This window comes from Lissotriton vulgaris, chromosome 8 (genome assembly GCF_964263255.1).
Source record: "Lissotriton vulgaris chromosome 8, aLisVul1.2, whole genome shotgun sequence".
NCBI classification, from domain to species: Eukaryota; Metazoa; Chordata; class Amphibia; order Caudata; family Salamandridae; genus Lissotriton; species Lissotriton vulgaris.
This window is the reverse complement of record NC_141696.1, coordinates 1,029,293,184-1,029,437,362: the sequence shown is the minus strand read 5'-3', so window position 1 is coordinate 1,029,437,362 and position 144,179 is coordinate 1,029,293,184.

Genomic DNA, 144,179 nt, shown 5'->3' with positions numbered 1-144,179 from the left:
GACACCAACTTGGGAGGTGAGACGGGAAACCGCTGATTGCGTCTCCTGAAATGAGGTAACAGATTGTTCGACTGAAGAGACTCTAGCGTGAATTTGCGACCAATTATCTGTAAGAGTCTGAAGCTTGACATTGGTTTCCTCCATGAAAGGACGCAGAGTGCCTATCTCCTCCAGAAAAGGATGGAATGATCTAATTTCCTCCAGCAAGAGATCCATTGAAACAAGTGTAGAAGACTTGAGAGGCGAAGGAGGGTCTTTCTTGAGTCTTTTGGTGTTAGTTTTCCCCAATGTTGACTGAAATGGATCCATGGCAGTACCGAGCCAGATGAGGTGAAAGAATCCTCTAGTTTAGAAAAAGCTGAAAATACTTTGGAATTCTTCACAAAGGCCACCCTCGTCGTAGATTTGGAAGTCATGCGTGACATAGATTTCAGCCGTCCCATATAAAGTATGAGAAATTATGACAGCCTACAGAACATGCAGTACCTGTAAAAAACAAGTGGGCTCCAACACAAGTGGATGTGTGAGAGTATATGGTGATGAAGAAGAAAATAGTCCAATGAGGCATTGCTGAAGGTGACAAAAATTAGTCTTGAAAGATGCCAAAATGAGAAAATGTAACCATTTCGTGTTGGTTAAAGACTGGAAGGCCAGGTGACCATGTCAACAGAACAAGGCCAACAAGCGACAGCGAAGGCAGGAGCTGTAAATACATGAAGAGCAAGCGAACAACAAGTCATAGCAAAGGCAATGCAGGCAAGGTGGTCATGACAAAATGCCCAATGCGGCAACAACACGTAATCTGCTGCGACTGTAGGTCGAAAATAAAGCTCTGGGAATCAAAAGGCAAAAGTCATAATAAGAGCCTTATCCTCTGAGGGGGTGAAAAAGTCATAAGACGCGAATTATGAGGTCTGAAAGACCAATGACGTGATAATGAAGGAGGATAAGCTCCGTGGGGTACAAAATGGAGGTTTTGCAAAGAAAAAACTCACCAAAATGCTTGAATGATGGAATATGGCAAGCAAGAATCGCAGAACACGTTGTCATGGCCAATAAAAGCCTTTGGTAATCTCCTTATGCCTCAAAGACCCTGGGCGGCGATTTTCTGTGAGAAATGCGTGCTCGGCAAAAACAGCATCAAAAATGGTGGCCGCGCCCCCTCTGCTCCGCTCGTGGCACAAAACATCGGAAAAAATCCTTTAAATAAAGAAGGACATAGTCCAAAGTGGAAGCGGAAGCTTCAGGAGCCCTTCCGACGCCAGAACATGAGGTTTCCGCAGGGGAAGATGACACATGGTCGAAGTAATCCCCGGAGCCTCACGCAGATGCCGCCATCACCAATGGGCGCCAAGCCACGCCCCACCCAGCTCTTTCATCTTAATGCAATCCATCGCAGCAACTTGCCTACTTTGATGTGCTGTGTGGATTGCTAGTAGATTTGGGCCTCACTGTCAGTAGTTCGGGAGTATTCGACACAATGCCCTTTGACATTGCATTTGTATCCATTTAATAGTTCCAAATATATTTGGCAAAGCGAATTGTTCATTGCGGCCATGTGCACCACTTTGCATTATCAAAAGCCTCTTTGCATCAGCTGGGACTGTATGCAAAATCATAGTAAATCTGGAGCCTGAGTTCACATTCTCATCTTTCACCGGTTAATGTTCTACAGCAGAATACAACAAACAGCTTTGTATCAGTTATATTTGAAAGTGTCTGTTGCAAAAACAGATTTGTATCAATCATATTTTAATTTGGAAGTGGCAACCACTGTCCTTGGGATTTTATTTGTCAGCAGTAAAAGGCACTGTACTTAATATTACAACATCTTGCACATTAAATCTGGTTTTCTCTGTTGGCAAAGATATTTGAATCATATTATCTTGCAAAAACAAACACAAAATACCATCTTCAAAGGTAATCAACTTGAAATACAGTTGACAGAAATCTGCTTATTAGATCCAGCCAATACCATTAACCAAACCACAGAACTCTTTAAGTGATATAGGAGCTACTCTCTTTTTTAACTCTGATGACATGAGCACTATCACTGGCTGATGTATTCTTGAATATAAAAAAGATGCATCAAAATGAAATGTATACTTAACAAATAGAAAAAATAGAACTTACCTTCTTTAATCATTGGCAGTGGATATTTACCTGGCCACCGAGTAAATAGTGAATTTCCTCTGCTATTTACAAGGCTGCTGGCTAAATATCAGAGATAATGCATGATTTTAGGATCAGCAGTGTAAATCAGCAGGAATGTTTCATTATTTACTCGGCCGCCGACTAGATAGCAGAGATTACGAACTATTTGGCCAGCGGCTGCGCAAATGACAGAGATACTTCACTATTTAGCTGGCCTCCAACCAAATTCGCAGAGAACATGTACTATTTGGGCTCCTGTCTAGATAGCAGATACCATGAACTATCTGGCCAGTGACTGTGCAAACAACTTCACTATTTATCCAGTTGCTGACTAAAAAAGTAGAGATCACAGAATGTTTCACCAGCGACTATGGAAACAGCTAAGAAACTTCACAATTTTCCTGGCCTCCAAATACATAGCTAAGACTTTGTGCAATTAAGCCACAGGTGTGGAAATAGCCAAGAAACCTAACTATATACAGGGACTGCTGAATAATGGCAGCTGTTATGTACTATTTTGCCAGCAGTCATGCAAATAGCAAAGAAGCTTCTCTATATATCCAGCTGCCAAATAAATAGCAGAGATCAAGTACAATTAGGCCAACAGTCATTCAAACAGCGAAGACGCTGATTAGAAAGCAGAGATCATGTACTATTTGTCTGGTAGCCATGCAAATAGCGAGAAAAAAAATCATTTTTTTCCCAAGCTTTTGACTAAATGACAGAGCATGTGCTATTTGGTCATGGGGTGTGCAAATTGTAAAGAAGACTCGCTTTTTACCAGTATACCTACAAAATAGCACAAATCAAGTACCATTTGGTTAAGAAACCTTAACCTTTATTCTATGTCGATTAAATAGCAGACATTCTGAACTAATAAGTCTGATGCCAGATAAGAACAGAAGTTTCACTCTAGATTAAGTGCACTTGGTGACTAAGGTAATAGTAAGTGGGGGGATGAAGGATGCTGTGGAAGTCACACACGTGGGCTCTTAACGTACTGGGCAAAATGCACATAACTGGCAGCCTTGGGTTCCTGATTCTCTTCTTCTGCAGGCCTTTGACTGCCTCTGCTATAAGAAGCCCATGGCCATCCCTGTACATCTTTGTGATGTTTCAATCTCTCTGTTAGAAATGGGAGTCTCTAGTTGGCACAGGTATGCACCTTGTCCAAGTAGGTACCCTTCTTTCTAATCAGGGTAAGGGGGATTACACTTCTAAAACAACCCCTGCTCTCCCGCTTGGTAGCTTGGCAGGAGCAGTCAGGCTTATCTCAGAGGCAATGTGTGAGGAATTTGCACATAACACACAGTATTACAGTGAAAACACTTCAAATGGACACCACACCAGTTTTAGAAAAATAGCCAATATTTATCTGTGTAAAACAAGAGCAAAATTATAAAAATCTAACATACAGTAATCAAGATATGAATATTGCAAAAATAGAATTAACATACAGTTCCTTGAAGATGATGGCTCCGTCTGGGGCTATCAAGGCGTCGTGAAAAAACAAATCCAACAGTTCGAGCCAACTGTAGCTTTGCCAGCCAGCTATGGTGTCATGAAGACCCAAAAATAGTACCTTGAAAATTCAGGGCATTTTGAACCTTGTGATGAGTTCCAAAGATGCGGCATCTGTAGGTGTCGGCTTCAGAAATTGGTGCAGGAGTCGTCAGACCCTTGAAGTCCCGCGCATTGCAGATCGAACTTCCTGAAGTTTAAGTTAGATGCCCTGGCGTCTGCCTGCAATGTGAAGTGAGATGATGCACTGTGTGGTCTCCAAACCTCCCAGTTCAGGTAGTGGCTTCGTTCAACAAGGCAGGAGTAGATGATGCCAGCGTTGGTGTACCAGGACTGCGATTTGGGATGGGACAATGCTTTGCATACCTCACGAGCGGTATCCACAGGCCACAGTGCAGGCAGTGGCTTCGAGGTTGGTGTGTATTGGTGTTGTCTGTGATACCAAGGTGACGAAGTAAAGCGAGGTGATGTGAAGTGCAGTGCCCACAGGACACTGTCCAAGTAGCGGCTCAGTGATGACGTTGGGCAGTGACATCAGTGAGATCAGGGTTTGCGATGCAAAGTGGGGTGAAGCTCTCTGCTGTGCCTTTAGGTCATGGAGCTAGCAGCGGCGGCGCCGGTGACAGTGTGGAAGTGTTTTTTCTTCTGTTGCGGTACAAAACACACTGTTCCCAGTGCTGGTAGTAGATGAAATGGAAGTCTTTGCTGTTCCTGAGACTTCTTGAATAGGGGGCAAGCCCTTGGAGACACTCAAGAAAATAAGTTGCTGAAAGTCCAATCCAGTCTTTTCACTGCCCAAGAGAGAAGCAGCCACTGCAGGGCAACAGAGTAAAGCATGCAGCAAAATGGTGGTTCCTCCTCACAGCTTCTTATTGGCAGGTTCTTTAGTCCAAAAGAGTTCTAGAGTTCTGGGGTCAGAGTCCCAATATTTATACTAGTTTTCCCTTTGAGGTTTTATGCAGAACGTCTTTGTGTTTAGAGAAAAACAGTTCTGTCCTCCCTCGTCCAGCTTCACTACAGGAGGTGGATAGAGCATTGTGTGGAGCAGACAAAGGCCTACTCAGCTGCTGTTGATGACTTCTCCCACCACTTTAAATGCAGAGCAGGTCTATTTATCCTGGCTATGCGTCACCCAGGAGAGTCAGGACACACCTCAACCCCTCTTGTGACGGTTTAGTGTGAATGCACATCCCCAGCTCCTGTCACTCTAAAACCAGACCGTAAATACACTAACAGGCTTAGGACCCACAAAGGATGGTGCTGTCCATGTCCTAAAAGTGGCTTTTTCAAAAACACAATTTAAAAACCATCTTTACTAAAAAATGGGGTATTACATTTTGAGTTCAGCAAGCCTAACCTCAGTTTCCCTATCTTGTCCCAGTGGAAAGCTACACTTGTGAGCTGTTACAAGGCAGCTACCATGGTAACCTATAGGAATGACTGCCTTTCAGTACTGAAAAATGAAATACACTCTATTTCATTATCATGATATGTAAAGTACACTACTACATGCCTTACCTTTCACTTACACTGCATTGTGGCCATGGGGCTACCTTGGGCCTACCTTAGGGGTCAGTTACATGTAGGGCAAGAGAAGGTTAGGGCCTGGCATGTGGGTGCACTTGGCAGGTCGACATGGCAGTAAAAACTGTGTGCAGACACTGCAGTGACAGGTCTGAGAAACATTTGAAAGACTAAATGGGTGGGTGTAACAACCAGTGTTGCAGGCCCACTAGTAGCATTTGATTTACGGGGCCTGGGCATGCACAGTGCACTGTAGTAGGGACAGTTTAGTAAATCAAATAGACTAATAAGTTGGGAACACATTATAACACAATTTACAGTAGGAGCATTTGCACTTTAGCACTGGACAGCAGTTAAAAAGTGTGCAGAGCCACTAAACCAACACAATCCAAGTCCAGCCTACCATCCAAAAATAAAAAGACAAAGAAAACATGTCAAAAGATGCCAGATCTAACACGCTCTATAACAGACTTTTGTTTCTGTTTTATCCACACTCATATTCAGACTGTGTCCTATGATTTTCTCAATGATTGTTCACTGTAATGCTTCTGTGGTTTTGGACTCCTGCTTGGTCCTCACCATCTCATGCTGGTTACAGCAGTTTCCACATATGATGTATTTTTCACAAGTGCACTCTGATCCCCTTTAGTTGTGTGATTGTTCCAGATTGTACCTGCTCCCCTACTTCATATTTAGACTCCGAGTCTTTGTGGCAAATGTGTGTGCATTACACAGGTTATGACTATCACTGCAGGAAAATTGATGGCCAAAAATGTTGTCTCACTCTTGTACCCAGCTGCTGGCTAAATAACAGAGATTCAACACTGTTTTCCCAGTAGCCATGCAAATAACAAGGACACTTTACTATTTGACCACTGGCTAATTAGCAGAGCGTATGTACTATACGGCCAGCAGCCAAACAAAGAGCAAATACATTCCTCTCATTACCAGGCTTCTGGCGAAACAATAGACATGATTTTAAATTTGTCCACCAAATTAAATTCATTATTTTCATTGCTGAGGGTAAAGTAGCAGATATTAGGTACTTTTTCACCTGTAGGCTGTTGAATATAAAATTATGTGCTGTTTGGCCAGTGACTTTGAAAATTGAAAATACACTTTTGTATTCACCTCGTGGTGTGCTAAATCTCTGACAGTTTTGACAACTTTGCCTGTAGCCATGCAGATAGTAGAGGAAGTTCACTATTTATCCTGCTGTTATCTGTACAACTCAAATATTATGCTATTATGCCATATGCAGATCCCAAAAGGAACTACCACCGGAAGTACTGAAATACAAACTGATCTATTATTAGATCATTTTAACACCCAATATTTGGCAGTGGAATAGTATTTTACAAAATTCTTATTCACAATGGGGTTCCAGAATGATCTGCCTAATTAATATTCATTAGGCAGGTGCTAATTAGTGAACCTCTGTGAGATTTGCTGTAATCCCAGGATAATGGCCTAAAATGGACAGCTCACCACCTTCGCAATAAATGCTTTGGAATAATCGAAAACGTTTTTTTAAAGCAGCCCACTTTCCTCAAAGGAACCAGTGCTGTTTTAAAACAACAAAGTTTTCTGTTTAGGGAAACATATTCTTCCTGAGATTCCCAACATTATTCCCAAAGGCAGAGGGCCCCTAAAGGGGCACCTTGCTGATTCCAAATTAGTCACCACCTCATCTCAGGGGTTGCTATCTCATCAATGGTTATTTTGATTGTAATTATTATTTTGGTGGCAAGTTGCCTGCATGGCTAGAACTTGTTAGACCAGTATGTAAAAATTACATAGGGTGCTCAGTTCAACTACTAAAACCAACACAATCTAAGTCCAGCCTACCATCCAAAAACAAAAAGACAAAGAAAACATGTCAAAAGATGCCACATATAACACACTCTATAACAGTCTTTTGTTTCTGTTTTATCCACACTCATATTCAGACTGTGTCCTATGATTTCCTCAATGATTGTTCACTGTAATGCTTCTGTGGTTTTGGACTCCTGCTGGGTCCTCACCATCTCAGTCTGGTTACAGAAGTGTTCACATATGATGTATTTTTCACAAGTGCAGGCCACCTCTGATCCCCTTTAGTTTTGTGATTGTTCCAGATTGTACCTGCTCCCCTACCTCATATTTAGACTCTGAGTCTTTGCGGCAAGGGTGTGTGCATTACACAGGTTATGACTATCAATGCAGGGCAATTAATGGCCAAAAATGTTGTCTCACTCTTGTACCCAGCTGCTGGCTGAATAACAGAGATTTAACACTGTTTTCCCAGTAGACATGCAAATAACAAGGACACTTTACTATTTGACCACTGGCTAATTAGCAGAGCGTATGTACTATACGGCCAGCAGTCAAACAAAGAGCAAATACATTCGTCTCATTACCAGGCTTCTGGCGAAACAACAGACATGATTTAAAATTTGTCCACCAAATTAACTTCATTATTTTCATGGCTGAGGGTGAAGTTGCAGATATTATGTACAGTCATACAGTATTCCTTGCTCTTAGACAAAGGCTTACAGAAATGCGGATCCCCTTTTAATTCTAGGGCCCATCAAAGTTTTGAATCACATTTAAAGGAAAGACACAGTTCTTCAAGAAACCTTTGGATTTAACATCTTTTTTGGATAACAAATCAATCACAAATGGACTCAGAATGTTTTGCTGGTCCTCCATAGATCTCCATAGATCTTGTGCCTTACCTCTCATTGTGCTTCATCCTGTTGCTGTTATTATTACCACATCGTATTCATGCATTTTTTATGGCATGCAATACACCTTGATTTTGTTGATGGTGGAAGTAAAGTTATGTAATATTAAATCATAATGATTTATTAGATTGTTAATATTTATTCTGGGGATGCTGGGTACATTTGCTTCGCTCTGTTTCATGTCACACACTGCATAATACATAACCAAATATCACTACTTGTTTGTCACCCACATGGACCCAGATTGTAGCTACCTGCCATTTGTGAGGTTGGGGTTATTCAGTATTGAGCTCTACTATCATATCCTAGTGTCTATCCATGTACATTGATTTTTTCTTTTTTGTCCTCATACGCCAAAAAAGATATTTTCAGAGTAACTAATTCGTGCCACCCCCTGCACGGCAGCAGAGGGGCCCCTTATTAAACTTTTAAGATCTTAATGGATGCTCTTTCTGCGGATACCCAATGAGTACCACACAGTACTACAAAGTATATATGTTCAATTCAGTTCTTCCATCTTTCCAGGCCCTTGAACTGATCTTAGGGTAACCCAATCTGCAAAAAGGCATATTAATTGGACAAAATTGTTCACATCCTGTCCAGCCAGTTAATACATGGGATCCAAAAATGTTTTCTTCTCTTTCAGGCTACCTTATCCAATTTAAGTGTATGCTTAATTGCCCTGATCCATTCTAGGTATGAAGGTGCAGGGTCACTAACCCAAAGTTTGCATATTTCTCTACGAGCGAGGATAATTAAATACAGAGATAATTTATTAATGTCTTGAGGAAGTTCCTCATAATTAGAAAAAATTCCAAAGAAAACAAATGATAAACTGACCTGTATATCAAAATTGAAGAGCGTTTTCATACCTTCTTCTACCTCAGACCAAAAATTCCTTAGAGCGGGGCAAGTTAAAAACATGAAGGTCGTCTGCCATTTCCTGCTTACACTTTGGGCAACAGGGAATAGGACCCTTGGAAAATTTGGCCAACCTGGCCGGACACCAATATACTCTATGGAGTGAAAAAAGATGGTTGTGCTTTAAATTTGCGGGTGAAACTGTAATGTGAAGTAAGTCAAAGGATACTTGCCATAAATTCTGTAAGTCAACATCCGGAACTTGGTCCCTCCAAAGTTGTACCGGCAGACTAAAATCCTCATCTTCTGCTTCCAGGATTGTCAAATATAGAACCGATGTTTTTATCCTCCTTGCCTTCTTCAATAAAAGTTCCTCCAGAACTGAGTTAACGCCAATTTCCACTGCAGTAGCCTGAGCTCAGCTCTTGATTTGTAAATATTTAAACTTAGATAAGTTATTATCCTAAGAGTTGAGATCTCCTTCCAGCTCGAGAAGGCCCCTTCCGGCATTAACTGGCACCAAGATTTTACATTTGACTCCAGAAAGCGGAATAATCAATGAGTCTTTGGTCCACTCTGGAGAGCCTGGTGAATGCCAAATTGGAGCCATAGCAGAATAATATGAGATATTCAGCGACCTTCTTACTCTGGCCCAAACATATGCCATATCTCTAGGAACCTTTAAGAGAACCTTCTTAAAAAAATGCGGATCCCCAAACTTAAACAAAAATCCCTGAGTGCCTCCCTGGAGCCCAGATAGCATAGTCTGGAACATAAAGTCTGTTTCTGTGCTCCCTGGGGTATCGAATAGCCTAATTCCTGCCTTAATGAATAAAGTCCAGGCATATAGTTTCAGATCTGGAGCACAGAGCCCTCCTTAACCTTTCTTTCTATGCAGCTTCTTCCATGCAAACCTTATGCCCTTTGAAGCCCAGATGAATGAATTCCATTTAGCTTGAATCTTACTTAACCGGGCTTCCTTAAAAGCAAGTGGGATATTCTGAAATATGAAAATTAATTTAGGTAGCAGCATCATTTTAATAATATTAACTCTTCCAATTAAAGTCAGGGGAAGAAGTGACCAGCCTTTCAGAGATTCTGCACTCTCTCTCTCAATTTTCATCAGATTTTTGTCTGCCAATTGGTGTATGTCCTGCGTAATTCGTACCCCCAAATATCTTATTTCATGTTTTAAGATTTGGATAGATATTGAGGTTGTAATATTCCATATCATGCCTTCTGATTTAGACTGATTGATCTGATAACCAGAAATTTGCCAAAACTGCTCTGCCGCACTATAAATAAGGGGAATTGCATTGATAGGGTCTGATGTATACAACATCATATAATCAGCATATAGTGAGACTTTTTTCTCCAAGTTATTATATTGGAATGGTAAAATACGCTGGTCTTGTCTGATTTTTTCAGCCAATGATTCAATGTATAAATCAAAAAGCAAGGGTGAAAGAGGACGTCCATGTCTTGTACCTCTATTAATTTTTATGGGTGATGAAAGACTTCCATTTATTAATACTCTAGCTATTGGGGCCAGATAGAATGCGGAAATGGATCTGCAAAAATTCCTACCCAAGTTGCACTTTTCTAAGACTTTAGCTAGATATACCCAATTAACGCGATCAAATGCCTTAGTGGCATCTAATGTTATGACCGCCAGCGGAATTTTATGAGGGAAAGCAAGGTCAATTGCACCTACTGATGCTTGCGTCAGGTCTTGTATAGAACGCCCTCCGACAAATCCCTTTTGATCTAAATGTAGTAATGTACCAGCAACCCCATTCAGTCTCTATGCTAATATTTTAGCCAGGATTTTATAATCCGAGCTAAGCAGAGAGATGGGTCCATATGAATCACACTGAGATGGAGACTTCAGTGGTTTAAGAATAAGGATGACTGTAGCCTCATTCCAGGAAAAGGAATTTTACCTCCTTCCTCAAAAATAAATGTGAAAAGCTTCTGAAGAACAGGGGTAATTACTGGATCCAGAGCTTTATAAATCTTGGCACGCAACCCGTCCGGACCTGGAGCCTTACTTCTTTTTTTGGAGTAGTCGGTTGCCATGGCTATTCCATTCAAGCTCATTTATCTGGTTAAATTCTCAGATGTCTGATCATCTATTCGCGGGACAGCATATTGGTCAAGCCATGTCTAAATTAAATCTTCGTGTGGAATTAAATCCTCCTTATATACTAAATCAAAGTGATTAAAGAAATCCTGTTCAATATCAGCGCTGTTCTCTGAATTCACAGCCGTATTGCCCAACTGGACTCCTTTAATGGTGTTCCTCTTCTGCTCTTTTTTTACCTTCCGAGCTAACAGCTTACCACTGGCTTCACCATATTCAAAATGAGCCAGAGAACTGGCCTGCCAACGTTTCCAGAGTCTTTCAACTAAAATCTCCTCAAGTTGTAATTTGCAGGTTATCAGATATTCCTTAATATTTGCTCCTGCCGCTAAAGTTGGATCCTATGGGGCACGTTCTAAAGTCTTAACTTTTAACTCAATCTGCAAGATCTTTGCCCTATATATTTTGTGTTTAGAATATTGAATGGCCAGTAGTAGGCCTCTCAAAAGGCTTTATATGAATCCCAAACAACGAGAAGTGTAGCTGTCCCTAAATTGATTTTAAAGAACTCTTTTGATTCAGAAAGCAAATTCTCTATTATCTCTTCGTCCAAGAGACTACTTCTATCTATAGTCCATCTTTTAATACTTTGTGGGCCTGATAACTAAAGAGATGCCAGAATGATCTGGAATATGAGCTCCTAGATGTTTAACGGCTTTTACAAGTTCAAAAAGCTGTTCGGCAATTAAAAAAAAATCTAATCTAGATTTATGGCGCAACTTCTTATTATGAAAAGTTAATTCTCTTTTTGTACCCGATTTCTTCCTCCATATGTCCTTCCAGCCAAACTGGCTGATTGCATTTAACGATAGAGATCTTGTTTTGGGATTATGGGAAGTCTGAAGTTTATATGATTTATCAATTTGTGGGTCAAGAAATAAATTAAAATCGCCTGCAAGAATTAAGGGATCATCAAAATCTAGGAGTTCAACCAGGAGTTCTCTAAGTGTATCATCTAAAATCGGACCATAATATCCTGCAACTGTAAATTTATATGAATACTATTTTATCTTTGCTATAGCCCATCTCCCTTTTTTATTGATTCTTGACTCTAATAATGTGATCTCAGGATTGGATTTAATCATTATAGCCACTCCTTTGTTTGAGGTTTGCTGCGAAGTAGTTATTTCATGCTGAATCCATTTTTTTTTACTACAAATGTCTCTTAACTCTTGTTCCGTAGAATGCATCTCTTGTAGAAAGAAAACATGTTCGGACTCATCCTTTAAATATTGGAATATCCTCTCTCTTCTATGTTTAACCCTTAAAGCATTTAAATTCCATGACAAGATCTTGATATACGCCACCCCGCTGGATACCCTATCCTGCGACATTTTATCTTTACTTGGTGTGAACGATTAAGTATCGTATTTGGCGATTTGGATTATTTTTTGTTTTTTTCCCCACATGCTCCCCACCCAGTGACCTTCCCAACCCCCCGTACAAGCCTAGACCCTTTCGTGCTCCCCTGGAGAACCCCCCTTCCTTTCTCTTGGCCTACCTCTGGCCATTGAGGCTCCATCCCCGGATGTCCAGATGGTGTATAAGATGATATAGCTATTATAAAAAACAAAGAGGAAAATCTATTTACAAAATCAGACTTATGAGGACATTAGTTATTGTGTCTGCTATTGGAGCTTTAAGTCGCTTGTTATTACTCGCTCTGATCGCTTTTACTGTCAACTGTAACCAGTTGGAGATACTCTTCTTCCTCTTCGACCCTTTTAAAGACTCTCATTTTGTTTTTATACATTACTTTTAGAGATGCTGGGAACTTCAATTGGGCAGTGGCACCGAGTTGCTTAAAAGTATATAGTAGTTTACCAAGCTCCCACTGCCGGGATGCTGTGATCGAAGATAGACCGATCTAGTCTGAAAGTAATCCCTTCAGCCATTAAAGAGCTATTTTTAGTGCCCTATTGAGTATCTCGTCCTTTAGAGTATAGGTCAAAAAGGGAACTAATATCTTTCTGGGTCTGGTTTTATTAGGGTTTTGTCTAAATGGATCCCTTTGCACTCGTTGAATATCTCTCATTAATTCTTCTTCTGAAAGTTCGACCTGAATCGCGTGTTTTATCAATTTAACCACAAACTCTTTCATGTTGCCCCCTTCTGCATCCTAACAAGCCCTAAAGCCTCTACTTGCTCCAGTCCCTGATCTAGTTCTAAGTTTCCCAGAAGATGATATTTATTAAATGTCTGGAGACCCCTTGAAGACTTGAGTGTTGAAATCCCGTCAGAATATTTAAGTTCCAATACAGCAGGCACTGATTTAAAGTAAGCCTTCAATGACGGTGGGGGTTTAACCTTCGTAACGGGCTTCTGTGCTTTGGAAGTATTTTTTTTTCCCGGTCCTCTTAGGAAATTTTGCCTTGGATTTAGCCACAGTCTGTGGCGGAATATCTGTATATGCGTTTAAAGCACCCTGCTTCCCACCTTTGCTTCTAAGCGTGTACCCGGAAGCCTGGCTTCCTTGAAACTCGCTGCCTGACATACTCGGTGAGGGTTCTACAGGCACTGTCCTTCTGTTAACTGTATGACCAGCATTATTCAGTGTTCTATTCAAGGGGTTTTGGAGCCCAGTGCATTGTGGGTTAGGTAGTTTTCCCTGCCTAATGCCAAAATCTCTCCCAAATTAGGAAATCCTAACTGCAGCCCTTCTTCCTCTCCTGACTTCAGAGGCCGCCTTAACCCAACAAATGAGCCCCCCTACAAGAATATTATGTTGTCTCACCTTTAAGTCGGTGCCAGGAATCTGTTGTATGGGGATAGTGGCGGCTTTCGCCGGATCCGAGCTCTGTGCCTTCTCCAGGCTGAATCGACCTGCAGAGCTCACGCTATGAAAGAAGAACCTGCCAACAAGCGAAATCGCAGGCAAAACTGAACGGTAACGCTGGAAATCTGATCAGGGTCTGACCTCCACAGCCGACTTCTCTGATAGCCGTGTGTACTCAGAGCTGCCCAGCCCCGCCTTCCGCTTCGCGTATGCTGCTGCGGCTCCAGCCGCGTTCCCATGGTCGTTGCGGACGGGTAAGTGAGGAAAAAAAAACACTGAAAGCGATATATTTTGCGCAAATGCTGTCCTCAGGTGCTCTAAAGGTGCTCTCAAAAATAGCTAATTTTATAGCCCTGTCATTGTACTGTGCTGCCCGGACACCCGAGCCTCTGGAGCCCCCCGACTAGCCGCGTCTGCTAGCCGCCATGTTCTCCTCTGAGCTGGACTGCTTAAGTGTTGTGTCTATCCATGTACATTGATTGTTGTATCTTTATGTTAGTCCTTTATACCACTCCACTAAACTTTAACCTATCCCAATACAAGCATACTATGTAGAAGGAGTGTCTTTTCCTCTCAAGCATTACCTATAGACTCTTATGAAAATGACCAACATGAATACACACTATGGTAAACCTCATAAACTCGGACTTTCCATATGTATGAGGTTTATGATTTGCATTTTGTAGTTGTTGCTAGTATAAGAGATGACTTCATTGAATTTCTCATAAGTTGTCTTTTCCGTGCTGCTTCATGACTTTCCCCATGCATATTGTCTGCTTTAGACCTCTCCTCATGGACAGAGTCCTTAATGGACTCTATGGCTTGTCTAGAGTCTGCAGGGCATCACAATGTTTATTATATTTTCCCCAGTTCTTTTACTACTCCTGATGCCCATCTGTCCCTAGTCCATGTGGGATTATTCTAATGGGAAAGTTCCATAACCTGCTTGAAATGTACTCATAAATGGCCTCCACCCCTTGCTCTTATAACCCACAGTACCTATCAGTGACACAGCATCTTCTCGAATGTCTTCTCTAAATGTAGTCTCTCTCAACACTAAGGGACTGACTCACCCAGTAACAAGACCACAAATTCTCGACTATTGCAAAATTTTGTTGGGTGATATTATACTCTTACAAGAAACCAAGATAGGTTTTAAGGAAGCCCTACTGATGAGGAATGTTTGGGTGGCTGATGTTACTTGCTCTGAGTCTCAAGGGAAAATACTGGTGGGCTCACCCTTCCATCCAGGAAATCTGGTTTAACAGTAATTGCGTCGAAACATGATACTAATGTTCGATGGCTTCTATCTATCCTGAATAATGGCAAGCAAGACTTATATGTGATGAATGTATACAGACCAAATATTGATGATCCAATGTTCTGGCTTTCTCTTAATAAAATACTCATTTATGTACTGAAGACTCCAGACTAATTGTGGGAGGTGACTTCAACCTAGCAGTGGGTCCAATTTTCGATTTTAGAGGAAATTGAACACCTAAAATATGCATTCAATACTATTATCAGTAAAATAGCTAATCTTTTTCTTTTCAAGCCCAACAATCTAAACAACTTCTCTTCTATAATAGAGCAGGGAAAACACTGTTCACTAAACTAAAAACCAAAAACATAAGCAATCATTTCAAGAGCATCTCAGCCCAAGATGGTTCACAAAAAGTGAAATACTTGATGTTTTTAGAGAATTCTACCAGAACTTACATACCCCTCAGACCACACTGAACAACACCAAATGTTTTGAATTTTTTAAATCCCTCCCCATGGCCTCGATCTCTGATACTGATAGAGACCACCTAAATAAACCATTTACAGTAGATGAGATAACCCAATCAATTGGTTCTGGGAAGGCTATAAGACCTGATGGATTCACCATTAATTTTTATATAATCTTTACACAAACAATCATCAAACACCTCAAAAAAACCTTAGAATACTTTCTGCTTAAGTCTACCGAATGGCCGCAGAGGCCACGATTGTAGTCATCCCCAAAGAGGGCAAGGACCACTCTGATCCAAGGAACTTTGGCCCCAATATAATTATTGAATATGGAAGCAAAAATGTTTACTAAAATTCTCGCTAAAAGACTGGAACCATCTATCCCAACACTAATTCATAACTCTCAAATGGGGTATGTAAGTAGAAGATTTGCTAGAGAAAATATACGTACATTCTGTCATATAATTTAGAAATCCCACCTCTCTTCAACACTAACTGCCACAATTGTTCTTGATGCCAAAAGACTTTCAACAAGGTATCCTGGCCTTTCCTCCATGCATTATTCTAATCTCATAACCTTGGTATTTCTTTCATCAATATGGTTATGGTTGTATAGCCTTATCTCAAATCTATCATCAGAGTTAATGAGGCCACTTCTTGCTTCTTCAATCTCCATCAAGGTAAGAGACAGGGTTGCCCTCTTTCCCCCTTACTATTCCTACTCAGCATTGATCCTCTATTTAATCTCCTAAATTCATCAACTGATATACAAGGGCTACAATTTGGTTCCAACACATATGAAACTGTTGCATACGCTGATGGTGTCCCTGTCTACACTATTGAACGTGTGATCCCCAGCATCATCAGAATCATACAGAGGTTTTCTCAGGTCTCTGGATATACTCTAAATAAAGATAAGACTCAGGTATTTCATTTAAATCCTCTATGCTTCTTCTCTCACCTAGGTAGATCCATTTTTAAATTGCAGTCAAAAGACTTAAATATCTAGGGATCTGGTTTTGTAAGGACATGTTTGAAACACTGAAATACAATGAATCCCAGACCATTTCCAAAATTAAAGATCTACTTTCTTCATGGTGCCCTAAATTAATCTCATGGTAAGGTACACGACAAGCATTCAAGATGATGAGAATACCCATTGTGAATTTTGTATCCTCTAGGCTCCCATTAAAGTTGTCCAATACTTTTTTCTCAGATATTAATAGAATATCCTCTAAATATCTTTGGAGGGATAGAAGAGCGAGGATCTCATACAAAGTTCTCAGAAAGAACTTTGAGTTGGGAGGGTGCAATCTTCCTAACTATAGCCTATTGCAGTCGGAATTTCTAGCAGCACAGGGTTCTTTGTGGTTTGCCCCTATTTCCTTGAATTTTCTGAGAAGGGTTGAATTGGAAAATGCTCTTTATGCCCCTTTTAATCTTTCTGCCATCACCACAATATCTGAGTTAAAATTTCCGCAATCTCAATCACTAACCACAAATACTATGAACACTCTAAACCTCCTGGATAAACTGTGCTTGTCCTCTTACATAACTCTATGTTAGCCTTGCTTTGGCATAATCCTAAAATAAGAGCTGAAGTGGCAAGATCTGTCCCTGATATGTTGGCTTCCAAGGGCATCAAACAGATTAGAGACTTATTCGATGACAAGGTTAGTCCTCTCACTTTTTAACAGTTAGCATGATGACATGAACTCTCCGAACTTAGGCTTTTGTAGCTTCCTGAAAATAAAAGTTAAAATCTCTAAACTCAGATGGCCTGTATACCCATCCCTTCTCATAAGTCTGATATATTTGCTTTGCATAGGCCACATTGCTTCTAAAATACACAAATTACTTTCCACTCTTCTTCGCTCTCAAAACTCATCACTTTATTTAAAATAGGTCTGACACTTTTGCATAGAAATGTTTGAATACACAAAATGGGGGAGTAAGAGGATATAGGCTGGGGCCACCCTTCAAGGCCAGATTCATGCAGTGAAACAAAAGGGCCCAACCTTACTTATAAGGGGGGTTATTGTTCCTTCACTTGGGAAAATATTACGTTTTCTCAAGCCTCACCCACCAGGGTTACCCCTTGGTGGCATGCTTCATCATTGGGCCCTTTCCCTTTCGCTACAGAACGGGGCATGCTGCGACCTGACAAACTACGTGGGAGGACTGATTTTATGACTATGAGATGCAGATAATCCTTCAGGAGAAGAGTGAATTCAAGGAAGGTGTTCATTAAAAATACCTGACTAGTGGGTAATGCTAGTTAATTCTGACCCCTAGTCGGTATGATTAAAAGCAGGGAGAAAGATTAGGATTTTTGGAATTAATGTTCCCAAAGCCTACTGGTCGAAATGTTTCTAGCCTCCCCCTCTCGGCTATTCTTCAGGACCTAGTATGATTAATTGTCAAATACCTCTGTCAAGCTTCGAGAGAAAGTATTCCATGGAGGACCCATGAGCAAAGGAATAATAATTAATTGTATTGAATGTCATTGGAATATGAATAAATATTTCCAGTAAATCAGCGAAAAAATTAGAGCCATCAATGGCAAAGAAGAAAAGAAATATTTTATTCATCAACTTTATTACAAATATTGCAAGACACAAGATGTTGGATGCACCGAGTCATTTTGTTACCTCTATTCTTGTGACATACAGGTCAATCATTTCACAGTGCTTCTTTCATATTCTTTTTCCAGACAGTGGATGTGGATCCCCTGTTGAGGTTTTAGAAATGATTTTGGGTGATTCTCATTTTAATGTCATTTTCTATTTTTTAACACAATGAATACTATACTCGTGGAGCTTATATGGGGGAAGGCCCGTAGGAGAGTAAGTTTACAAAAACTCCAGTTGGAACCTCGCTGTAGAGGCTTAGGGGTTCCTGACGTCAGGGCCTACTACTACGCTAGCCAACTCCAGTGGCTTTCCTACTGGACTACTGGCAGGAATTTCCAGGAGCTAGGCTACTCACCTAAGGGCTTAAATCGGGGCTCGCTACATGCCCTGCTCTTACCTAAAGCTAGGAATCCTTCTGACCGTCCGCCCCTCCTGAAAACAGCATTATTGTGCTTTAGAAAGGCTCTGTCATATACCTCTACAACAACACCATACTCTGCAAACATTCCCCTACTGAGTATTCCCACACCACAGGGCAGACTTACAAGGAACAGGATACGTGGCTGGGTGGTGAACGGTGTGGAAGATGTTGGGGCCTTTTTTGGAGATGGGACCCTGTTGGATCATGAATGGTTTTTGCAGACCACAGGTGCACCTGCAAATCTATACCTATTGCATGCTACGGTCTCCCATTACATTAAAAACACTTGGGCCCTGCACTGTACTGAACCACCACAGCATACTCTGGTCCATCTCTTACATTATATGTGGAATGGGGGACCTAGTCAGATGGCTATATACAGGTAGTCACACAAATGCCGCAGCAACGCTTGTACCCCTTAGAACAAAATGGTCTGAGGACTCCACTACTGAAATTACAGACAAAGCCTGGAAGTGCTTACTTGAACACCCTAACATAGTGTCCCTTGACTCTACACTAAAGTTTATACAGACCATGATTTTACACAGGTCATATCTCACCCCACAGCGGATCCACCGCATGTTGCCTGAGGCTCCCCATCATTGCCCTTGTTGTAAAGGAGACAAGGCTGAATTCCTTCACATGCTGTGGCCGTGCCCCCGCATTCGGGACTTCTGGGATAGCGTCTGGGGATGCCTAGGTGAGATCACACACATTCCTGTTGCCGATAATGTTCTGGACTGTCTCATGGGCCTTCGCAGATGTACAAGTAAATTGAAGGTACAATTGAGATTTACAGACCTGGCCCTCGTCCTAGCAATCAGGGCTCTTACTATGAGATGGAAGTCCCCCAGGTGCCCAACGCTGTTCAGCTGGCACAATGACATGATACAGTGGAGGAAAGCTGAGAGTGTAACCCTCAGGAGGGAGGAGGAAAATGTACTCTGGAAGCGACCCATTGCAATGGACTGGGATATTATGCCCCTACAAGGTACCCCGACAACATAATTCCATGAACGACTCTTCAACCATAGCATATGCTTAAGGGCCCCTGAACCCCAGACCCCCACTGAGTCACTTTAGCAACGTGTAGACCTCTTAGGTACATACAGTTCAGACCCCCCTTGGATACCAATGGCTTTACCATACAACAGACCAGAAGCTTGGGGTGGTGGGGTTAGGGTGAGAGGGTATAGCTGGAATTGTTTATTTCAGTTCAAGAGGACAACTATGCTTTGTAGTATGAATGTTCGAATATTGCTACAGCATTATACTTGAAAACTGTTGTTTGCACTTATAAGTAATTGCAGTTATTCTCCAGCTACATTATATGTATAATGGTTTTATACGCTGCACTGTTTATATATGCCCATGATGTGGATCAAAAAAAAGAAAATGACCTTATTGCGATAACTTTTCACTGTCACACTGCCAAGGTTCCTCAATAAAGTTTGTTGCAAAAAAAAATGTTATTTTCTAGTTGTTGTAGAGACACAGCGCTTGTGCTAGGTGATGTCTCTTTCAGAAGTGACAATAGTGCTGGCTTCAAGTTGGATTATCCAACACAAGGATATAATCAAACATGAAATCTCAGCACATGGCAGTTTTTATCCTTCATGAGCAGTTATCTGGCTCAGATACAAGGGCAGCCCTGCTTAGAAATGTTGTCAACACTGACCAACCCCTCACTCATAACACCTACCATAGTTCATACCGTAAGCAGCAGTCCTTTGCTAAAAAGAACTTTGCTGAATTTCTGTGATTAGCCTTTTACCTATCATTCCTCGCTTCCAAATAATTCTCCCACATATATATCTCCACCACTCTTCAGAACTTGGCTCAAGGTGCTATCACAGCTGGCAATCAGATACCTTTGTTGCAAATAATCTCTCTTTAGGCCTTCTGAGATGGTCCATTTGTAGCCTCCCTCATCTCCTCTTATGCTCACCCTAGCCTTCTTATGTTCCTATCCTTAGCCTGCCGTTCTTGGTTGATTTAGCCATTTAACCCCCTTTGTTAGCCAGTAACCAGTTTAGCTGATTTCAGCCATATGAGTTATTCAATAAATTTCTGCCACTCTTCACAGACCACATTCCATTCCACATATCCACCTTTGACAAGTTTCAGTTCCTCTGCCACCCTATCTACCATTTGAGCTACCATGCCTGCATCAGGCACAGTCAGCTATCACTCAGAGGTCATATTATAACAGCTGTGGACTTGTATTCCCTTTGAATAATCTAGGTTTTTAGCAAATACTTGGTAGTTTTATTCTTGGGTTAAAAAAGGTGGTGTTTCTTGGGGTTGACAGCATAAGAATCATGAATAAGAAGTATATAAAAAAGAGGTATCCTAATACTTGTGGCGTAGAATCATATTGGTGTCCTCTTGCTTCCGGTGTTCTGCCGTCTATTCCAGGTCCTTTTGTGACATCTGGTGTTAGTCCTTCTTCTGGTCCTGCACTAAGTCCTCCTCTTCTAGGTTGTTTTGGTCCTCCTGATTTTCCTCCTGGTCCAAGTAATTCTGTCGACCTGATAGTAGTTTTTTTTAATCTGGTGCTCCTAGTTCCCTCATGAATTTCATCTTCCTGGCCCTGCCTCTGCATCTTCCTTGTGTTATCTCTTCCTGGGCCTCTTGATCCTCCTACTACTGATTCTCACCCAATCCTGCTGCGACCTTCTCCACCTAACCCTGTTGTCTTGGTTCTCTTTGTTCAGGCACTGCTAGCCTTCCTTTTTTGGAACTTCCTGATTCTCCTGGCCATAGTTCCTTTCTTCATCATCCAACAGGTACTACATTCATGGGTGCTGGTACTTCTTGTTCAGTCCTCTTTGGCTTGGCTTCTTCATTTGGCCCTGGTCTGATCTCAATGATCCTTGTTGATCTAGTTGTCCTGGTCCCCCTGATCGTCATCAGCCTACTCCTATCCTGTCATTCTGATCCTAACCACTCTGCTCAACTGATTCCTGGTTCACTCTGCTGGTCCTGCTTGTCCTGCTGCTCCCCTCTTCCCAACTGGCCAATTGTGTTGCTATCTTTATAGGCATTCCCGCTTTCCTGTTATTGATCATCCTGCTCAGCTTGGCCTTGTGTCTTGTCTTCATGGCTCTTCTGGCACTGAACCCAATTATCTTTGCCCTCTTGGTCATGGTTCTCCTTGTACGGCTCCTTGAGAGCCTCATCATTTTGGTCCGTTTTTATCCGGACATCCACGTCCAGTCTCCTTGGTCATTCTGGCTGTTTTTGGCCCCGGTCTTCCTCAACCTAGTCTTGCTACCCCAGGTCTTGATCTTTCTGATCCATGTGGTATTCTGTGCCCTGGTCCTATGGTCATGGTCCACTAATGCCCTTAGGCCCGTAATGCAGATACTTCTTGCTCTGTTCCTGGTCCCCCTGGCTCGGCCCTACTGGTAATCTTGACCATAATCTTTATGCTTCTGACCTTCTTAGTCTTCCAGCCTGTGATCCAGGTAATCCTCATGCTTCAATACCACCTGATCATGGTCTTCTTTTATCTGGCCGTCCTGGTCCTGGCCATCCTATTCCTCATCTTCTTGGTAATTTTGTTCCGAGCCCTGTGACATGGACTCCCAGGGTATGGTTATCTTGGTCCTCATCTCCCTGGCCCTCATCCTCCTTTTTCTCTTCACCCTGGACCGCCTGGCCATAGTACTCAAGGTTTCGATAATCTTAGCCCTGATTTTGAAGGTTCCCTTATTCCTTTGGTTCTTAAAACTTTTCTTTGTGGATCCACCAGATGCCTGTGTCCCTGGTACCAACTCCCTGGCAGTCCTGACCATTGCTGTGCTATTTTTGATGTTCATAGTTCTTGCCCTTCTGCAGATTATGCGCCCATTGTTTCTGCTCCTCTTGGTCCAGGGTTTATCATTTGGTTTTCTTGGGCTTAGTTCTGGTGGAGCTGGTTCATCAACAATAATTGCCTTGGTCTCCTAGGACCTGGTTCTTCTTGTCCTATTGTACTTGTTACCATCCTGGCCCTTCTTGGTTCCCCCATTCTTAGTCAATCTAGCTCTGTCGCTTTCTGGGCCTCTTGGCCCCATTCATCTCGACCTGGTTCTTTTCACCCTGCATCTCCAAGCCCCGGTACTAAAGGTCATGGTTCATCTGGCTTCTCATGCCAAGTTCACCTTAGTTATTGTTCTCCTGGTTTGGGTTGTCCTGGTCCTACAACCTATTGGTACTGGAGCCATTGAACCAGGCCCTTTTGTTCCCAGTTCTCTTTAATTGGACCCTCCTGAGCCTGGCAATTTTGGTCCTGGTGCTCCTGGCTACCACTTCAGTCCATTTGCTCTGCCCAATGGTAATACGAGCCCTAGTTCACAAGGTCCAAATTTTCCTGACCCTCTTTCCCTATTTCTGTTCTTTCTGGTTATGATCCTTTTAGTTCTCCATAGTCCTACTTGCTCTGGTCTTTTGGGTGCCTTTGATACTGATCCTCTTGGACTTTCTGGTCCTATCCAGAGTATCCATGTACCTCTTGGCCTATGCCATATAGTTCCTGATATGTGCAGTACTTCAATCTGGTCCTAAGTGTCCTTGTCTAGTCTTCCTTCTCATTGCCCTTAGGGTTTTGCATGTAAGCCTTAGAACCTACTGACCTTGTTCTTCCTAGTCTGTCTGGTCATCATGCCAAAATACTTGTGCATCTAGTCCTTTGTATTCTGGGTGTTCAGTTACACATGCTCCTGGCCCTGAACATCCCATTTTCACCATAGCCCATTCTAGTCAGTATGCTGAGCCTGGACATTTTTCAAAAACAACAGCTGATGGACAGAATTCAGAACAATGTCATACATTCACCCCAGTACAGAGATCTGGGCCTAAATCCATAGTTTTTTGCTCACCATGCCATTCCAGTTTGAACCCTGCCATATGCAAATCAATCTTGACCCTGTGCCCCATGGGAACAGTCTAGCCCTCATCAGCCGGGATTGCTTGATTCCAGTGGAATGGAGAGCACGGGTCTCAAGTCTGAGCATACCTGTCCCACTCGGGATGACATATGCAAAAAAAACTGGTGATGGACAGAATGCAGAACAATGTCATACATTCACCCCTGTACAGAGATCTGGGCCTAAATCCATCGTTTTTTTGCTCACCATGCCATTCCTGTTTGAACCCAGCCATATGCAAATCAGTCTTGACCCTGTGCCCCATGGGAACAGTCCAGCCTGAACTGCCAAGCCAAGTCATCCCTGGACTGGAAACAAGTATCCTAGGACCAGTTTCAGGCTTTCAGCCCTCATCAGCCAGGGTAGCTTGATTCCAGTGGCATGGAGAGCGCGGGACTCACGTCTGAGCATACCCGTCCCACTCGGGGTGACAAATGTAAAAAGAACAGTTGATGGACAGACTGCAGAGCAATGTCATACATACTGTGACAAATATAAACATAGGGAATCTACTAGGCTTTATCACCGCCATATCATGGCTGAGAAAAAAGCCTATTTTGACAAAAGGATAGAGGATGCGGCGAATACGAGTAAGGAAATATTCCGCATTGTGAAAGATTTCATCTCCCCCACCGCGATTTTGCCATCTCACTCCCACACTGAAACCTGGATCTGTCAACTTGCACTCTTTTTTGCCACTAAAATTAAAACTATTCAAGACTCTCTTTCCCCTCTTAGTTTAGTTCCCGCATCTGCGGTGAGTCTTCTTAGATCTCCATCTTTGGTATTGGAAGGCCCCTCCTTGTTTGACTTTCCACCTATGTCTCTTTCTGCTTCACTAGACTCTCTTGTCAAGCTCAAGTCTGGCTCTCCGCAGGATCCTTGTCCCGCAAAGTGTCTAGGTAGAGTAGCCCCCGCCATAAATTCTTTGCTCAACCCGGTGCTCAATGTGTCTTTGAGTACGGGAATGGTCCCCCAGGCCTGGAAACATGCCCTGATCTTGACGCTCATTAACAAGCCCAATCTGGACCCATTAGCTCATGCTAACTATAGGCCGATTTCCCTTGTCCCAGCCTTGGCCAAGGTAGTGGAGAAGCATGTGCATACCTCCCTATCTAACTTCATTGAGAGTAATAATATTCTTCACGATACTCAGTCGGGTTTTTGGACCAACATGAGTACGGAGACTGCTCTTCTTGAGGTTACTGATGCCATCAGGCAGGTATTAGACACTGGAGGAAAGGCCATTTTAGTTATGCTGGATTTGTCAGCGGCATTCGACACCGTTCCCCATGACGGTCTCCTTTTAAGACTCTGGGAGAACGGAGTACGTGGAACGGTGTTGAAATGGTTTGAGTCATTTCTGGCCGGCCGCCGGCAAACGGTCTGGGCGCCACCTTTCTCCGCCATTATGCCGCAGCTGGAGGTAGGGGTGCCTCAGGGCTCTATTCTGAGCCCCACCCTTTTTAATATCTATATGGCCCCTCTGGCGGCGGTGACGGAATCATTCGGTGCCCAGATCGTATCCTACGCTGATGACACCCAGCTTCTCTTTACCTGCTCGAAGGGCTCTGACTTTGATGGTATACAGATCAGAAGCTGTCTAGGGGCGGTCTTCGACTGGTTTAGGCCGCACAGCCTTAAATGTAATTCCGATAAATTGGAGTTGCTTTTTTTTGGCTGTCCGCCTGATCCTAGGTGGAGGGCTTGGTGGCCTCCGGACAAGTACCCCCCGGCAGATGCCTCTTCCAAAGCAAAAAATGAGGGGTTTCTGATTGATGATGGTCTTTCTTTGGGGCCTCAGATCCGGGAGCTTTCAGGGAAATGCTATGGCATCCTCAAAATGTTAAGGAAATTCCTCCCTATCCAATCCCTTGACCAGAGAAAGATCATTGTGCAGGCATTGATAGGCTCACGCCTAAATTATGCTAATGTGCTCTACTTGGGATTGCCAAAATTTCTGGTGTCACCCCTCCAGATGGTGCAAAACTCTGCCGCAAGGGCCATATATGGCCTTCAGCGAAGAGTGAGTGCGCACTCGGAGTTGCTTAAAAAGCTCCACTGACTACCTGTCGAAAGAAGGATTACTTTTAAGGCTCTCACCCTTGCTTTTAAAGCTCTTCACCAGATTGGGGCCAGATATATAAGGAGGTGTTTGACATTCTATGTCCCTTCTAGAAGTCTGAGATCGTCCTCCTTGGCTATGGCTTCTGTTCCTTCCATCAGGCGGGCTAGAATTGGAGGACGCTCCTTTCGATGCTTGGCACCGCGATGTTGGAATACTCTGCCTGTCTCTCTTAGGAAAATCAGCAATTTACTGGTTTTCAGGAAGGAGCTGAAGACATGGCTTTTCTCCCTGTAATTCCCTTTGTTTCTCGCCCTACATTTGCCCTGGTCTCTTTTCGGGTTTTTGTCAAAGCGCCGGGACACTCCATGGAGTAGCCGTGCGCTAAAAAAGACCTGTTTTAACATAACATAACATACATTCACCCCAGTACAGAGATCTGGGCATAAATCCATATGTTTTTTGCTCACCATGCCATTCCAGTCTGAACCCAGCCATATGCAAATCAGTCTTGACCATTTGCCCCATGGAAACTGTCCAGCCCGAACTGCCAAGTCAGGTCCTCCCTGGACTGGAAACAAGCATCCTAGGACCGGCTTTGGACCTTTAGCCCTCATCAGCCAGATCAGTTGACTGGGGGTGAATGCTTGCAATGTTTAACAATCTGTCCCTCATCCCCTTTGGTTTTGCTTGGAAATTATTCAACATGCACTGCAATGTTGAATTAAACATCACTGCTGTCTGTTCTATGTGGCAAAATGTCTGAGGGCACAATGGGTAGGGCAGCAGGGTATGGGGGGCATCCCCTGTAGAAATAAGTAGCAATCACAGTGGGGCAAACACCAGAGCATGATCATGCTTGCCCTGCGGTGAAATGTGCACAAACCATCCTAGTCCTATCAGTTCTCCTGGTTTGTCAGTCCCACCTTATTCTTCTCAGTCTATCCCTGGACTCCTATCACGGTCATCCTAGTAATGGTCCTCCCAGTAATGGTCCTCCTGAGTCTGATCATCCTCATCCCTCTTTTACCAGTCCTCCTAATTCACACGTTGTGGGTCCCCTTGTTCATGTAGTCCTTGTCACTCTGGTTTAGAACCACCCTGAGACTGATCCTCCTGGACCATTTAATACTAGTCCCATTGGGCCGAGACCTACCAGTCATTTATATCCCCCTGGTCATTCTAATTTGTGGTCTCCAGGCCCATCTTGGTCAGGTACTTTCTGGTCTTAGTCTTCCAAAAACAAGCCCATTGAATTCCAGCCCCCTTGGTCCTCCTTGATCTGATCTCTTTGGTATTGGCCCACCCGTCTGTGGTCCTTCTTTATATTGGTCTTCTGATCAACTTTGGTCTGTTCAGCCACAGTCGTCTGCTACTCCTGATCATCCTTGTTACTTTAGTTCTGGTCGGTGATCTAAGGCCTTCCTAGCCAACTCTTTGTCACTATCGTCCAGGATCTTGTGTTCCTTCGGCCCCTGGTACTGGCACCCCTTGTTCTGTTTTTCTTGGTCCTGGTTGCCATTGTCTATTTCTTCCTGGTTGCCTGACATTGTTAACCCAGGTCCTCATAGATTAGGGGTACCTGGGCCTGGCTTTTCATGCCCTAGTCCTCATGGTTCTCTGTTATGCTAGCTCTCCTAGTCATCCATCTTCTGGCCCACATTTTCCTATTTGTCATCATCCTCCTCCTTCTACTGGTCCAACTCATTCTATCCCCCTCCACAATGACGTTAGTTAGATACAGTCTCCAAATCTCTCAGCCAGATTTTTATCTTGAAGACAGCACCGTCAAAGAGAGAATGAGGGCTAAAAGAACGAGGACTTTGCCCATTTAAAACATTGCTTAGCATGGGAAAAATCGAAACTACCATCTTCAAGATACATTGTGCAGGTGATTAAAATGTCAGTGTGGCTAAATCATCTTTGCATGAAACCCACTCTTCTGGGTGAACTCCTCATATGAATTATCCATGTGCATTACTTATCTGTCTCCTGTTCTCTCTTTCCCATTTCACAACAGCTCCATTTCTGTGCTTCACTCAATTTACCCCCTGCAAGTGTCCCAAATCACCAGAAGCCTACTGTAAGTATTCCTCCCTTCATGGCCAGATACATCCTATTTTTCTACATTGCCCATTTGCTGCTACTCATCATCTACTGCTGTGTTGCCAGGTTTAAAATACTAAGAAAGCACAACCTCCTTAAAGGAAGCCTAAAGCTAGCAAAAGGCTTTACACAAGAAACCCAAAAAGAGTCCAGCCCTCAAAAATCATCAAAAAGAGGATCATGAACATTAATAAAAGAATGTTTTTGCCTGAGTGAATTAAATATTTCTGAAAATTGCTTTAACCAATACTCATTGGGGCCGATTCACAGAACTAATCTAGGACAAAATTCTAAACTTACTACTTTTGGTATTCACAGAAGACACTTACGATTTTGGTATTCACGGAATGCACTTACAACTCCTAACTTTCGTCTACAATCGGGCCAGAATTTTCGCAGTCGAGCTGTAATTTCCACACCCGGAGAGGAAATCCTGTATTTATGCCCGAATTCTCGCTCCTGTGCCGGAATTTCCGCTTACGGGTCGGAATCTCCATATCCAGGCCAGAATACCCGCACTCTGGCCGTTGATCATTTTCCTCAAGGCTAAACACCTGTCCAAGTGCCTACCATCCCCCACCATCAGCTGACACACTACAGCCAATCCCAGCCCTGCAGCATGTATGAAATCAGAGCAGACACACACAAACTCTTTCAACATGTCACTGAATGTGTTTGTTGCTCTGCCATTTGCCATGCGGCAAGAAGACTTGAGGAGGAGGAAGAGGAGAGTACAGAGGATCTTCAAACAAAGGATCAACCTATTGAGGATGTCCAGCCAAGATGTCAAGTCCAGATACTGTTTCCCTCCAGAAGTCATCTTGAAAATGGTATGTGAGTGGGACCAGGAACTTGACTCTGTGACCTGCGCTCTATGCCATTCCAGCCTATCTCAAGATCCTTTCTGCTCTCCATTTCCTTGCCATTTTCGGGGAAATGAGGTTGAAAAGAGCAGCAGGATGGCAGAGGATCTGATCTGTGATTGTGGATATATCTGAATGAATGCAAAATGGCTGTCAACTACTTCCTGTGATGTATTTTCTGTCTCCCACTTCCTGTATATAATCTCCTGTATAAAAGAATGGGTTCCGGTTCAATTTCTGAGAATACAGCCCGAAAACATAATATTCGGTTCTGGAGCGTCTACCTTACATGCGGACCCGATGCTCCAGAACCGGAAATTACGTTTTCGGGCCGTAATCTCCTACATTTAAACAGAACCATTATTTTATACAGGTAATGAAATACAGGAAGTGGGAGACAGGAAATACATTCTCTGCCATCCTGCTGCTATTTTCAACCTTATTTCCCCCAAAATGGCTGAGGATTATGAGAAGAATGCTTTCACTAAAAGTGAATTAGACATTTTGGCTGAGTGGCTGCTGTCTAAAAAACCTTAACTATATGGGGGGCCAGAGTACCATATGAGCAATGCAGCGCAGGCCAGACTATGGGTCAACATTTGTAAGAACTGCAGTGCAGTGGGCGTTCACATCAGGAGAGCAGGGGCATGCTGCAAGCGCAGGGAGGACCTAAAATGCTGGGCCAGGCATAAGACAGAGGGCTACTGGGCCAGTCTTTCCAGTCCCATATGCGTCCCCCAGCCCTCTAGCCACTGTACAGGAGGGTCCCGCGTGTAGCTCGTCTGACCCTCCATGCTCAGCCGGAGGAGCATGAGCAGCAGAGACCTGGTAAGTGCATTATATGCAATATGTGAGTGAAGACAGAGCTCACCATTGTGTGTACCATGCCTCCATTCACGTATTCTTTGTCTATGCAGCAGTCATCATGAAGCTAAAGGCTCACTGCAACACATTCACTGTACAGGGCACAGTGCATTCTGGGAATTGTAGTTTCTTCATGTCACCTGGGTAATCTAGCCACACATGTGCATTTGTACAGACATTTGCACTGCCAGCACCAGTGAACCAAGGGAATCATAACTGATGCGTGCATTGGAGGAGGAATGGTACAGACAGTGTCCACTGTGTGTATGAGAGGCCAATGGGTATTGGTTGCTGTGACTTGCATTGCATTTGTTGAGTTTGGGTTCTGATTTAGACAGATCATCAGGTGCCATGGAGTCAAGACAGACTTTCAGATCCTTGGCTCACTCTTGTGTTTCCAATTTCGCCAAGTATGTCCACAGACACACATCTTACCCTCAGTGGCATGTGTGCCATTTTTCATGTACAGGTAGCTGTAACAACGAGCCACCACTGTTCACCAGTGCACAACACTAATTTATCAGTCTCAGAAGCAAATATGTGGCACTGGATTGTCAGGTTTTGTGAGGGAATATCAAAAGGTTGGACTCACAACCTATCAAACCAAATAGCTCAGACCCTATATGGCTGTGTGAACGACAATAGGCATTTTATAGTCCCATACAATGCTATACAACAGATAACATATGTCCAGACGTAGAAGGGCTGAGACTCCATATCACAGGCCCTTCTAAATACCATCTGGACTCTCTCTGATCTCCTATTGTAGACTGGGTTTTGAAGCTGCCCATGTAGCAGTAACAGGACACAGTTGTGTAAGCAACCTAAAATCTTGTGAGATGTCCATGTGAGGCTCAAATAAGGAGATGCCAGTGAACATACACGTAATATAAGTGCATAAACACAGACAACTTTATAGTGTGATCAGAGGAGAACAAAGCCTGACCTTGGCTCATCTAGGTATGTGTCTTGTCCTGACGTGTACAGCCATTACATACTGATTTTTCTTACATTTCATTGGGTTCAGTTGGCCAAATGGAACAACAGTAGGTCATGTTTCAGAGCAGGACATTTTTGGTGGGCCGGCAGCTATGACCTCTTTTAACATGTGAGGAAGAAGAGGATACAGCGGGACCCTCAACATCAGAAGGCAGGGGCATTGCGCCCACCCAGAATGACCAGGAAGAAAACTCTGATGCTACAAACTGGGTGGAGGCTGTGGACATTGAAGGGGAAACTGGACACCTCTGCTCAGGGGGCGGGTGGATAGGTACTCTCTCCAGACCATGAACCAGTTGGTTTTGTTGAGGGGGCCCTGGGACAGGCCACTACCCAACCTGGGCCTGCCATCACCCCCTCCCTAACTCTAGAGGCCCCTATTCTATAGAGGCTTCCAGCTGCATCCCCTGCAAACTGTCCACCTCATCGTAGCTGTCAAGTCAACACCAACATTGGCCCCAACCCCCTCCCTGTTTTGTTCCTTCTGTGGCTGTCCCAGAGGACCTGATGTGGGTATTTGAGGATCAGCAAGACATGTCATCTTGCATCATGCTGCAGATGTGTCTAGAGATGCGCATGATGCGAGATGAAATTGCCAGAGCTCTGGCCACCCCCACTGCCAGTGTCAATTCCTTGGCTGCAGCCATGTTGTCTTTTGTTTCCCAACCTCCTTCCCACACCACAGTCAATGTCTCCTCCTGTCAGTTGCACCATACTATTTACCCCCGGACTCCTCATGTGTCCCAACCCGATGTGGTACCTGTTCCTGCACCAGCCAACCAGGAGCCTGCATCAGACTCTGAGGATCTGGACAATGTGGTACTAGAGGAGGACCAGAAGGAAAATAGACCTGTTGGACATCATTTTCATTGTGGATAATTATTTACTTTCTCCTTGTAAATAGACTGGCTCCCCTGACACTCCCTGACATGTTATATTTTTGTTGCCCCATCCCAATCCAAGTTTCTTTCTCCTTCTGAACATCATTTGTTTTCCTTTCTCCCTTGCAGACGGACTGTTGTTTTTTTTCAAATCCCACATTTTTATTTACATAAAATCTATTTTTGAATCCCCCTTTCTCTAATTTGGTTTTACTTCATTGTGAATGTCTTGTATAAAATATGGACATGTATTTTGGGAGTCATCTGTTCTGCACATTAGGGCTTATTGCAATGACGGGGTTACATGTGTATATGTAGCACACACAAAAATTGTAAATTTATATGTAGATTGATACTTGTATAGCTCAATACTCACCGCAAGGGTCTCAAGGCGCTTGTACGTATACCGCTGTGGAACCCATCCTGGCTTTCCCTGTGAGGCGTCCACTCCTGGGCACCCCCAAGGTGGAGGCTAGGCATCCTTAGCATTGTGGGGGCCTTTGTGGAGATTAAGCAAGCTATTGCCCAGAGTTGCAAAGTGGGACTCCATGATTGGAATAGGCACCGAGGCGAGAATTATGAGGTCCGTGGAATTTTTGAGCCCAAGACCCGCCGAGGCGGGGGATTGAACCATGGTCCTGGGCTAGACCTCTGCTTCAGGGTCTGCCGCTCTAATCATTGAGCCACACTTCTCCACACACACACATACATCCTCACATCCTCACATCTCTAGGCCAACAAAAGTGGTATACATTTGCATATCAGGACATGATACTCACCAGTCTTGACTTGTGAAGAGAATTACTTTTTATTTACACATATTCACAGTAGTCAAATAGCTTTTGTGATGTTATCAATGGGGATCATGCTTGCGACTTCACTATTTCAGAGGTGAGGGTTGCTGTGGGGGATCATGTCTGGGTTGTCGCCCAAGTGTAGGTGGGTGTTGTAAATGTGCCTGTACAGGGTGAACTTCATGTGCAGGGGCAGATGATGTGTGTACAGTTGGTGTTTGTGCGTGGACATGGGCTGGTTGTGCGAGTGGTAGGAGTGACTGTTCAGGGGGTAGTGGTGGCTGTGCAGGTGGTAGGAGTGCCGGTGGAGGGGGTGGTAGTGGTTGTGCAGGTTGTGGGCATGCCTGTTCAGGGCGCGGTTGTGGGTGTATACCCTTACTGTGTTCCTGTGAAGTTTGTGGTACAGGTGTGTGGGTGTGATGTGCGTCAGGCAGATGTGATGGCTTCCCTCCCTGCATTGGCAGTGAAGGAAGACTTTGGATCCCTTTCACTGTGCCCTCCATCATCTCCATGGCCAAGGCATGGTGTCTTGAACTCTCTTCCCTTTGGATGCATATTATGTCTCTGATATTCTTGGACATGTCTTGCTTGCCAAGATCTATCCATCCTATCCAAAACATGGGTCAGTCTGTCCACCACCTGAGGGATTTGACACATGTAATGCAAGGCCTCATACATGTCTGGCAGGGTAGCCCCTATGGCACGAATTCCCTGCCTCACATCTGCCTGCTGTTGGAAGAATTCCTGCTCCTACTGGCCATCATATTCAGGTGCCGGCCCTCTCTGCAAGTGCCAGCCATTGATAAGACCGGCAGGTCCAACAGCAGGGTGGGTGACAGATGGAAGCATGTGGACAGGAGAATGATGCCCAGGGGATACCTGCACCACAACAGGGTTGATACTTCCCCCAGATGGTGGAGAGAATGTCTGGGATACACTGTATAGGGAGGAGTGTGTAGAGGAGCTACCACATCTGTCCTGGATATAAGGGCTGTGAGGGAGTGATATCTGTGTTGGGGTATGTGTGAGCTGTGGCTGGTTAGCTCTATGCTGGGGACAGGCAATCTTTAATTTTGGAGGAGGCTGAGGAACTTTCCTAAGTGCAGGTTGTGAGGCCTTGCAACATTTGGGCAATGTGGGAACATTTCTATCCATAGCATCAAAGTCGTCATCCTCAGAGAGGATGAACAGATAGTCACCATCATCTTCTAATCCTTCAGCCTCCTCAGGTACTTCCTCCTCCTCCTCCTCCTCTTGAGCAGTACTTGAAGCCGACATAACTGCCTGGAGAAGCAATGGATATTCCCCTTTGATTGCCCGTCGCCCAACACTAGTGGAAGGTCCGTTCTCCTCATCCTGATCTTCCCCTGGAACACAGAGGTTGCAACAGGATAAGTGATTGACTGAGCATAAGATGTGGTACAACACAAGGGTTAGGTTAACTGTACTTTGCTTCCACAGATAAGATATTTGTGACCTGGTTTGGGTATCCCTACAAGTCAGCTCACACCATAGCACTGAGGTGTTAAATGGAGATGTACATTGCATAAGCAAACTCACCAGCTTCAGTCACAGCTTTGTGTCCCTTTATGATCCCCCCTGATGTCAACTGCTGAACCATGCTCCTCATAGGTTTTGTTGATGAAGCCGTCCCCGAACCAGCAGCTGTAAAGGGAAGTGACAAGATACTCAATGATTTTCATTACTAATTTACAAACAGGCACATGTGACACTTATAACATGTATGTAACTTTGTAAACAATAACTGCAGATTCTATGCAGAAAGGGATTTTGATCTTTGTCATGGTTTTGGAATCTATGCTAGAGAAACACTTGACACCACAGTTACCTGCAAGAGGGTCACTGCTGCAGCCAGGATGTCATGCATTCCCCAGGATGGTGTTGTACGCTTCACTGGTGTCATCTTATCAGCAGCTGTGATGAGACATACATATCCATATTTCAGTACACCAGATGATAGCTATGAGGTAACATGTATATGTCATTCTCAATGGCCATTGACAGGATATTCATGGCCAAAGTGCAGCATGTTTACCTCATGGAATTCACATGTGGGCCCCTGCTCACATGCATCAATTGCCAGCTGTTAATTCCATACAGCACTGACTTCAATGAGATGACCCATCAACAGTCAAACTCATATGGAAAGGTTACTGATATTTCAAGGAAGGGGATAAATAATCAAGACTCTTTCGCATTACATTGTTTTCATCATCACCTTTAAGACTCACATGTTTCATGAGTATAATGTTGTCTGTTGACAATTGTAAAGGAGTGTACATCACCAGGTTGACCAGTTTCACATTTGCACATCAGTTCAAACATTGCATTGCAGAGTTCATGTGTTCGATGTGCAATAGTCAGGTACATTTTGCGGCTCATTTGTGCTTCCCTACCCATGAAGTCACAAAGCTCTTTTTGGAATGAGAGATCACACATTTGGTATGTCCATCCTTTGTGTGTCCTCTGTTCCCATACTCCATTTCCAACATAATGGTAGTACTGAGCTGACAACAGATGATGTCTTGTAGAGCAGACATCCAAACCTCATATGTCAATCACTCACTTAAATAGGGGAATACAGTAGAACAGGTGACAAGCAGAATGCAAAATTTGACTAGGATCCCCACATTGTAGTTGAGAAGCTTTGATGGTTGCCGCCTACACTGGATTTGCATTGTGCTTTTTAGCCAAGTGATCTGAAAATTAAATCTCCTGAAGAATCACACCAATTTCAATATGATTTTGTGAGAAGTTGGCCCGATATGCAACGTTCGCTATTCTAGCGACCGCTATGTATCGTTCCAACGACCCTTATGGTGTTTGGTTGTAAGTCAACCTATAGACCAGCTATCCTAGTAGCGTGGATACGAGCAGTCTAAGGCTAAAGACTCGAGAGGGCGCGTTAAGCCAGCTGTTTACCACACATGTACCCCTTGAACACCCAGTGAAAGGACACCACACAAGTGTTATGAAAATAAACAGTATATTTATTAAGAATCACAACAGCCCTGTATTCTTTATGAGGACAGGGTACTAAGCACAAACCAAATCTCTTTAGCAAATACTTCAAGTGCACAATTAAAACAAGTGTCCGAGGACACGGAAAGATTAAGGTCTCGGGCGGACCCGATAAGGCAAGTCGGAAGCGAGGGACGCAGGACCCTAGAGTAAGGAGGCTATGCAGGCACCGAAATGCCGAGTTACCTAGCCACGAGGGCTGCGGCTGCACAAGTCTTACAGGCGTCGGGGTCTTCGCTGACGAGCCAGGAGCCGGAAGAAAAGGAGTTGCTGGCCGGCGACCAGTGCTGAATAGTTCGTAGAGATCCAAGCCTGGATCGGAGATTGATGAAACCTGAAAGCAGAGGGGACCAAGTTCGTACTACTAGCCAGTAGTCAGAGGGTACCAGGAAGGCACCGGTTGGCCGTCACCTCGACCAGGTGAGTGGGCGACGCTAGGCTCTGCAGTCTCACGGACCAGGAGGCGTTGTCGGCGACCACGGTGGAGGTGCGAGCTGTCCCACGAAGGATGATGCTGTCGGCGTCGCTGGGCCCAGGATGGGGCAACAAGCCTTGGCAGATCTCAGGGCCACGTGGTGGGCCTAAGATGGCGTCTTGAGTGGACCAGGAGGGTCCGGGGTGCTTCTCGCAAAGATGGAAGCAAGGGCCAGTCTGGAGCAACCAGACCAGCAGTGATGATTCTCGGATGTCGTCACAGAAGGGCACAAGCCAGCGGCTAGTGACCAGACAACGTGCTGAGCAGCGAGCAGAAGGGCCCCACGCAGATCGTGGAGATGCTGGGAGACTGCACTTCGGTGCTGGAGCGGCTCAGGGTCGGGGCTTCTCGGACCCCAGAGCACTCACCAGAGAGTTACCTCGATGGTCGTGCTGGTTTTAAGAGCGTGCAGGTTCTGATGATGGCCGGTCCCTCGAGGTCTCGTCGCACCCACAGATCACAGCTGAGCTGATGACGTGGGTAGAGGTCAGAGGTGCCAGGGAAGCCGGTTCTCGTCGAGCTGGGCCGTCGGATTCCTTGAGGAAGGACTTACAGCAAACCGCAGAGTTCTTAGTTGGTGCCCGCTGATGCAGGGTGACTACTTCTTAGTCACAAGGGAGAAATCTTGAGAAGAGTCTTGAATGTCCTTTCGTAGAAAGTAGTTCTTGAATCAAAGATGATCTAATTTGGAAGGGTCCCCGCTCCGGTCTTTATTCTAAAGAAAGGGGTGGGTACATGACTAGGTCCTGCCCTAAGGGTGGGACCAGGAAGGGGGGTAGTTACACCCCTCTCCCCTGCCGGACTTTCCCCAGGCCAGGGCTGTCGCCCCTGGAACTGGTTCTAACCGGCAGATGCGTAGTGAGCACCGGGGTGCCACTCCGCAGTCACCTTCTCGCCAAAGCCCTACCTACCCAGAATACACAAACCCTGTCTGGGACGGTGCGAACACCGCCCTCGACAGGAAACCCTTTGTCCAAGTGCTCCTCGCTGGAAGGACTCCCAGCAGCAGGAGGTCAGACTCGTGTCTGTGGTGGCAGCATCCATTTTGTGGAGCTGAGGCTTCAGTTAACTTTAACCGGGGTTCACAGTTACGTACATGTCGTGTCCCTCTAGAAGGGCGGAATGCTAACCTCGTCGCCAGCATTGGTGAGAGGGCAGCACCCCGATTCGTATGACACCTTACTCGACATGCCTTGATAACGCGACACCGGAGTTACCGATATGGTACGCGTTATCATGGAACAGCTATTGGGTCTTGATTCCGCAAGCTGCAACCGGGCTCGGCTCGGGCCTGAACCTAGCTCACACGAGCCCACGCACTCTGCCTTCAGGATCGTTAAGGCCTGCCATAGGAGTGACTGATAGGAACTCGGGTGTCCATTGTAGGGTTAGATATAGAGCTACTATACCTATAGCGAAGGGTGGTTACACGTCTTCGCCCCAGCTGTCGTGCAGCCAGTTGTGTCAAATTTAGGAGGCCAGCCAGGGGTGGCATAATACATGCTTCAGCCCCTGGCGGCCCTGGGTACACCTATGCCCTGAGTTACAGGGTCTGATAAGGTGGCCCAGTACCAATTGGAAATGTACCTAGGGTACATGGAATCCATTTTAAAGAGAGAGCAGTAGGCCTGGGGTCCTGATTGGCAGGGTCCCAGGTCGACTATGTCCAAAACCAGCTAAAACACAGGGCAAAAAGTTGGGGGCAACCATAGTCAGGATGTACCTTCCTACACAACCCCCCCCCAAACGAAAGGAGATAAGGCTATCCTTGTCCAGGTAAGCCTCTATTACCTAAGTGGCCATATAAGGAAGGACCAGCTCTGGCTTGGTTTCCCCCTGTGTCATGGTCCACTAGGCAACCCCTCACCATAAGGGTATCTGAGGGTCTCCACCATAGGGAATCTCTGTCTCTGGTGTGTCTTGGGAAAGAAGAAGGCTGATGCTGGGATGGAGTACTGAAGTGAGGCTCCTCTACCTTTGGGCTCATCTTCCTCCAATCACCATTCATCATGCGTGCCTTTCTCTCTTTAGCTGAGATGCACTGAGCTCTCAGGGTCAGCCTCTGGCTACCTAAAGCTGGAGGCTGAGTCCCTCTGTTTGGCTTACTGGAGGGACAGGTCAGGTCTGGGGTTTTTAGGCCCCAGGTTTGGCTGTGCCCAACAGTGTCCAGCTGTGGGAGTTCCCTAACTACTTTTAAGGGGGATCCCTCAGGAGTCTGTTCTATTTTCACTTGGCTAGGTTTACCAGCTTCAGTGATCCTAATCTTCTGATTAAGGGGTTCTTTTGGACAGGGGGCCCTTTGGGGTCCACCACTGGCCTCCCTAATCTCTTCAGCCCTGGGCTGACTGAGACAGGGTAGAGAGGTGCAGGTTACCTGCTTCAGACTGGGTCCCACCTGGGAAGGGTCCACTACCATCAGGGGCTCTGCCAGGCTAGGCCTGACCACCTCTGGGGCAGTTTCTTCAACAGGGGTAGAGTCAGTTCCCTGAGGAGGCTGGCTCTCACCTAGTGTCTGGGAGGGGGAAGACTCTTCTTCCTCCTCAGTGCTCTCTGTTTGAGTGGAGTGATCCATTGTTTCAGGCTTCACAACCTCACTATCGGTCTGAGTAGAGGCTGAGACCATTTCAACCTTGCCAACCTTTTCAGGAGGGCACTCAGTCTGTGTTTGGGCTGTGACTGTCACAGCCCTCCTATCCTGCTCTGGAAAGTCTGTCTGAGCCTGGGCAGTGGCTACCACTGCCCTTCCAACCTTTTCAGGGAGGAATGGTGCTTGGACTGGGGCTGTAGCTATTACTGCCCCACTAACCTGTCTGGATAGGCCTATCATTCTGGAGTGAGTTTCTTGCTCCACCTCAGCCCATGCTGAGAGTTCCAGGTCGTTCCCCAGTAAGCAATCTACAGGTAGGTTATCTGTCACTGCCACTCTCATGGGCCCTGTGACATTACCCCCAACTGAGCTTGACTACTGCCATGGGATGCCTTCTCTTCACTCCATGAATGTCTGTCACCTGATAAGTAAAACCAGGGGTCAGTTGAGCAGAGGGGACCAGATGGTCACTCACCATGGTGAGGCTGGCCCCTGTGTCTCTGAATGCCTCAACTTTCTGACCATTCACTAAAACTTCTTGTCTATACTTGCCCAAAATGTGGGGTCCAGTAGTGAAGTTGGCAAACCCCATGCCAGTCTCACAGACAAGAGTGTGGTCAGGGAACCTGGCTAAGCCATAGTCCTCCTGATTGCCCAAAGTAATGCCCACCACATTCTTGGGGGCACTCCCACCACCTGGGGGATTACCACTAGTGGTAACAGGAGGTCTGGGAGTGTTACTTGGGGGTATGTTTTCCTTATTGCTATTTTTAGGGCACTTGGCATCACTTTTGTAATGGCCCACCTGTTTACAGGTATGGCAATAAGGTTTCTTCTGTTCTGAAGGAGTGTTCTGGGACCCACCACCCTTGTTGGAGTTTTGGGGCCCTTGGGAAGTCTTCTCTGTGGATTTATCCCCACCCTTCTCTTGAGGCTTGGTCGATTCCTTTTTCTGGTCACCACCCTGGTTTTTAGGCCTAACCCTGGTTCTGACCCATTTGTCTGCCCTCTTACCCAATTCCTGTGGAGAGGTCAGATCAGAGTCTACCAGGTGCTGGTGTAATAACTGGTTCTGACAATTGTTTAAAATTTGTTCTCTCATCATCAAATTATACAATCCTTGATAATCAGTAACCTTACTGCCCAGCAACCAGCCCTCAAAAGCCTTAGTGGCACAATCGACAAAATCAGACCAATCTTGAGACTGCGTTTTCTGGGTATCCCTGAACAGCACCCTGTACTGCTCAGTGGTTAGGCCGAACCCTTCAACGAGTGTATTTTTCAAGATTTGGTAATTGTTAGCATCCTCCACCCTTGTGGTGAGGAGCTTGTCTCTTCCTTTTCCTTCAAAGGAGAGCCACAAGATAGCTGCCCACTGACTCTGGGGAACACCCTGCACAGTGCAGGCCCTCTCCAAAGCAGTAATCCATTTGTGGATGTCGTCCCCTTGTTTAAAGGGGGGCACTATCTTACCAAGGTGTTTCGTATCGAAACTCTTTTCCCTATTACTAGGTACATTGCTGCCACCAGTGGGGACTGCCCCACTTAACTGTTGCTCTCTAGCAAAGGCAAGCCTTTCTTTGGCCAGGGCAAGTTCTTCCCTTTCAATCCTTAGATTGGCTGCCCTTTCCTTAGCTTCGTACACTCTCCTCTGAGGGGACGTCATCCCTCTCTGAGAAGAGTTGTGAGAGCCATTGGTTTGAAGGGATCTGCCAGAGTCTCTTGACAGAGATCGGGCTCGTCCATTCCCAATGTTAAGCTGACCTGATAGTGGCCCCAGGGGTCCCCCAGTACCGCTATCATGTTTGCTTAAGTTGGACCTGCTTAGTCTGACGACTTCTACCTGTCCCTTATCTGCCTCATCCCCAGAGAGATCCTCATCCTCATCCTCCTCCACATCTTCGTTCTCAGTTGCGAGGTGGATGAGGTCAGGATCGTCTCGGGTTCCCTCGAGGGGAGGCATGTCTCCTTCTGGATTAGAAGAGCTACGAAGTTTCTCAGCTCTTCTGGCATCATAAGTCTCCAAGAGACCAATCAGAAAGGACGTTGTGGGGTTAGACCCCTGCTGAATCTTCCTGGAGTGACACAGTCGTCTTAACTCCTTGAAGCTCAGCACAGTATATCCTGAAGGGATGACCTGTGGAGGGTCAACTGACACAAGGGGAGACCCAGAGTTTCCTCCTTTGTCCGACATACTGTTTCTAGTGTGGTGTAAGTGATGCACCTACCTAAACTACGTGTTTACCTACTGTACCCTTGCTAAGAGTTGTAGCCAAGGTGTGCTAAGCCTTGAGGAGCTACAACAGCTGGTTCAGTAGAACTCAGAGTATTCTAAGCTTTTAGTTATATGTACTAACAGTACTTGTGCGATCTTTCAACAAGATATTCTTAGGATACGTGTGGTAAAACAACAGCAAGCTCAAATCCCACCGCTGCCACCAATGTGAGAAGTTGGCCCGTTATGCAACGTTCGCTATTCTAGCGACCGCTATGTATCGTTCCAACGACCCTTATGGTGTTTGGTTGTAAGTCAACCTATAGACCAGCTATCCTAGTAGCGTGGATACGAGCAGTCTAAGGCTAAAGACTCGAGAGGGCGCGTTAAGCCAGCTGTTTACCACACATGTACCCCTTGAACACCCAGTGAAAGGACACCACACAAGTGTTATGAAAATAAACAGTATATTTATTAAGAATCACAACAGCCCTGTACTCTTTATGAGGACAGGGTACTAAGCACAAACCAAATCTCTTTAGCAAATACTTCAAGTGCACAATTAAAACAAGTGTCCGAGGACACGGAAAGATTAAGGTCTCGGGCGGACCCGATAAGGCAAGTCGGAAGCGAGGGACGCAGGACCCTAGAGTAAGGAGGCTATGCAGGCACCGAAATGCCGAGTTACCTAGCCACGAGGGCTGCGGCTGCACAAGTCTTACAGGCGTCGGGGTCTTCGCTGACGAGCCAGGAGCCGGAAGAAAAGGAGTTGCTGGCCGGCGACCAGTGCTGAATAGTTCATAGAGATCCAAGCCTGGATCGGAGATTGATGAAACCTGAAAGCAGAGGGGACCAAGTTCGTACTACTAGCCAGTAGTCAGAGGGTACCAGGAAGGCACCGGTTGGCCGTCACCTCGACCAGGTGAGTGGGCGACGCTAGGCTCTGCAGTCTCACGGACCAGGAGGCGTTGTCGGCGACCACGGTGGAGGTGCGAGCTGTCCCACGAAGGATGATGCTGTCGGCGTCGCTGGGCCCAGGATGGGGCAACAAGCCTTGGCAGATCTCAGGGCCACGTGGTGGGCCTAAGATGGCGTCTTGAGTGGACCAGGAGGGTCCGGGGTGCTTCTCGCAAAGATGGAAGCAAGGGCCAGTCTGGAGCAACCAGACCAGCAGTGATGATTCTCGGATGTCGTCACAGAAGGGCACAAGCCAGCGGCTAGTGACCAGACAACGTGCTGAGCAGCGAGCAGAAGGGCCCCACGCAGATCGTGGAGATGCTGGGAGACTGCACTTCGGTGCTGGAGCGGCTCAGGGTCGGGGCTTCTCGGACCCCAGAGCACTCACCAGAGAGTTACCTCGATGGTCGTGCTGGTTTTAAGAGCGTGCAGGTTCTGATGATGGCCGGTCCCTCGAGGTTTCGTCGCACCCACAGATCACAGCTGAGCTGATGACGTGGGTAGAGGTCAGAGGTGCCAGGGAAGCCGGTTCTCATCGAGCTGGGCCGTCGGATTCCTTGAGGAAGGACTTACAGCAAACCGCAGAGTTCTTAGTTGGTGCCCGCTGATGCAGGGTGACTACTCCTTAGTCACAAGGGAGAAATCTTGAGAAGAGTCTTGAATGTCCTTTCGTAGAAAGTAGTTCTTGAATCAAAGATGATCTAATTTGGAAGGGTTCCCGCTCCGGTCTTTATTCTAAAGAAAGGGGTGGGTACATGACTAGGTCCTGCCCTAAGGGTGGGACCAGGAAGGGGGGTAGTTACACCCCTCTCCCCTGCCGGACTTTCCCCAGGCCAGGGCTGTCGCCCCTGGAACTGGTTCTAACCGGCAGATGCGTAGTGAGCACCGGGGTGCCACTCCGCAGTCACCTTCTCGCCAATGCCCTACCTACCCAGAATACACAAACCCTGTCTGGGACGGTGCGAACACCGCCCTCGACAGGAAACCCTTTGTCCAAGTGCTCCTCGCTGGAAGGACTCCCAGCAGCAGGAGGTCAGACTCGTGTCTGTGGTGGCAGCATCCATTTTGTGGAGCTGAGGCTTCAGTTAACTTTAACCGGGGTTCACAGTTACGTACATGTCGTGTCCCTCTAGAAGGGCGGAATGCTAACCTCGTCGCCAGCATTGGTGAGAGGGCAGCACCCCGATTCGTATGACACCTTACTCGACATGCCTTGATAACGCGACACCGGAGTTACCGATATGGTACGCGTTATCATGGAACAGCTATTGGGTCTTGATTCCGCAAGCTGCAACCGGGCTCGGCTCGGGCCTGAACCTAGCTCACACGAGCCCACGCACTCTGCCTTCAGGATCGTTAAGGCCTGCCATAGGAGTGACTGATAGGAACTCGGGTGTCCATTGTAGGGTTAGATATAGAGCTACTATACCTATAGCGAAGGGTGGTTACACGTCTTCGCCCCAGCTGTCGTGCAGCCAGTTGTGTCAAATTTAGGAGGCCAGCCAGGGGTGGCATAATACATGCTTCAGCCCCTGGCGGCCCTGGGTACACCTATGCCCTGAGTTACAGGGTCTGATAAGGTGGCCCAGTACCAATTGGAAATGTACCTAGGGTACATGGAATCCATTTTAAAGAGAGAGCAGTAGGCCTGGGGTCCTGATTGGCAGGGTCCGAGGTCGACTATGTCCAAAACCAGCTAAAACACAGGGCAAAAAGTTGGGGGCAACCATAGTCAGGATGTACCTTCCTACACATTTTACCATTGATATTTTGAAAGAGAGTTTTCATATCATTGAATTACAATCAAGTTGTGTGTATGACACTTCATATGACACTATGTACTATTTTATGTCCATTCTACACTCACTTGGCATACATTTTGTGTCATCCTTTCAGTAGCCACCATGGTGTGATCTGGTATGTGGTTAAATGCCATGTGTAAGCATATTGTGATGCAAGGCAACACTGATGTAAAACGCATACAACATACAGTGGAGATTAAAGGCACGTGAATACATATATTAGCGAATAATGTTTCAATATTTAAATATATGTATCAGTGTTTCGCTTTGTGTATAAGTGGCTGCATGGCTTGGTGAGTAGCTACTTGTGTGTGTATATGGTTTATTAGATGTATTTTCTAGTATCAGTATGAGTGTCTGTTTGGTGTGGTGAGGGTATTACTTAGAAGATAGATGCATCAATGACTGACTCACTGTTTGTATGTGTTTTGAAGACAGCATATGTGCAGGACTATTTGGGTGGATGAGTGTGTATATGTGTGTGTTAGTGAGTGAATGACTGTCTCACTAGTGTCTTTATCAGTAACTACATATGTTTTAATCTAGTATATGTGAGTATTGATGTATATAAGTGAGTATATGTGAGAGTGAGAGATTGTAAGAGTTCCTGTTTAAATAAGTATGTGTTCCTATAAGTGATTGTTTAAGAGAGTAAGTATGTGTAAGTTTCCTTAGAAGTAAGGTGGTAGTGTGTGTATAGCTGTATATGCAAATAAATGGATACCATGGCCCATCACCTGCCCAGTGTTTGGTCCCAGATCATAGCTTATTTGCACATTTCGTACTATGTTTGATATCATGTTATAGTAATGTATGAGGAAGGAATTTTGTACTGTATGCAATGTCTGTCTTTTTAAATTGTCAGTGTGTTTTTGTGGACCTCCGTCGGCGTTCCAAAACAAAATAAATATATTAAATTGAATTGACCAGATGTCACAGCCAACCTTCTAGCAGAAGTCAATGTGGGTGTTGGAATCTGGGAGGACATCATTAGACCCACAATGATAAGTGTGGTGCACCCAATTTCAGGCACAAAGGCTAAGCACAAGAAGTTGTGGGCACAACCTTTGCAGAAGTGTGTAGCACTAAATAGCATGAGTGATCCCACATTTAACTTATAATGGCCCACTGCCTAGAAGCAACATCTATCAAAATGACATGGCAGCAAATCCTGAAGTAAGGTCCACTATTGTGTTTTGGTAATGGCCAAAAAACATGCCGTCCAATGATAAAATACATAACCGACTGGGTGGACTGGCGATTTCATATATAGAAAAAACTTTCTGAGTTGGACAGCGGATTCATTCTCAATACTCCTGGCAATTGTATCTCACTTCTTTTTCATCATTGTCATATTTGTTAACATTGGATTCCTTGATATAGTCAACAAAAACAATTACAATATAGTGGGGACTCCTTTTTGACTTGTTGAGGCACTCGATTCCAGGATTGAGTTCACAGTTCTGGAACTGTTGGTGGAATACATGTAATGTTCATAAATCACAAAGGTATGATGAGCCTAAATATATAATATTTTGCAATACGCTATTCACAAATGTAATTTGCTATAGGTAAATGTCCTTTCAGAATTCCAATAGTTGTAAAGCTAGTTTTTCCTCTCCGGTTACTTTTGAGATTTTGGCCCTATATGTCCCTCTGTTGTCTGCTGACAATGTATGCATTTTGACCAACTCCTGACCAGTTTGACTTTCCAGTTAGTGAGGGTGGTATGCTTTGCTATGGATGATGTCGTTTCTTCCCAGAAGATGCAGAGACCTCTGCTAATGTGGTTTCCTGCACTCTGGCTGAATGTGTCAATAGGTGAGAAGAGAGAAAAGTTACCAAACGGAAAATGTACATATGGAACTTGTCAGACATTTCCTCATATCTTCTGCATGCTAAGAGTATTGTGAAGTACTACCACGGCCGGTGTATGTAGGAGCAGTGGGGCATTGAGGATTTAATGGTGTGGCATGGTGGGAAATAGACAACGGAATATGTGAATGAAATTTTTTAAAATACGGATTCTTTCAAGTTCTACTTTGTGATTTTGGCCGGCACACGTTGAGTTACTTTTTGGATAATTTGTATTTATTTTCCCTTATCTGTTGTCAGTTGATTTTCCTCTTCACCGCAATGACCCAGCTGCGTCTGGATTAGTGGAAGGGGCACTTTGTCAATTGCTACTTAACCGTGTTACGTATAAACAGCAGCAGTGCTGGGCCCATTTTTTAAATAGTGGGCAAGGGATTTTTCCATTTACAATACACATATTCTGGGACTTGTGGTCCAGCATACAGAGGGAAATACATGAGCCTCCAACTGACTATATTTTTATATAAACTTTGGACAACTTCCTTATTCACAATGGCAGAGCAACACAGACAATCTTTTTATATACTTATTCTTGTTACCAGTTACCTGGTACCATGTTGCGGACATCCCTCACAGGCAGCCCATGAAGCGTGTGGGGTGGATTGTAGTGGGGACATCCTCCTCAAGTGGGGTGAGATGAAGGTGTGTTCCAGATTGTGGTGCAGGGAAAATCTTGTTCAACTCGAGCTTGAAGTACTTCTCCTTCACTCTCTTCTTTTCATATTGCCACTTCTTCTTGATGTCCTGGATGGTGCGCCTATCCTTCCCCAATGCTTTGACAGCAGTGGCTAAATGCTGCCTTCTGCATGCCACTGGAGCAGTAAGGTGGGAGCCTCACAATTAACTCCACAATCATGGTGGTCTCCTCAGTAGTGAAGTTCTTCTTCCTAACAGCAAATGAAATCAGGAACTCTCAGTGACAAAACCTGTTCCTTGAATGTGTGCTGCTTTTATATGGTTTGTGGTGCTGGTCTTGCATTTAGTGACTTCAGCTGGAGCATGGTGGGGGATGGTAGGCACTTGAAATGGTCATCAGGCCCAAATGCGGGTATTCCGGCCTGGAAGCCGAGTTTCTGGCCCGGAAGCGGAAATTCCTGGGCCTGGGGTGGAAATTCCGGTAAAGCTAGGAGTCATAAGTTCGTTCTGTGAATACCAAAAATCGTAAGTGCCTTCTGTGAATACCAAAAGTAGTAAGTTTAGGATTTTGTCTCAGATTAGTTCTGTGAATCAGCTCCTGCATTCTTTGTAGACAGCAAAATTCGCCTATACTGCAGCACAAAGTATGTGTGCCATATCCTTAAGCTCCTGAAATAAAAGTTTGATTCCTCCAGAATATTAAAATAGCATAAATGTTTTTATTCGAATTAGTTTTACTGTGTTTTTTTCACCTGTAAACAGCTTAGCTTATTTCATGCACATACCTTTGTACAAACTATTGCACACTTGTATTTGCATTAACATTTGAATACCTCACATGTTGCATCCCCATCACTTGATGTCTGCCATCGTATTATTGCTTGTTGTCCCTTTTGTCTTCACGGCCAGCTACATAAAGACCTCCTTCACACTATTTGTTTGGTCGTCATGCTAATTGTACATCATCGCTACTATTTACCCTGGGGCTGGTGAAACAGCAGAGATTATCTACTATTTTGCCAGATGCTGGAAAAAAACGGAGATTATGTACTGTTTGGCCAGTATCAACTTCCTTTATCATTAAACCGTCCCAAGTGAATTTCTACTAAAAACATATTATCTCTTTTTCAAAATATGTACAAAGAATACTAGACAACACTTCAAGAATTATCCTGTGTCCTGTAAATAGTATAGTGGTGGCATTATTGAAATTGCTTTGCCATAAAAGGAATATCACATAGGAAATATATTGTCTGTGGTATTAGAATACGACAGCGGTGTAGTGACCAGAGCTTGAAGGTAGAATATTACATTGCCTGATGTATTTTGGATTGATGCCAGTTGCGTTTGAATGCATAATATTTTATCAAGCACAGTAAAATACAATTGACAATTTTGTGACACTGAAAAATGAGAGAAATGTGAACCTAAATCTGTTTACATGATACACCTAATAGAGGTGCCACATTCAATTATCGCCAACACAAATTTGTTAAGGAATTATGTTTGCAAATCTTTTTTTTCAGTCAAATGTGAAGGCACTAGGACTTGCTGATATTGTTTTATAGAATAATATAAAACGGTACCTGTTGGATGGTTTTATAAGACATCAAAAATCTCACCAATGTAAAATGTACAGTCCCCACTTACAAACATATGATAAGCCATCACAAAATTGTTGAATGGCATAACAGTTTAACCATTTGATCACTGACATAAAACTGTTTATGTGCTACAGCCCTACATGTTTGTATTTCTGGAAAGCCTAAGGACAGAAAGTTTCTGACTTGCTTTCATCTGAACTTCTAGGACCTGGGGATTGCAATGAATACTATTGTGCAGGACACTCTGTCACTTCTTGGTCTCCAGCTCAACCCTCCTGCCCAGAAAGCTACAAAACACTAGGGGTGGGCGGAAGTCGCGTAATGGACTTTCGCTGGGAAGCACGGAAATTGAACCAATTTCCATGCCTCTCTGCAAATTTCCGTTACGTGGCACCCGCCCTGGCCGCACTCCTCCCGCCCGCCTCCCACCTGCAATATTAAAAAGATTAAAGCCTTAAATAAGATTAAAGACACTTACCTTATAGCGGGGACAGCTCTTCTGGGTCTATCGCGCCTTCTTCTTGAAACTGCACATGCGCGGGAGCCTGCACATGCGCATTCCTCGCCAGGAATGCGCATGCGCAGGCTCCCGCGCATGCGCAGTTTCAAGAAGAAGGGGCGATAGACCCTGAACAGATGTCTCCGCTATAAGGTAAGTGTCTTTAATCTTATTTAAGGCTTTAATCTTTTTAAAATTGCGGGCGGGAGGAGGGTGGGAGGCAGGCGGGCTACAGGCGGGCGGCGGGCAGCGGGCGGACCAACTTCTGTTATGCCGCCGAGTGTGTGGATATTTGCCCTGTTTTTCTGCCTTCTTTGCGGAAGGTGGAAGGAGAAAATTACTGCACAATCCGTGGGTGGAACGGAAATGTCCGCCCACCCCTACAAAACACCTCATTAAGTAAATAATTACACTTTAAAAAAATAGGATTCTGAAAAGATTATTGGGCTATGTTTCAAAACCGATAAAAAACCAGAAGAGCTTTGTATCCAGTTATGGTAAGATCTCACTAAGAGCAATGTATTCTGCTACTTTATTAAAACAACATTTTTGATATAGGATACAGCACTGAGTTTGAATCTACTTTGGAGCTATTAAAGTAGAATTCTGCCTCTTATACTGCACAGTTAATGCAACCATCTATCTCTATCTCATTTAATGTTCTCTCTTATTCTTACTCACACCTACAATGTCTCTCTGACTTAAACCATTCTTCACCGTTTGCATCTATCATCACCCACACCACTAATCACATCTCCACTTCTTCTTCCACCATGTCCTGTTAAATCTCCTGAAAGCAATCACGATTCATGCTTTTATCCAATCCTTGAAATCATGTTGTCCTTTCCCTATGCTAGCACCGACAATATTCCACCACTTATTTGCATACTTACACTTTTGCTAGCCCTAAAGACTACAGCTGCCTCTTATCTAGCATATGCTCTATTCCTACGAATCCTTCCAAACCAACTCTCCCAGAGTTCCTCTCTGCTGTCCTTCTCAACTTTGAATATTCTTTCTTATTTAAGTTTCTTTGCCCTTTCCCTAAAAATAAATAAAATTCTAACTTCAATAACACCGCTCTTTGTGCACCACTCCCCCAACAACTTGGGAAAAACAGTAAAATATTTTCTGAGCATATGTTAGGAGCTGGATGGGAGTGACATGCATGGTGTCATCGTTTTCCCTGCTTGGATCTACTACTACTTCACCCACTTGCAAATACAACCACAAGGTACAACGTGGTGAGTAACTCATGCATGTTAGCATGTATCCTCAGTGTGGATACTTCTTCTGTGCATGATTTATTGGGCAAAAGATCTGAAGAGCATAAAAGGCAACAAGACATCAGAAGTCATCACTTCCCTAAGGATCAGTGTTCATTTACATAATTTACCTTGGAGTTCTATATGGTTATTAATTTGCTAAAGAAGCTTGCCCTGACTGGTCTGTAAAGCATGGTCTATAATATTAGTTGTCTGCAGAAGTACAATTTTTATGTGAATCTAAAACAAGCAGGGTAATACTGACCTAATAAAGACACTCCCATAATATTCACACTATTACACAAATTAATTCATCATCATCAAATCACGTTATTCGGTATTGTACAAACACCATAAAAGTACAACATGAAAATACAGGTTAAAAAACTCAGAAATATACATGTTATTCAGTCATGCTTTAAAGGGTAATAATCATAAATTTAAAAAAAGTGATTCGCCCTTCGTTTCACTTCTTGTCAATTTGTTTTGCCCTCAACTAAACCCCACTCCCTCCGGCCTATTCTCTAGTGCTTCTAAGTTTGAATGCTAATCTTAAAAAGCTCGTAATGGAGAGAATGGTCAGTGAGTCAGGGGCCATTTGTAAATATAGAAGCAAGGCTTTAGCGTGCCTAAATTTAAGTTTCTTCAGTAGGCTAGTTAAAAAAGGCGCCTGGGCAATGAATAAAAAGGGCCCAGAAATACAAAATGAAGGGTATCCTGCGGAGAACGATGATCGCAGCCGCATGGACCTTTTGGCTCAGAATTTTTTTTAAAACCTGCTGGTTCAGCTAATAAATAGTGTAAAAGGTTGAGCCTAAAACGTGTTTTAAAAAATCTGTCATGAGCGTTGTGGATGAGGGCCAGGTACGGCTCCATACCTTTATTAGACCTTACTATGTTGTAAGTCCTAACTGAGTGTTTGCCCCATTCCCTCTCTTCTCTAGAGGTGATTTTGTGAGTAACAAACCTCTTCCTCACAAAGTCTTTTTCCCGGCTTGGTTTGCCGGTCGGGTTTGGAAAGAGGTCTTTGGAGCCAATTTTTTTTAGTTCTGACTTAAGGTATTTCAACCAAGGAATGTCCATACCGTTATCTCTGCCGAGGCAATCCGATATTATTTCCGTAGTCAGTGTTACCTCCGAGTTCTCCCAGAACTTTAGCCACGCTAACAGGGGTCTGGCTTGTATCCTATCTTCAAGAAAGGCCCCTCCCAATTCTTCATGCACACTATATGCTGGTACGCCCTGTGGGTCCTTGAGGAGCCTCCTCATATATTTATTCTCCTCCACCTGCAGTTTGTCAATTTTAGCAAACCCCCACAGTTCCGCACCATATGACACTTTAGAACAGCATACAGAATTATATAGGGTTATCATTTGCTCCGGGGACCAACGGGGGCCCCTGTGCAAGACACTAACTTGTTATAGCGCTCATCAATTAGCGCTTTAAAATTAAGTTGCCCATCAATTAGAATACCCAATTATGAAAAGGACTGTACCTTTTCAAGTTTATGTTCGCCTATTCTATAGTTAAAACTTCCTCGCTGCTTCCGCCCAGCTTCCATCACATAAGACTTGACTAGATTGGCCGACAGGTCTAGTTTTTTCATAAAATCCACAAAGCCATCTATTAAGATCTGGAGGCCCCACGGAGTCCGTGCCAGCAGTACCGCGTCTTCAGCGTAAAGCAAGACGGGGATAGCCCGACTGCCTACCCTTGGTAAATCCACATTTAGGCTTAAAAGTACGTCTTCTAATCCATTTATATACAGCGAAAATAGGAAGGGCACCAGGATGCACCCCTGGCGCACCCCACTGTTGCAAATAAAAGACTCAGTGCATCCGCCCTCTGGGGTATACCTTACTTTGGCCGAGGTATTCCAGTGTAAAGCTTTTAAAACTTTTATAAGGTCCTGATCTACCCCTAGCTTACTTAGGCGAGCCCACAATTTCTCCCTATTAACGCAGTCAAATGCTGCAGTAAGATCCATGAATGCTAAATCTACCATTTCATTATTAGCAATGGTGTATTTATCTACAAGGAGATATGTTTATGCACTGATCTATTGTAGATCTATTTGCCCTAAACCGATATTGGACATTGGTAATAATCTGTTGGTCCTCAGCCCAGTCCATTAGACGGTTTAAAACAACACGTCCTAATACTTTAGCAGTGACGTCTACGAGGAAGATTGGGCGGTAACACTAAGGGCTATCTCTATTCCCCTTTTTGAAGATTGGCACTATTATGGCCTTTGACCATGAACGTGCGAGTCCCGTGGCTATGGCCGCATTTAATACTCTTGTTAGGATGGGTCCCAACAGGTCCACCTTACTCAAATAGAGGTCCGGCGGGATACCATCTGGGCCTGGTGCCTTGTTTTTATTGAGCCCCCTAATTAATGCCTACAATAATCTCCTCTAGGGTGAATTCAAGTGTAACATTCCACCTCCCCTGCCCTTCACAGATATGCTGCGACTCACTGTTCCTCAAATTATAAAGTTTTCCAAAGTGCTCCACCCACTGACCCGGGAGAACATTAGAGCCTATCTGAGGACTGTTTGCATCTTGGAAGCATGGGTTGTTAATTATCTTCTAAAAGGCAGTGGTTTCCTTCCTTTCTGCAGCTCCTCTCAGGTCCTTCCAAGTTTGAAATTGGAGGGCCCTCTTCCGTTGTTTTAGAGTCTGTTTATATTTGAGTCTGCATTGCATTACCCTTTGTTTGTCCCTGGGATCTGATCTTAATGATGCTCTTAATTTCCTCTGTCTAGTGAACATGCGCTATCAAATCACCTGGGGTCACTATTTGATTTGGTCTGTCCTGTCGCTTATAAGAGGCCATCTATTAGGCGACCCATTTCTTCAAATAATTCCACTAGCTGTGGCCCCTCCGTGGATGTGTCTAAGCACTGCTCTAGTAGATCTCCCCTTTCTTTGGTTAAGGACCTATAAAAGCTTTCCCCGTTTATTCTCGACCATTTCAGGCACCTGCCCTGATCGGTAATCTTTCTACAATTGGCCCCATGCCCCTATTTGGGGCCCTGTTTGCATTTGTCGCTGTCAAAGCCAATACTAAAGGGTTGTGGTCACTAAAACCACTTATTTCTATTAAAAACCCCCGTACACACCTTTTTAACAACAGGGACACTAAAATGAAATCAATAAAAAAGTTGCAGCCCCTTCCCTTGAATGTTGGGATAACCGGTTTGTTAGGCTCAATAACCAACAAGTCCATTGTGTGCTCAAGACCATAATTACTCATCAGCCTACTCAGTTCCTTACCTCAGGGCATGTGCTCCAAATGGGGTCCCTCCTCTATATTGCAGGCACTCCAATCATTTTTATGGGTAACAGTTTTGGGCACAAGTGGCAATTGAAGTCCCCTGCGACTATTAGCCTTGGAGCCTATGTGCTTTCTTTTTGTTTGGATAAGGATTTTAACTTTCCATCCAACTCGCTCACTCTATAGCCTCCTGAGTTGTAAAAGTTTACCAGGGTTACGTTAAAGCCCCTGCTTTTAAATCCTAGGCCTATCATATATTCAGAATTCCACTTTAAGTCAACCCACTTCCCTTCTCGGGACACATCTAAGAATACTAGGAGGCCTCCCCTTGCTCTACCCATCAAGGACGTTCTTGCAGGAGTCCCGAATAGTTTGTACCCGGCTAACCGAAAATTTGAGTGGTCCACTTCCCAGGTTTCCTGGAGGCAAATGATTTTAAATTTGCCAATGAATTCCAGCCACTACCGGTTCTGGAATTTAGCTGACAAACCCGCTACGTTCCAGGACATACAATCAATAGTGCAACCTGATGTATTCTCCTCGGGATGTCTAATCTTGCTCTCTCAGGTTCCTGGGGTACCTCTATTCTGAATGTCCGTGTGAGGGGTGGGGGATTGATATGTGTTGGGTGTATCTTCTCCTGCTTGCTCTTTCCCCTGGGAATTCGAGATCTGCGATGTCGCGTTCCTTACTGTGTCTTGGCCCATTTTCTCTCCCTGCAGTCAGTCCACTTTACTGAGGTGTCTACCCCACTGGAGAGGTGCATATCTGTTGTGTACAGGGAAACCCAGCCCTGCCCCCTCCCCCTTGGCATTGTCTGTTGGCCATATGGGTGTCCTCCACCTCTTGCTCCCTGCCCTAAATCATTTCACCCTCTCTGTAACCCCTCATTTAACCTCATTTGATGTCCCACCCCAATGTTGTGCACCACTAGTTGCTCCGTGTTGGCTGGTGGAATATTGAAGTAACTTAAGGGTTGAGCCTGGATCAGTGATCTTGAGTGCAGCCAAGAACCCCAACAGATATGATCCACTGCCCTGGGGTCATTGAAGTTATTGATCACCCAATCCCCGTTACATTTTTTTCCCTGGCTCCTACCCAGCTTACTTATCTAACAAAGAGAATTTTACACTTAGCGTCCTAGGACAATGGCCTGTTTTTATTCAGCCAAAAGATTGTCTTGTTTTTAAGTTGGTCGTGGGTTTCAGTATTGCCATTTTCCAGTTCTGGACACCCGTCAGGACTGCCACATAGGGTGTTCAGGCAGGGGGTAAATGTAAATGGGGGTATGTGTGCATTCTCTTATTTTTCTCTCTGACCCTTTGAGGGCAATAGTTTGTTCCCTGTTTCTCTTCAGTACCTTCTTCCCCTCCGTTCTCTGGCATTCCACTTCAGGTGCCTGGTGGGTGGGTGGCCTGAGCTTCCTCCATGATAGGGGGAACCGTACTACTGGTACAAACAATAAGAGCCCTTCCGCCCTCCTCCCCTTGTTCAGTCGCTGTATCACCATTTGTTACATTTTTCCGGGTGCCACCCTTACAAGTCATTATTAAACCCTCCATCTTATCAAGTATGATTTCGATTAATTTAAGCTTTTCAATTGTTGGGTCCAGTGCCGACAAGATGTGGGCGCCCAACTTCTGCCAGAACTCTTGCCCATGCTCCATTGGGCCAATTCCGGTAGCGCCTAAAGTGGGAACAATGTCTGCATACACAGTTTCTTGTGAGAGTTCGATGATCAAGGAATCTGGGTTTGACAGCTCCCTCTGCTTCTTTGAGTTAGGTTTGGAAGTCTTGGATTTCTTTCCTTTCTGTTGCACACCTCGACGTGTTCCTCCTCTTTTCCTCTTTCCACCTCCCCCTCGATAGAGTCAATGAGTTGCGTGGTATCCTCATGAACTTCTGCCATACATGTTACTGTGTTCACAGATGGCACAGGCAGTATCCCTCCTATCAATGACGGGGGGTGTGATTGAATTCTGGTGTTACCGCTTAATATGCGAGTATTGAGGTGAGCTCCCCTTTCAGCCTCAGGCAGCTTGGTTTTTCTGGGGAACGCACATTAGTTATGCCCCCTAAGGATAACCAATTTGTAAATACCGGGTCCATAGAGAGATGCCTTTCCGTGGTGAAGATCTCATGGGCTAGGACAGAGCTTTCCCTGGTTATAAATTGATCAATCGTTCCCATGACAGACCCAGTTCCAGCTCCTTTCCTCCCTCTTCCTTCCCGAGCAATCCTACCCTAGTAGTTCAATCACTTCTGTTGAAAAGACAATTATTACGTTAACCGGCAGGAGATTTTAAAGGAAACTTACTGAGGGATGTGTCCGCTGGTCGCGTCCAACACATTGGAGGGGGGCCCCAGCCCTGCCTCTGTCTGCCGCTGACGGGTGCGGACGGGCCCGCCCTTAGCCCGGGCATGCTGAGTGCACAGCCGATATTATGGGCCTGAGTCACCCTGGTGCAGCGTCACGGTCTGTGTACGCCGCGAGGCTCCCTGGGAGTTGTAGTCCAGGGCCTCACGAGGGCTTGATCCTGTTCGGCGCCCCTCCACCGGCAAAGCAACAAATACGGGTAAGATACGCTCCCGCCTTCTCTGGAGACCCCTTGAAGTAGGTACAAGTCCAACGGTGTCCACCAACTCAATTTTGAATAGTACTCATTTCTTGAAGGTTCTGAAATTCCCTTTTTCCTTGAGATCAAAGCTGAGAACACTAGTGCTCTAAAAATAGTAAGGATCAAAAGAGGCTATGGAGCCCTAACAACTAGCTACGTGACATTTATAATACAGTCACACTAAGTAAAATTATGCGGTTGATGCATTGGTCCTAAAGCCAGTCTTTAGGTTTGAAATGCAAAATACTAAAAAAGCAACCTGCCTGAATCCCTAACTACCAAACTAAGGGCCTGATTACAACATCAGTCAGAAAAGCTTTGAATGGCATTCCGATTGTCTAAACCATGACAGAACCCATCATAATCGGTCGATCAGAAACATTTCTGATGGACCGATTATGATGGAAAGGTAACCATTCGGTCATTCTGAATCAGTTCTGACAGGCTTTCGGAAACTCTGAGTCACTCAAAGCCGAATCGTACAGCTCTATGGACTGTGTTTCCAACCGATGTATTACAATGTCAGATTTGGACAGACGTTCTGACTAGCACTGTCCAACACAAAAAGGCTGTCAGAAACTGATTTTGGGGAACCCTGGTCAGGTCCTAAAACTTATTTGGATCTTGATCTTCCAGCAGTTACAGAAGAAGGAACTGTGAAGGAGGTACTCAAAGTTGAACTCTGGAGCTAATAAAAACAAGTGCCTTGACACCGGAAAGTATGATACACCCCTACAGGTGAAGTACTGGGATAAGCTTATCTGGGGTCCAAAAGCGGGAGCCTGAAGAGATTCTGCCCTTTCTTCAGACACATCATAGGCAAAGAGAGAATTTTAAATCCAGTGTAGCTTTCAGAGAAACATAACTGGTCCAGACAGATAAGAGCATGACACCACTTCCCCTTCAACCTCCTCCCTCCCACTGGTTTGGGATTTGCAGGACATCAGTGGTGAAACTGTCTGAACACTGCAGGTATAGAGTATGCACATGACTCATTGATTCCTAGATTCTTTTCTTGGGGCTATTCCCTTTTTAGGCTGTGATATATTCTAACTTTCCTCACACACACTTGGAATCCAGAATTCAGAATGACTGTCTAGCAACATAGGAGTTGACTTGTGGAGTATGCATATGTCTACATTTACTGGTTTGATCAAGGGGACATGGAAAACTGGAAGTATAATCAGTGGGAGGCATAATCAGTTTAACTGCAAATTTCATCCTTCTTTGACATGAAAAGATTCATTATGATGCGGTTGCTGTTTGGTTCACCCATTGATAAACAAATTTGTGGTAGAAAAATGGACCAGATATCCTGGATCCTACTATGAAGTTGGCCTATTTTGAGAATCTGCATACAACTTGTACTTCATGTCAGCGTTTATGAGATTTTTCTTAGCACCTTGTAAAATGTCATCAAGCTGCTGCTCATGTTCATGCATATCAGGTACCGTTCCAGGATAAGTCACATCAAACCCAATAATATCTGGATGGTGCTATTGATGGCTCAAGAAGGAGGAGAACACTAAGGAGCTGTGGGCTGTGCTGTTGAACACAACATCTGCCAACCATGCCAAATACTTTTAAAAACCTGAATCCTATAATGACTACTATTGTAAATTGAACATTTGGTTCAGTTTCTCCATCTTCCCACAGGTTTGAGGATGATGGTTAGAACCAAGCTGTATACATCAGGTGGCACAAACCTCACAAAAAATTAGAATTACAAGTATGAAATTCTAAGGGGTGTCAAAGAGCTGTAGCTGAAGCTGGTGGCATAGGTAGTGAGCGCCACAAGCCTGATTGCATAAAGTTTTCCCCACTGTCAATGATAACCTGTGCTCACATTTATGAATGCACATGCAGTTCTAATTCCAAAGACCTTACTCTACAGTACATTTCAGCAAGATTGGTGTAGAATCTTCGGATTTGGCGACAGTGGCATGGGCAAGATAGAAGTTGAACGGCTGCCTGGAGCTGAGAGCCCTGGAAAGCTACTGCAGGTGGCCTGGCTAGGACCTGTCAGGGTCTGTGCTGTTCTAATGAGAAGTCAGCCTGGTACTGCCTAGGAGGTAAGATACCTGCCTTTGGCTGCATGGTGGTCTGAACTTATGTGGGAACAGTGTGGGCTTTTGACTGCCCCTCCTGAGGGCCTGGTCCCCAAATGAGACTTTACCAAGTCAGGGCAGGAAGGCAAACAGGCCGAACATGACTGCTGGCTGATTTCATCCCCTCAAAGGTGCCTGAGGGCGGGCATGGCTAAAGAGGATTGCACCCGTTAACGCTAAGGCTTGCAAACTACAACCTGGGCTGCCACCTGAATTCTGTTGGAACAACCTGTGGCCATCTCTATAGTGAAGGGACAATGGTGGAGTGATGAGGGAGCCCAAGTCTTGGTGAAGGCAGGCACAAGATGGGCATGCTGAATGGCATGTCCCTGCTGATCCTCTGAGGTGACTGTGCTAACACTATGTAAATGGTCATTAGGAGGGGCCCTGTGGTATCTTTGCACTACCGGGTGCAGCAGGACAAAACAACACCTATGCGGGGGCCACCATATGTGTATGGATGGGTGTGTGGTGGTCGGAAATTTGGCCCTCAGCTGCGTATGTCAGCAATTCTGCAGTCCATATGCACTTTCCTACTCGCACCCACTGTTGCTTGCAATTGTGCAGCTATGCCTCCGGCCTCTGTGTTTGTTTACCTGGCATCAAGGTTGTCTCCAGAAAGCCCTGTGCCTATAATTCCTACGTGAACCTGGCACAAGGCCAGCACACATCGGTCTAAGGATCTGGTGGGCCATAAATGGCACGTCCAGGGAGCCTATTGATTATATTGTTGCTTTTGAACATACTTAAATGCACCTTAGCATGGGGAAAGAGAATAATAACCAGTACAAACTGCAATTTGATAAGAACCTTAGGCTTCTCGAGTTGAGCTGCAGCAGGCATTCCTCTGAGCATTACACTTGATGGCATTACTTTGAAAACTGAGGGACAGTCTACACTCCATTGATATTAAGATCAACAATTTGATCATCACTTTGACAGCCAGGATGGACTACTTTCAATAGTGCACCGATAAACACGACACCAGTCTTGAACGAGTGGAGACTAGAGTCTCAGATGACAAGGGCCCACACCAGCAAACTGTGAACACCCTTACCCAGTTCACACAGGAGTTAAATACAGTGGGGGCAAAGAAGGATGACTTGTAAGAAAGCTCCCACTGCGACAACAATTGCATATTCTGCCTGCAGAAACTACTCAAATTTCTACCATGGAGCTGTTTGTGGAACAGTTGCTGGAATCCCTATTAGGCCATGAATCCTTTTTGGTGTTTTGTTTTTACATGCTCATGGCACATGGATCATGTGCATCAATTACTGGCCCCAGACCCATGACCAGGAGAAAGCCCCAGACCTATCATAGTGAGAGTTTTAAATTATAGAGACAAACCAGGCCCGGCAACTCAACAGGCTATACTGGACCTTCAACATGCTTGTGCCCCATAGGTTTATACCCAGATGTCTTTCCAGCTGTGCAGGAGTTTAGGAGATTTTTCCTGTATTTCAAGATACTCTTGCTGGCACACTATTGCATACACTCTATGTTGTTCCTAGCCAATATGCAAATTGAGCATTGGGGAAAGGCACACTTTGTGTATCCTGATGCTGCATTGGAACTTATTAATTTACATATTGGGCCCAGAGATGCACCTAGATTGGCAATGTGTAGCACTCCACCTCCTGGGGAAGCTGTATACAGGATAACTCCACTCTAAATATGAAAGACTAAAGTTTGAAGCTCTATCAGTAACCAAAAACAATGGAATACCATGATGAAATACTAAAGTCACACAATACAAGTTTTGTGGGGAGTGGAAATTTAGATACACACGTCCAATTAATGACTCTTCATTAAAAGAAATGTCATGCTCTTTCAGAAAAAGATTTAATATATATATGATCAATTTTAGAACAGATACTAGTCCACAAGTTTCCACAAAGACATATTTCATATTATTACACATTGTTTTAACACACAATTTCAATGAACTCTTTTACAGTGTTTCCACATATACTTTCCAATTTACTCATTCATATGTTAAGATAATTTCAGCCTACACAAGTTTTACTGTGATACATGCTGCTTCTTCAGGGCTGAAATGGAAAAACACAAACGGAAAAACAGTATACATCCATAATAAAACACGCTTGATCGTAATTGTAACACATATAAAAGTCAAGTTTTATGTTCGCCAATTATAAACAAAGATAACTATCTCTACATTAATACTGATATTGTCATGCCTAACCCTACTTTTCCTAGGTTGAAGAAGACATTCAACCTGTGTTGTTAAGGTGTAATATGTTCATGAAATGAAATCATAGCCTCTCTCAACTATCTGACCCTCTTGCCTTGTATAGCTTTTGAGTCATATAAATCCCTACCAAAAAACTGCAAATTGTTGAAGTCCTTATCCCACTATTTGAAATAGCCTAAACAACTAATTATCACTAAAAGTTAGTGGCCTTACCGTTTGATTTGTAAGACTTGAGCTCTCTATTTGTAAATTGAATCGATTGGTTACACAGCAATGATTTAAAATGAATGTCTAAAAAAGAAGACAATAGAAAATATGAAAGAGAGAAAAAATAAGACATTAAATGTCTGAAAACATTATATATTAACTCATTCAGTGACTGACCAAAATGACTTATTTTTTAAACATTCCCCAACATAGGACAATGAGCAAGCCTAATTATTGATTGAAAACAACACTTTCCATGTAAATTCCATTCCACAACATCTTGGTAACAGTTAGCGGATTGTTTATCCACCAGTTCTCACACTCACCCACTATTATTATATCAGATGCATACAGATAGCAGCCTACAATCAGTTTCTTTCCTACAGAGGTCGTTTCCAAAGTTCTGTTCTGCTTGAAATGACACATTTACAAGACTTCACTAGCTTCCAAATATTAAGATTTTTTCTATACAGTGACAGAAAAGTGCTCCATGATACTTTCCTTTAAGAAAAGAAACAGATCCAATGAGCAAAATCAGACCTTCAAGTTGCACATGATAGAAAACCTTGCCATTGGGTATCCCCTATAATGCCCACATTTGTGATATAATACCCACATTCAAATCCCAAATGGATTTTCTATGAATAAAGTCAAACCACAGCCCTTTAGCACCCTTAACTATCACATTTGTTACATTAAGAGTCTCAAAATAAAATGTAACCACTTTTCCAAAGAAACACATTAAACTGAAGTTTGCACTCGGATAATGGTGTTATTTTGACATTTACGCAGTGCCAACCATTTCCTAAGACTCTTGCTATCTTGCATACATCCTCAATCAATGTACAGCAATGAATCTAATTTTCCAAATCATCCTCTCTATAACTCCCCATACATTAAAAAAAACTGCACAAAAATGCTACAAATGTTGCCGCTCCCTAGTACCCTCGAGACCCAGTCATTTCCTGTTCTAAAACAAATCAACAAAACACAGATGGGCAGTAAGGCTATGATAAAATCACACCAATATATTAGCAGTATTAACAGGAACACCATCAGATAATGCTCAACTGTTTGTGATCCTACTGCCCATGAAACACCACATACAAAGACTTTTTTAACAAACATAAGACAGTAGCATGTTATCTAAACATATATTATTCTTTTTAGTTAAGAAAGATGCTATTCCATTATCATCTCTTCAATTTCTTATACAATTTTTCCATCATCAACGATATCTGCAATATGTGCATTCAATCCAACCCAAATCTATGGGATTCACTGTTAGTAATACACAGAAGTTACATGGTCTTGATGAAAAATGTGTCCATTTATTTCTATTCTTTTGTAGGTACAGACAAATAATCAGCCCAGCCAGCCTGTTTCGAACTAGCGGACTTCATCGGAGCTGAAAAATTAAAAACATGCACAAAAATATAAATATTTATAAATTATCATATACCTTCTTCTAGAAAATAGAAAAGTGAATACGAAAGCTGACTGCTGCTATAGGGACCTTGGACCTGGCTGGGACTTTGCTGATTATTGCTTTGGAGGGCCAGAGGTGCGTTGTTTTTACTGAGACTGCTTGGGTGCTGATACGGGCTCACAGAACTGCGAGGACCAGCATCCTCAGCTTGTTCCCAGCTGCTGCCTCTTCCCGTGATTAGCCCTACCCCTGCTCCGCGGGACGTGCCAGACAAAGCCCGGGCCAAGGGCAGGCCCATTTTAGCCCGTTATAGACCTTCTTGGCCTAACTTAAATCTATACTTAAATGTACTATTGGACCACACCTATTTGTCACTGTGCTAACAACTGGAGTTTGTTTTAAATTTTGGGTCTTTTGGTAAACGTTGGGCTGCAGCATTGCGGGCGAGAGACTAGGAGCAAAGCATTGTCCTCAGCTACTTATAATGTAGGTACAATGGCCAATTTTCTCATTAGAGCTAGTTCTGTCCTATCGCATGAGATTACCACCTTAGAGCGGAGACTATCACAGGGGATTGACAATGTTAAAAGATCGTCTCTGGGTCATATAGAAAATACCGTAACTCCAATTAGAGAAGCGGCCCACCCTGTTGTTAACCTGGTCACAACCACCCCGCCAAATTTGGAGAGCTGTGCCGCATCACATATGGATTCTCCACTGGCTACTCCCGAGTCCACAGCAACATCTAACACCAGTGCTAATCCCCCAGTTGATCCAGGCTAAGAACAATAACCGTCAACTTAGATGGAATCGGGAGGGGGCAGTGCCTAAAAGGAAACGAGGGGCCCAAACATCAGGGGTAATAAGGCGAAGGTTGCTAAACACTCTGGACATGTAGGTAATACGGTCAGGCCAAAAGATAAGGAGCCTGTCCCTATAACTACCAATGCTAATTCTTCCCAGGCTTTAAACCAAGTAGTTCCACCTCTTAAAAATCTAAAAACCCGAGCCCCGCAGGTAGCTGATGAATACACAGCAAATGATAATCTGGGCTTACTCCTCAAGTCCTTGCTTAGTCCTTTAAAAGCAAGACTTATGCAAATTGAAGCTAGATTAGCGAAAATAGAACTAGCCACGGGGGTAACTGCAGAATTTTTTAACTCACTTAAAAGCATACAGGGGAAGCCTGAGGGTAGCAAGGGGGTTGTGCCTGTAGTTAACACACAGATCTTAGCAACCTCCTGCCCCCCAGCTCCGAGTGCACCAAACAGGATCGACCTCCACACCCCGTCTGCTAATCCTCCTATGGTGGCTAACAAGCCAAATTCTCAAGGGGGACACCAAGTATTGGAGCGTAATACCCTGAATAAGAAAATGGTAATCGATCTACCTCCTGATGTAGCTCCTTTGGTGGTTGTCTTAGCTGGGGTCCCTGAGCTTAATGCATCTATTAAAGAATCATTTGTATCACTGAAAACAAAAGTTGTCAGCTGGCTAAATAAATACAGACCACTCCCCCCTAGGATTTTTAGTGAAATTCTAATGATTCGTAGGGTACCCTTGGTGGGCACTACTAATAAAAACATCAGTGGTGACTGTGTCCTGGTAAACTTCAGGGACCCAAGGACTGTTTCCCACATCTGTAAATGGCCGCAAGGTGACTCTGATACATCAATCCAGGCCCTTCCATTGTCAACCTTTTATCCATCTGAAGCGGAGTGGACCAGAGGGGGGTCAGATGAGGGCTGGACTAGAGTTGAACTAACAAGACAAAGCGGGGAGAATTGGGAAAAACCCTATAACTCCTTCCCACCCAGTCAATTTTTGACAAGCGTGGAGAATCACGACGCGCGCACTTAGGACCCGGCCTCTCCAGACCCCGCCCGCTCCTGGTCTCTGGTGATTGGTCGGGCGGACGGCCCAATCGGCGTCCGACCGACCCATTTCTGCCCAGGCAATATCGCGTGACCCGAGGGTCAGGGGGTGGAGACTCTGGGCCTATTTAGGGTCAACTCCCTGTGACTGGGGTCTCTGTTCCCGCTATCACTCCTGGATTACTGACTGCACGCCGGCTCCTGGCCATTCTCGAGTCCCAGGCCGGCTTTCCGAAATTTCAGAAGCAGAAGGACTGAGCATCGTTCGTGTAGCCAGGTAAGGGGTCGAGTGCCTCAGGGGCCTCGTGGGCAGCCGTGAGTCACGGTGGGTGCAGGGTAGGGATTGGAAGTGTCGCTGACTTACGGGGCTTACGGCTGTGTGCGGGGTTCTTCGTGGTGCAGGCTCCTGCCGGGCGGCGCGAACGGTGCTTGGGGGTGTGGGAACAGGGAACTCAGGGCACGTTAGGTGCTATAGCGAGGTAGTGCGAGGCACGCGACAGTTAGCATGGTGCCAAAAAAGGATGGACAAAAGCGAAAGGACTCTGAACCTGAATTAGCGCAGATTATTAAATTGCTGCTAAAAAAGTTGAGCAAGGAGACCCCCGATAGCGGGGACGAGAGTGATTCTTCCCAGGGGGAGCAGCCCAAAGTAGTAGAGCGACCGCGCAGGGGGGTGCGACCGAAGGCTGCTTGTCCTCCGTTAAAGAAGAAGCCCAAGGCGCAGCCAAAAGGGAAAGGGACGAAGGATAGGCCTAACTCTGCCGGGGGAACCAGGACGAGGGATCAGTAGGTCCCGTCCCCACTCCTCCTCCAGATGCAGAACGGGTCTTTCCTTCAGATCCTGAGCCGGGTGCGGACACACCAGCAGACCCAGTGGGGTCAGTTTTGTCTGAGATTAGGGAAGCGCTTAGGCCATTAGTTACGGTCCATCCGGCACCACTCCCGCCGCAGCCGGTGGCCGCAGTGGTAGCCGTTAGCGATCCATTGGATAGCTTGCTGGCATCAGTTTCCTCCCTAATGGGCCAATTATCAGCCCCATAAAGGGTATTAGAGAGAGCGAGCGCTGGGGCAGCAGCACCGTGGGTGCTTCCGCAGGTCACAGAACAGGGCGCATTGCAGGATGTTCAGAGGCAGTTGGCGCTTTTAGTCGAGTCGCGTAAGGCGTTGACCAGCGTAGCGATTGGAGCACAGCCCCCAGCGACAGCGATAGCGGTGCCACCTACAGGAGGTAAGCCTGGTGACACTGTGCTAAGGAGCAGCGAGGTGGGATCTAGCCAGGGGAACGTGTTGTCCCAGTCAGGGATGTTAGCGACGCATGTTAGTACGGAAATGCGGGAGAAGATTTGGAGAGGTGCCTACGTGGATATATTCTCTCTTATCAGGCCGAAGAGGCGGGAAGAGGATTACAAGGACAGGGATGGGAAAGATCATTCCTTCCGAGATCGGAGGCCTAGGATAGAGGAGACTATAACCAATTGGTTGTTCGGCTTTCACGTCTATGTTACGGTGTTGTTGGAAAAAAGGCCGGAGTTGGCGTTTCCGCTGGTGTTTTATACTAATAAGGTTGTAAAGGCGCACGCCGCTCATGGCGGTTCTGCCTGGCTGACATACGATAGGGAGTTTTGCTGGGCGAAGGAAGAAAACCCCTCCATTTGTTGGGATCAGGTTGAGGTCAATGCTTGGTTAGAGAGCGTAAGCAATAGAGAAACACCCGGCTAGGCAGCCCTTTCGGACTTCTCAGGGAGGGCCGGGCGAGAAGAAAGGTACATGCTGGGCATTCAATGGTAAAGGGTGCACGTGGCCCCCGGGGCAGTGCAGGTTCAAGAACGCATGCGCCTACTGCGGTCACCAGTCCAATCCTGAGTCAAGGTGCAATAAGAAACCCAAAGAGCGAGGGGGCAACCCTCCTAAGGATATCAAGCCTCCCCAAGCCTAATCTGCCTACTCCTGTTGACATTGAGAAACTGATCTTTTGGTTGAGCAGGTATCCAGATAGGGCAGCTGCCAGGATGTTGTTTGAAGGTTTTTCCAGCGGTTTTCGTATACCAGAATCTCATGTCCCTCCTATTTCCCAGTGTAAGAACCAGGTTTCAGCAAGTAGTGGCCACAAAGGTAGAGAAAGAGCGGGCCTTAGGCCGAGTAGCAGGCTCGTTCCCGGCTCCTCCCTGGGTGAACTTTGTCTGCTCCCCTTTAGGAGTGGTCCCCAAAAAGGAGCCGGGACAGTTCAGGATGATCCATAACTTATCCGCACCGAAAGGTGCATCGGTAAACGATGCCATAGACCCGGCGGTGTGTGCTTCTGGAATGAGAGAGAGAAACTTGTTTATTTAGACCATAGTCTTTTAAACAATACAAACAAAATGCAAACAGAATCGGACAAAGTACGAGCAGACAAAATATTCCTACGTCATAAATAGTTAAAATTCATATTTGTTAAAAAGAAAAAAAGAGAAGGTTAAAAGAGAGTAACACCTCCTGATACACAATTCATTAAACCCAAATTTTACCGAAGTTTTCACATATCTGGAAGAATAAAAAGACAGATTTAAACTTTATAAAAGGCTTAAAGGAACTTAAAATCAGTGCCCATCCTTCGATATCTCCCTACTAAAATCTTTTACGGCCTTCAGGAATTTGCCCAATGCAATTGCAATTTCTAGCGAATGCATCTCTGTTAGTAAGCCTATCGCATGGGCACGTGTAAATGTCTTATGTGATAGGAATATAGGACGTAAAAACAATTTCCTTAAATCCTGTACAAATGTGCAATCAAGCAAAATGTGCAACATATCGTTTCTTATACCACGCCCACACTTACAATTACCTTCTGGAGCAATCAGTACAGATTTTAATTTCCCGTCTATCTTCCAGGGGTTGATCCCAACCCGGGTCCTTAATATTTCATGTCGTAACCCTTGGTTAGGCAATATTTCCAGATAAGGGAACCAGCCTTCATTTACCCATGAGATCTTTAACCACTGTACTGACTTTTTCTCCTGCATGTAATTTAGGTCCTGTGACCTTGAGAGCGACTGGCCTTGTTCCCTAAGTGTTTTCTTTGTAAAGTGGCCTATCAGGGTGTTATGGGCAGGACTCAATTTAAGACGCCCTGATACTTTCTGGAGAGTCTTTCTCACCTCCTTTGCCCAGCCAAGATTGCTTGTCAGGATTTCCTCTCCACACCATTGTGAGACCTTAGGTGTCACTCCTGGGTCTTGGCGCTTCCAGAATCTTGCTAGGGCCATTTGAGATTGTACACTCCAGGAAATCAGCCCTAGTTCCATTCTGATTGCTTGAACCATTGTACAATTTGGTAAAGACAATAACATTTTTAAAATTTTTCCCTCTTCCTGTTCCCACGTATGTTTACCGCTCAAGTATAACACTTCTGCCCCATACAATACTTGGGGGGGGATCATTGCTTCAAATGCCTTTATCATTGGTTTGTGTGTCATGTCTCCATATTCTTTATTAAACTTTTTTAGCCCACAGGTGGATGAGAATGCTTTTGCCTTTTGAGCCTCCAAATGGGTGCGCCATTTTAGTGCACTGTCAAACAAGAGGCCTAAATATCTATATTCATTAACTGTCTCTAGTTTGTCATCACCCAAAAACCAATTGAAATTCTTCTTACTCTTCCCAAAACATAAAACCTTAGTTTTCTCCCTATTTACAGTCAGTATTTTCCTATCACAATAGTGTTTAAAAGCGGTTAATTTCCTCTGAAGTCCTATTTCAGTTTGATCCATGATCACTAAGTCATCAGCATAAAGAAGGCAAGGGACTTTATGGCCATTCATTTTTGGGCTTGCACTTCTTTCTACTTCAAGGGCAGCGGGGAGATCTGCCAAAAAGATTGAAAATAACAGGGGTGCCAAGACGCACCCCTGTCTAAGTCCGTTCCCTACTAGTATCTTGTGAGTTAGTGCCCCCTGCGTATCTCTAATTACCTGGGCCCAGTTTCCACTGTGAAGCTCTTTTAAGATCATCAACAAGCCAACCGGTAATCCATACTTTGACATATCTTCCCAAAGTTTATTTCGATCCACAGAGTCGAACGCTGCCCTAAAATCGACAAAACAACAATGTAACTTCCCATTTTGTTCTATCGATTTCCGGGCCAGGGCCCATAGGGCGAAGCAGTGATCTATTGTAGAGTGGCCTTCTTTAAACCCACCTTGTTCCACTGGGATAATTGCTCTCTCTTCTGCCCAAATCTTTATTCTACCCAATATTATCTTAGCAAAAATTTTCTCTCCAATATCGAGTAGATTAATTAATCTATAGTTCTTTGGTGCATTAACGTCCCCTTTTTTATGGATCGGCCTAATTATCGCACCCTTCCAAGTACTAGGTATTATTCCTGATTTTAGAATTACTGAAAACATGTTAGAGAAAAATTCCGCCCACCATGATGTTCGTGACTTAATTATCAGTGCTGGCAGGTTGTCTGGACCAGCAGCTCTTGTTAAGTTAAGGGTCTTTATCGTCTTCAGTACATTTTCTACTGAGAAGTCAGGTTTTAGATCGTCTACTTGACCTCTCCAGTTCCCCTGCAGTTCCTCTTCAATTTCTCTACCCGCTGGGTATAGTTCTTTCAGGTAAACCTCCCAAGCACCCTCTTCTACCACACAGATCATTGAAGCAGCTGAGGCCTCTGATACTGAACGGACTAGTTTCCAGAACTGCCGTATGTTCTTGGATTCTATTGCCTCCAGAAGTTTCCCCCAACAGGTATCTTTATGAGCTCTTCTTGTACTATTAAGAAGCATTATATAATCTTTCTTTAATTTGGCGAGGCTTTCTGCTCTAGCCTTATCATATTTTTTACGCAGACTGCGTTGTTCCCTCCTTATTTCTCTTTTCTTATTTAGACATTCCATATTAAACCAATTGCCTTTCTTAACCTGTATGATTTGACTGCTCTTGCCGGCCTTTACATCTGTTCTAAGTTTAACCTTAATGCTTTGTACCACTTGATTTATCTTATCAACATACCAGGCCAAGTCTAAACCAGCTGCACATCCTAGGGGTATCTTTTGTTGGAGCCTGGTTAACTTTTCTATATATTCTTCAGTTAGCCGTGTTGAGATTCGCCTAGGATAATCCATCTGTTGTATAATTACCTTCTCGGTGACAGTTTCGTTAAGATAGGCCAGCACCAATTCTAAGGTGTTGTGGTCGCTATCTTCTGTATGGTTGACCCTCAACCCCTTTATTAAATTGAAATTCCATGCTGGCATGAACGCATAATCTATGGGGCAATATTGTGACCCTTGTTTAAAGGTTTTCTTAGCCGGGCGGTCTGGTGGGAACCTACCATTCAAACAGAAAAGGCTCTTGGTCGCCAGATAGTTCCCCAAGTTTACATCATTCAAAGAGCATGAATTTTCGGGGAACTTTGCTTCCATTATATCGTTTGATTCTAAAATTTCCCGATACATGAGATCAAGCCGCTTAGGGTTAAGTTTATGATTAAAATCTCCTAACAACAAAATCAAATCTGAATCATACTTTTCATACAATAGATCTAAGTCATTCTTAAATTTTCCCATTTCAACCCCATATTCAACCTGGGTACCCCATTGCATGTACACATTGAAAAGCAACACATTTTCATACTTGTTACCTGCAGCGGATAGGGTTATTCTACAGCAGAGTAGCCATTTACATGTTACAGTGAGCTTGGACACCTTTTTCACCAATTTTGTAGATATTAGCGTCAATAGACCCCCCGCCGGGCGTCCTGAACTAGATTTTACAGCCGGTCGGTAAACTTGACGGAACCCTTCCACTATGGGGGGCTCACCACATAGCCAGGTCTCCTGGATACAAATAATCATATTATTTTTTGCTAGTTCTTTTAACCGTTCAAGTTTTATCTGATTTCCTAACCCATTTATATTCCAGGAGACTGCCTTTAGGCCACATGGCTGCCCAATTACCTATTCCACATCGCTAAGGGGTCCGTACCTATTTGAGTCCTCTAAGTACTGCTTGGAAGGTCCTGGGGGGCTAGTGTTAAGGCTCCAATTCTTCCAAGAGTCCTCAGTAGCAGAGTTATTTATTATAATATTAAGGTTTCCCGAGCTTAGCCCTGCTCCTCTTTCTAACAATCTTACTTGGCGTTTACCTAGCCCTGCATGGTGCTTTAAAAAAGCTTTGCCTTGCGTTAACCTTTCTTCTGCCCCTATTTCTTTATTCGGTACTAACCGAATCCCTGCTTTTAGTATCTCACTTTCTGCTCTCTCAATAGCGTTTTTTACCAAGTCAGAGTAGACTTGAACCTTGGTAAACTCTTTTCCATCGGGCATTGTTTGAAAGCCCACCTGGCGAAGATCTTTTGTGCCGATCCCTTTCAAGTTAGGGCAGTGGGCGAATGAATTAAGAAGAAGTGATCTATTTAAGTAGGAGCTCTTCTTCATTTTTTTCCCGCCCCTTCCCATTTTTACTTGCTCAAAATACAGCCATTGGTTTCCTCTTAGCTCCATTCCTTTTGATTTTGGCCCCCTATAAAGTTGTTGTGTGTTAGTTTTAACTTCTATAGCATTCTCGTTGTTTTGCTTCCCCTTATTATTTTGTTCTCTCTTTCCCATGCCTTTTGTTACTTGCTTCCTTGCCAGGTTCTCTATACTTCCTTTTCTTACTCTACTCGCTCTCTCGCTCATATTTTTGGGGGACTTTGATTTTAACACATGTTCCGTTAGGGTTATTGATTCCTCCAACTCTCTTACTTTTCCCACTACTCTGCTTTTACCCTTTCTCTGCACTCTTTTTCTAATGGGTCTCCCCTGTCTTAATAGAGTATGACTCTTATACTCGCCCCTTCTTTTTACAAGCATAGGCCATTTTGAGATGTAAACTTCATGGTTTACGGCTGTGGGTTCTATATTCCCAACCTCCCCCCCCCCCTGTAGCTGATGTTTGCTCGAGGTCGGGAACTGATCTTATCATTGAATGCATTTGCCCTCTAATTCCTTGTAGTTCACCCTGAATTTTTGAATGGCCGAATGCATTTAAACTTGCATTGATCAATGTGTACTCCAGACCAGTTAACATAACAAAGGAATCTCGAACCATTAATGAGCTCTCCCTATTTCTGAACCCCATCCCGCAAGGCTCATTTTGGGTGGTAGGGGGTGAGTTTAACTCCCACTTCGAGCCGTTACCAAGTTTGATGGATGGCGCTTCTATGGAAGAGGATGATCAGTGGGCAATACCTACAATAGCGGGCCCACTGGTTAGGTCTTGGACACCGTTAGATGTTCAAATCATGGCCCTGATGCTTAACCACTTAATCAGGGCCTGCAATGGACGTATGCATTCATATATCCCCCCCAAACCAACATATAATAAACTTGGCCAGGAGTCATATCTGGATTATATTTTTGTAGAATCACGTGCATGGGAGAAGGTCAGTGATTTTATGGTCATTAGAAGATACGATAGCGACCATAACACGCTGATTCTGGAATTTTCCCTGCCTGGCGTCTTAGATAACAATGTGTTGGTCAATGTTGCCAGTGACTCTAGGGTGATCTTATCCAGTAATAGGTGTAGAGTCAGATGGGCGAAGCTAGTAGAAAATCCTATTGAGATTTCGGAGCTTTATGCCCGGGTCGTCCCAGTATTTGAGGGTATTGGTGATTTAGCTTTCCAATCTAATCCCGCTGAGAATTACAATGAAATTGGAGCCTTACACCAGGGATTGATTAGTACAGTAGCTCAGGTGCTTAACCCCCCTGTGACAAAGCAGGTACCCTGGTATAATGCCGCCTGTAGAAAGACATATTAGTGTCCTTAAAGCTAAACAGCAGCAAGGTGGTAATAAAAGCCAGGAGATTAGAATACAAACGACTAATTCAATGCGCCAAGGTTGATTGGGATCATGACAACTGGGAAACTATGTTGGTTGCTCTTAAAACCAGGGATGCCCGTAAATTTTGGCAAATTGTGATGACAGGGTCTGGTGAGCCCACACCTGCAGTTGAAGCAAATATTGCTGCGATGGTGTGGGAGGATAATTTTCATGCCTTGTATGAAAAACCTAACTTTGACCTAGCGGGGGATACGGGAGGTGTTTTATTAAATCCTATTCCCCAAAAAAGATTGGGACGGATTTACTGAGGTCGAGGTCTGTGCCGCAATATCAAAACTAGCGGCCGAAAAAGGCCCAGGTCTGGACAAGCTCCCTGGAGACTTATTCAAACACGAATCTAAGATCTGGGCTCCTTACTTAACGACCATTTATAATGCAGTCTTGGGGGGTATGGAGGTGCCGGGTACTTGGCTGGGAGCAGAGATTGTCCCCATTTTTAAAAAGGGCTCTCTTCTGCTCCCCGACAACTACAGGCCTATCAGCCTTATTGATGTGCCACAAAAGACCTTTGCAAGGTTGATTCTAGACCTCCTCCAGGACTGGATGGATGACAATGCAGTCTTGACCCCTTACCAGGCAGGGTTCCAAAAAAATGTATCCACTACGGATCAAATCTCCCGTCTGACCCTTTTATTTTGTAAAACGGTGAAATCCGAGGGGGGTAGCCTTTACACTGTTTTCGTAGACCTGCATGAGGCCTTTGACTTAGTCCCACGGGGGAAGCTATAGTCTGTGCTTTCAGACCTGGGAATCCCACCTCAACTTTTAAACATAATTATACGCCTCCACACGGAGAATTATGCACAGGTCAGATACGGCAAGAATGGTGAGTTTTTGAAAAGATTCCCCGTTGACAGGGGTGAGACAGAGTTGTGTTTTGGCACCGACCCTGTTTTGCCTCTATGTCAACGGGGTAATTGCCCATCTGAACGCGGTACCACATAGTGATGCCCCTAAGCTTGCGGGTAGCAGGGTGCCTGCGATTATGTTCGCAGATGACACCCTGCTACTCTCCAAATCCCCTATGGGGATCCAATGTGTCCTTGATGGTTTTGAGGCATTTTGTGTTGAACAAGGTTTGGAGATCAAAGCTCTTAAAACAAAATTTATGACTTTTAATCCTCCTTCAACTACACGCCCCAACCCGATGATTGACACTACCAGGTTGGAAAGGGTCCAGACTTTCGAATATCTTGGGGTGACCATAAATGAAAGCATGACATGGGGACACCACCAAATTAAAGCCCAACTGAAGCTGGCCCAGTTGGCGGGAGGCATTACCAGGCTTGTAAATATGAACAAATCAACTATTAGACTGTTTGCCCCTTCCCTAGTGATATACAGATTACAGGCTTGGGGAGCTGTTTTTTATGGTGGTGAACTCTGGGGTCATATGTGTAGACAAGAGATGGTTGTTACTGAGAATATTAGCTCTTGGCTATGCCCCCGAGTACTCCACTATTACCTCTGAGACTTGATGTGGGTCTCAGACCAATAGATGAGGACTTGGGACTGAAGCCTCAGGCCTTTTGGCGGAGGCTTTGGTCAACGCCAGAGTTACTGAATTACAGGCTTGAGCTACAGGAAATTTTAAGCCTCCCGAACAAGGGGAAAATCCCATGGCTTAATTATGTTAAACTTGGTTTTTGTTGCTGGGACTCCATGTACTGTGGTCCGACCCGGAAACCGCGTGTATCAGGGTCACACGCAAGCATTTGGCAATATTGTACTATGAAAGTAAAACTATGGCCTCTATACAGGGCACACAAACCGGCACCCTTTCAGAACTATTTTTAAAGACTAAAGACTGCTATCAATTTGAGCAAGTTTTAGATGAGATTTATCCTAAAATCACTAGGAAACTATATTTGCAATGGAGGTACGGCACCTTGCCGATTAGAAACTTTACAAGCAAATGGTTATCGACCTCCTCAAAAAATTGTCCTGGTTGCAGCTATGAGCTGGAAAATCATTTACATATATTATTCTTTTTCCAAGCATATGCCAAGGCTAGAAGGCACTGGATTGTACCCATTTGTAAAAACCTGAGTTTTATACACTATGCAGGCATACAGGATTTTTAAAACAGATCTATCAACCGCGATTGTCTTCGCTGTAGCGAAATGTCTGGAAGCTATGTGGCTCAAGCGAAGGTCTTTATCCAATACTGATTAGACTTAAATTCACTGGTATAAATTTTACTCCTAGCAACTGATGCATTGGTTGATGGGTCGTCTTTTACTAGTCATGACAGATTGTACTTATGATTACAGCAATTTGGAATTAAGCTATGTTTTATATGGACAATTGTTATATTACTCCGCCTCCACTTTTGTGATCTGGATTTCTCATCGCTACTGTATTGGTTTTATCTGTTCAATGTTGTGATATATTTGATGGCGAATATTGCCAAAATAAAGAAACTGATGATGATGATGATGATGATGATGAATACCAAAGACCCCAAGAAAAAGCATAATACACATTTATACAAAAATTAAATATCAATATTTACAAAAACAGGGAATACATGTATACTTCAGGTTTGAGATTCCAATGAATTCTGTACATTCAAGTTCATATACAACATCCATTTTTCACCAGTGAACAGCCATATTAAGATTAGTTACCTACATTGACCTGATATAAAATCTATATCTTTTCTATCCAAACACTCACTTGCAATTTATCACCAAAGTCCTCATATATCTTCAATATTACTGCCATGCGCTGAATATAAGTAAATCTCAGATGGTAGTCTCTAAAGGTATAATAATACCCAATGGCAATATTGATCTCCTGAATAATTGTGTGCGTATAACCTATTTACTTACATCAAATTATGTCTTTGTCCCCATTAGTATGTATGTAGTTCCAGTGTGTATAATTTAGTTTCATCAAAAGGGATATGGTCTCCTCACAGGGATCTAAAAATCGAAAGTGGAATAGAATACAACCTATTTCACAATTCTAATAAGTTTGCTTGCATTGTTATTAGTTACCAGTTCCTATAAACTACAGAAAATAAATAAACCAACATATACCATTATCGATTTGAAAAAACTACTGCCTAAAAATTCCGAGGAATGGTTCAGAAGTTTGCACTGGTTTGAGATATGAGTTTCCCGTTTCCCGTTTCCAGACAATGTGGCTACATGAAAACGGTATGGGTTTATATACGCTTTTTTATTTTTTCTACCTGTTGGAAATTAGCCAGCTTTGAGTATGATGGACCTGAGTGCGACTTTGTGAGATGTTGATATCACACAGCCTTCGTAATTGTTTTAGTTTCCATATCTTGGTAGATAGGAATATGTGTGATATGATCGGCTAATGAGAAAAAATGCTGTGCAGTGATTGGTTAAATGATAAGATGAATGGAATGTGGTAGAACACAAAGGAGCTTGGTAACTGTTAATGGTCCCAGGCACTGGGGTTGACAGATAATACAATCATTAATATTTCTATGGGGTTTACTAACACCCCAGGCTAAACATCAAGATATAGAGAAGATTTCAGTTTTCGTATATCGGACAGTGTTTAAAATCGCAGCAGTTAGTGTGTTTTTTAACGGTTTGCCTTGATGTTTATGAGAGTGGAGTCCAGATTGGACCGCTTATGTAGTCACGGAATAGAACGACTCATGAGGGAATATGATGGCACGAAGGTTGGACCACAGTGAAAATATGTTACTACATATATGTTGGAATGTATGATAGTGTGTAATTGAAGGGAATCCAACATGCACTCCTTTTTGGTTAGGAAACGTGTTTAGATAATTAATGTGAGTTTTGTGTCATTTACATCCTGTCTTTTGAAGATGGATGTTGCTGTTTGACCTGCTCTATGGAAAACAATAGTAAGTTCCCATGATATCTGGTCCTGCTGGAGTGGGTAGGTTTATTGGGCTACAGGAATTGTTAGGCAGTAGTTTTTCTTCAAATGGATAATGGTGTATGTTGGTTTATTTGTTTTCTAGTAGTTTGTAGGAAATGTAATCTAATATTATTGAGAGCAAACTTATTAGAATTGTGATATGGGGTATATTCTATTTCCCATTTGATATGTAGATCCCTGTGAGGAAACCATATCCCTTATAATGAAGGATGAATACATTTTACACACTGGAACTACAAACACACTAATGGAGACAAAGATATAATTTGATGTAAGTAATTAAGTTATATGTACACATTTATTCAGGAGATCAATATCAACTATGTAGTTACCATTGGGTATTAATACTAATGTTTCTTAGCGACTACAGTCTGAGATTTCCTTAAATGCAGTGCAGGACAGTAATATTGAAGATGAAGTAGGACTTTGGTGATAAATTGCAAGTGAGTTTTTGAATTTTAAAGAGAACCATTTTTTTATTAGGGCAATATAGGTAACTAATCTCAATTGACACTCTTACTAGTAAAAAAGGGATGCTGTATATGAACTTGAATGTACAGAATTCATTTGAATTTTAACCATGATGTATATATGTATTCTCTGTATTTGAAATATTGATATTTGAATTTGTGCAAATATATATTTTGCTTTTCTATTTTGTAGAATAAGGTGTTTATGATGTTTTGTTTCTAAATCTTTTATTTTTGATTAGCATCACATCAATTTTTGTTTATTTAATCTTTTCAGCCCTGATGAGTTTGAAAACTAGTGACCCGCTCTGGTCAGCTCCTGTCTTGGGATGATTCGTCAAGCGGGGGCCGAGAAAAATGGGGGGGTCTGAAAACACGTTTTCCCCATGTAATTTTCCATAGGAAACTTTAGATAAAGCTACAGCCCCAACTGCTGAACAGAATGACACAAATTTGGGCAAAAAGGTAGGTCTTGGCTCAGAAAAATCTGTTTTTGTTAAATGGTGTAAATCCATTCAGTGGTTCCAGAAAAATTTGAAAAAGAAAAAGTTTTGATATCTGGGGTAGCTGTGGGTTCCCGAACCCTCCCGACCACGAGCTTCATTTTAATTGGCTGTCAACACTCCAAACCAGGAAGTGTTGGCAGCCATCTTGTGACTCGTTAGGACCGATTCACAAGAAAATGGGGGTGTCTTCCTTTTGTCACCCTTTCTCCACTTTTCGTTTCATTAATGTTTTTTCCTTTTCTCACCTCTATACTTTTTGTTTCCTTTTTGAAAATTCTAGCCTTTGTGACCGCCAAACTCTTTCAAAATCAGCCTTATGTGGGTAAATGTAAAGTCTGAAGTGCTAATAAAAATGAATGCTGACAATGTAACACCTGATGTATCGCCAGGGAGCTTTTCCAGTCCTCAATTCAAATATTCAGTTGTTTCAAACACTAAGTGTTGAAGTTAAATTATATTCTATATTTTGCTGCTGGTGACAGAGTGGATACTATAAGGCAAGCTTGGACCTGTGATGAGAAAATGTTCAGTGTCCATTAGATTCCCCATGTTAGACTAATGTTCTGATGTGTTACCTTTGTCTCAAATTGTAAAGCGCTCTGATATTCGGGATCAAGTTTGCGCTACATAAAACTTTATAAATAAATAAATAAATAAAATGGTAGAAAAAAACCCTGACCCCTTAGGCCTGCTCAGGGGGTCCAACAAGAACCCCCAGAGCCAAAGAAGTGGCAGAAATCTCAATGGGGTCGCAAATCCCGCTAAAATTATTTAAAAAAGAACGAAGGGATGGGGTCCCAGGGTCACTGACCATGTCATTAGTGATGTAATATGTGATGTCATCAGCAATGCATTGCGGGCACACGAGCAATAGTTAGTGAACTAAATATAACGGCCAAATTTCTCTGGATTTGTACGAGTGAAATGTCCAACTAACTAAAACGTCCCTGAAACCTATGTTTTCTTCAGTGAATTTTTAAAGTTTTTTAAAATGCTAATTTTAACTGCAAAGTGCCTGAAACCTATGGTTTTTTCAGTGAATTTCCCCTGGCTGGGACCGTGGGGGCATTGGAGCTCCCTCGCAGTGCCCAACATGTGGCCAGGCCCAGAGGGATGGGGTGCCCGGGGCCAATAGTGGCCTAGGGAAGGGGGGCCACAAAACCCCCTTCCTGTACTATTAATGTTGTTAAAAATAATTTAAAAAGAGGCAATGCACTGGGGATGGGGTCCCTGGGGCCAGTTTATGCTTCTGGAGAAGGGCAATGTTCCCCCCCCCCTCCAGTATACAAAATAAAAATGCTGGCAAGGCCCCGGGGGATGGGGTACCCAAGGTCAATAGTGGAACAGGGAAGGGGGGTTTCAGGCCCCCCTCCTGTATTATAAAAAAAAACAGAGGTAATGCCCCGGGGATGGGGTCCCCAGGGTGAATACCGAATAATGGAAGTGGGGCGTTTTTTTTCTTTCTATTCAGCGCAGCCCCCCATGTAACATTGCGTTGGATTCGCGGATCCACCTCAAATAAATAATTTAGTAGTGTATAAATTCAGAAGGTAGTGTTGTATTTGTGAAGTTGTTTTAAAGAGGTAGTTTGATTTAAGTTAATGCAATGATAAAAATTGACAGAGTTAGTAAAAATATATAAAATTAAAAATTAATAATTAAACTAAAAAGTATATTGCTTTGTAGTACGATGGGTGCGCAAATCCACAAAAAATGAAAAACGAGTATGTATGTGTTATTAAAAATAGATTCACTATTGTGTTAAAGGGTGGCTCTAAAAAGAACCCATGATTTTATTATGAGTTTTTTGTAGCTACATGTAAGTGCTGATACACAGCTTTAGGTTGTTAAGAAAGACTCGGTTTTGTTGATCTGTGAAGTGTACTCCATCACTTCTGTAGATGTCATCCATATCAAAACATAGATTGTTGTTACAGATGGAGTGCATCCTATGGTCTCTGAGGTAAGCAGAAACAGCGTTATTGACATTCTTCCTTGCTTTCTCAATCTGTGGACAGAATTGATTTGACCACTTCCATTTCTGTCTTTGGCATATATTAGAGTATACAAAGACAATTTGAGGCAAAAGCAACACAATTGTGCACAGGTGTCCTTCATTAGTATTTCCAGACCTGCCTCAGTCAATATGCCTATGTAATTGCCACCACAGTGCACAATCATGAGGTCAGGGGGTTGAAGATGCAAAAAGATTTTAACGAAGGGCAACAATTGGTTCCACTTCAATCCTCTTTGTGCAATCTATTTAATATCCACCTGTTGCAAAGCTAGGTCTTTGTTAATACCTCTGCACTCAGCATACCTTTTGCTCAAGAAAACATAGCTGTGCCCAAGAATCCATACTGTAAGCATCTTGAAGGGATGTCTGGAAGTAATGAAAAGATGTCTGTAGCTGAGGTAGGCAGTTGGTAGAATGAGAGGTATCTAAAATGGTGGAGAAGATTGGTTGTTTATGAACATTGTACACTCAGAAATAGGGTGCATGTTACTTTCTTTAAAAAACAATGTTTGTTATTGGTTATTAAAATATGTTTGATAGGTACAGTAAATAGGATAAGGTAATATTTTCCAAGAGTCAGCCAGACCTGCTGTTTGCATTTGTAACCTTGTGTGCTGAACTTGAAAATATGGTGAACTTGTGACCTGCCAGTTGAATGTTGCATGAACTGTTACTATGGAAACTGGGATTAAGCAGAATGGGGGAATGGTTGGGACTTAATTGTGATTTTAAAATATGGAATTGTGATTTATATATAAGTGATATGTTATTAAAGTACAATTTCCCAAGTTATTATTGTGTTTAGAAGTGGTGTGTTCTTAAAAAATAGTGCTATTATTATTAGTAATATATTTTTGAACTCCCGTATGGATTCAGGGCTTCATCGTGTTGGTGCATGGGGAGTTGCAACTCTAGAAAATTCCAGAACCAGTTTGGGCACTTTTAGAAGTCAGTTGGTAAGGGTTAATATGTCTAACCAATAGAAATGTGGTTTACAATTTGAAACTATGTAGAAAGTAATGTGATTTGTTGCTTACATTTATTTGTGTGGAGAAACAGAGGGAATGATTTCCATTACTGGTTTTAACTTGTTGAGAGTGGTGCATGACATTGATTGTGTGCATAGGAAAATCTTTTATGTGTTTCTGCTATTGTATATTCTTCAAATCTATTTGGAAGGCGAGTTATACATTTGTGAGGTGTATTATGTATTAGCTTTAGTTTTTGAACTTTAAGAATTATTCAAGAACTGTGATGTTTGAAATATATTATTAAATGTAGAGATGTGTATTGTAGTTTGTTTTATTATACATAAATGTTGTTTGAAATAGATTGTGTATAGTGATATGTGTACATTGGAAGATGAATTAGTGATTATGTTAGTCTGTTTTAGTGTGTAGAAATGTACAATTGAAGTATACCGCATCATTTTAGGTGTTGTATTCAAATTGAAAGTGCAATCTGTCAAGTTTTAACGTGTGCATAGACTTGTGACCAAAGCCCATGTATTGTCATAAATAAGTTTTAAGACATGTTAGGAAACAGATTAGTGATTAGGCTACTTTGTATGAAGGTGTGAAAAGGTACATTTAGAGTATGACGCATACATATAGCTGTCTGTTTGCAATGTGAAGTGTGGTGATTCATGTTTTAAGGTGTGCATACTCTTGTGATTGGTGTATGTCTCTATTTGCATATGTATTCTCATATGTGTTATGCATCTCAAGAAGGTAGATGTGTAAAACATAGATCTATCTCTCTTTTAATGTTTCTTTTATATATTGTAATAAGTAAAAGGTACATACAAATGCATACATGCTTCCAGGAATATGGTGTGATTTATAAGACTCATGTGTAGTTTTATTGGTTTATATTTGGGTAGGCCCAACATACTGAGTAGTTACAGATTGGTGAAGCTGTAGTACAAACGTGTACACCATGTCATGAACCTCACTTTTGTGCTGCAATTTCACTAATCTGCTACTATTCAGGATGTTGGGCGTAGTCAAATATAAAGCAGCAACCCATCACATGTCTCAGCTGTAAGCCTCCAATCACCCAGGTACTACCGATACACTCATCCATGCCCTGAGGCACTATGTATGCAGTCTTTCAATCAGCCACGCACTACCTATGCAGTCTTTCATAACACAAGCACTACACCTGTACTCATATAATAACCCAGGCACTACCTATGCACTCATATAATAACCTAGTAACTACCCATTCACTTTTAAAATCATCCGGGCAGTACCTATGCACTCCTCCAATCACCCAGGCACTACCTATGCACTCATGCAATAACCCAGGCACTATCCTTACACTCGTCCAATACCCCAGGCACTATCCATTCACTTCTCCAATCACCCTGCCACTACCCATGCACTTATAAAATCACCCAGGCAGTACCAATATGCTCATCCATTCACTGAGGCACTATGTATGCTGACCTTCAAACAGTCAGGCACTACCCCTGCACTTATAAAATCATTCAGGCATTACCTATGCACTCCTCCAACCACCCAGGTACTATCCCTGCACTCATACAATCATCCAGTAACTACCTATGCACTCATGCAATAACCCAGTCACTACCCATGCACTTTTAAAATCACCCGGGCACTACCTATGCACTCCTCCAATCATTCGGGTATTACCTATGCACTCATGCAATACCACAGTCACTATCCTTACACTCCTCCAATCACCCAGGCACTATCCATGTACTTCTCTAATCACCCACCCACTACCCATGCACTTACAAAATCACCCAGGCACTACTTATGCACTCCTCCAATCACCCAGGCACTACTTATGCACTCCTCCAATCACCCAGGCACTACCCATGCTCTCATGTATCACTCAGGAGCTACCCATGCACTCATTTATGCACTTAGACACTTCATCTGCACTCATGCAGTCACCCAGGCACTACCCATGCAGTCTTCCAATCCTCCAGGCACTGCCTGTGCACTCCTCAAATCACCCAGACATTACCCCTGCACTTATGCAATCACCCAGCTATCACCCAAGCACTCCGTCAATCACCCAGGCAGCACCCATGCACTTATAAAATCACCCAGGCACTACCTACATACTCATGCAATCACCCAGGTACCACCTATGCTCTCCTCCAATCACCCAAACACTACTCATTCACAAACTCAATCACTCAGGTACTACCCATGCACTCATACATGCACTCAGGAACTTCTACTGCACTCAAAAAATCACTCAAACACTACCCATGCAGTTTTCCAATCATCCAGGCACTACCTGTGCACTCTTCCATTCATGCAGGCGCTATCCATACACTGCTCCAATCACGTAGCCAGTACTGATACACTTATAAAATCACCTAGACACTACCTCTGACTTCTCCAACCACACATGCACTACCCCTACACTCATGTAATACGCTAGACATTACTCCTACACTCATGTAATCATCCAGCCATTTCTATGCACTCCCCCATCCCCCAGACATTACCCCTGCACTCATCAAATCACACATGCATTAGGTATGCACTCCTCCAATCACCCAGGCACTACCCTTGCACTCCTCCAATCACCCAGGCGGTATCCATGCACTCCTCCAATCATTCAGCCAGCACTCATACACTTGTAAAATCACCCAGGCACTACCTATAGGGACGAAGTGTGGCGCAGTGGACAGGGTGCCCGACTCCAGGCCACAGGGTTCACGGTTCGATCCTCGGCTCCAGGTTAGCCCAGCACCATGTGACTCTGGGCAATTGCCTGCTCAATGTTCCCGATGGCCCCCAGTGCCAGGACACCTCTCCGGAGGTAGCTGTGCACTTTACACATGCTGGCATTTACATGTATGCACTTATGCAAAGCCTCAGGCACTACGCCATACTCATGAAATCACCCAGGCACTACTTATGCACTCATGCAGTAAACCATACACTACCCATGCACTCTTCCAATCACCCAGGCACGACTCATGCACACATGCAATCACCTAGACATTACCCCTGCACACATGCAATCACCCAGGTATTACCCATGCCTTCCTTCAATCACTCAGGCACTACCTATGCACTCCTCCAATCACCCAGGCACTACTCCTTCACTCAGGCAACCACCCAGATATTACCCTTGCACTCATGCAATCACCCAGGCATGACCCATGCACTCCTACAATCACACAGACATTACCCCTGCACACATGCAATCACCTAGGCATTAGCCATGCACTCCTTCAATCATTCAGGTACTACTTATGCACACCTGCAATCACCCAGGTACTACGCCTGCACTCATGCAATCACCCAGGTATACCCATACACTCCTCCAGTCACCCAGCCAGTACCCAAACACTTATAAAATCACCCAGGCACTACCTATGTACTCATGCAATCACCTAGGCACCCCTCCTGCACTCATGCAATAACCCAGGCACGTCGTATGCACTCATGTATTAACCCAGGTACTACCCCTACACTAATGCAATCACCCAGGCACTAGCTATGCACTCATGCAATAACCCAGACACTATGTGTGCACTCCTCCAATCACCCAGGCACTCTCAATGCACTCCTCCAATAACACACCCAGTACTTATGCACTAGTAAAATCACCCATGCACTACCTGCGCACTCCTCTAATCGCCCAGGCACTACCCCTACACTCATGCAACTACCCAGACAATACCCCTGCACTCATGCAATCACCCAAGCATTACCCATACACTTCTACAATCACCCAAACATTACCTCTGCCCTCATGCAATCACCTAGGCATTACCAATACCCTCCTTGAATTACTCAGGCAGTACCCATGCACTTATAAAATCACTCAGGCACTAATTATGCACTCAGCTAATCACCCAGGCACTACTCCTGCTCTCATGCAATCACCCAGGCATTACCCATGCATTTCTCCAATCACCCAGCCAGTACCCATATACTTATAAAATCACCCAGACCCTACTTATGTACTCATGCAAATGCCCTGGCAGTACCCTTGCACGCATGCAGTCTCCCAGGCACTACCCATGCACTCCTCCAATCACTGAAACACTACACATGCACACATACATTCACTCAGGCACTACCCACGCACTCATACATGCACTCAGGCACTACCCATGCACACATACATTCACTCAGGCACTACCCATGGACTCATACATCCATTCAGACACGACTTCTGCACTCATGCAATTACTCAAACACTACCAATGCAGTCTTCCAATCATCAAGGCACTGCCCATACATACTTCCAATTTATTTATTTATTTATTTTGAGATTTATAGAGCGCCTGGTGACCCGAGGGCATCCCCGCGCTATAAGAATGTGAAATCCAGGACAGGGAAACCAGGAACTATTTGGGGAAGAGGAGGGTTTTGAGTTTTTTGCGGAAAAGTGCGTGGCTAGGTTCCAGGCGCAGCAGGCGAGGAAGAGCGTTCCATTTAGAGGCGGCCTTGACCGAGAAGCAGCGGCCACCGGTACGCGACTTCTTGAATCTTGGGACTGTGGCCAGATGTTCGTTGTCCGAGCGAAGGTTTCTGTGGGCTTTATAAGGTGTAATCATATCTTTGAGGGCGGCAGGTCCAGCCCCATTGATGAGTTTGTGCGTGATGCACATGGCCTTAAACTCCACTCGCTGGCGGACCGGAAGCCAGTGCAGAGATTTAAGGGCCGGTGTGGTCGGGGCTCTGGGAGGAAGGTTGAGAATGAGTCTCGCCGCGGCGTTTTGTGCACGCTGGAGTTTGGCCAGGGTGGTTTCAGGAGCGCCGAGGTATGCGGCGTTGCCGTAGTCCAGACGTGCTAGTATGAGCCCTTGAACTAGAAGTTTCCTGGACAGGGGGGGCAGGAGGGGGAGGATCTTGCGAATTGAACGGAGAAGGCCAAAGCAGGTCCCCGTGGTCTTGACTGCCTGGGTCTTCAAGGAGAGGTCCTGCTCCAACCAGAAGCCCAGTGTTTTAATTTCTGTCTTAGGCATAGGGATGTCACCGAAGGAATCCGGACAGACTGAAGGAGGGACGAGGACCATTTGTTGCCCAGAAGCATGATTTCTGTTTTTGTCCCGTTCAGCTTCAGAGAGGATTCGCACATCCAGGTATGTATGTCTTGCAGGCAGTTAAGTAGGATTTCAGGGTTATTGTCCAGCTGGGAAAGAGAGACGACGAGTTGGGTGTCGTCGGCATAATTGACTATTTTTATCCCATAGGGGGTAACCACATCCTCTAACGGGGCCATGTAGACATTAAACAGGGTGGGACTAAGCGAGGACCCCTGGGGCACACCACATGTGAGCGGAAGGGGGTCTGAGCGGGAGTTGCCGTCCCACACCTGAAATGAGCGACCCGAGAGGAAGGATTTGATCCAAGCACCCAGGCACTACCCCTGCACTCCTTCAATCACTCAGGCAGTACCCATCCACTCCTCCAATCACCCACACATTATCCCTGCACTCATGCAATACCCCAGACATTACCCATTCACTCCTATATTCACCCAGGCACTACCATTGCACTCCTCCAATCACCCAGACACTACCCCTGCACTCATGAAATCACCAAGGCACTACCTATGCACGTATGCAATAACGCAAGCACTACCCATAAACTCCTACAATCAACCAAACACCACTCATGCACTCATGCAATCACTCAGGCACTACCCATGTTATGTTATGTTATGTTATTTGTACACTTCTATAGCGCACGGCCACTCCACTGGAGTATCCCGGCGCTTTGACGAAGACTCCCAACCGAAGATGGGGAAAAAAAAACATAACACCAAAAGAGCATACAGACATAAAAACAGCCTCAAAGATTACGGGAAGAGCCAAGTCTTAAGGGCCTTGCGGAAAGACAGAAGACTGGAAGTCTGTCTTAAAGAGATTGGAAGATCATTCCATGCATGAGGGGCTAAGTGCCGAAAAGACCGTCCTCCTACTCTTGCCCGTTTGATAGTGGGAACACTCATTTTTGATAAGGACGAGGATCTAAGAGATCTGAGAGGGGTATACCAAGACAGTCGCTTGGAGATATATTTGGGGCCTATGCCATGCAGGGCCTTGAAAGTCGTGGTCAGTGTTTTAAATAAAATCCTTTTTGCAACTGGTAGCCAATGCAATGTGGCAAGAAGATCCGTAGCTCTGGCTTTCCTTGGAAGGCCAAAAATGGCTCGGGCTGCAGAATTCTGGGCGATTTGCAAACGCCTGACCAGATATTTAGGAAGTCCCAAAAACAGAATGTTTGCATAATCCAGCCTGGAAAAAATCAGTGCCTGGACAATAATTTGTCTGTGCTGGATAGAGACTAGGGGGAGAAATTTGCGAAGCATCCGCAGGATGCCGAAACATTTCCCAGTGAGAGATGAGATATGTGGTCCGAAAGATAGCTTGTTGTCAATCACCACTCCCAGATTTTTGGCTTTCGCAGACGAGCTAGTGGGAGGAGACATGTCTTTCGGCCACCAAGTTTTCCAGTCGGGTTCAGATGTACAGCCAAAGAAGAGCAACTCCGACTTGTCGGCGTTGCACTTCAGCCCATGGCATCCAAACCACTCGAAAATAGCACTCAAACATCCGTTGACCTGGACACCATCAAACTGACCATCCCTGTTACTTACAAAGAGGAGCTGGGTGTCATCAGCATAGCTGACAATCCGGGCGCCAAAAGACTCCGCCGTCACCGCCAGGGGGGCCATAAAGATGTTAAACAGGAGGGGGCTTAAGATGGAACCTTGCGGGACCCCCACTTCAAGCGGTGACATTTCAGCAGAGAAAGGTGGCGCCCAGATTGTCTGCCGGCGGTCGGCTAGGAAGGACTTGAGCCAGTTCCACACCGTTCCCCGCAGACCAAAGTCCCAAAGTCTGGAGAGAAGAAGTACGTGGGGAACGGTGTCGAACGCCGCCGACAGATCCAGCATAATCAATACCACTTTTTTACCAGCATCCAACTCCTCCCTGATGGCATCTGTGACTTCAAGGAGCGCGGTCTCCGTGCTAAAATTTGCACGGAAGCCGGATTGAGTACCATGCAACAGACCCCTTTCTTCGATAAAATCGGAAATAGATCTGTGAGCAAACCTTTCTGTCACTTTCGCCAGAGCAGGGAGTAAGGAGATGGGTCTGTAGTTTGCATGAACTGCAGGGTCGAGCGCCGGTTTTTTTTATAAGTGGTAAGATCATGGCACTCTTCCAAGCTTTGGGAACTATCCCAGAAGAGAGTGACAGATTCAAGATGGGGTTTATCAAGTCATTAAGAACAGGTGCCATGTTTGCTAGACACTTTGCAGGGCAAGGATCCAGTGGAGATCCAGATTTGAGACTTGTCAGAATAGCAAGAGAGCTCTCTAGATCTAATGGGGGAAATTTGGACAGAAAGGGGCCATGATCTGGCAGGGGACATGCCAGACTTGTCGTATGCTGCTGGAAAGTGGCCTGGAGGGAAGATTGAATAGAGGTAATTTTCTGTACAAAATAGACAGCTAATTCCTTCAACCAAGTTTCAGAGTGAACATGAGTCGGAGTGTAAGCAGAGGGAGAGGTGAAGTCTTTAACCACCCTAAAAATTTCCTTGCTAGAATGCTCCGCTTCATTGATTCTGGATTCCAGATAGGACTTTTTACCTTCCCAAATTAATTTATGGTAGGCCCGAGTCTGCGTCTTAAAATTTAATCTCTCAGAAGGATGATAGGATCGCCTCCATGCTCTTTCTGCTTTCTTGAGATCTTGTCGTGCTTTTTTCAGGTGAGGGGTAAACCAAGGAGCAGATGTTCTCTTGTCTGCAGAAGTACGTTTCTTTGCTGGAATCAAGCTCTCTAGACGGTCAGGGAACCAATTATGGAAGAGATCGATGTACTCCTCTACATTGTTAGAGGTGGGACACGGGAGGCTAGTTAAAACATTTGATAGCATCTCTCTGGTAAGAAGATGGAAAGGTTTGGAGAGAGGCTTAAGCGACCCTACTGGTTGGGACCGTGATGGAGCCATGACAGAGATGGAAAAAGTGATGAGAAAATGATCTGACCACAGAACTGGCATGGGAGGGTCGACACAGATAGGAACGGTGGAAAAAATCTGGTCAAGCGTGTGGCCTTTATTATGAGATGGTCCTGCCACATAAGGAGATAGGCCAAACACGGAAGTAATATCTAGCAGTTTTAAAGTGTCCGGATCTGAACTATTATCCATATGGATATTTAAATCACCTAATAAAATGCAGTGATTAGACCTAAGGCATGGTATTGATAGGGCTGCCTGTAGTTCTTCCAAAAACAGCCCCACCGATCCTGGTGGTCTGTAGACCAGGATACCAGTACAGGCCTGGGAAGATGAGAGCTGGAGAGTAAAGCCTAATGCTTCGCAGCCCTGTATATTATCTACTGCAAACGTTTGGCATACAATATTCTTCTTAACTAAAATAGCCACTCCACCACCTCTACCGGATGACCTATCTTTCCTATAAATGTTATAGGCAGAAGGTACGGCATTGGCCAAATCAGGAGAGGATGAATCGGATAGCCAAGTTTCCGTAAGGAACAGACAGTATATGTTGGAATCCTGTAACATATTCCAAATGTCTAAAGAGTGGCCGGGTAGGGATCTGGTGTTCAATAATAAGCAGTTATGCTGAAAAAGGTGGGCTGACCTGTATGAAAGATTTCCGATCAGGAAGGCGCCAGCCACAAGTACTACAGCCTTTCCTCAGAGCCCGCCCTCCTGGAAAAACATGATGGCAGCGACTACACGGGGGGGCGTAGGGAGCGAAGCTGGGGGCTGGAATACGTAAGTGTACAGCGACACATAGTGTCACTAGCACGAAGAGCGAAAATATGCGTAAGCCGTCCGGCCCCGTCCGCCTCCGTGCCGCGGACTGGCGCAGACTGGCTACTCTTTGGCACCTCTTCGGCGCGTATTCGGCGCTACCGCTGCGCGTCACCGCTGCGCTAGTCTGTGGGGAGTCTTATAGATTAGGTGAGGGTGGAGACTAGTCCGCCGACCTCTCCAAAATGGCTGGCCCGGAATGGAACAGCCAGAAAACCAGGAAGAGATTTCGCTCCAAAGCTCCCTCCACAACAAACAGCACAGAAGCTGTGGTGGACCGGGGAAAGCGAGCAAACTGCAAGTATGGGCAGAACTGAAGTTTTTAAAGCACAGAATTACATATAAAGCACACAATTAATCACACTCGAAATTATTTGTTTTTAAAATTCTAAAAAGCTCAGTTAAAAAGCTGGAAGTTATATGTAGCAATTCTGGTGCAAGTTAGCGCTAGTAAAGGTGTAGCGCTAGCGCTGCAATCTTCGTTTTGTTAGTGATTGCACGCGAGAGACTCCCGCCCTCAAGTGGTCAGGGCGAGGGGAAGACTAGTCCGCCAACCTCTCCAAAATGGCTGGCCCGGAATGGAACAGCCAGAAAACAAGGAAGTGATTTCGCTCCAAAGCTCCCTCCACAACAAACAGCACAGAAGCTGTGGTGGACCGGGGAAAGCGAGCAAACTGCAAGTATGGGCAGAACTGAAGTTTTTAAAGCACAGAATTACATATAAAGCACACAATTAATCACACTCGAAATTATTTGTTTTTAAAATTCTAAAAAGCTCAGTTAAAAAGCTGGAAGTTATATGTAGCAATTCTGGTGCAAGTTAGCGCTAGTAAAGGTGTAGCGCTAGCGCTGCAATCTTCGTTTTGTTAGTGATTGCACGCGAGAGACTCCCGCCCTCAAGTAGTCAGGGCGAGGGGGAGACTAGTCCGCCAACCTCTCCAAAATGGCTGGCCCGGAATGGAACAGCCAGAAAACCAGGAAGTGATTTCGCTCCAAAGCTCCCTCCACAACAAACAGCACAGAAGCTGTGGTGGACCGGGGAAAGCGAGCAAACTGCAAGTATGGGCAGAACTGAAGTTTTTAAAGCACTCATACATGCACTCAGGCACTACCCATGCACACATACATTCATACATTCATGCAGGCACTACCCATGCACTCATACATCTACGGAGGCACTTCTTCTGCACTCATGCAATTACTCAAACACTACCAATGCAGTCTTCCAATCATCAAGGCACTACCCATAAATACAAAGACCACCGCAATGGAGCGCACACCGCTAGCCCCTCCTCCGGATCGCCCCTCGGGATTCTGGTACTTGTAGTTCAGTAGTGGATCACCCAGGTGGGTGCAAGTCGGTACTTGTTGGACTGATGAATCTCTAGACCCGATACATGTCCCGGGTTTTTGGGTATCGCCCGAGACATGGCTCGGGTTTCGGGATAACTTCCCTCATCAGTAGAGAAAATGGTTTAGGGGTGGAGGAGAAGGCCGCCAAACAACAGTCAATGGCCTAGATGCCCGAACCGGCACGCAGGGCAGCATCCAGGAGCCCGTCGGCTCAAAGCTCAAGGGAGCCAATTAGTAAAGACCACCGCAATGGAGCGCACACCGCTAGCCCCTCCTCCGGATCGCCCCTCGGGATTCTGGTACTTGTAGTTCAGTAGTGGATCACCCAGGTGGGTGCAAGTCGGTACTTGTTGGACTGATGAATCTCTAGACCCGATACATGTCCCGGGTTTTTGGGTATCGCCCGAGACATGGCTCGGGTTTCGGGATAACTTCCCTCATCAGTAGAGAAAATGGTTTAGGGGTGGAGGAGAAGGCCGCCAAACAACAGTCAATGGCCTAGATGCCCGAACCGGCACGCAGGGCAGCATCCAGGAGCCCGTCGGATCAAAGCTCAAGGGAGCCAATTAGTAAAGACCACCGCAATGGAGCGCACACCGCTAGCCCCTCCTCCGGATCGCCCCTCGGGATTCTGGTACTTGTAGTTCAGTAGTGGATCACCCAGGTGGGTGCAAGTCGGTACTTGTTGGACTGATGAATCTCTAGACCCGATACATGTCCCGGGTTTTTGGGTATCGCCCGAGACATGGCTCGGGTTTCGGGATAACTTCCCTCATCAGTAGAGAAAATGGTTTAGGGGTGGAGGAGAAGGCCGCCAAACAACAGTCAATGGCCTAGATGCCCGAACCGGCACGCAGGGCAGCATCCAGGAGCCCGTCGGCTCAAAGCTCAAGGGAGCCAATTAGTAAAGACCACCGCAATGGAGCGCACACCGCTAGCCCCTCCTCCGGATCGCCCCTCGGGATTCTGGTACTTGTAGTTCAGTAGTGGATCACCCAGGTGGGTGCAAGTCGGTACTTGTTGGACTGATGAATCTCTAGACCCGATACATGTCCCGGGTTTTTGGGTATCGCCCGAGACATGGCTCGGGTTTCGGGATAACTTCCCTCATCAGTAGAGAAAATGGTTTAGGGGTGGAGGAGAAGGCCGCCAAACAACAGTCAATGGCCTAGATGCCCGAACCGGCACGCAGGGCAGCATCCAGGAGCCCGTCGGCTCAAAGCTCAAGGGAGCCAATTAGTAAAGACCACCGCAATGGAGCGCACACCGCTAGCCCCTCCTCCGGATCGCCCCTCGGGATTCTGGTACTTGTATTTCAGTAGTGGATCACCCAGGTGGGTGCAAGTCGGTACTTGTTGGACTGATGAATCTCTAGACCCGATACATGTCCCGGGTTTTTGGGTATCGCCCGAGACATGGCTCGGGTTTCGGGATAACTTCCCTCATCAGTAGAGAAAATGGTTTAGGGGTGGAGGAGAAGGCCGCCAAACAACAGTCAATGGCCTAGATGCCCGAACCGGCACGCAGGGCAGCATCCAGGAGCCCGTCGGCTCAAAGCTCAAGGGAGCCAATTAGTAAATACCACCGCAATGGAGCGCACACCGCTAGCCCCTCCTCCGGATCGCCCCTCGGGATTCTGGTACTTGTAGTTCAGTAGTGGATCACCCAGGTGGGTGCAAGTCGGTACTTGTTGGACTGATGAATCTCTAGACCCGATACATGTCCCGGGTTTTTGGGTATCGCCCGAGACATGGCTCGGGTTTCGGGATAACTTCCCTCATCAGTAGAGAAAATGGTTTAGGGGTGGAGGAGAAGGCCGCCAAACAACAGTCAATGGCCTAGATGCCCGAACCGGCACGCAGGGCAGCATCCAGGAGCCCGTCGGCTCAAAGCTCAAGGGAGCCAATTAGTAAAGACCACCGCAATGGAGCGCACACCGCTAGCCCCTCCTCCGGATCGCCCCTCGGGATTCTGGTACTTGTAGTTCAGTAGTGGATCACCCAGGTGGGTGCAAGTCGGTACTTGTTGGACTGATGAATCTCTAGACCCGATACATGTCCCGGGTTTTTGGGTATCGCCCGAGACATGGCTCGGGTTTCGGGATAACTTCCCTCATCAGTAGAGAAAATGGTTTAGGGGTGGAGGAGAAGGCCGCCAAACAACAGTCAATGGCCTAGATGCCCGAACCGGCACGCAGGGCAGCATCCAGGAGCCCGTCGGCTCAAAGCTCAAGGGAGCCAATTAGTAAAGACCACCGCAATGGAGCGCACACCGCTAGCCCCTCCTCCGGATCGCCCCTCGGGATTCTGGTACTTGTAGTTCAGTAGTGGATCACCCAGGTGGGTGCAAGTCGGTACTTGTTGGACTGATGAATCTCTAGACCCGATACATGTCCCGGGTTTTTGGGTATCGCCCGAGACATGGCTCGGGTTTCGGGATAACTTCCCTCATCAGTAGAGAAAATGGTTTAGGGGTGGAGGAGAAGGCCGCCAAGCAACAGTCAATGGCCTAGATGCCCGAACCGGCACGCAGGGCAGCATCCAGGAGCCCGTCGGCTCAAAGCTCAAGGGAGCCAATTAGTAAAGACCACCGCAATGGAGCGCACACCGCTATCCCCTCCTCCGGATCGCCCCTCGGGATTCTGGTACTTGTAGTTCAGTAGTGGATCACCCAGGTGGGTGCAAGTCGGTACTTGTTGGACTGATGAATCTCTAGACCCGATACATGTCCCGGGTTTTTAGGTATCGCCCGAGACATGGCTCGGGTTTCGGGATAACTTCCCTCATCAGTAGAGAAAATGGTTTAGGGGTGGAGGAGAAGGCCGCCAAACAACAGTCAATGGCCTAGATGCCCGAACCGGCACGCAGGGCAGCATCCAGGAGCCCGTCGGCTCAAAGCTCAAGGGAGCCAATTAGTAAAGACCACCGCAATGGAGCGCACACCGCTAGCCCCTCCTCCGGATCGCCCCTCGGGATTCTGGTACTTGTAGTTCAGTAGTGGATCACCCAGGTGGGTGCAAGTCGGTACTTGTTGGACTGATGAATCTCTAGACCCGATACATGTCCCGGGTTTTTGGGTATCGCCCGAGACATGGCTCGGGTTTCGGGATAACTTCCCTCATCAGTAGAGAAAATGGTTTAGGGGTGGAGGAGAAGGCCGCCAAACAACAGTCAATGGCCTAGATGCCCGAACCGGCACGCAGGGCAGCATCCAGGAGCCCGTCGGCTCAAAGCTCAAGGGAGCCAATTAGTAAAGACCACCGCAATGGAGCGCACACCGCTAGCCCCTCCTCCGGATCGCCCCTCGGGATTCTGGTACTTGTAGTGCAGTAGTGGATCACCCAGGTGGGTGCAAGTCGGTATTTGTTGGACTGATGAATTTCTAGACCCGATACATGTCCCGGGTTTTTGGGTATCGCCCGAGACATGGCTCGGGTTTCGGGATAACTTCCCTCATCAGTAGAGAAAATGGTTTAGGGGTGGAGGAGAAGGCCGCCAAACAACAGTCAATGGCCTAGATGCCCGAACCGGCACGCAGGGCAGCATCCAGGAGCCCGTCGGCTCAAAGCTCAAGGGAGCCAATTAGTAAAGACCACCTCGGGCGATACCCAAAAACCCGGGACATGTATCGGGTCTAGAGATTCATCAGTCCAACAAGTACTGACTTGCACCCACCTGGGTGATCCACTACTGAACTACAAGTACCAGAATCCCGAGGGGCGATCCGGAGGAGGGGCTAGCGGTGTGCGCTCCATTGCGGTGGTCTTTACTAATTGGCTCCCTTGAGCTTTGAGCCGACGGGCTCCTGGATGCTGCCCTGCGTGCCGGTTCGGGCATCTAGGCCATTGACTGTTGTTTGGCGGCCTTCTCCTCCACCCCTAAACCATTTTCTCTACTGATGAGGGAAGTTATCCCGAAACCCGAGCCATGTCTCGGGCGATACCCAAAAACCCGGGACATGTATCGGGTCTAGAGATTCATCAGTCCAACAAGTACCGACTTGCACCCACCTGGGTGATCCACTACTGAACTACAAGTACCAGAATCCCAAGGGGCGATCCGGAGGAGGGGCTAGCGGTGTGCGCTCCATTGCGGTGGTCTTTACTAATTGGCTCCCTTGAGCTTTGAGCCGACGGGCTCCTGGATGCTGCCCTGCGTGCCGGTTCGGGCATCTAGGCCATTGACTGTTGTTTGGCGGCCTTCTCCTCCACTCCTAAACCATTTTCTCTACTGATGAGGGAAGTTATCCCGAAACCCGAGCCATGTCTCGGGCGATACCCAAAAACCCGGGACATGTATCGGGTCTAGAGATTCATCAGTCCAACAAGTACCGACTTGCACCCACCTGGGTGATCCACTACTGAACTACAAGTACCAGAATCCCGAGGGGCGATCCGGAGGAGGGGCTAGCGGTGTGCGCTCCATTGCGGTGGTCTTTACTAATTGGCTCCCTTGAGCTTTGAGCCGACGGGCTCCTGGATGCTGCCCTGCGTGCCGGTTCGGGCATCTAGGCCATTGACTGTTGTTTGGCGGCCTTCTCCTCCACCCCTAAACCATTTTCTCTACTGATGAGGGAAGTTATCCCGAAACCCGAGCCATGTCTCGGGCGATACCCAAAAACCCGGGACATGTATCGGGTCTAGAGATTCATCAGTCCAACAAGTACCGACTTGCACCCACCTGGGTGATCCACTACTGAACTACAAGTACCAGAATCCCGAGGGGCGATCCGGAGGAGGGGCTAGCGGTGTGCGCTCCATTGCGGTGGTCTTTACTACCCATAAATACTTCCAATAACCCAGGCACTACCCCTGCCCCCCTTCAATCACTCAGGCAGTACCGATCCACTCCTCCAATCACCCACACATTATCCCTGCAGTCATGGATCCCCCAGGCATTACCCATTCACTCCTTCAATCACCCAGCCACTACCCATGCACTTATATATTCACCCAGGCACTACCCTTTCACTCCTCCAATCACCCTAACACTACCCCTGCACTCATGAAATCACCCAGGCACAACCTACGGATTTATGCAATAACCCAAGCACTGCCCATACTTTACTTTACTTTATTGTTCTTTATTTCGGCAAACATGTTTACCATAAAAGACATTTCTACATTATAAAACATTTGAAATATTATAATTAGCAGATACGGCCAGTCCATTACAAAAAAACTTCATCACATTGCAATGTAAATTGTTTGCTAAGCAGCCTTGATACATTTACTCCTAAGAGACCAAACGGCACCAAGGTACTTGGCTACTGTAAATACAATGTGGTTGGACAGGTCAGTTTTAAGAACTCTAAAAGCGGCCGAACATTCAGTAAATTTCAAGTTTCTACACAGAGGAATAATCCATTTCCTACGTATCGCATGATAAACAGGGCAAACAAAAATTATATGGAGCTCAGTCTCATCAGCCAATTTGCAAGCAGGACATACAATATTTGCATGTTCACTCCACTTGCTTGTGAATACTCGGAGCCAATAGCTTTTTGGGAAGCAGTGGGCAGGTGGTTATGGGGTCGGACCACAATTTCAAAAGGCCCAGACCCTCCAGCTCTGTTTTTATAAATTTCAGCCATTTGATTTCACCCGCATTAGGGATTGCAAGCACCTCCTGAAGTCCTTGTCTGTAGTTTTTTAGTTCCGGGACAGACCATATCCTGAGCCAATATGCTAGTGGTCGGAAAGCCAGTTCTTCGTCAAGGGGTCGCATCCCAAGATCCATCCTTAGGGGAACAAGAGGAGTGCTGGGGGGAAGGGCTACAATCCTCAGGATAAATTTGTTCTCCTCTTTTAGCAAATCCTGAGAGGGTACATGGCCCCAGAGCTCGTACCCGTACATGGCAGCCCCCCTTGCCTGTGCCCTGTAGATCTGCAGTGGTGGGCCAACAGGCCGGATAGAAGACTTTTTATTACACAGAAGCTTCATGATGCCACCCGAGTACTGAGTCAATTTAAGGAGTGCTTTCTCTTGGTGGGTACACCAGGTCATTCTTTCATTTAGGATAATTCCTAGATACTCAAAGGTCTTCACCCTTTCCAGTCTCTTATGTGCAATAGTTGGGGTGGATCAGAGTTTTGGGGGGGATTAAACACCATGAATTTGGTCTTTGAGGTATTAATTTCTAGACCATGTTCCCCGCAGAAACCCACAAAACCATCGAGTACTCTCTGGATACCCATCATGGACTTTGAAAGCAACAAGGTATCATCGGCGTACATGATTGCCGGTACTCGGGATCCTGCTAGCTTAGGAGCATAAGAGTTGTCCACCCCATTGAGGTGCGGGATAACCCCGTTGACGTAGAGGCAAAACAGGGTTGGTGCGAGTACACAGCCCTGCCTTTCCCCCCTGTCAACAGGGAACCTATTTGACAAGGCGCCATCCTTGCCACACCTTACTTGTGCAAAGTTGTTAGTGTGGAGATGAATGATCATCTCCAGCAGGCCCTTGGGGACACCCAATTTGGCTAGTACATCCCAAAGTTATTTACGGGGGACCAGGTCGAACGCCGCCCTCAGGTCCACGAATACAGTGTAGAGGCTGCCACCCCCCAACTGTACCGTTTTCCAATGAATGAGGGCAAGCCGAAAGACCGGGTCCATCGTTGAAACTTTCTCTCTGAAACCCGCCTGGAGGGGACTCAGTGTGTCATGTTCCGTCATCCATTCAGACAGACGATCCAACAATAGCCTGGCGAATAGCTTTTGAGAAACGTCTATCAGGCTTATTGGCCTATAATTGGCCGGGAGCAGAGGACAACCCTTTTTAAAAATGGGTACTATCTCTGCCCCCAGCCAAGTAGGGGGGATCATCATGCCATTCAGAATAGCGTTAAACAGCACCCTAAGGTACGGGGCCCAAATTTTTGCTTCGTGTTTATATAGGTCACCTGGAAGCCTATCGAGGCCTGGCGCTTTTTCGGGCGCCAGCCCCATTATCGCCATAGTAACCTCTTCCAAGGTGAATCCATCCATGGGTACCACGTTTTCGGTGTGTTGGTCCATTGTGTGTTCTGAAGGGGTCGCTGGTTGTTCCAAATTGTGTGGACTATATAGATTTTTAAAATGTTCCTCCCAAACTGCGGGTGCTATATTTGCTTCAACTGCGGGTAGGGGTTCTGCTGATCCGTGCTTAACAATTTGCCAGAATTTCCGTCTGTCCCCAATGTTAAGGGCGGCTGTCATATCAGACCCATTTCCCTCATCCCACTCTATTTTGGCAATGTGTAGGGTGTATTTATAGGAAAGTCGTTTTGCCCTGATTTTGCTTAGGCTCTCCCTTGTTTTTAGTGACTCTAGCAGTGCAGCCTTTGCTCTCCTGCAAGAAGCGTTAAACCATGTGGCTCTTTTCTTCTTAGGTTTCTTAGGCCTAGACACAGGGTTTAGTACTTCTGCCAGGTTAGTACATAGCTCAGAGTGGATAACCCCAAGCACAGGGAAGTCAGCAGAGTTGATTTCAATATTATTAGGTAACTCAGGTTCTTCTAAAACAGGAGGATCAGTGGCAGTAACTGAGTGCGGAGTAAGGACCTTGACTTGTTCTAGCGCGTTGACCACCGCTGCATACAATCTTTGGATATTATTTGGGTTCTCTAGGAATTTCGGCCATTTGATTCTGCGCCTACTGCTTTGCAGGACCAAGGCAGCCGGGGAGGCTGAATTTTCTTCTGCCCTACCCATAGGCAAACCCTGGGCCATAAATGTTAATGAGAGAGCATTGTGGTCGCTATCATTCCTAGAGACTATCCTAAAGTCCTGCACTTTATCCCAATACTTCAACAAGACCATGATATAGTCTATTCTGGACTCATAGCCTGGCCTGTTGAAGGTGTATTTAGGTGGGTTATCTCCTTCGGCTCGGCCATTACATGCCCTCAGTGAGTGGCAAAGCGTTAGGGAGGTAATTTGGGTGGCAATAGGTGTCCAAGCCTTTAACGGTGGAGCCACCAGAGAGGGGATCCCCCAAAGATCATCCTCATCACTCGTGACACCCACTAGATGGTCTGGAAGAGGCTCATATTGGGTATTTAAATCTCCCCCCACGATAAGTGTGGAACTTAGGCTAGCGGAATCAAGGAATAGTGCTAAATCCTCTATTGTTCTTGAGGTTCCTGCAACCTCTACCGCTCTTGCGTATACATTAATTAGTGCAATGCTAGGACCGTGTGCCCATTCCAACACAACGCACTGGGAGTCAGCTGAGTCAGTTTCGCGGAGTGTTGCCCTACAGCCAAGATGAGAAGCCACCCAGATCAGAAGGCCCCCAGATGGGCGTCCCTTCCCACACCAATTTGCCAAAGTTTCAAAAGAAGCATATCCTGTATGGGATTGCTTCTCCCTGGCCCATGTTTCTTGGAACAAACATATGTGGTAGCCTTCTATTAGTTCCAGCCACTCAGAGGAGCCTATTTTATTAGCCAGCCCTGCGATGTTCCAAGAGAGTATGGAGAGTCGGCCAGGGGTCACAGACTGATCAGTGTCATTTTTCCCCTTGGAAGCCCCACTCGCCCTTAGGTGACTGTGTAAATAATGAGGCGTGCCTTCATTTATCAGTGAGGTTGATTGAGACATTTCCTCTAGAGGAGAATTATACTTAGTAATTAAATCTCTATTGACATTAAGTGACTTATTGATTGGGATTATTGGGGTGTGTATAGTGCCTACAGGATGGTCAATGGAAAGATCATCTTCATGCCTATTCTCATCTACGGATTGATTGGAGTCTCCAGACCGCAAGTGTGATGGGATAAAGGCAGATCGTACCAAAGGGTGGGCAGAGCAGTTAAGTAAGTCTACTTGTGGTAGTTTAGTTGTGAGCCTATGAGAGAGTCAGTCCACTTCCTCAAGGCACCCAAATCTGTTGTAGACAGGGGCTCCTGGCCACCCGCTATGTGTGTTTGCCCATTGGTTGTGAGTCCCACCATGCATACGTTTCCTCTCTGGGATCCAGCTCCAGTTTCCTCCTGTGTTGTAGTGAGGAAGTGGAGGATAAAAGAAGGTTAGGGGTCTGGATGCTATGGGCGAATTCGCACTGTTATAATTCCAGGAGTAAATGTGGTGTGCGGTATTGGGATTTTCGAATGAGACAATCACACAATCACCATCAATGGACGTATGCGAGGTGCCTATCCAGGGTACCCGACGCACCATGAGAATTTTAATTCTCAGGTGGTTCGGTATAGGCCTGTGGGTGTTGAGCCAGTGTATAACTTTGCTTTTAAGTGACCCATAGTCTTCCTGCTGATGATATGACAATTCTGGCACCCCCATGAGCACGACTACATATGGCCTGAAGTCAGGGGGAAGATCTACATAGCCCCTATAATGATTTGTGTTAGGTTTTGCTCTCAATGTTGTTGAGTGAGGGTTATTGTGCTCGTTGGTGATTGTCGTAGCAGGAGCAGGAGGGATCACCTGCTGATTTACGTCTGCCGCTACCTTATTAGCAGGAATATCGTGGACACCCTTATGCCGAGGTTTTGGGATGGGTTTGGCTTTCAGGGCCTTTGTGGGGTTTGGGCCAAGTAATGGTGTGGCAATAGGTAGCGGTGGTAATATGTTGTTGGTAGCGGTCGGTAGACAGGGTGCTTTATTTTTGTCGGTTATACTAATAGTGGCTAGATTTAGGATACTTTTTTCAATCTCTAGCAACTGGGTTTCTATTCGTATTAGTCTGGCTTCGACGGGCGTTAAAAGTTTTTTAAGGGTACCCCACACAATTGTCAGGAATTCCACATCCTTCCCTTTTATAGTACAAAGTGGAACCCCGCCATCCTAGCTATCAATTACAAGATTATTTAGGTCACTCCCATCCTTTGAATTTGCAACGCTGGGTTCTATTTCTGGATTGGAAGGAGGTTTGGGCGATGTGTGCGGCAGTGCCTTAGTAGGTAGTTGGGCTTTAGGTACCTTGGCCTTTTTCCTTGAGTAGGCAGAGGTATGTTTGCGCTTTCTTTTAAGGTTAAGGTTAGGACCCTTTTGGATGGGATGCGGAATGCCCCCGGTATTTTCCTTAGTTTTGGCAGTAAGGACCATCTTCAGCGGGGCTCCATCACCAGTTATATCAAACCCGGCCTCCCCGCTTGCTAAAGATGTTTGAGTGGAGGGGATTGCTTGTGAGGACTCCGCCTTAGATATGTGTGACGTAGGTGCTAGTGGCTGATGGATTTCGGCCTGTGTAACAATCAAAATAGGAGTAGGTTCAGTTGTACGGTCTGGTGATTTGGCAAAAGCGAAGTGCCCTAGAGAAGATTTTTTAGCCATGACCAGATCCTGGGATAACCTTCTCGCTGCTTCTAGTTCACAGGACACCCTACGCTGCATTTTGCCAATTTCCTTATCTATGGAAATATTGGCCCTGGAGATGAAATCATCTAAGGTTCCGTTTTTCAACTTCCCCTTCGCTGCCCTACTCTTGTATTCTCGGGTTGACATACTGCGTGATCTGGGGAGGGTTTTGGGCATTGTAGCTAAGGTCAAGTATTGGAGCCAAGAGCTGTACCCCAGTCCAGTCTCAAACAGTCTCTAACGGCCTCAAACAGCCCGCTCTTTGCCCGGTCTTCGCCCCGTGCTGCGTCCCACAATGCAGGAGTCTGAAACTAAGATGTATGGGGCGTGGTGGGCGGGGGGCGGGCCCGCAGGGAGAGCGGACTGGAAGCTGGCTATCGGTCACGCAGGGACTCCTGGTTGTTGGAGTCCCCGCTACGCTCGCAGCCCCGCTGGAAGCCTCTTACCCGGAACCGCCTTTCCTTTTCTCTCCGTTGGTTGTGCTGCCCCTGTCACAACAAGGCGATGCGGCACGGGTGCGGCGAGGTGTGGGGTAGGTGGGTGTGAGAAACGCCGCTAAACTTCTCTCCTGGCCGATAATGCCTCCGTGAAAAACAAACTGCAATGCCCATACACTCCTTAAGTCAACCAAACACCACTCATGCACTCATGCAATCTTTCAGGCACTACCCATGCACCCATACATGCACTTAGGCACTTCTGCTGCACTCATACAATCACCCAAGCACTATCCATGCAGTCTTCTAATCATTCATGCACTACTTGCACACTCTTCCAATAAAGCAGGCACTACCCCTGCATGGATGCAATCACCCAGACATTAGCCATGTACTCCTTCGATCAGTCAGGCAGTACCCATCCACTCCTCCAATCACCCAGACATCACCCCTGCACACATGCAATCACCCAGACATTACTCGTGTACTCGTTAAATTAATCAGGCAGTACCCATGCACTCCTACAATCACCCACACATTATGCCTGCACTCATTCAATCACCCAGGCATTACCCAAGCACTTGATCAATCACCAAGCCACTACCTATGAACTCCTCTTATCACCCAGTCACTACCCCTGCAGTCATGCAATTACCTATGCATTACTCATGCATTCCTCCAATCACACAGACTGTACCCATTCACTTATAAAATCACATAGGCACTACCTATGCACTCATGCAACCACCCAGACTACCCCTGCACTCATGCAATCACCCAGGCACTACCTATTCACTCCTCCAATCACCCAGGCACTACCCTTGCACTCATCTAATCCCCAAGCACTATCCATCCATTCCTCCAATCCCCCAGCCTGTACCCATGCACTCATGCAATAACCCTGGCAATACCCACACACTCCTTCAATTACCCAGTCACTACCCATGCACTCATGCAATCACCCAGACATTAACCATGCACTCCTTCAATCACTTAGGCACTATCTATGCACTCCTCTAATCACACAGGCATTACCCCTGCACTCATGCAATCACCCAGCCAGTACCCATGCACTATTTTAGTCAGCCAGGCACTACCCATGCCCTCATGCAAGCACTCAGGTAGTGCACATGCACTTTTACAATTACCCAGGTACTACACATGCACTCATGCAATCACACATGCACTACCCATGCACTTTTCCATATATTGCACTTGCCGCAATTCATATAACACATACAAGTTTGTCTATTTTTAATCAAATAGGCGGTTCTAATAAGAACCATTTTTTGTCTTCTTTTTTAAATAATTTTACTTGTATTTTTTCAACTCTTTTTTGTATTTATTTTAGAAAAAATGAACAGAATGAACTGAGAATTGAAACATTTTGTAATTAGGAAGTTATTGCGAAAACAAATAATTAACAATGGTGGATTTTAACAGCAACCACGATATTATCCACTGATTTCTCTCCATAGCAAATAACCTTTTTACATTTAATGCAATGCTGCTCCAGTACAGCAAATTCAGGTACAATATGTAGTCTTGCAGTAGTGGGAGAACCTGATGACATGCTTGGCCCTGCAACTTGGTCCTCTTGAGATGCCTGTTTTTGAAGGTCTCAACAAAGTTGTTCTCTCTCAAGACGCCATGGATGCATTGTTTGGAGGTGTTTCAGCATCGAAGAGGTCCCAAAAGAGTATTTATTTGGAGAGAAAGGCCCATACGATAGTCTCGTACCTTTGTTTTACTAGTTCTTCCAACTCTTCTTCTTCTTCTGGAGGAAGCTGCTGAGCAGGATAAGAAGCCATTTTCTGTTGATGTAAAAAAATACCAAAAAATACAGAAAGGAAGAGAGAAAATACAAGAATTTGGGTGGGGTCCTGCAAATTCTAGAATCAAAAGCTTATTAACCAATGAAATGCTTTACTTTTAAGTTCCTTGGGATTCACGCACCCGGCGTGCAACCAGCGTGCACCCGACACGATTCCCAAGAAATAAATGTAACAATAATATATCTTTATTCCAGTTACAAATATACAATATATACAATTGTGTATATTAATCTCCGTATGATATATATAATAAAGTTATATACATATACTTTTAAAATAAAATAATTTATGGTGGATTTGCGCACCTGACACGACCACAGTAAATATGAACGTGACATTGCGTGGGACTGTCGCGGCTCCTGTAACAATTCTTGGATTTGCGCACCCACCGTGACCGGCACACGATTGGTACGAGAATCTCACTTTTTAAAATAAAAATGTAATGCATATCAATGCATATTAGGCTGCTGCCATCATATTCCATACTACTTCCAAAACCAATCTGAGTGTTTTTCAGACATTCAAGGGTACGTATTTTATTAAGGATTTCCTCAAGTATTTTCTGGTCCTATTTGTAAAGTAACCCTCAACAACAGTCGAGTCGCCATCTGAGGTCCAACTCTCTTTCCCTCGCCAATGTCCCCAGAATCAGGAAGGCCAGATCAGGCGGTCGCCTGTTCTCCTATAATGCTCCTAGATTGTGGAACGCCCTCCCCCTTTCCCTGAGGCAAGAACACAACTACCTCAGGTTTAGGAAACGCCTTAAAACTCTACTGTTCCCCTGAGTTCACCTCCTGACCCTTCCTTCCCTCAGCTCCGTAGTCTTTTCCAGCGCCGGGATGCCCCAGGGTAGCTGCGCGCTTAAGAAAACATAAAATCAAATCAAATCAAATCAAATCAACCCTCAATGTACTTCACATTATTTTTTATAAAAGCTTCAAATTTTGAAAAAGCATTATGTGAAACTGTTATAGATGCATTCTTTAAATTCATAGCATGAAAGGGCATCAGTTTTTACATTTTTGATATCTGGGTCAAACAATATCACAAAATTACAGTCGGAAAAAACTTGTGACTGCCTATCAGAAAATGCCATTGTTTGTTTAGGGAACTATATTTTTCTGAGGTTGGTGAGTATTGTAACTATGTGTTTGCTTGCAGTAGATAATGATGTAAATTGTTAAATGATATGTCACTGACAAATATCTCTCTATAAGCTCTAGTATAATTGACTTCTCTTTGTGAGAGCTTTTTCAATCCAAGAAGTCTACTGATTATAACAGCTGCCACCTGTGAAGTATCTGCTTCAAAAATGAACTTTTCCTTGGTGTCATAGTGGCAAAAAACTGGTATTGTGGTAAAACTTTCCTTTGGAGTTTGAAAGGTGTGTTCTGTATCTGAGTTCTACCAAAAGTATACACCATCCCCCAAGAAGAAGATGGTAGGTGGAGATACCACCGCATGAGAAGTGGTTGATAAAGCTTGAGTACAAGTGGCTACTATCAGAAGCTTTGACTGTCTTTCATAGGACATGTATGTGGAGATTCCCACTTGGGGAAAGCTTTGATTTGGTACTGATATTTTTGCATTCCACATGGAGTGATTATAAATCTGAGGAATTCCACCAGTGTCATGTGAAACTCACACTTTTGGTGTAGAGATGGTGCTCTCTCAACTGCTATTGTGTGTCTCAAATATAGTAAAGATTGGATCTAGTAGAGATAGTACAAATTATGGACCTTAGTACAACTTTGGCAGTCCTACAGCAGACCGTGCAACGCGCCATCCACTGTAGGCCCGCCAAAGTCATGGTGCTGCCTCCCACCAGATGAGTAGTGCAATCAAGGTCTGATGGGTGGTCCTGTAGTGGTCTGAAACTGGCAGTCTGTTAGGTTTATAAAAGAGCCTAACATACAGAACACTGCTGTCAGAACACTGACTGCACCTTCCTGAATGGAGTGGAAAACATGCTGCACTGTGCAGGAGGCGGGGTGCAAATCCACGTGGGTACTACATCTGCCCCCATGCATGAACCCCCCGGCCCAGAAGTTACAGGGCTGTCTCACCACCACCCTTTTCATGGTGGGCACTCCACCATAGAAAGGGTAGTAGTTTAGCAACTCATAATATAATTGACGGTGCCGGAGCAGCACCACCAGCATATTAGTATGCCTGGCTGCCACCTCCTTGCCATGGGAACCTGGATTCCGGTGGAGGCAGGGGTCTTGTGGTGGTCTGACCACCACACTCCTAATGAGGTACACAGTGCTGCATTGTGGTGGTGGGCAGACTTGACCAGGAGTTTAAGCACATTAAAACACGGAATATCTCCGAATTACCATTTTAACAGTACTAGCCTATGACCTATTAAATTCTTTAAGTCTATAAGGCCAGGTACCTTTTACCCACTCACCTCATCCACCCCTGACCCTTTCTCTCACTACCCATACATCACACATAGCACTACAATAACAGTGCTCCAGCGTAATCGCAAATCGTAGCACGCCCCGTCCCGCAGCGGGCGGGAAAACCCAATGATGAAGTATGACACCTAGGGCCCTTTTGGTGTGTGAGGGGTATTTAAGCAAACACTCTGTATGCCCTACCAAATTTGGGTACACTTTCCTGTTTTTTTTTATTTTTTATTTATTTTTATTTTTTTTATTGAAAGTTCATGACAATAGCATATCAAATACATAAGAGAAAACACGAGTTGACATAACAATACCTTATAAATATACATACAGGAATATAAATATGCATAATAGAGTTTCAACTTATAATAAGGATGTTCAAACAGATTAGGACCATTAATATAAGAGAAGATACGAGAAATGTGTTAAGAACTAGAGGGAATATCTACATGGATGTTAAAAAGCTATAAGCCCAAGGTTTTTGACTGCCTCCATGATGCCACGGGCGACCAGAGCCTTAGTCCCATATCCCTGGATTTCGCTCCCTTCAGTGCATACAGCTCCGACTCTATGTTATGGATCCCAAGTAACCTACAGATCCACATCTGAAAGGTTGGAGCCTCGGTGTCCTTCCATGCAGCAGCGATTAATATTCTAAAGACTGCTGTTGCTATAAAAACAAGTGCCTCCGACTCTATGCTTAAACCCAATTTGGCGTCAAACCTGACATCTAGCAGCCCCTCTAAAAACTTTACAATTTCGTTTTTAATTGGCCCTAGTTTCTCACAGCCACAGAACATGTGAAGCAGAGCAGCAGGGCCCTTACCACATCTAGGGCAATTGTTATCCGCTCTCTTTCCCCAATCAAACAATTTTGCCGGTGTGTGATATAAGTTAAATAGAGTTTTAAAATGCTGCGCTCTTAGGTTTGAAGATCGTAGGAACCTTTTATCCATAAGAATGGCTCTGTCTGGATCGATATCGGGGTCACTCAGTTTCCCAACCCAGGTAGCCTCTGTCTTAAGCATATCATCTGGCAGTGTCCCCAAGAATAATGCGTATATTTTCCTTATGCGACGGCCGCCTCCCTTCATATAATCTAAGAGTGTGCATTCTTTTGATACATCTATGATGGGTCTCTTGGATTTAATTGTGTTGGTCAATTGTATGTATTTCAACTCTTGGGAGCCTTGAAGTGCATACCGTGACTTCAGGAGATCGAGGGGCCTCAGAGCATCCTTTACCATCACTTGGCCCAGTGTGGTGATTCCCTGTCTTTCCCAATGTCTCCAGGAACCATCCCTACTTAAGTGAGGGAATAGCCCTGAATTCCAAAGTGGAGTATGCTTGTTAAACTTCGGAATGCTCTGGTTCTTCTGTATTGCCAACCATACCGCCCGGATATCTTCCAAAATGTTATATCCTGGGGACTTGAAGAAACGTTTATCGTAGTTCCTTAGCAATACCCCATAAGCTTCGTTCCCTAATACTAACTGGTATATGGATGGAATACCGCATTGGCAATGTATCATATCAGCAGGGAAGAAGAGTATAGCCATATCTGTAAGGAGAGAAGACCATTGGTAAAATTTTAGATTAGGTATACCCAATCCGCCCTGTTCCTGGGGTACAGACATAAATTTGATTGATCTCCTCACCTTACCATATTGCCAGACAAAGTTCATAAAAATTGCCTCCATTTCCCTAATCAAAATATCATCTATTTTAAAGGGGATAGACCTAAATGTATACAAGATTTTTGGAAACATTGTCATTTTAATGACATTGGCCCTGCCTATAATTGATAAATGAAGAGTATTGATTCGCTTTAGATCCTGTTTCATTTTTATCAGTAATGGTGAGAAATTATCTTTAATAATTTCCTGTGTCTGGGCATTAATTGTGATTCCCAAATAGACAACTGAGTCCACATATCTATCGTCCAGTTTGACTGTTTTACTTGAACATAATACCTGTGTTTTTGCCACATTAAGTCTGTATCCAGAAGCACTCCCAAAATCAGAGGTGATGTTAATTTATTCCCTCATGGCACTAGCAGGATCCACAGTGGTGATAGCTATGTCATCCGCATATGCAAGGATTTTGGTTTCAAGTCCGTTGGTGATAATTGGTTTTATATTGATATTGCCCAAAATGTGGCAAATCAGGGGGTCGATATACAGAGCAAATAGGATAGGCGAGCACGGGCACCCTTGTCTTGTCCCTCTTGAAATATGGATCGGGTTGGAGCCCTCGCCCATTAACTGGATGCTAGCTATTGGATTGTAATACATAGCCTTAATTGCCTGCAGAAGTCGGGGGCCAAATCCTTTGCCCACCATCACTTTCCAAAGAGAGCTCCACCTAACCCGGTCAAACGCCTTCTCGGCATCGAGGAGGATCATCGCGATCCCCCCCCCCCTCCCCAGCATGCATATCGAACAGAGTTATGGCTCTTTTTATATGGTCGGTGGTACCCCTTCCGGGAATAAAACCATGCTGCCAGGGAGAAACGAGGCCCGCAATAATCCTCCCCATCCGTGAGGCCAGTATTTTAGCGTAAAGGTTGTTATCGCTATTTATTAGTGATATAGGCCGATAAGAGCCTGGGCTCTCCTTGGGTTTGCCTTTTTTGTGAAAGACCATAATATTGGTTTTAGTCCAGGATTCTGGTATAATGCCTGTATTAATAACCCCGTTAAATAAATCTAGCAGGAGAGGGGCTGTTTCTTCCCTCAGGCATTTATAGACTTCCAGGGGTATAAGATCAGGCCCTGCTGCCTTTCCTGCTGACAGATCTTTCAGTGCCTGCAGGAGCTCCTCCATAGTGATATCCTGTTCTAAGGATTCCCTCTCATTGGGCGTCAGATTAATACCTGTATCCTGCCAATTTGTACCCGGGTAGGTTGTATCTGCCTCCTCCTTATAGAGAACCTGATAGAATCGCCTAAAAACCTCTAAAATTTCTGTTGGCTTTTTATAGGTCTGCTCACCATCTTTAATTTCAGTAATGATATTTTTTGAGGTGGCTTGTCTTATCCGAAGCGCTAGGGCCCTGCCTGCATTCTCGCCTGTTTCATACATACCCAGTCTGCGGGTCTGATATTCTGCTGCAGCTTTCTTTGCTAATTGCCGCTGGATATCTGCTTTTATAGTATTTAAACTATCTAGGCTCTGAGACCCCTGGATCCCGCTGCATACATCTCTCCTATGTTGTTCCTCCGCCTTCGCCAATTTAGCCAAAAGACACTCCCTATCTTCCTTCATATTTTTCCACAACCGTGCAGAAAAGCTAATTGTCTCCCCTCTTAAACCAGCCTTGAAGCTATCCCAAACCATGCCACGGGAAGCACTATATCTATTAGCGTCAAAGAAAGATTGGGACCACCCCTTTATGTGTGCTATATAATTACTGTCCACTGGAAGTTTTCTATCAAAAGACCACGGTCTCATTTTTTCCCTTGGTTTGGTGATAGACATATTCAAAACAAGTGGATTGTGATCCGAAATTAACTTTGGGAGCATTGAAATTTCGACATTGCTAAGTTGTGTGGCTGATACAAAAAAATAGTCCAATTTTGTATATTTATTAAATGGATGTGAAAAGTATGTAAACCCAGGTTCATCTTTCTTTAGGTTACCCCAGACATCTTTCAGGCCATAAGAATGAATTATAGAGGAGACCGCCCTGAATACCCGGGGCTTTCGGCCATTATATAGGGTGTTACCTGTAAAATCTGCTGAAATATTGAGGTCACCGCAAAATACCAAAGGTGATGGCCAGTTAGTGAGCTCCCTTTCGATGTAATCCATCACCCCTGGATCGTCCAGATTGGAACCATACACTGAACAAAGAGTGATACCTAGTTTCAGTTCACAAATAGCCCATCTTCCCAACGGGTCAGCTTTTGATTTTTTAGCCCCCCCCAGTCCAGCCCGGCCTATGATGGCTACCCCCCTTACAGTTGAGGTCTGTGAGGAACAAGACAATATTTCATACCCCCTTATGTTTAACCAATGTTTCTTTTTCCATCGTAGGTGAGTCTCTTGTAAACAGACAATATCGGGCCTTATTAATTTAACATACTCCTCAAACTTTTCCCTCTTTTTCCAATCGTTCAGTCCTCCTATATTGAGGCTGATTATCTTAATCCTTTACATAGCCCTGGAGAGAAACCAGCCAACAAACTAACCAGTCACATTTTATCCTGTATCTAGCAATGACAAGTGTAACCACTTTCGACATCTCCGATATATCAAAAAACATATTTATTGCATGAACTTTCTTTTTGCTTCTTTTTCCCCCTTCCCCCCCCTCCCACAAGAGACCCCCCCCTCCCCACCCCCCTGACCCCAACTCACTCCCCGGTGAGGCGCGCAGACTAAGTCTGTGCGTGTGATGGGTGCGGCAATGGACACAGTGCAATCAATAAATCCAACTTCAACCTCGACTTTATGTGTACCGACGAGTTTCCCACGCATCTCCCACAAATCTCCTCACAAATCTCCCTAACGTGACAAGCTTTCCTATGAGAGATTCAAACTTAACCTTAAACTAAGCTAAACCTAAGACTTCATCCAGTAACAGGAATTGGGACCTTTGCCTTTGTTGAGTTATATGAATAATGAAACATGTTATAGAGAGTCTAGAAACTCTGGAGCCTTGATTTCCGAGGAGAAATAAATGGTCTTGCCTAGGTGAATAATCTTTAACTGGGCAGGATTGATGAGGTAGACCTGTACTCTTTTGTCCTGGAAAGGTTTAATTAATTGCCTTAATCTCCATCGTCGTTTCACGGTGGAATGACAGAAATCCGGCCTAACAAAGAAGGACCCTCCTTCAAAGGTTCTTTTGGAGTCAGGCCGGGCTTTCTCTGAAATGGACTGACGCAGAAGAAAATTGCCTATGTAGATTAAAATTGCTCTAGGCTTATCACCTTCTCTGGCATTTTTTCTCAATCTGAAGGGTGTCCTATGTGCTCTCTGTATTTCAGTGGTCCAGTTCCAACCGGCGATGTCTGGGAAGGCTTTCTCAAATGTTTTGACAATAAACATATTAACATCCTGACCCTCAGCCCCTTCCGGAATACCCAGGACCCTGAGATTGTTCCTTCTTTGCCTGTTCTCAAGGTCCTCCAGCTTCCACTGGACGTCAATTGCTTGGGCTCCCAGAGTTTCCACTTTATTTGTGGCTGCAGCCGCCTCAGCTTCGGTGGCGACTACCCTCTCCTCTAGATTTGAGACCCTATCTCCCACGCTTGCCCAGGCTTTAGAAAGCTTCCTGACCACTGCTTTCATCTTTCTTATCGCAGCCTGGGATTTAAGACTGTCTGCCCGGGTTTCTTCTCTGTGAGCAGTTATTCCTTGGTGAATTGATTCCATCATCGTCATCATTGACAACTGTGAAGACTCATTGTACCTTACGTTGCCCGTCGCCGGGTTCGGGTTCCCTTGAAGGGATGTTGTAGGAGAGTGGTCCCAAGTTAGTGCTGTGTGGTCCCTTTGAGGGGGCACATTTTTTATAATAGATGATGGTAACCCCGCCTCATTATCGCTCTCTGTTTCCGGATTGCTGCCGTCAATATCTGAGCTATGTAGCTCATCATCCTCCTCTGACCAGTTTGCCTCCTCAGTGACAGAGAAGACGCACTCGCTGGGGGTCTTTTCCTTTTCCCTCTCAGCGTGAGTGGCCCCGGAGTGGATTGTGTTAGCTTTAGAATTGGCAAGTAGGCCCCTATGGCTCTCTGAGGCCGTGGTAAGAATGACACTCTCTTTGAGTATTTCAGCTGTAGATAAGCCTTCTTGATCGCCCTCATTGTTAGTTGGTAGGACTACTGTCCCTTCAATTGGAGGAATCAGCACATCTTGTAAGGGTAATGGGGTGGTGCACTCATTGTTGTTGGAAGCACAGATATCGCCAGATCCCAGTCCAACAGCTGGAGACTCTGACTGTATCATCGGAGACGTGCCCCCACCTGCGGTGTCGTCCCTGGCGTCCTCCACCTGACATGACTGAGGGATCTGTGTCTGCGGGCAAGACTGCTGTGACTTCTGTAGGTTTGAAACTGATAGTGCTGCTGCTATTTGCAGTGCCGGGTCTATACCAGGGTTCTCAGCTGGGATAGTGACCGGTAATGGTGGAGTGGGCAACTCAAATGGCACAGGAAGCGCAGGTAGTACAGGTAGTACAGGTAACCCCGGTAACCCAGAGTTCGCGGCTGCTGAAGCTGGTTCAATATCCTTCAATTTTCTTTTCTTTTCATTCCGATTCAGCATTTCCACCATGCTGACCGTCGCGGTGGCTGTGGCTTGACGGGTTCTGACCTTAGGGGAGTTCTGCCCTGTGGGCGGTTGCAACTTTGCCCGCCCTGATACAGCTTCTGGTGCAGCCCCCTCCAATCGGGTGTTTGCCACAATGTCCATGCTCGGGGTGCTATCCGAGTTGCCAGATACAGAGTCGCCATCCGCGATGCCTTTTTTTTTTGTCTTTCCCCCGGTGTTGATTTTTGGGGCCATAGATACAAATACTATGAGCAGAGAAATCCCCTGCCTCACCTTAACCGGAGCGCTGCAGCACCGAGCCTCTCTGCCTCCTTGTGCCGGCCTGACGGGTCTATCAGGACTAACGGGTCTGTCGGGTCTGCTGGAGTTGCTGCCGTTTCCGCTCCGCTTCCCTGGTCCCGCCGGCCCTGTGTGGCCCCGCCTCCAGACTCCGCGAACTCCGCAAGCTCCGCTGGGGCTGCTGCGAGCTAGCCCGACTCCAAACGAAGCTGCAGCTGTAACCGGGAGCCTCCGCAGACCCATGCGGGGCAGCCCACTGCCAAGGACACTGAAAAGCATCAGAATTCCATCGGGATTCAGAGAGGTAACCTCCCGTCGCTTTTGAACGCCGCTGTGCTTCTACGGCGCTTTTGCTCAGACTAAGCGATGGCTGTATATCGCCACCGCAGACTGCTATTGTGGTGCCCCGTGTGTCTTAGGGGGTCATGTAACCTCAAGGTCTTTGTAGCCTTTCTTTCTTTAATAATCCCACGTTACTGGCATGAAGAGAAAGAGCCTGGGTGTCGAGGTTGCAACAAAGTACATCACTCCATCCCCTGCGCTGTGTCCAGTGCTGCCGCTCAGCCGCTTGTCACGGCCGCCATCTTAATTTGGGTACACTTTCCTTTGAACCTCTTTGAGGTGGATCCTTTTGTTTTGAATTAACCTAGTTGAGGAGGACATATCCACCCCAGTGCTTGTGAGGGGCACTACCTCTTCACTCTCTAATCCTGTTCTTTTGTAGGTAGGCAGAATGCGTCATGAGTACTGTGGTCGTAAGGACATCTGTACTCAGAATAATCGCTGTAGTCTTCCATATAAACCATAACCCCTCATGTCTAAGAAGTCTATAAGCTCCTTGATAATGATGAATTGGGCAGCTTCAGTAGGGTTGCAAAACTGGAACAGCATCACAAGATATTCGTACAGTGATAACTTGGTCATGAAAGCTGTTTTCAAATTGTCACTTTCTCTGACTCAGGCTAAATGGTATGCATCTTGTAGGCACAACTTCATATATTATGTACCATTCCTCACTTGGTGCAGGAGTACAAGAATCAGATGAAGTGGGTATCTGTTTTTAATCATAATCTTATTAGGGGCTCGGTAGCCAATACCATTTCTCAACTAACACATTTGTTGGTAAGAGGAGTAAAAGAGGGGTGAGGAGACTGGTGACATAAAATGCCTGATGCAGGCACAAGTCAAATTGTCCATGATACAGGTCTGAGGTGCTCACTTTCCTAGTTAGGTTAGTTTTGACTGTCCTGTATTATGGATCCAGGCTGAAGTTCAAACTTGCAATCAAAGTGTCTGTGGGGCAGAAGAGTACTTCATTTAACTCTGTTGAGGACATTGCAGAAAACATGTTATTGAACAGGCAAACCATCTACTGAATCAGTTCTGGAAGCAGGGTTTATATTACAATTCATTCTTTCAGGAAACAGCAGGTTTCTTTGCAGGGCTTGAATTTAAGGGCCACAATGCTCTTTCCCCATTTATTGTTTTTATTGTGTAGATACAATCAAGGTATTGTCATAGCTATTTGAAAACATGGCATATCTCTCAAATAGAAGATGAGGGTTGAGGTTATGTGAGAATTTGACATGCAATGTGTCCAGATAGTTATCTCAGACCATCAATGTACTCCCTTCTTTATTCATTTTTGGTTAGTCAATTCAGTATGCTGTTTATATTGACATAACAGTTTACATATTTATGTAACCAAAGCCAAATATGTGTGTCAAATGAAGATTTTACAGACTGCCAGGTTCATGAACTTGTCAGGCTCAAACCTTCCCTATTATTACATGTAATGCACCCTTAAGGGAGGCTCAAGGTAGCCCAATGGGCAGGGTGCAGTGTACTTAAATGGTAGGATCTGTGCTTTTATGTTGTACATGTCCTGGTAGTGAAAACTAAGCATGGGCGGAAAATCCGTTCCGCTCGTGGATTTTGCGGATTTTCTGAAATTCACAATCCGCGAACGCTCGCGAATTTACCGAAAATCCGCAAATTCGCACGCAGCAGATTTTTTTTTCTTGGTGATACAATTTTGCGGCGTGCGGCGTTCACTTACCGTCATTCAGCGTTTGCCGAGTTGTTTTTCTCGATATTTTGCGAGTGCTGCACCATTTTGGATCTTGCTGCGGGATCCCGCGGGAGTTTGCCGACGCATCGCGAGAGTTCGCAATTGCGAACATGTAGGTGCGGCGGGCAGCAACAATCTCGCACTCGCGAAATTACAAAATTTGCACAAGAAATCCACTAGCAAGCAGCATAGACCTTCTGAAAATGATGATTTTTATCAGAATAACTCCTCAGGTTGACATTTGCCTGCACTTTTTTGGATTTGAGGCCTTTTGACTTTCTTTGGATCACTTTTGGATTAGAAATCACCTTTCACAAGTAAGTTTGTTTGGGGCATTACAGTTGCTGTTCTGCAGAAAAACGAGTTTAGCAAAACTGAAAGCACTCAGCAGGTGCAAAAGTTCACTCATCATTAGTAACCATTCCTTGTAGTACTTCCTGAGGGGCCCCTCCAGAGTTCAGTTGCCTATGTTTGTTTGGGGCATTACGGTTGCTGTTCTGCAGAAAAACGAATTTTGCAAAACTGAAAGCACTCAGCAGGTGCAAAAGTTCAAACTCATCATTAGTAATAGTAACCATTCCCTGTAGTGCTTCCTGACTGGGGCCCCTCCAGAGTTCAGTTGCTAGTTGCAACAATTCTTTGACCCTGCTCTGACCCTCACAGCAGGCTCATAGAATAGCTACAAGTAGGCCACAAAGGAACTGGAAAAGAAAATTGCACTGCAACAGAAAGCAAATTACAGATAAGGAAGCAGGTGCCAGACTGGAATTTTAAAACAGTGACACATTAATAAATCAACCCCAAATTAATTCATGTCAGTTGAAGCAGGGCAGGTGTGCTTGCTTTTCCCCCCCATAATCTACAGTGATGATGAACCAGAGAGTGGCATTGATGTACCAGAGGGTGGCATGGGTGAAACAGAGGGTGGCAGTGGTGAAACAGAGGGTGCTGGGAACCTGTGATGATGAACCAGACGTAGAAACAACATAGTCGCGACCGTTACGAGCCGACAAGTAAGTTCGCAATTGCGAACTGGTACAAAACCCTCACGAACTAACAGAAACCCTTGCGAACACAAAAAAAAAATCCGCAAATTCAAGAGAATTCGCGGATTTTGCGGATTGCAAAATCGCAAATACGCAAATTCGCGAACGCCAGATTCGCAAAATTCGCCCATGCTTAGAGAAAACCTTCTAAGTTTGTTTTTCAATACATCAAGGCCTATCGCTCCCATAGGTTAGCATTGGAGCTGCCTTTCTGAGAATAAAGCTCTCTTATCTGACTCCTCAAATTGCCTGGAAATAGTATTGTCCTCTATATTGGCTCTTATGGAGAAGACTTTAGCCAATTCTGACTTCATCTAGGACTCTCTTTAGGATTAACCAACTTGGTTACATTGGAACAAAGAACCTCTACAGACAAAGATGTCACACCTCTCTCTATTTCTCCCAAAAACATTTGCTTCCCCCATAGAAGAGAGACTGCTGTCATCAAACCCCCAATTTACAGAATCCCCCAGGCATGCGCTTACTCAATTTCTGTAAAAAGAGACTTTGGATGCCAAGCTGGTGCCCCCTCCAGCAGTAGGAGGATCTGCAAGAAGAAGGGCCATGTAGACTTTTCTTTAAATAAATCAGCCTTTTTCGGTACAGAAGTTTTTAGATAATGAGGAATCTGTGCCTGCCTCTGTGGATACTATTGGTTTTAATGCAGCACAAAATAAGTAGAAATCAGGCTTTTCCCCCCATCTTCAATAAAAGAAAGGGAGTTACAACTGATAAACTTGTTTTAGAGTTTGTAAAAACTTAAAGGCAAAGGAACTATGCCCAAACTCCGAAGAATATAAAAAAGGGAAATAGCTTCACAGAATAACCAAAAAAAGAGCAAGGAGACTGTGTTTGATCGCAATCCCCTCCCCGACTTCTTCCCCGATGGCACTAGGAAAGGAATATGTTTAGCTTAAATCCATCACGAGAAGCTCTCTACCTGTCTCAAGGGATTTCCAGGACTCTGCTTTGGTTCTACAAGCTTCCAATCCACCAGCTTCTAATCTATCAATGGTGTTTTATCTAGTCTTAATCCCAACACTACCGTATTTTCCTCCTCAATAGGGGTGAATATTGTCTATCATCCTGCTGGTAATCCCCTCGCCGGGGTAATCCTAGCTAATGGTTTGAAGATAGTACCTCTCTCCCTTGAATTTTCCTTTCTTTTCGATCACAACTAATCATGAATAGGTCTTTCCTTCTAGGTAATTTCTCAGACCTTCCCAAATTACAAATTGTGCAGAACAGTGATTTGGTACTGGTGAAAATTTTGAAAGAAGGAAGCTCTGGGAAAGCGAGAGTGGTCTTCTGTTCAAAAGTAATATCTAGTCTTATACTCATGAACAGTGATAAGCTACAAAGTTGTGGAATTGATGTCTCTGTCCTATTAAAGGACAGTAAGACAGTAACATACAACCCCAAATGTTTTAACGGCCCATCATATAGCTCTCCCAGACCTTCCCCGGTAGCTGCATTCTACCAGGAGAGAGAAAAAGAATTGCAGGTTTCTTTAGGAAAAGGTGATAGGAGAGGTTCCTTGCTTGGGGAGAGAATGATTTAGGAAACAATGCTCGAAGTTGAGGAAGACAAAAAATGGAACTTGATATCTGGGGCTTTAAATTTAATTTCCAATAGTTTGAGAGGGCTAAGGTATGGGAATGATGCTTAGTATTGGGCTTAAACTGATCGCCTGGAATGCAGCTGGCCTATTCACTGTTCAAATTAAATTACACTTTTTAAAAGAACAAAAAGCAGATATAATATGAATTCAAGAATCTTGGTCTACAGGGTTCTGGTCTACAGAGGATTATATCGTGCTAGGCCGTTCTGTGCTCCCAGTGAATAAAGGTCATGCTAAAAGAGGAATTGCCATACTGCTTAGAACCTATACTAAATGGGTTTATAAAGATATTAGTCATGATTCTAATTTATTCCAGGCAGTCAAAATTGATTTTAGGGAGAAATCAGAAAGTACTTTGTCTCTGCTAATCGTAAATGCTTATAGCCCCTCAGATTTTGCTCACTCCTTTTTAATAGAAGAGCTTTTTGTTTTTATCTCCTCTAGCATGGCAAGAGAAAATTGTCTTCACCTAATATTGGTAGGCGACCTTAATGCTAAAGTCTCTAATAATGGTATAAGGTTATTTGCTAATTCTCAAAAAGAGGAAGCTATAAAAAAAGTCATCCGCCTTGTTTCCTAACAATAGACAGCTAGATAAAAGAGGGGTGACACTCCTAGAAGCACTAAGAAAGACAGACTTATAAATTGTTAATGGGTGACTTGGAAAGGGTATACCTGTAAAAGCCACCCACAAATCTTCTTCTGGGGGCTATAATATTGATTATTTAGTTGTACCCTCAGATTCATTTAATAGGCTGCCCCAAATGGAAGTTCAGGACAATTCTCTCAGTGACCAAATGTTGATCTCCTGTCAGCTGGAGGTAAATTTAAATGAAGTAAGCTCCTGGAACCTCAAAGATATTCCTGTTGGATTCAATAAACCAAATCGCAGAATCCACTGGAATGCCAAGGCAGCCTCTAAAGTAAAAGAGACCCTTTTAATGTTAATAGATGACCATCCACTTTTATTATCAGGTAAACAACAGTCCTCTAAGTCTGACCCGTTGGTTTCCTTTAATAGCAATATGACCATTATGGTTGCATCCTGTAGATTAACTCTGAACCTCTCTGGCATAAGCTTCTATACTTTCCCTATAGGGAAATAAATAGCTTAGTGAAGGCCAAATTCTCGATTTTTTCCCTTGATTGCCACAAATTAATATCCCTACTGAATGATTTAGGAAAAAGCAGTCCCTCAGAAAAAAACAGGAAGACTTCAATTGGGTCCGTCTAAAGGAAGCAGCCTCAAAGAAAAATGCAAAACATTAATGGAAAATAATAGCTGATTGTTCCGGCTCAAGGGCAAAATCTTTCCCAATTCTCATTAGAGAAGAAGACTAGAAGTTCACTTAACAGACTTGTATTCGGATAATCCTAATTCTCTGGGAATCTCTATTCCCTCTAGTAATCCATCTAGTATGTTGGCAGCTAGCTGTGAGATTGTTAATCTTATTAAAAGAATGAGGTCCTCAGGTGCTATGGGCCTGGATCATATTACCATGTCTCTGATTCAGAAAGAGCCCCAGCTTTGGTCTACTCTTCTTGCTCCTCTCTTTAGCTATTGCTACCAGCTAGGAAAGATTACTCCCTCCTGGACTGGGTGTATTTTAATTCCTTTTTTTTAAAAGGGGCTTAGACACCATCCAGGCAAATATCTGAAAATGGCCTTTTAGACTCAGTTGGGAAAGTGTTTGCTAGCAATGTAATTGGGTCACCTTAAGGATTGGGTGTTTGAAAATAATACTTTTCCCATTGAACAAGCCAGATTTAGGACAGACCATTGTACCACAGACAATATCTGTATGTTGAAATTAATTGAAGAGAAGTGCACTCAGTTTGGTAACTCGCACATATATGTAGCTTTTATAGATTTGACAACATCCTTTGATAAGATAGATCGCTCATTAATTTGCAATAAAATAAAAAAATGTGTATTCCCTCCCCCTTTCATCTGTCATAATAGCTCTGCACTTTAATACATGGTCTCAGGTTCTTTAGGAGGAGATCAATGTCTTTCAGCCACAACACATGGCCTGAAGCAATGCTCTCTTTTAGCACTAATTCTTTTCTTCTATGTGTCTGACCTTCCTGATTGTTTTAATTCCCAAGAGGGCGATGCACTGAAGATAGGTGGCCACCCTTTTCCGTTTATAATGTATCCAAATTATATTATAATTGTGGACCTGACTCCTATTGTATTAGGTAAGAAGCTGCAGGCTTTACAAAAATATACAGCGCCTCATTACTTGCAGATAAACAACTCAAACAGTAAAATTTGGATTAAAAAATGCACATGCCTGTTTTTAAAGCAATTGTCCTTCCAAGCCTACTGTATGCTATTGAATATCTCCAAATATCAGATTGGAGTTTTTTAGATAAAATAGAGCGCCAGATTTTACATGAGATAAATAATTTTAACACTCTGGTTCTGTCTCCAGCTATTTGCCTGGAATTCGATCTAATAAGTTCATTTGTCCAAGGCTAGGCCAGAGTAATCAAGTGGGTATATTTGCAAAAGAATAGTGATGTGAACATAATAGGGGCATGCTCAGACATGAGATCTTTGGTGCAAAGACTGACAAATACTCGTATGCATGTGATTTCTCTACAGCAATAAATCTCTTTAGCACACAAGAAGAGCTAGTGCTTTCTTATTCACTCACGAAATGTAAAGTTTTTTTAAAAAAACACTAGCAGCACTATTAGTTATCAAAGAGATCTTAAGAACTACTGACTTAAGGAAAGATTGAAAACAGTAGTTAACTCCAGCTATCCGATAGTCGCCCAGAAATATTTATTCTGGAACTTAGAATATGAGGTCAAACGTTTTGTGATTATATTCCCTTTGAACCTCTTACCTTTAAATAACTTAGCTGCAAGTTGGTCTATCCTTTTGAGCACAACAAGATGCTGTATCCTGTGTAATCTGGGCCCTCAGAACATTGACCATATTCTGTTTGTTTGCCCAGTTCTACTTCCTCATAGCTTATGTCTATTACGTGCTCTGTCTATACAGAAAGCTGTAGCTACAGCCGATGAGTTTCTCCTTTTCCCAAAGAAGGAATTAGTCTGCAAAAAAATCTTCAAGTACTTGTTCTAGTCGTATCCTAAATTTATGCCTCAATGGGGGGTATGGGCAAAATGGTTTTATGCTTATTTAGTCGTTCTGTCTCCTAATTGCAGATTCAATTACTGGCTTTTATGCCTCTCATTTTGTTCTAGTACTTAATGTATTTATGTATTCAAACAATTTCTATCTAGTTGCTGTGGGAAAGGAATTGTAATAGTATCCAACCTAATTTTCTATTGCTCTTCATTTCTGCTAGAATGAATGTAGTAATTTTTTGTGGGTCTGGCTAATCAGAGCCCATGCATAAATTGTTCTTATATTGCTTGTAACTGTGTACATGATTAATTCTCTTTATTTTTGCGGTCATGGTACCATAACTGTATTTTATAATCCTATCTCATTGTGATACTTGTTCTTTTACTTTTTAATGTAATCGTTATTAGCTGAATTTTGGACTTGGCTATTGCTATTAGGTCGAAGCATGTCCAGTTATCTTTATAGAAGCCCTTTATTCTTTCGTGTTCAAGATATATCCCCTGGTGATTTTATGGCTGCGGTTTTATGTGTTACAAAATTGTACTTTCATGACATGCTGCTATATTTTTATTTGTTTATTTTTATCCTTCGAAAAAGGGATTGATTTGTCTCTAGTAATTTATACGAATCCCACTCTATGGTAAAGGTTTATCATTGTACAGTGTAAAATGTTATATTATAGTGTGATTCTCTGTAGCCTTTTAAGTGGACCTCGTTTTGAGTTCCACACCTTAATAAAAGTGAATTGAATTGCTAAGTTTTTCACTACAGCATGGCCTATCTCTCCCATAGGTTAGCATTGGAGCTGCCTTGCAACACCTTAAAAATGCAACTTCTAATTAGAGGCAGATGAAAAATTGGATTCTGGTGTCTCTGGACTCACAAATTGAAAACTCATGTTTTAGTGAATTGCTTTTTAAATTGCAGGTCTGAAAATACCAGTTTTAGAAAGTTATCAAACACAAGAAGATGATGGACGGAGTGCTGAACTTTTTCAGACACTCACACCCAGTCACAGATCTGGGTTGAATCCATCATCATTCTTTAGCTCACTTTGCCATCCCAATTCAGAGCCAGCTGTATGCAAATCAGTCTTGACCCTGTGCAGTCCAGCCCGAACTGCCAAGCTAGGTCTTCTCTGAACCGTAAACAAGCATCCTGGGACCGGTTTTGGTGTAACACCCCTTATAAGCCAGGCTAGCCTGAATCCAGTGGCAAAGTGAGCAAGGGACTCAGGTCTGGGCAAACCCTGCCAACTTAGAGCAAAAAAAGTAATAAATCATGAAAATCGGCACAGTGAAATTTAAGACTGCTTCATGGAGGGCTAGAGGTGGGCCAATTGAAGTGGTCAAAACATAAATATCTAGGCATGTTATTTTATAATAAAGTTTCATTCAGAATCCATGTTAAAGTTTTAAGGGCAAACACTTTGACTTTTAATTCATGCCTTCAAATATTTAAGCAAATCATTGAGGTGCCAATCGTCTGAACATTTCCTTAAAGATTTGGGTGTGAAGCTACAACCAACAATTGCTTATTGCTCGCCTGTTACCAGGGTCAAGACACTAAGGGCCCGATGTATTTAATTAGTATTTACTGATTCGTAAATACCGAATTATACCGATTCGGTATTTACAAATCGGTAAATGCTATGTAGGTATTTTTACTGAATTAATTACCGAATCGGTAACATTCGGTAATTACCGAATCGGTATTTACCGATTCGGTAATTGCCATTGATTCCTATGGGCCCAATGGCAATTACTGAATCAGTAAATACCGATTCGGTAAAATTACCGAATTGACAAGGGGTACAGGGTGTCACTTTGACACCCTGTTGCACCCCTGATTCAGGCTTGTGTGCCATGTGACACACATACATGCCCTTAGGGCATGTATATGTGCCACATGGCACAGGTGTACATGCACAGATGTGCATGTACACAGGAATTCGTTATTTACCATCAAATAGTATTTGATGGTAAATAACAAATTCTTAAGGGCCTGTGGCACTGTTTTCAGTGACACCTGCATCCCATATTACCGAATCGGTAAATTTACAGATTCAGTAAATTTACAGAATTGGTAATATTTAGGTTCCCTACATCTGAAACTAAAAATACCGGTCGGTAACGGCCGAAATCGGCCGTTACTGACCGGTGTCTGGCCACCTACATCTGGCCCTAAATCATTGGATTTATAAGTAATTTAAGCCTATAAGTCAGTCTTTGGGATCCCAAAGTCAACTGGTCAAGCATAAATAAGACTTGGGTTTGGTCTCCAAAGACAATCCATGGTGGTGCAAGGGTCATTTTTCAAATGTATGTATTCTCTATTCCTGTCTGACTCTGACTCTTTAGCAAATTACTGATGGTGTGATTGAGTTAATTCTACCTATGCATAGACTTGGGGTGCCCATATTTTATCATGCCTACAGAGTTTAGATTTGCAGACAAGACTTTCTGGAATGACAATGCCCAGCTTTAAACAATTTTAAAAGAAAAAGATCAAAAGTAATTCACTTAGTGCGGATAAGACAGCTTTAGTGGCAAAGGCTCATGCCTGGTCTGTGACTAACTCTTATCATTCCCTGCAAATTCAGCCATATTTAAATGGCCATTTTCTGCCCTCATGAAGGAAACATTTTTAAAATGAAGACTTGGCATATACCCAACTAAAGCAAGCAAACTAATCTGGATACAACAATGGCTATTTGTACAAAGTAGACTATCCGGGTGGCAATGTGGAACCTTTTTACATATTGTTTGTGTCTGTGTCCTAAATGGCTTAAAATACACTGTGTAGTATTGAAACCTCAATTTCTTAAATCTGGTGTTAGATCGGCTGGCCAGTCTCTTATTTTATGTTTATCAGGTGAAACAAATCCACTGTTATGTCAGATGGTACATTTTTGTGTCATAACTTATCAATTGGGGAAAAATTGCTGGAATCTACAGCATGCAATTAAGGTTAAGGGATATTTTAGAAAATATATGGATGTTGTTGCTGGGGTATAGGCACTTTGAATGCCTGTGCAGTTTGATTTAATGATCTTGACTTAGGCAATTGTTGTGATTAGCACATAAAGAGTATATGGAAGCATTTGTTCTTTTATTGCTTATTTGCATGAGGACTTACAATGTCTACAAATGTCTACAATTTTTGCACTTTGACACTTTATAGCTATTTGCACCATGTCACAAAATGTCACTAGTTTTTATTGTACATTCCTGGGAATCCGATTTTCATATTATTTGATTTTTGAATTTTAACAACTGTGATAAAAGGAGTACAATTGTGGTATCAATGTTCTAGTACGACATGTAAACTTAGGAAAAAACCTTCCTTTCATGTGTGCACAGTTGTATATTAATTGGAGAATAATGGATTTGTTTTAATTCATGATTTTATTGTTTTTAATTGCAATTATTTTTGAAAATCAGGCAATAAAGGATTATATATATAAATATATATTACTTGACCTACCAGGCCGAATTCTTCAAGCTATGGGGTAATTCGACACTAAGGGGGTCATTTGGATGGCAGGCAGACTTCAGTCCACCCACCACCCTCATGGTGCTGGGACCAGCCGCCAGACGTGCGGCTGTCCCGCGCCACTAATTAGGATGTGACCGCCACCCTTGCGGTCGTATTCTGCGTTTCTAACATTGCGGCGGGTGCTGCTGTAAATAGCACCCTCTGCAATGGTGTCATGGCATGTTGTGCATTGCCATGCACAATGTGGCAGGAACCGCGCAGCGACTGCCACCTTGTGCATGGCAATGTAGGGGGTACCATAGGTACCCCTCAAGTGCAGCCTCCCACTCCCCAAGGGCCTGCAACGGGCCCCCAAAGTGAACCTATGCCAGCCTTTCCATGGTGGCATTGCCACCATAGAAAGGCCTTGATTCCCACCCATCCTAATATGGATGATACCATATTGAGGCCCAGGTCCGCCAGGCAATAAGAACGATTGCCAACCGGCTGAAATGGGCAGACGCACTTTGCATCCACCGCGATACCCTTGCCATTATAACATGGTGGGGATAAATCAGGTTGCGATGGCGGGTGGATCACCATCGCCGGGCCGGCGGTGGACATCCACCCGCCATCCTAATCAACCCCTAAGTAAACAGTTTGCACCATAAATAAACTATGATATTGTTTTGTCAAAACATGTATTCAGTTTTAAAATTTGAAATGTACGCCCTACATAAAATAGATTTTCAGCACAGAGACACATCTGCACGTCCTAGTGGTATATAATTATGCCTGGGATACACAGTCTAACGCTATGGCAAAGATAAACTAAGGCTTTGATCTAGCACTAGCACAACGCAACATGACACATGCTATTTACTATCGAGTACAAGAGGTATTTTCCACTATAACGTTGAATTTGTTATAGTGCTGGAACCGCCTCATGGCACTTCTCTTTGCATCAAGGTGAAGTTGTTGTGACTTTAGTGGGTTGGAGCAACACAAACACTCATTGACTTTGAAGCAAAGCCCAGTTTACGAAAGATAGCCATACCGGCCATTGCACCAAAATGTAATGCCTACTTGAAGCAAGCACAAACAATGAGAAATATATTTTATTCTCAAAAAAATGTGAGATTGTATGAACGTTCTGAACTTTTCTACGCATAGGAATTTGTACAGCAAAGGTTTTCTCCAATATATGTCTTATGCTAAACATTACTCACTTACCTCTGCACCATGGTCTGAGTATGTGAGTTGCTCAAGGAAACCGAATACTGCATCAGTGCAGGGCATGGCACCAGCAGCAGGCCAGTCTTTGTAGGTAGTAATGGTGCTGTACTGTGCTGTCTCCCTTGCACAATGAGGCATAGGAAATGTGGATGATGTGTTGAGTGAGAAATAGTACATCTGGGCTCAAGTACCCTATTTGTACATCGCTCCCCATGCAAAGTACATCATCTCGGTTGAATTAATTGACACATTCCGAGTAAATATGCTGTGTAAACAATGAAAAATTCAGCATTTTTAACTAGCTCGCAGTGTTCGACATTTTTCTTAGATGTTTTATTCCTCCAATTTAAGCTGCTTTCTACCGCCTATTATGCCAAACAAAATACACATTACGAGATTATAAAAAAATAACAAACAATTGGCGCCATGTGAAGAGAGGCGGCCAATTGATATAGTTGTTATTGCATGGTGCTATGCTAGATCGTCATAAAAGCAACAATTCCAAATTGGCATAGGTATTTCAATGTAGATTTGTGAACTATTCGAGACAATAAACGTTTCTGCAACTTGTTTCATTATTCACAAAGCATGTTGCAGTCGCCAGGGTCTGACGTTTACTGAAGCAGTAACATCCCTTAGCACAGCGTACAGGAGCTGGGAGTTATATGCTGTGTTTTCTACACTCCCAGCAACTTAATTAAGTGATTCTTTAGAAATATCATCGGTGTTTTGTTGCTGTTTTTCGTTTGGTCATGTACCACATTGTTTTGACAAATGTATTGGGAAAATTACTTTGTAATTACACTTTTTCTGAAATCCTGCTGGCTGAAAGCCTTCGAAAAAGTAACTTAGATCACACATGTTGGATATCCTTTCTACAGAAAATAAGAAAAAGGCACACAGAGAAGAAAAAATATATTAATATCGAAAACATATTATATTTTGCAATGTTAGCCGCATCCTATTTATTCTCAGCTCTTGCATGCTGTGGGAGAGATAATTTATTTTATAAATCTCTACTTGCACTACAGAAGAAGCCTCTTGCAGAACTGGAATATATAGATTAATGGGAAACGCCCACGTTTGATGCGGTTTACAACTGAGCTCCAATTATCAGAACAATATTTAATTTACACACATCTGGTATCTCAATAGTTTATTCCTATTTTCACACTTTAGGTTTACAATATTGCCATTCATAGGTACATATTATCAAAAATGGCATTAAAAATGATCGCCGGTTGAGCTGCAGAAAACTGCTGCTAAAGCGGCGATAATGGGCTTGATAATACGCTCTTGAGAATTCCTATTGAAGTCCATGTTCTGGTGTGAACATGGGTTTCTTTTGGAATTCTCCAGGGCATATTATCAAGCCCATGGTTTTCTGCTGCTAAACCGGCGATAATTTTAATGCCGTCCTTGATAATATGCCCCTAAGTGACGCAGCTCACTGAGTTTCTCAGAGCTGCAAGCCCAACGAACAGCTGCGTAAAACCGAAAGTACAGGCTAGATGTAGGCACCATTTGGTGAGAAGGCTTATTACAAATGGCAGCCACCATTGCAAGACAGTGGTGCTTTGGGTTTCCCCCTCCTTGTAGGTAGGTGGTGTGGATGAGCGGCTAATCCTTGCCTTTTATGAATCAAAAACATATGAAATATCTATCTAATTTACAGGCAATGATACACGATCATCCTGGTGTAATTACCATGTGACAAAAATATTGTGTCCTAAATATCATTTACAAAGGTGTCGACTGATGGGAGTGAACAATAGAAAATCTATATCCAGTGGAATTATATGTTTGTATATTCTTTAGAATATGAAGGTGATCTGAGCACTCCTGGTTAACTATTATTGGTGATTTTTACCCCTAATATTTTGATCCGTGTGCTGCACCTAAATGAGTGTACCTAAACACTCAATTAATGTGAATGGAAAAGGCTAGCTTGCTACGTCACCTGCTAGACTTAGATGCGCACTTCCATTGAAGATTAACAATTCTCCACAAGTTAAACTAAGTTTTAAGCACCTTAGTCGTGCGATTTATTCTAAACATATATTTGCAATTAGAATTACAACTTCAAAAACATTATTCATACAATGTGATTTACATCAAGTCAACTATATAATATATAACATTAAATCAAAGAACAAAACATTTTTAAATATGGATGTCGAAAGCCCAATGCATTTCGGGACATAGATGAAGTCCATTCGTCAGGGGCAACTCTAAAAAAAGCAAAAATATATAACAGGCACATGATTTAGGTTCCACTAGCAGCAAATGTAACATATATAACTGGTTCATAATCAAGGCATTATCACTGAAGAAACCGAAACAAACTTAAAATAGTGAAAAACAGGTAAAGCCTTCATCAGTATTAACACCCCAGTATGAAAATCAACTCAATCTTCAACACTCACTCCTATAGTAGAGGAATCACACCCCTCTGGGTGTTAAGCACAAAGTGATTGGAACGTCCACAGTCCTCAAATCCAAATATGTTAGCTTAGTTAAATATGTCAGCACTGTCACTGCACAACTTATTCAATGAGTCCATAAATTACTTACGTCCCAACAGGAAAAACATTCTCGATCTGTAAATACAACAAACAACGATGTAACATGATATGTGGGTCGTATGCTTAACAAAAACATCACCTCATTATTCGCCTTACATACCGTGTACACAGGAAGAGGGTTCTCCAATAGATGTCCAAAGTTTGACAAAGACAACCCCAAAACTGATCCCTGAAATCAAAAGCACAACCGCCGGTCAGCTCATGGTTCTACATGTACTACTGCAAAACGCTCACAGCTTATCTACACAGCCAAAACACGCTTACCGATATTTCACTCCCAGCGTCTCTGTCTCTCCCGCGTACTCGTTGTAGTGAATCACGTGATCGCAACAAAGCGTGTGGTTGTTAACCCCTTCGCTGCTGATGACGAGCTCAGCTCGTCATCAGCCACGGTGGTCGTGTGCGGATGACGAGCTCAGCTCGTCATGTAACGCGGCTTTTGGAAAAAAGCAGCACAGCGCAAAAATAACGCCCGCACGCATGTGGTTAATCTTCAATGGAAGTGCGCATCTAAGTTAGTTAGTAATGTTTCCACAATTACCTCATCACCCAGCTCCCCATGCCTGCACTTTGTTGTTTTGACTCAATTGTGGTTCCGTTTGGTCCTAAAGTTAAAGGACATGATTACCCACTCTATAGATGTGTATTTCTGTGATCGCCGCTGACTGCATCCTTCTTCAATCATACAGCCCATTTGGATCCTGGGGTTCTCTGCCTCTTTCCAGATATCTGTCTCTTGCTTAATAGTCAGATATGAAATATGAACAAATATGAACAAAGTGATGGGAGAAATGTTTGCAATTTGTCAAATCACTGTCAATTGCTAAGGGTTGCATCCCAACCCATCGTTATTTTGCTCACCATGCCACCTCAGTTTTGACCCAGACATATGCAAATCGGTTTTGACCCTGCTACCTATGGAAATAGTCCAGCCCAAACTTCTAGGCTCTCCCTAAATCAGAACTGAAGCAACTCAGGACCAATGTTACCCTAGTTAAGGGCTCATTAGCCAGGTACAGATTTGTTTCAGTGACAACATGAGCACCGGACCCACATCTGGTAATACCCATAGCTCTGAATGCAGTACATGAAGCACATAAAAAGAAATGGGAGGGATGCTTGCAATTTGTCAAACCACTGGCAATCGCTCAGGGTAGCATCCCAACCCATCATTCTTTTACTCACCATGCCAACTCAGTTTTGGTCCAACCATTTGCAAATCACTCTTGACGCTGCTCTTCATGGGAATTGTATTTAGGGTTTTATGTTGTCTTATTTATGTTTGTCCTTGTCTTGACTTCCATTACTATTTTTTATATCAAAAGCTTCTTTTTGTATATTACCTTTCTTTTTTTGGTCCTTTTCTACGGAATTTTCCCTCACAATATGGCCAATATAAACAATATTAAAATTCTGTCTTTGATTGTTAGCGAATTAAGACATCCCTTTAAACAAGTTAAAATTTAAAAACATTTAGCAGGTCATAAAGATGATAGGTTGATGCAATTTTTTTTTGGTCTGCAGTTTATAAGAAGAATTGAGTGGCTATTCTTTTTCCAAAGAGATTACATTTTAAAATATTGAGCACATTTTCAGATACAGAACGTCATTACTTTATTGTCAAAATTCATTTGGATATTCCTATTTATTTAATTATTGTTTATGGGCCAACAAATGATGATTCTAAATTTTGATCCCTCTTTACGACAGAGGTACACAAATTAGGTAATGTTCCACTCATTAAATGGAGGGATTTAAATTACATCTGTGATCCTTTGCTAGATAGAACATCACAATCTAAATATCGCCCGTCTACGGATCTTTTTACTCTAAAGTCCTTTTTTTATGTCAAATAAACTTGTTGATATTAAGCGGTTACATTACCCAACTGAAAAATCTTTTACTTTTTTCGCAATTCCTCATAATTCTTTTTCATGAAATGACTATTTATTAGTATCCCAACAGTTAATTCATTCAACTTCAACCCTGTTAATACATAATATAGATTTTTCTGAACATGGACTTTATTTCAGCTGTTTTTCAAATCACACTTATGCTTTCTATTAAATGCAGATGGCGTATGAACACTCATACTGTTCTCAATGAACACATAAACCAAAACATTTATTTGAAATTCAGGATTATTTTTCTTTTAACCCTGAGGGTTATTTGTCTTTGGTAACCTGATGGGATGCTTTTATGGGATATATTAGAGGTGTAACTATTTATTTTATGGCTCGTAAAAACCAAATATTAGAATGCTCAAATTAAAGATTTGGGCAAACAAATAGCAACATTTAGAGAGGCTATTTATCTTGTCTAATGATCTCGAATATAAAAAGGAATTCAAAAACGTTGTTACAAATGTAATTCCCTATTCGGTAAACAAGCAGGTATACCACTTTCAAATAATGAGGGCACATTTTCTTTTAATGCTAAAAGATGAGGTAGATTTTTGGCAAATTTCTTATGTCCTAAAACAGATGGAACTCATATTACTACAATTCATGGTGTCAATAGTAATATTGCTTTATCACATAAAGATATAGTTAATGAATGTTTAAATTATTATACAACCATTTATAATAAGCCTCCTTCTCTGGACTCTTCTTTGATTGATACTTTTTTGCACAATTGTGGTTTACAAAAAATATCACAATCAACCAAAGAAGATATGGATTAATCAATTACTTTAGGAGAGATTGATTTGGCTATCAAATCCCTTAATCTTAATAATTCTCCTGGATTTGATGGAATACCAGCCGTTTATTATAAGATTTTTTCTTCCCATCTTGTACCTCACTTACATCAGTTTTTTTACCTCTTTTAGCTCTTTAGGAACAACTTCTGGATCGTTTACTGAAGCATTAATTATTTTTCCTCCAAAACATAACAAAGACACTACTATTGTTTCAAATTATAGGCGTAATGCTAAAATAATTCCAAATAGGTTGACCTCTTTTATACATCTTGAACAATCTGGTTTTGTGAAACTTCAATATTCTGCCAATAATACCAGGGTGTTACTTCATGCTATTGAACAAAGTCATACTTTGTTGATACCTTCTGGTGCGTTAGCAATAGCTGCTGAGAAAGCTTTCAATAAAGTACACTGGAAATGTGTATTTAAAAAAGTAGCTGCGTTAAATTTTTGGGACTCATTTGTTTGCATGATATCTGCTCTTTATTCTGGTCCTTCCGCTCAACTTTCTATATATAGTCCTATTTCTAATCAACTTCCTCTTTTCAGGGGTACAAGACAAGGTTGTCCTTTGTCACCTTTACTTTTATTTCTGATTATTGAATGTTTACTCGCTGCTATTAGTAATTGCACAGGAATGGCTGGTGTTACTATTAATGATGTTAATATAAAAACATTAGCTTATGCAGATAATATTCTTTTTTTATCAGTTATCCTGAATCTTCCCTTCCTCCTTTATTTGATTTAATCTTGTTATATTTTCAGATTTCTGGATATAAGGTAAATACCAACAAAACAATCTTTAAATGTTTATTGTACTCCTGACATGTTACCCATTCAAGATATCATTTGACAAAAGGTTACATTTCCCATATTTAACATTTCTCACATCATATTTATTCAAATGTATACCTTACTATTTATCTTTATAGTTGTAAGTGTGATTTATTGGTGCATAGAATTTATCATATATGCATTTTCTCTTTTTCTTTTCCATATGTTCTGTATATTTATTCATATCATTCAAATTGTAAGTTATTATTAACTTTATTGTACTTATGATGCAATTTCTCAAAATGTCAATAAAAAAATTATAACACAAAAAAAATTCCCATAGTTTTAAAGCATCATTCTCAATAAAGTGACAACCATTATAAACTATATCAACAGTAAAATGTCCCAGTGGTGGTCTTTACATCTCTCAGGATTGGGAAAAATAGATTCAATTAAAATTGTAATTGCTCCCAACATATTTTAGCTCCTTGCCATTTTGCAGACTCAATTTCCTAAGTCATTTAATAAACATATGTTTAACAATACAACTCCTTGTGTTAGTTATAATAAAATTCCAAAATGCAATGGAAGTTTGGTGTTATCTGATTTTTTCAATTATCACAAAGCAAGTATATTAAAGCAAAGTTATATTAAAGCAAAGTTATCTTTGGTTTACTCATTTAAACTCACTAATCCATGGGCCGAGGAGGCAAGATGGCCGCCGGACTGAAGTGCTGAGCGGTCGCACTTTTCCTCTCTCCCAGAATGATTTGACACATTGGAAGGAATAACGTGTCACCCACGAAGGAGAGTTATTGATGGAGGCTGGTCTTTACTGGATAATAAGAGCATCCCCTAAGAAGCAAATACTGCGGATTGGGAAGGCCTGGATCCGTTTGAAGGAAGGGATCCTGAACCTGATAACCAAATATCAGTACATGGCTCCCAAACCGATCGCCCGTATGGCTAACCAAGAGAAAGCAAAAGAGGGAGCCAAGAAACCCCCTGATACCCCGGTGGTAGCGAAGGCGGGGGTAGCCGGCAGCCTGAAGGGAGACCCCTTGATAGGGAAGAACACCGGCGCGATTAGGAAGACAATCCCCCCCCCCCCGTGGAAAAAAACAAGAAGGTCGAAACACGGAAGCAAAATGCTAATCCTAAGTTGAATATCACAGCAAGTAAAACCATACTACCGAAGGGAGACGAGCAAAAGGCTCGAGAAGCAAACATGCGCCAGCCTACCATGACGGAGATCCTAGCGGGGAAGCCCACCGAAGCAGAAGCTGCAGAGACGGCAGATTCCTCCCGCGAGTCAGACGCTGTCACTGTCTCGGCTGGTAACGTCCTCGAGGACGCATTCGGCAAGGAAGACGCTGTGGTTGCTAGGCAACGGCCGAGTCGGCGTGGAGAGAGAATCAGAACGCTGCAGCGCCGCAGGCAGACGGAGCACACGCTGGAGCTCGCGCTGAAGTGAAAGACCCGGCTGGGGGCAGAGGTAAAGGGGAGCTCGCTCTTGGAGGCATGGGAATGGGGAGCACAGGCGCCATGGGAGGCACCACAGCGGACATGCTTGGAACACTAATGCAAGTTGAAAAGGAGATCAATGACTCCAAGAAAAACGCTGGTTCATGGGGCAGTCGAGAAAGCTTAGTAAGCTTAGGAAAACAAACCCCTGTAGAGGAAACGAACATAATCAAACAACTTCATGGGGGGGGAGACGGTACCTCTCTAGAGGGGGAGGGCGAGTTTTACTCTGTGAATGAAGACTCTGAGTCATTGTCTTCAGCGGAGTCTAACACAGAGGAGGACGAGGGTACAGAATCAGGCATAAGCACATCAGGCAAAGAGTCAACAATGAAAAAGAGGAAGCATACCAAAGTGGAGAAGCGTCTCCTATGGGATTACTCAGCTACTTCTCAAGTATACCAGGAGGAGGGTACGCATGCAAACATGGGGGAGAGAGCATCGAGTGGTAATATCCCCTCCCAACAAGACCCTTTTCAGACTCTGTTCTCGACCCTGAAACAGATGCAGAATGAAGCAAGAGCAGAGAGCCGTAGAGCAAGGCAGGCGTCAAAGAAAATACAGAACAGCCTAAGGAAGGTTAATAAACTATATGATGAGCTGGTGGACAGAGTTACAGAGGTTGAGGAATGGACAGGAAAGCTCGAAGACGACTTGGGGAGATGGCAGTCATTTAAGACAGAACACGAGAAAATGGCAGAGGACATGCGCTGGAAGATGGAGGACTTTAAAAATAGGCAGAGGAGGAACAATGTCCGCCTCCTGGGTGTGGCGGAAGGGGCAGAAGGGCAAGATGTCAGGCAATTTGTGATAAAACTCTTGAGGGGTGCATTTCCAGAATCCCAGTGGGAAACAGAAATACAGAGGGCGCATAGGTTCCCATTCACTGTAAGGAAGAGGGGCGATGCAGGAGGAGCAGGCAAAGATGGGCAGAAAAATCATCCAAGGGCAATACTAGTATATATTGGAAACTTTTTGCTCAGGGAGGAGATTTTGGGTAAGGCAAGGCCAGAGAGTAGGAGGTCCTTTGAGGATAATACTTTTTTCGCCAGGCCTGACTTCTGCCATTTTACTGTAGAGAGGAGGTGGAAGCTGAGGCAATTGATTGCACCATTTCAGGTTCTTGGGATGGAGGCATATCTACTTTACCCTGCCAGACTGAAGGTAATTGGTAAAGGGAGAACCTGGATGTTTAACTCTGAAATCAAAGCTGAGCTCTTTCTAGAAGAGATGAAGAAACAGAATAGAGGCTGAGAAGCCAGATAGGATATAGTGGGCTCATGGGGGACACGGCAAAGTATATGAGTGGGAGAGGGAAGCGACTTGCACAACACAAGGCGGGCACACATAGGTCGGCTGACCTATTTGCCTGTAAGGGGGGGAGAGCGGGAGGGGAGAGTAGTGCAGGGGTGGAGAGGGGGGGAGAGGGTGTGGGGGGGTGGAATGATAAATGTTTGGGTATGATTTTTCACATTGATATGTTTTTGACTTACAGTGAAAGTACACAGACTGGTTTGTTGGTAATAGTCTATGCTTATCGTGGTTGGTATTTACATATGATTACACCATGGCATGTAGGATAGCGTCAATTAATGTGTGTGGTTTAAATGATCCAAACAAGAGGATGAGGGTGGCTGCATATTTAAAAACCTTACGATTGGATCTGATTTGTTTGCAAGAAACCCACATAGAGCTAAGTAACATAAATATTATCGAGCAACTGGGATACAAGTTATTGGCTAGCTCTAAACAAGAAACTAGGACCAGAGGTGTAGCAATTCTGGGTAGACACAGGGATGTGGTAGTTGGGAAGAAGAAGGAAGATAAATGGGGAAGATGGGCTATAGCAGGAATATGTTTCAGGGGACAGAAAATAACATTAGCCACAATCTATGGATCTACTGAAGATGACCCAGAGGTATTTCAGTTTCTTGATGCGGAGCTGGCTCAATGGCCTGAACCCATAGTTTGCTGTGGTGATTTCAATATTCATGACTCGGAGAGCTCTTTTACACAAACTGATGCAGTCTATAGAGGGAGGAAAAGAAAGGTGTTCAGGGCTTTGGCAGACATGGTTCTGCATAATTCACTGGTTGATCCTTGGGTAAAATTACACCCTCATCTTGATGGTAGCACCTTTTTCTCTGCTCCTCACAAAGTATTGGTAAGGCTTGACTACTTTCTAATAACTAGTTGTATTTTATCTGAGACACAGGTGGAAAAACTTCCTAGGGTGATTTCAGACCATAGTCCAGTAATACTTACTATTAAAAATAACCATATACCAAGAGCTCCCACACAGTGGACTTTTGAGAGAGGTCTCTTGAAGGATCCTACATATAAGGAACACATGACGGAGTGGATCAAATGGTTCTGGGATACCAACAGGGGGACAGCGGATATAGGAATAGTTTGGGATACATTTAAGGCGGGAATAAGGGGAGAAACAATTAGCTTCGTCCTGGGAAGACAAAAAAGAGAAAGGGACAGGAGAGCGATTGTAGAACATAAACTATTAAGGGAGGAGGAGAATCTAAGCAGGGCAATAAGAGCTAATCTACCTCTGGAGGACGGTTTGCTTAGAATAATAGCCCTAAAAGCGGAGGCAGTGGAAGGTTTGGCCAGACAGGCGGCAGATAACTTCTTGTCTAAAAAGGAAAAAACATATGAGCTTAGCGAGAAGGTGGGACGGGTGTTGGCAATTAGAACCAGGCAGAGAGCAGCTGAAGCAGGAGTAAAAGAAATACGGGATGAACAGGGAAACTTGGTCACGGAGACTAGTTTAATAAGAGATGTCTTTAGGAGATTTTACGCAGATCTATATACTCCAGAAGATTCACAGAACGTAGGGGAGATAGATGAGTACCTGGGCGTTATATCCCCACCGACGATATCAGAAGAGGATAAAGAAATATTAGATAGACCTATATTGTTAGAAGAATTGGAGGAAGCTCTTGGCAGTCTGCCGGCAGGTAAAGCGACAGGGCCAGATCAAATCCCGCTCGAATTTTATCAAATATTTAAAAATGTACTCCTGGCAGACATGTTTTTTACCATGCAACAAGCACAAGCAGGGGGACCTAGTCCGGAGTCATGGGGGGGCTGACATAATAGTTATACTAAAAAAAGGAAAGCCACCAGAATTGCCAGGGTCGTATAGACCAATTACATTAATGAATTCGGATATTAAAGTATATTCTAAAATTTTAGCGAAAAGGCTGGCTGGAATCATTGAGCAGTTAGTAACCCCTATCCAACATGGTTTCATACCTGGGAAAGGGACTACGCAGCATGTAAGGACTGCGATCACGGTGTTTGACTCTGCAGATATACTAGGCGACCCTGTCGCAGCACTTCTCCTTGATGCTGAGAAGGCATTTGATAGGGTCGCCTGGGAATATCTTTGGTATGTAATGAGGTGGGCTGGGTTAGGGGAACCCTTTATAAAAGCTATACAGGTTTTGTACAGGAATCCAGCAGCAAGAATAAGAGTGAATGGGGGGCTTTCAGATAAAGTAAAAATTGCTAGGGGAACTAGGCAGGGATGTCCCTCCTCTCCGCTGCTGTTCGCACTATATTTGGAACCATTACTACGCAGGTTCGAAGTGAACGAAAGAATACCACCAATGAGGATAAATGAATGTACAGTGAAGTCCCTAGCCTACGCAGATGATGTAGCAATTTTAACTCCTAATCCCACTGTAGCTATAAAGGAGGTGGAGACAGAGGCTCAGAAATTTGGGAAAATATCAGGGTATAGTTTAAATAGATCAAAGACGCAGATTATCAAGAATAGACATACTCCTTGTGCGGATGATAGGGTGGTTAACTCAGCGGTATATTTAGGGGTAGTATTAACGGCGAGTGTGGAGAGGATAGTAGAGATGAATCTGGACCCTCTAATCGGTAAAGTCAAAAAGGACCTAGAAAGGATGAACAATCTACACCTCTCCCTTATGGGATGTACAAATGTTGTCAAGATGTTAATCCTACCAAAGTTTTTATATTTTTTTCGTACTATTCCTCTAGTTTTTGAGGCTAGATGGTTTAATTTGTTAGAAAGGGTGCTCAATAGATTCATCTGGGCACATGGAAAAACCCGAAGAGCTTACAGATACATGACTTTACCAAGAGAGAGAGGGGGTTGGGGAGCCCCCGACTTTAGGCTGTATCAGATGGCTGCCGCACTACAGTATATGCAGGGTCTAATCGGGGGTGGAGGAAGTGATATAGGGGTTACGACTATGTCTACAGAAATCTATGCTATTATACTTGGGGCAGAGGCGGAAAATAATTTTTTAAATAGAGTAGAGTTTGGTTATTATAAAAGAACTAGGTTCAAGACCCTGATGGCAGCTTATAGGATATGGAATGCATTTCTTAAAAAAATGGGAATGGGGAGGTACAATAGATATGTCAGGCTAAATAAAAATAGATCTTTCCCGGTAGAAATATTTGCAGACTCAACGATGTTGGGTTGGACACAGAAAGGGATAGAACAGATTGGGGATGTAATGAATGGGGACGGGGTAATCCAGTTTTCAGACATTAGCGCAAAATATGGGATTGAGAGGAAGGACTTCTTCAAATATCTGCAGGTAAGGAGCTTCCTAACGCACAAGCAAGGTGGTAGGGAGGGGTTTAATAGGAATGTAATAATGGAAAAGATAAAAAAAGGAGGGGACTGCACAATTAGATCTTTTTATGCAATTTTAATGGAAGGGAAGGTGGATGATATGGAGAAAGTTAGCAGCAAATGGCCTGCAAAATTGGGAGCGGACCCCGGAAGTCTGCAAGAATCTTTGAAGTTGGGATGTAATATCCTATGCTCTGGACCCCTGCAATCACAGCATTATAAGACGTTATTTTCATTATACTACACCCCAGCTAGAATAGCCAAGTGGGGAGGGATCACTGCCACTACCTGTCCTCGTTGTAATGCAGTAGATGCAGATATTATTCATATGTTTGCCACTTGTCCTCAGCTATATACCCTGATTAGAAATGTAGAAGATTTTATTAATAATACTCTTGATATAAGAATCAAATTAACACCTAGGATGATATTGCTTGGAATAGATAATCAAGATGGATTGGACCAGAAAGGATTTATGTTCATAGCAACTGCAGTACTGAGACTGTCAATAGCAAGGGTATGGCTGGACAAGGTACCCCCGGATATGCAAGTTTGGCTGGCAAATTTATTATCTAGTTATAACCTCGAGAAAGCTATATATGCACGGAAAGGGAGAAAAGGAAGGAGACTTGGACTAAAAATTTGGGAACCAATAATCAAATGGAAGGAGAGGATGGCATTGTAAGTTATTGTAAATATAAATGAATAGCAAAGGTTTGAATTATGATTTATATAATTATACTAATTATACTGGTTTTATTGTTTTGGAAACCTCAAACCAGAGTTACATAATGGATGTAATTTGTAAAATTTATAAAAGTATGATATGTAAGTCAATGTGCAATGTAACAAGAAAAAGGGAAAAATAAAAAAATATTTAAAAAAAATAAATAAAAAATAAACTCACTAATCCTCCTACCTGGCTGTTTATAGAAAAAAGGTCAATAGAGCCATTTCCTTGAACTGCTTTAGTAACCATGTCTAATACTTCAACATTACTTAATAAGTCTGCTATTTATAAATCCACTAAACTAATATTTCACAGTTTAGATTTGTTATTTCAATATGCATCCTCCCACTCCTTAAAAATATTGTTATGGTATAATCCGCAGTTGAAACTTTCCAGAAATACATGATTTTGGAGGACTCGAACAATTGCAGGCATTTTTTTTCATAAAGATATATAAATAATATTGGCTTTTTATCATTTGCAGAATTGATTAAAAAATTTGATTTGCCTTCATCTAATTTTCCTAAATATGAACTTTATGTAGTTATGTTTTAAATTCCTTTTCTAATAATATTTCCTCAAATAAAACCTCTGATTTAGAATTGTATCTTCAAAAAGTTAATACCTCAGCTCATGCTGTATCTCTAATTTATAAAAAGATGAACAATTTTCATGTCAATAATATCAACATAATTTCTAACAATAAAGAATAATCTTTATCATTATCACAAGATATTTGGCAGAAAACCTGGTTAAAAAAATTTTCCGGGTGTCTTTCTGTGTCCTTATACCAAACCATCTCTCATTTTCTTTTCACTTGTAAATAGACTCCTTTAACGTTATTTCAAGCTAATCCTGTTGTTCTTTCTATGAATATGTCTATTCTAGAATGCAAACTCTTAGATTTTTTCATATCAGCTGCCTTGAAATCTATAAATTGCTAGATGGAAAGCTCTGTCATCATTATTACTCCATACATGGTGGTCATGTATAGTTTTTACAAGAGTTGCAAATCTATATTTATCTAGTTTCATTCATAATAGTGTATAATATATTTTGGAAGACAGTTGATGATTATATTGCTGTCCATTTTTAATTCATTGCATCTGAGTAGCTATTTTGAGGGGTATAGCCGTTCAGTCTGCCTAATTCAAAACCCATCCTACTCCAAATTTAAACTTTTGTTCCCCACCTGACCTATGAATTTTCATTGTACTCTGTTACCCTACCAAGGTGCTTTTAGTTTGTAATTATTTCCTCGTTTTTCTGAACATTTCGTTTTTTTGCAATTTCTTCCCCACAGAAAAGGCAGAGGTAGGCAGAGGGTCTGCCACCACTCCCACTGGTACCAATTGGGAGTGGCACCCACAACCAAGCTGAAGAGGAGGAGGTCGCAGCATTTGTATTCTGTGCGCCTTGCCACTTCTCCCTCACATTGGTACTGGCTATTTTGGAGTGCACAATCTTTGGGGGAGAGTGCAGTATAGTATCCATGACCACACAGGCACCACATGCACTCTGTGGCAGGTTACATACCTCGAAGTTGAAATCATCAATGTGGAGCAGGACCTTTATAGCCTTCTCACTGTATTTAATTTAATTTTTATTTGCAGGAGAAGTTATGTCTCAAGTGTAAGTGAGGTATCAATTCATTGACCATCATTTGTATAGTGAAGCAACGTCACCTCACAGGGTGTCCACCCCGGGAACACTGCTGTTTGCTATGGCAGGGCGGGAGCATTGCCGCCCTGTCATAGCAAACTCCTGCTTCACTTCATGGAAGTGAGAGCAGGAAAACTGCTCTTACGTCCATAAAGCAAAGCAGATTTGCATTTGGGCAAAGGGAGATGCATGTTAGCAGCTCCCTTTTGTCTGAAAGCAATGCTGGGTCTCGCAGAAGGCGGGGAGCTGGCTGGTAACACGGGGCATTGGGGCTCCCCTGCCGTCCCCAACGTGATGCTATGTCCCGGAAAATACGGTCTGTTGGGCCAAAAATGGCCCGGGAGGAGGGGCAGGCCCTGGGAGATGGGGTCCCCATTGCCAAAAGTGGCCCAGAGAAGGGGGGCCATGCTGCCCCATCCATAAAAAATGTTTGTCTGCCCCAGGGGATGGATACCCCAGAGCAGAAATCGGCCTGGGAAGGGGGAACGAGCATCCCCTCCCTTTTCAATAATATTTGTGTTTAAAGGGCTCAGGCCCTGGCGGATGGGGTCCACGGGGCCCAAAAGGGTGAAGGTAAAGGGCCACACAGCCCCCTTGCTAAAATTAAAGAAAAGGAAGCTTGAGCCCCCCCCCTCCCTGCACCACATTGCAAACATGCCTCCTGGCACGTTCTGGGTTGGGGGATGAAGTCCACTTCGTTGGTGAGGGTTCTTAGGGGCCAACTAGTCCACCAGGTACCTCCAGTAAGCCACACACAGTGGGATTGCTGAGAGGTAGTCCGAAGCCATACCCCTTTTTACAACACTCTACAAATGTGCCTCATCCCCCAAGCTGTTCGGGGCTTACTAGAGGTAACAGGAGGGCTAGTTGGCCCCCAGGGACCCTCAGGAGGCAAGGAGATGTCATGCCCCAATAAGGAGCATGCCAGGAGGTGTGTTTGCAGAGTGGTGGAGAAAGGGGGCATGGCCTGTATCCACCTCTTGGCAATCGCACTGTGTGGGGCTTACTGACGGTAACAGGTAGGCTAGTTGGCTCCTAAGGAAGTACAGCAGCGAATGGGACTTCAATCCCCATCCAAGAAAGCACCAGGGAGCGTGTTTGCAGAGTGGTGAGCAAAGGGGCATGACCTGCTATGAGAACTTAGCAAACCTGCTGTGTGAGACTTACTGGAGGCAATTGAAGGGGTAGTTGGCCCCCAAGGATGCCCTTGGAGGCCAATAACCACTACTTGTTACTACCAGTAATTCCCTCACAGTGGGATTGCTAAGAGGTCTTTTGATGCTATGCCCCCTTTCTTCACCACTCTGCAAATGCACCTCCTGATACACTACTGGTTGGGAGATAAAGTCTACTTTACTCCTGAGGAAATTTGGGGGCCAAGAAGCCCTACTAGTATTTCCTGTAAATCCTACATAGTGGAATTCCTGAGCACTGGCCGTAGGCTTGGCCACTTTCTCTACCACTCTGCAAATGTGACTACTGGTTAAAAAAGCATTTGCAATGTAATAGGTCTCACATTTGCGAGAGATAGAGCTATTGGCATTGTAAATGTGAAAGTTTTTTAGTAATGTTTTTTGGAGTGGGTTGGAGTGGATGTACGAAATTAAGTGATATGTTGTGCAGTGAAGTTATGTGGATTGAAAGTATGTTTTATTTAGTGTTTAAGAATTATGTAGGGTGGGATTATGTGTTATGGAGAGTAACTATGGGGTGTGGGAGTCTGTGTTGTGGAGTGGTAACCTAAGGTTTACTCTTCTTCATTTCCATATAACCTAAACTTCAAACTCAATGAGACAAAAAAAAAAGAATGGAATGACTGATGAGCACTTCTAGATCTTATTAGAGGTATGAGAAGGGCAACTGGAATTATGCTACTGTTTGGCTACACCGACTTTTGCACAATTTTAAACTTAAATTTAAACAAATAAACCTTCTTTCTAGCTCAAACGGCTCAAATGTTACCAAAAATGCAGCTATAAATGTTATAGCATGGTGGAAGGCCCTTTGCGAACCTAGAATGATCACCACTTAATTATTGCAAAATGTGGGTGTTAAATTGGTACTAATGGTGTGCAAACCACTCTTGTTTGTTGCTGCTCCTCTCTTGCCTCTTTCCACATTTCTCTTGCTTCTTTTTGCACATTTCTTCCTTTTTCTGCACTTCTCTTGCCTCTTTCAGCACATCTCTTCTGCTTTCTGCACCTCCCTTCTTTATGTACCTCTCTTGAAAATTACTGTACCTCTTGCCTCTTTCTGCACCACTCATTTCTCTTTCTGTACCACTCTTGACACTGTCTGAACACCTCTTCCCTCTTTCAGCACCTATTTTGCCTGTTTCTTCAACTCTCTTCCCTCTTTCTGCACTTTTCTTGCCTCTTTCTGCACCTCTTTTGCTTCTTTCTGCACTTTTGTAGCTTCTTTCTACACCTCTCTGGCTTCTTTCTGCACCCGCTTAGCTCTTTCTGCACCCTTCTTCCCTCTTTGTGTATCTCGCTTGCCTCTTTCTGTACATCACCTGCCTCTTTCTGCACCCCTCCTGTCTCTTTCTGCACATCGTTTGCTTCTTTCTTCACTGCTCTTGCATATTTCTGCACCTCTTTTCCCTGTGTCTGTAACTCTCTTGCCTCTTTCTGCACTTCTCTTCCTCCTTCTGCACATCTGTTGCTTCTTCCTACACTTCTTTTGCCTTTTTCTGCACCCCTCTGACACTTTCTGCACCTCTGTTGTTCTTTCTGTTCTTCTCTTTCTTCTTTCTGTATTTCTCTTGCTTCTTGATGCTCCCCTCTTGCATCTGTCTGTACCCTTCTTCCCACTTTCTCTACCCTGTTTCCTTTGTCCACACCTCTCTTGCCTGTTTGGGCGACTCTCTGGCCTTTTTTTTGCAGTTCTGTTTCCATCTTTTGACCTCTGTTGCTTCTCTCTATACTTATTTTGCCTCTTTCTGAACTTCTCTTGTCTGTTTCTGCACCACTGTTGGTTCTTTCTGCACTGTTCTTGCTTCTTTCTGCACGTCTCTTGCAAATTTCTGCACCCCCTCTTGCCTCTTTATACACCCCTCTTACCTCTTCCTGCACCTCTGTTGGTTCTTTCTGGACTGCTCTTGCTTCTTTCTGCTTCACTGTTACTTCTTTCTGCACCTCTCTTGCCTGCTTCTGCAACTCTCTTGCCTCGTTCAGCACTTCTCTCACCTATTTCTGCACCTCTGTTGCTTCTTTCTGCACTTCTCATGCCTCTTTCTCCACCCTCTTGTCTCTATTTGCACCGCTGTTACTTGTTTCTGCATTTCTCTCACCTCTTTCTGCACCTCTTTTGCTTCTTTGGGTATCCCTCTTGCCTCTTTCTGAATCCTTCTTCCATCTTTGTGTACCTCTCTTTCCTCTTTCTACATCTCTATTGATTCTTTCTTCACTTCTCTTGCCTCTTTCTGCACTCCTCTTGCCACTTTTGCACATCTGTTGGTTCTTTCTACACTGCTCTTGCCTCTTTCTGCACCTCTTTTGCCTTGTTCTGCATCTCTCTTGATTCTTTCTTTATTTCTCCTGCCTCTTTCAGCACTCCTCTTGCCTCTTTCAGCACTCCTCTTGCCTCTTTCAGCACTCCTCTTGCCTCTTTCTGCACATCGGTTGGTTCTTTCTACACTGCTCTTGCTTCTTTCTGTACCTATCTTGCTTCTTTCTGCACCCCCCTTAGCTCTTTCGGCTCCCCTCTTCTTTCTTTCTGCACCCCTCTTATCTCTTTCGATACCCCTCTTGCTTCTTTCTTCACTTCATTTGCCTCTTTCTTTACTTATCTTGCCTCTTTCTGCACACCTCTTGCCTCTTTCTGCACATCTGTTGGTTCTTTCTACACTCCTCTTGCTCCTTTCTGTACCTATCTTGCTTCTTTCTGCATCCCTCTTAGCTCTTTTGGCACCCTTCTTCTCTCTTTGTGTACCCCACTTATCTCTTTTGATACCTCTCTTGCTTCTTTCCTCACTTCTCCTGCCTCTTTCTGCACTTCTTTTCCTCCTTCTGCACTTCTGTTGCTTCTTTCTATACTTCTTTTGCCTTTTTCTGCACCCCGCTGATGCATTCAGCACTTCTATTGCTTATTTCTGTTCTTCTCTTACTTCCTTCTGTACTTCTCTTGCTTCTTTATGCATTCATCTTTCTGTAACCTTCTTCGCACTTTGTGCACCTCTCTTGCCTCTTTTTCCACCCCTGTTCCCTTTATCCGCATCTCTCTCGCATGTTTGGGCAACTCTCCTGCCTTTTTTCTGCAGTTCTGTTTCCACCTTCTGCACCTCTGTTGCTTCTCCCTATGCTTCTCTTGCCTCTTTCTGCACTTCTCTTGTCTGTTTCAGTACCACTATTGGTTCTTTCTGCCCTGCTCTTGCTTCTTTCTGCACGTCTCTTGCAAATTTCTGTACCCCTCTTACCTCTTTATTCACCCCTCGTGCCTCCTCCTGCATCTCTGTTGGTTCTTTCTGCACTGCTCTTGCTTCTTTCTCCAAATCTCTTGTATATTTCTGTACCTCTCTTGCCTCTGTCTGCACCTGTGTTCCTTCTTTCTGCACCTCTCTTGCCTTCTTCTGCTACTCTCTTGCCTCTTTCAGCACTTCTCTCACTTCTTTATGCACCTCTGTTGCTTCTTTCTGCACTACTCTTGACTCTTTTGCCACCACTCTTGCCTCAATTTTTACCCCTGTTGCTTGTTTCTGCACCTCTCTTGCTACTTTGTGCACCCCTCTTGCCTCGTTCTCCATCCTTCTTCCCTCTTTGTATGCCTCTCTTTCCTCTTTCTACACTTCTCTTGCCTTTTTTTGAACCTCTCTTGCTTCTTTCTGCAAATCTGTTACCTCTTTCTGCACCTCTCTTGCTTCTTGCTTCACTTTTTTTGCCTTTTTCTGCGCACCTCTTGCCACTTTATGCACCTCTCTTGCCTCTTTCTGTACCCCTCTTGCCTCTTTCTGCACCTCTTTTGCCTGTTTCTGTATCTCTATTGCTTCTTTCTACACCTCTCTTCTTTCTTTTTGTACTTCGCTTGCCTCTGTCTGCACCCTCCTTGCTTCTTTGTGCACCTCTCTTGGTTCGTTCTGCACCCTTCTTGCATCCCTCTGTACCCCTCTTCCCTCTTTTTTGCACCCATCTTGCCTCTGTCTGCACCCCTGTTCCCTCTTTCTGCACCTCTTTTACCTGTTTCTGCATCTCTGTTGGTTCTTTATGCACCTCTGTTGCTTCTTTCTGCACTTCTCTTGACTCTTTTGCCACCACTCTTGTCTCGATTTTTACCCCTGGTGCTTGTTTCTGCACTTCTCTTGCCTCTCTCTGCACCTCTCTTGCTACTTTGTGAACCCATCTTGCCTCGTTCTCCATCCTTCTTCCCTCTTTGTATACCTCTCTTTCCTCTTTCTACACTTCTCTTGCCTCCTTTTTTTGAACCTCTCTTGCTTCTCTCTGCACATCTGTTGCCTCTTTCTGCACCTCTCTTGCTTCTTGCTTCACTTTTTTTTGCCTTTTCTGCACACCTCTTGCCTTTTTATGCACCTCTGTTGGCTCTTTCTACACTGCTTTTGCTTCTTTCTGCACCTATCCTGTTTTTTCTGCATGTCTCTTAGCTCTTTCTGTACCCTTCTGCTCTCTTTGTGCACATCTCTTGCCTCTTTCTACACTGCTCGTATCTGTTTATCTACATGTGTTGGTTATTTCTGCACTGCTCTTGCTTCTTTCTGCCCCTCTCATACAAATGTATGTACCCCCTTGCCTCTTTGTGCACCCCTCTTGCCTCCTTCAGCACCTCCGTTGGTCCTTTCTGCACTGCTCCTGCTTCTTTCTGCACCTCTTGTAAATGTATGTACCCCACTTGCGCCTTTCTTCACCCCTTCCTTCTTTTAGCACATCTCTTGCCTGCTTCTGAAACTCTGCTGCCTCTTTCTGCAATTCACTTGATTCTTTCTGTACCTCCGTTCCTTCTTTCTGCTCTTCTCTTGCCTCTTTCTGCACAACTCTTGCATCCTTTTCCATCCCTGCTCCTTATTGTTGCACTTCTCTTGCCTCTTTCTGTACCCCTATTGCTTTTTTCTGCACCCTTCCTGCCTCTTTCTGCACCCTTCTTCCCTATTTGTGTACCACTCTTTCCACTTTCTGCACTTCTCTTGCCTCTTTCTTTACCCCTCTTGCCTCTTTCTGCACCACTTTTGCCTGTTGCTGTATCTCTATTGCTTCTTTCTGCACCTCTCTTCTTTCTTTTTGTACTTCTCTTGCCTCTGTCTGCACCCATCTTGCTTCTTTGTGCACCTCTCTTGGTTCATTCTGCACCCTTCTTGCATCCCTCGGTACCCCTCTTCCCTCTTGTTGCACCCATCTTGCCTCTGTCTGCACCCCTGTTCCCTCTTTCTGCACCTCGTTTGCCTGTTTCTGCATCTCTGTTGGTTCTTTATGCACCTCTGTTGCTTCTTTCTGCACTTCTCTTGACTCTTTTGCCACCACTCTTGCCTCGATTTTTACCCCTGTTGCTTGTTTCTGCAGTTCTCTTGCCTCTCTCTGCACCTCTCTTGCTACTTTGTGAACCCATCTTGCCTCGTTCTCCATCCTTCTTCCCTCTTTGTATACCTCTCTTTCCTCTTTCTACACTTCTCTTGCCTCCTTTTTTTGAACCTCTCTTGCTTCTCTCTGCACATCTGTTGCCTCTTTCTGCACCTCTCTTGCTTCTTGCTTCACTTTTTTTTGCCTTTTCTGCACACCTCTTGCCTTTTTATGCACCTCTGTTGGCTCTTTCTACACTGATTTTGCTTCTTTCTGCACCTATCCTTTTTTTTCTGCATGCCTCTTAGCTCTTTCTGTACCCTTCTGCTCTCTTTGTGCACATCTCTTGCCTCTTTC